The 114,896-nt window shown below is 36.8% G+C and overlaps 10 protein-coding genes and 4 long non-coding RNA genes across 18 annotated transcripts; 4 read left to right on the top strand and 10 right to left on the bottom strand.

Moving 5' to 3' along the window:
- Window positions 1-4,252: 4,252 nt before the first annotated feature.
- On the bottom strand, window positions 4,253-15,482 carry LOC143471260 (serine/threonine-protein kinase/endoribonuclease IRE1-like). The gene is made up of 13 exons (XM_076969674.1): window positions 15,231-15,482; window positions 11,683-11,836; window positions 11,508-11,558; window positions 10,547-10,646; window positions 9,920-10,116; window positions 9,452-9,599; window positions 8,671-8,846; window positions 8,372-8,563; window positions 7,952-8,130; window positions 7,796-7,836; window positions 5,604-5,678; window positions 5,051-5,314; window positions 4,253-4,390 (listed from the first exon to the last, which is right to left on the bottom strand). The coding sequence occupies exons 1-12, from the start codon at window positions 15,317-15,319 to the stop codon at window positions 5,175-5,177; spliced, it is 1,542 nt and encodes a 513-aa protein (XP_076825789.1). The 5' UTR covers window positions 15,320-15,482; the 3' UTR covers window positions 4,253-4,390; window positions 5,051-5,174.
- A 4,404-nt stretch (window positions 15,483-19,886) lies between these two features.
- On the bottom strand, window positions 19,887-86,434 carry LOC143471273 (uncharacterized). The gene is made up of 4 exons (XM_076969699.1): window positions 83,350-86,434; window positions 20,988-21,026; window positions 20,450-20,747; window positions 19,887-20,331 (listed from the first exon to the last, which is right to left on the bottom strand). The coding sequence occupies exons 3-4, from the start codon at window positions 20,679-20,681 to the stop codon at window positions 20,126-20,128; spliced, it is 438 nt and encodes a 145-aa protein (XP_076825814.1). The 5' UTR covers window positions 20,682-20,747; window positions 20,988-21,026; window positions 83,350-86,434; the 3' UTR covers window positions 19,887-20,125.
- Window positions 21,212-37,082, bottom strand: LOC143471411 (uncharacterized). The gene is made up of 9 exons (XM_076969865.1): window positions 37,078-37,082; window positions 36,606-36,783; window positions 36,308-36,469; window positions 23,518-23,706; window positions 23,069-23,353; window positions 22,745-22,932; window positions 21,926-22,056; window positions 21,469-21,692; window positions 21,212-21,317 (listed from the first exon to the last, which is right to left on the bottom strand). The coding sequence occupies exons 1-8, from the start codon at window positions 37,080-37,082 to the stop codon at window positions 21,550-21,552; spliced, it is 1,281 nt and encodes a 426-aa protein (XP_076825980.1). The 3' UTR covers window positions 21,212-21,317; window positions 21,469-21,549.
- Window positions 34,354-34,902, top strand: LOC143470657 (uncharacterized). The gene is made up of 2 exons (XM_076968915.1): window positions 34,354-34,515; window positions 34,615-34,902. The coding sequence occupies exons 1-2, from the start codon at window positions 34,354-34,356 to the stop codon at window positions 34,900-34,902; spliced, it is 450 nt and encodes a 149-aa protein (XP_076825030.1).
- LOC143471270 (uncharacterized) lies at window positions 37,644-39,273 on the bottom strand. The gene is made up of 3 exons (XM_076969694.1): window positions 38,468-39,273; window positions 38,269-38,381; window positions 37,644-38,152 (listed from the first exon to the last, which is right to left on the bottom strand). The coding sequence occupies exons 1-3, from the start codon at window positions 38,697-38,699 to the stop codon at window positions 37,739-37,741; spliced, it is 759 nt and encodes a 252-aa protein (XP_076825809.1). The 5' UTR covers window positions 38,700-39,273; the 3' UTR covers window positions 37,644-37,738.
- Window positions 38,617-39,669, top strand: LOC143471278 (uncharacterized). The gene is made up of 3 exons (XR_013119524.1): window positions 38,617-38,723; window positions 38,905-39,012; window positions 39,244-39,669. It is a non-coding gene; the product is annotated as an uncharacterized LOC143471278 (long non-coding RNA).
- Window positions 40,036-51,353, bottom strand: LOC143471257 (serine/threonine-protein kinase/endoribonuclease IRE1-like). Its single transcript, XM_076969672.1, has 14 exons — window positions 51,103-51,353; window positions 48,549-48,702; window positions 48,371-48,421; window positions 47,167-47,266; window positions 46,540-46,736; window positions 46,072-46,219; window positions 45,290-45,465; window positions 44,991-45,182; window positions 44,571-44,749; window positions 44,415-44,455; window positions 42,324-42,398; window positions 41,759-42,021; window positions 40,910-41,098; window positions 40,036-40,832 (listed from the first exon to the last, which is right to left on the bottom strand). Exons 1-14 carry the CDS (start codon window positions 51,189-51,191, stop codon window positions 40,770-40,772), a joined length of 1,917 nt encoding a protein of 638 aa, XP_076825787.1. The 5' UTR covers window positions 51,192-51,353; the 3' UTR covers window positions 40,036-40,769.
- LOC143471277 (uncharacterized) lies at window positions 45,376-48,041 on the top strand. The gene is made up of 4 exons (XR_013119523.1): window positions 45,376-45,493; window positions 46,060-46,184; window positions 46,507-47,278; window positions 47,356-48,041. It is a non-coding gene; the product is annotated as an uncharacterized LOC143471277 (long non-coding RNA).
- On the bottom strand, window positions 55,511-57,474 carry LOC143471274 (uncharacterized). The gene is made up of 4 exons (XR_013119520.1): window positions 56,926-57,474; window positions 56,721-56,838; window positions 56,150-56,447; window positions 55,511-56,031 (listed from the first exon to the last, which is right to left on the bottom strand). It is a non-coding gene; the product is annotated as an uncharacterized LOC143471274 (long non-coding RNA).
- Window positions 68,954-70,019, bottom strand: LOC143471276 (uncharacterized). The gene is made up of 2 exons (XR_013119522.1): window positions 69,841-70,019; window positions 68,954-69,662 (listed from the first exon to the last, which is right to left on the bottom strand). It is a non-coding gene; the product is annotated as an uncharacterized LOC143471276 (long non-coding RNA).
- LOC143471255 (uncharacterized) lies at window positions 73,182-107,368 on the bottom strand. 4 transcript variants are annotated; one of them, XM_076969667.1, is made up of 16 exons: window positions 106,637-107,368; window positions 92,464-92,622; window positions 91,534-91,602; window positions 89,015-89,178; window positions 87,809-87,959; window positions 87,602-87,737; window positions 86,709-86,890; window positions 81,231-81,368; window positions 80,460-81,068; window positions 78,145-78,242; window positions 77,625-77,779; window positions 74,928-75,013; window positions 74,620-74,850; window positions 74,366-74,504; window positions 74,147-74,293; window positions 73,184-73,986 (listed from the first exon to the last, which is right to left on the bottom strand). In XM_076969667.1, exons 2-16 carry the CDS (start codon window positions 92,615-92,617, stop codon window positions 73,809-73,811), a joined length of 2,637 nt encoding a protein of 878 aa, XP_076825782.1. In that variant the 5' UTR covers window positions 92,618-92,622; window positions 106,637-107,368; the 3' UTR covers window positions 73,184-73,808. The 4 variants fall into 4 exon arrangements, with proteins under 4 accessions (XP_076825783.1, XP_076825782.1, XP_076825781.1 ...); XM_076969666.1 differs by lacking the exon at window positions 106,637-107,368 and adding an exon at window positions 92,692-92,945; XM_076969669.1 differs by lacking the exon at window positions 106,637-107,368 and adding an exon at window positions 92,692-92,940 and having other exon boundaries at window positions 73,186-73,986; window positions 80,964-81,068.
- LOC143471263 (uncharacterized) lies at window positions 96,511-98,350 on the bottom strand. Of its 2 annotated transcripts, none has more exons than XM_076969680.1 (4): window positions 98,258-98,350; window positions 97,343-98,189; window positions 97,135-97,247; window positions 96,511-97,020 (listed from the first exon to the last, which is right to left on the bottom strand). In XM_076969680.1, the coding sequence occupies exons 2-4, from the start codon at window positions 98,163-98,165 to the stop codon at window positions 96,607-96,609; spliced, it is 1,350 nt and encodes a 449-aa protein (XP_076825795.1). In that variant the 5' UTR covers window positions 98,166-98,189; window positions 98,258-98,350; the 3' UTR covers window positions 96,511-96,606. The 2 variants fall into 2 exon arrangements, with proteins under 2 accessions (XP_076825795.1, XP_076825796.1); XM_076969681.1 differs by having other exon boundaries at window positions 97,343-98,204; window positions 98,258-98,330.
- On the top strand, window positions 104,073-106,640 carry LOC143471268 (uncharacterized). The gene is made up of 4 exons (XM_076969690.1): window positions 104,073-104,293; window positions 104,362-105,037; window positions 105,111-105,223; window positions 105,344-106,640. The coding sequence occupies exons 2-4, from the start codon at window positions 104,482-104,484 to the stop codon at window positions 105,767-105,769; spliced, it is 1,095 nt and encodes a 364-aa protein (XP_076825805.1). The 5' UTR covers window positions 104,073-104,293; window positions 104,362-104,481; the 3' UTR covers window positions 105,770-106,640.
- Window positions 107,369-107,906: 538 nt separating the features above from the next.
- Window positions 107,907-113,484, bottom strand: LOC143471279 (uncharacterized). The gene is made up of 7 exons (XM_076969701.1): window positions 111,185-113,484; window positions 110,929-111,018; window positions 110,759-110,839; window positions 110,418-110,489; window positions 109,763-110,029; window positions 108,882-109,102; window positions 107,907-108,804 (listed from the first exon to the last, which is right to left on the bottom strand). Exons 1-5 carry the CDS (start codon window positions 112,137-112,139, stop codon window positions 109,788-109,790), a joined length of 1,440 nt encoding a protein of 479 aa, XP_076825816.1. The 5' UTR covers window positions 112,140-113,484; the 3' UTR covers window positions 107,907-108,804; window positions 108,882-109,102; window positions 109,763-109,787.
- Window positions 113,485-114,896: the final 1,412 nt, after the last annotated feature.

A 114,896-nucleotide genomic window follows, 5' to 3' on the forward strand; every position in this document is an offset into this window, starting at 1 on the left:
GCCAGCGAAGTTGTTTCGAATCAAGCTTTGTCCACATTTTTCTTTCATGAGCAGCTCATCGCCAAATTGTTTTCAAACAGAATCTTGCGTGAACGTTTATTTTCAGAGACAAAGCACAATATGATTCTGCCACAATGAGACAAATGTTTATACGAAACATTTTTAAATTCACCATTTCCACTGTATGAGTTATATCAATTACACGGCTTCATGCATAGAAGTAATATTTCATATCATGACGACAATGTAAGAAATATTAAGGCATGCAGCGCGTAGTGAACCAGGTGGTAACGCAAGTTTGGAACGATGGAAGTTTCAGGTCTCGAATTGGATTGCAAATAATCACAGAAACCCCAAAACACCGCTACAAAAATTTCGTACCCGCCCGTGACATAGGGTTTAGTAAGGTGTTCTTTGACCTCTCTGGGTTCTTGCTTGGGGCGGTGCGAGGTGTGCCCTTGTAGCTACCGGCCGGGGTTTGCGGTTCTTTGGGCGTATGGCAAAGACCTCTGGCGCATTTAGACCGATGCCAACCAAATTACCTGCCATAAACTTGAGATGAGTTATTCAATGTTTTGTTTCGTATTGTAGCCAAAATACTGATGTGTAGCTTTAGACTGATATTGAGTAAACAAAAAAATCTAACAATTTACCTCCGTACTTGCAATTTAAGTGATACTTGTGTTTAACTAAAGTACTAAACCTTACACAGGTTATTACGAATTTTCAGCTCAAAGCTATAGTCCCTTGTCGAAGTTAATATCAAAGTATTTCTAACAATAATATTTTTATTCAAGCAACAGACATATTTTAAAATTCTTTTTACAAATAAATAGGTGAACGAATTGGGTCTAAACTACTAGTAGGCTTAAATATTCGTTAATTTTTTTACCGTCAAATTATTCTTCGTCTCTTCTTCAAATTGAGGAAAGTTATAGTCGAGGTGAGCTCTGATATCGCCGACGTCATAAATTCACTTTTGCATCTGGACCGAGAGACCTCGACCACCGGGACCTGGAGATTGTTGTTAGTCATACTTCTAATCACACTTATACTATGGGGATGATGGTGGTGTAGATTGCTTTTAGGTTGGCCTACAGCCAAGACTAATAGTCTTACTGTTTGACTCCGAGATAATTATCTATGACTCCGTTGTGTTTTACTGTCTCTATAATGTTTCTTCAAATCAACACCAACTTCATAAAGTCTAATTGTTGTATTGTCCGAATAGGTTGTATCGAATTAGAAACATTTACACCATCTTCCACATTTAAACAAAACCATAACTCCAATTCAGTAATGATTCCAATTCCGAATAGTTCACAATAACTTCACTTCTGTGGAACAAAAGAAATAGCCAAGATAAGAAAGCTTCGAAGAGAGTTTTCTCTGAGAGAAGAGACTATTTAAACGAAACATTAGCTTTTATATTCGCCGTATTGACCAATGGGCGCGTGCCATATATTCTTTTTACATTGCCACGTACAAGCATTTTACATCTAATATTATTCTATTATCACCGAAACACTTGACCAAAGTACCATCGAAATTACACGGTAAAATACAATGCTACTTGAAACATTTCAAACTCCTTTGTTAGAATAACCGCTTAACCATGTAATACATCTAATTAAACATTCAATTTTATCCCAGCTGGAGAAACACACACAAACCGCTTTTAAAGTGCCAATTTACATAATTGTTATAATGTGTTATCACGGTCGCCACAATACATTCAGATTCTGAAATCTTTGTACTTCCTTCGTCTGTGCTGTTCCTATCAATCTTAGGAATATCGAGTGTGGTTAAGACCGAGTTTATCTGGTGAGGCGTTGCATTGTTGGCGGGGCAACTCTATAGCGATGCGTAGAATTTTCTTAGCTCTTGTTATATAAGACTTTGATCGGTTAAAATGTTTCCGTCAGAGTTTAGAAAAGTTTTCCTATTTTCGTCTGCATGACGCTTTTCTAAGTTTAGATAATATTTCCTATTTCTTTCCCTGAATCTAGACCAGTTGGCCTTACTTCGACTATCGCAGCATTGGTATGCCTTTCCAACAGAGCGTCCAGTTGTTGTTGCTTTAGGGTAACTTGTTGTAAGATGGAATCTTTATTACTCTCTGGTTTGAGTAATTATTCATCGAGATTCTTTAATTCTTTCTCCAGGCGGGTTTGAGCTTGTGAAAGACGTTTCTTTTCGCGAGAACTGTATTGAATTGTTACAATTTTTTTTATCAAAAATTCCACGTATACGATTGGTCTTGTAAAAGTATACTATTCATTTTCAATGACTGTTACATCGCTTAACTCTAACTCTAACCCGTAGGGTCATGCCAGGATGGGAGTAACTTTCCTGCAGCAATAAGCATTATGAATGTGCTTCATCTCGATGATTGGACGCTTAATACTATATGCAGTGCCGGTGGTCAATATCGTAATGGGTCGGCATAAATACGAAACTGAACGTTCGAATCTACGAATGTTCGTAAGTCGAAGAGTTGAGGATTGTAGGTAAGATAAGATTAGCTTGAACGAGCATCTCTTTTTGAACTTTTGTCATACATTCGTCAATGCATTGGTAGGCGCCGTCTTTCCTGTACTGTTGGAATGTTCATCAGAATAATGTTCAGCCATTTTTAATCAAAAAACACTGAGTTATGCTTATTTACTAGCCTAGCGAGATATATTCTTACCAGCCTTCATTACTGTTGGACACTATTGTCCTGCTTTCAGGCACAAGTCAAAATATTCTACTTCCTCACAAACCTTTCGTTAGCGAAGACATGTGTTATTTTTTCCGTACTTAGTTACAGCTATCCTGGCATACTATACTACTACATCCTATCCTCATCATATTGGAGATAACGAAATGCTCAAAACCTACAGAAACCTCGACCACGTGCAGAAAAATGGTGTTTAAATTACAACGCGCGAGTAGTTAAGGTTTTAATTTTCTATTCAATGGGAACTAAACGTGTTTCTGTAAGCTAGTTGTTGCTGTTACAAGTTAATCGATATTCTGTCACCCTAAAATTTAGTGCCCAAAGCAACAACCTCACAGTGTAGTCAGTTTACGATCGAGACCATAGTTAAATAAACCAGGACGGTTAATCGGTTAAATTTGTTTGTTTGATCAACAAAATCTCTCAGGTCGCTAATTTACAAACCTTACCAAAAGCGCCATAATGAGTGAGAGCAATAAACTCCTAGTCTGGTTCATCTGTGGCCGTCTCTGCCCATTGACAATGATGCTCTCTGCGCATTCTCCAGCGAATATTCTTCTATTGTGAAAGCCGACTTGGACGACGACTCACAGAGCTTTCTCGACCGCTGTCAGAACCAAGTGCTACTGAAGTCTGAGAGCACGAAAAACTCTTCTTGACTCATCATGAGGTCGCGTGTCTTTCTCGGCAGTACATTCGCAGACATCAATCGGCCAACACGTGGGGAATAGAATTGCATTGAATTTAAGAAACAAATAAACGACTGAATGGATTTACAGAAGGAGAACAAAATATAAAGCAAAGCAATCTACGTTAATTAACTTGGGAATGTAAAAAATTCGATGAAACAAAGAAATCAAAGGAAATAGTAACTAAAATGACGTGACGGTGACATGACGCCAAACGCCACAGATCAAACTGATCGCCAGTGATAGAAAAACAACATTAATTATCAAGAAAAACCAATGAAGAAGTTTCTATGATAAGAAATCTCGAAATTATCACAACAAAATAGCACAACCATATGCGGTGTTTACAAAATCAATTAACTCGTATGTGACAAACGAATACAATTGTTACGTAACTATGCAAGCTAATACACATATAAATCACTTTTAAGCAATATTTCAAGAGTTCTTCGCGTGGCGCATCAGGATAAACGAGAACTACATTGTCTAAAAATCCCGAGTTCGATTCCCGACCAGGTGGCGATTGACAAAATATTATCGCGTTCCGTCGCTCTTACTTTTGTGTAAATGAATCGATTTTAAGAACGGTGTTTATCGAAGTTAAACCAATTTCTTGCTTGAAGATGACTACGTCACCCGGAGACGTCACTTTACTTTCGCGAGCGGAGTTGGACAAATTCACCATCGCGCAGACCAAGATAAATCGTCAACTCCTATAAATTAAAAATTTGAGATTAAATTCCTCTGCAAAGTTCAACTTCACACAAACATAACAAGACATAAATAATACCGAGTCATCCAATTGGTCAAGGACTCGTTGAATTTCAGCGATTTCTGATTGGTTCGCATAGCGCTTCCCATTTGTTGCGTCATCATCAGTGAAGCATTTCAACATATCCAGCTCATCCTCGATTTTGTTGAAGAAGGATTTTGAAGGAATCTTCGGGATTATGTTGTCACTGATATAAAGCCTTCTGATCTAGAGTTAAAATGGTTGTAAAATTAAACTACAACATGGTGTTATAACAAAGACTAATATCCTAATATTTAACTCATACAAGTTAACTGGTTAGTGTTAACTAATTAATAACTAACTAGCATGGTGGTAGCTTAGGCCTACAGTAGCCTACTGGACCAACACAAATTCTTGGATTTTGAGAAAAATAGAAGGAATTTTAAGCGACCAACTTAAACAACAATTGAGTATTCGTTGCAGAAATAAAACTTGATATTAAAGTCGCAAAAATATTTTTGCTTTTGTAAAAATTTGAAATTTGCTTCTGGCCAATTCATAGTCAGATGCTGCCGATTTTAGCCTAAACTGAACCGATCAAATTTTGCCATTTTTCTCAATAAAACGAACGAATTTTAAGCGGCCAGGTTTACTGCGCATTCCAGATCTATCAGCGTTTTAAACAATAAAAATTGCGCGGGGAAATTACGCCCCGTTGAAATAAATTAAAACAAAATATTCCGACCAACAACAACGCACAGAATCTCAACAAACCATCTTTGCTTAAAGGCGGGAAAAACTATTATGACGTCACATGCAAAACCAAGGCGCATTGTTACGACACATCGAGTTCGTAAACAAAGTTGAAGACGAACGAAAAAGTAGAAGGAAAATAAATAAACAAACCTTTCCTGACATTGCTTGAATTGCCTCAAATAATCGGCCGACATCTTCTGGTTTAGAAAAGCATTTGAACAGATCAAGCAACTTGATGCGTTTCTCAACTTTAGTGAGAATAAACAGGAGCGAGTCAATTTGTGATTCTGTCAACTTGATATTGTCTAAACCACAGCTTTTCTGGGAAGAATTCCGCTGCATTCGTGGTGAGCTGCTCGTCACTGATTTGAAAAATTTGTTCATAAAGACACAGCAAATCCAGTGCCTCATATTCTAAACAAACATAACTTTAGTTTTCACTTGTTTTACACTTAAACGACTGTAGGCCTATCTGTGACTTGAGCCTGGTGTGGGCTAGGCTACAAGTTGGTTACAAGCAAATGTCAAAAACACACATTTTATGCCTTACTGTGGCGCCCAACACACAAAATAAAACCAGTATAAGGTTAAAACATTGGTTTAAAAATCACACAGCCTTGTCATCATATATTTGCAAATATAAATTACCGAGTTTATACACTGCTAAAATACATTTATACACTGCTCTTGCCAAATACATTACCTTTATCACTAGATACATTACATCCATGTTGAAACTTTTCTATTTTTCGAGTTATTTTTCTGCGCTCTTCATTTTCTGCAAAATAATGTAACATTTTAGATTCACAGCATTGCATGTTATAGAACATGAAGATATGGAAACTAAATACAAGGATATTAACTACACTTGTTCCTAAACATATTTCTTATCACATTTTGGTAAAAAAATTACCTACGCCTATATGCAATAGAAAAAATCAGGTACGGGTGCAGTTTCTTTAAAATAAAATCCCACTAGAAATTGGTGGTAAAACAAGTAGGCAAGGCTGTAACCAAGTCATTTTTTTAAGACTCGAGTCAAGTTAAGTCATTTGGGAAGTTGACGTAAGTCCAGTCGAGTCAAATTGGATCAATTCAAATTAGACTAATTGGATCAAGTCAAGTTAAAATATTATGCATGTCAAATGAAGTCATGTCATTGGCTATACCTTTAACCGATGATTCACAACCAAATCAAATGTCTGTAATTCAGTTAGTTAATTAATTAACAACAAGGATTTAATGACTTGTGCCAACTTACTTTCCAAGACTCGAGTCAAGTGAAGTCATTTCAAGTATTGACTCAGGTCAAGTCAAGTCAAGTAATTCAAAAACGTGACTCGAGTCATTGCAACACTGCAAGTGTCGAGTCATTACAACACTGCAAGTAAGGCTAATGTCTGTAGATCTGGTGCTTTACAGCCGGTTGAATTACCTAAGTCTACACCTCTTTAAACCAGAAACACTGAGTAATTTGTTTTTCACAAAACTTGGACTGGTCAAATCAAAGAAAAGTATGATTCTTACCTTATCCGTGGACAACCATTACCTGGTGGATGCTGACTGGCGTTAGACGTAGACAGAAAATCTAATAAAACGCTTTCTGTTTCTGTGTTATTATTGATTTGTGGTACTATGTGTTGATTTAAGATTAAGGGAATTATAAACATTAATTAGTAACTTGCTATTTCTAGCCTATTCCATCCAAGCTTTCTGAAATCTTTCTAAAAAATAGCCTTTGTAGGCCTAGCCTAGCCCAGTACAGCTAGATTAGACTATAGGCCAGTAGCCTACTTGCTGTTACCGGTACACAAGGTTATGCGTGCACGGTACCGGTATATCATTTCGATTGTTTACATTTAAATCGTTTCAATTTGTTTGAACAACACCTAATTTACTAACTTTGCTTTACACTTACCCACGATATCAGAAACAATCTAAAGAATTGAAACGGTTGCTGCAACATTTTTCATTCAAAGTGACAATTTCACGGCGTCAGTTTACTGAAGTTGCTGAACCATAATACAATGACCGGCAGATGTTCGCTGATGATTTTATGACTCTCGTATGTGGTGGCGAGGTGGTCGGTGATTGAATTATTCTCACTCGGCGATTGGGTCCTTATAATGGATGTCTCTGTTTGACTAACTTTTTGTGCACAAATTAATTTTTGAGGTGATTTAGTCATGAGAGGTGAGAATTTGGGTCGTAGTATACACAGTAGTTTTAAATTAATTTAGAGTTCAGAAAATAAAATATCATTTTAAGTTGAAATTTATCATTTATTTCAATTCGCCGCTAAGCTCAGTAATTTAATCACGAGAAGTAAGGGTTTGGATTAGAGGGTATTAGTTTTAGGTTAATTTATATTCCACACTTTAGCAAAATTGACATGTCTTGTAAGTTGAAAATTAGCATTCGCAATTAGCTGTTTACACTGGTCATATTTTCCTACTTCGATAAACGGCGGCTTAAATTGGTCAGTAGCTAAAATTGAGACTTGCCAATGTTGTTATAGTTTGTTCCAGTTTGAGGTCTCTGGTATAGACAATGAGTTTCTAGGTAGTGAATACAGCATAGAAAAATCAAATTGTAAATATACAGAAACTACAGACTGCACCTTATTACATGTCAACCCTTAAATCACGTAAATATTTGTTAAAGTTAGTGGAGAAGTTTGCAACCCCAGAAATGTCTTGTCGCACGCCAGGAGGGTACACTCCCAACTGAGACCCCTGCTCTAGTACAACTAACTTACACAGGTTAGTTAGGAGATGGCTCAGAAGCCCACTTGTTGTTACTGGTATGAAAAATCATACGTACGTGGTAGCGACATAGTTTAGTCATTAGAGAAAATTTGTAACACAAAATAAAAACGTTGTTTAAATTGCTTACCTAAAGAACCTTGTTTTGTTGATCCAGTATGTGGTGAATCTCTGAAAAGAAACAAACCTTAAAGGTTGAAGGAAATTATAATTAGTAATCAGCAACATGGCATAAACTATCTATGATAAAGTAAAAACTATCAAACAGCAATGATGCAAAGCTGACTTCATTGGATAGTATGGTCCCTCAATTTCCTCGTCACGTAGATACCACCACAGATAAGCAAGTAGACCAGGGTAAGGTCCTGTAAGTGTGAGTAAAAATTTATCATAATCTCTCTTTCCGTTATTCAAAAATCCCAGCAGCTTCATAGATTCGGCCAATTTCTCATCACCATGTTCATCCTAGAAACAAAATCAAGTTTAAAATAATATTTAGTTTGTGTTTTAAACTTAACTTCGTTAAGTAAAGAATTGACAAAGTTAGGTTTGAAATGGTGTCTTTATTTCAATAAATATAGCACAAGATAAAAATTTAATCGCTAATTCATAAATAACAAACCTTGATATGATGCGTATTTAAGAATTATAAGATGCGCATTTTTACCAATTTTTTTGCCAGCCGCTTGCTTTTATATTTTCTTACCATATTTCGTATCACTTTTTGAAGAAGTTGATGGACGTTTCCACATTCCTTAATAGGAAACTTTCTCTCACTTCTTAAGGAGGATGGCACATTGTTAATACTTATGTCGAATTCATTTTCAAAGTGTTTAAGAGCTTGTTGATATTTTTCAGCATTTTTTCGGGATTGGGTGTAAAACCACCTATTGGCTTCCTGTTGATGCAAATATTTAATTTTCATTACAAACATAGAAATGACGCAAAGCTGAATTATATTGTAATCATCAAATAATTTCTGTCATCTTTTTTATGCAAACCAACCTTATAAAAGCCAATTTTCTTCTTTGACGTCCAAAAAAGTGGATGAAACTTAACAAGTTGTGATGTTGGTCGCTTTTTTGGGTCAAAATCAACCTCTTTTTTTTCTAGGTGATATCCAAACATCTTCTTTATCAAATCTTTAGCAAGTTCCTTTTGCTCTTGGGATAAATCGTCCACTAGAAATATTGTTCAAACAGGAAAAAGGTACGTTTTGTAGACAAATTATGATTTAGTTATTCTACGTGAAATTTTACAAGAACCAAACATAATAAGATAAAATGTAAACTAAAACATCTGGCAAAGAGTTATAAACAGAAAACTAATAGCGATGCTTGATAGCATCATGGAACGTCACTATAGTAGAGAGGCGTGTATGTGTTACTAGAAAACACACATGCCCGAGGGTATGAGCACAACAATTATCCTACTATCTGAATTTAGATTATTATTTTTTTAGATTAAAAACTGAACAAAAAGCGCTGGAATTGGCACTATGTGTTAATTAAAATGAGGTTATAAAAAACATACTTCTCAAAATCTTGAAGTAATCATTTTAAAATAACCTATTTATCTTGAAAAATGTAATTCGGTACAGGGATTCGGTACTTTCACAAAAAAGTACTGACGATGCTGTTTTGACGGTATCGGTTCTGAAAAAGCACCGCAGTACCGTAATACGGTACCATAGTACCGTGGTACCGCCTACCTTTGCTATCCGAGTGCACAAATTATGTCATTTTTTAGCGAAACAAATTGTATCAACTTTTAGGCAACAAGGCACCTGAGTCAAGAAGATCCAAATCAGGAGAAGCTTTTTGTTGAATGTTGTGGGGGGCTTCGTGAGAAGTTTTGTCACCAAATGGATGACGCCCATTTGTGAGGACATAATACAAGGTAATGCCAAGTGAAAATATATCGGCAGACTTTCTCTGTAAAATTGTGATATTTAAAGGTTAAATATAAAGACACCTTAAAAAATTATTAATGATTTGAGTAAGATTGCAGAGGTCGGCCTGACTTGATGGAAGTGGTTTAATTCATGATGATTGAGGCATACAATGTTTGATTATTCTCAAAATGTGCCACTAAACAGTTTAATATTAAAACTGTTTCCCAGAGTTAGAAAAAACTCTACCTGCCAATTTTAAATTCGATAAAGTTTGTGAGATAAAAAATAAAACTAAAATCTTAAGAATTTGGAGATTTATTATTCTAGAATCTAGAGTGTGCATTACTACAGCTAGTGTACCCATGATGTTTCACGACTTCCATCTTCTCTCCGATGATACTCAGGAGCCATGAATGCCTCAGTGCTGGTCGAAGTGGTGGGTGCGCTCGATACATCAGTTGCCAATATTTTGCTCAAACCAAAATCACTCACTTTTATTGTTGCATTTTTATCACTCAAACGTATCAAGAAATTGCTTGGCTTCACGTCTCTATGAACTAAACAAATAAAAGTTTATTTATGTTTATTTATACACAAAACAAATAGCAATTATTTCAAAAGAATTTTTAAGAAGGAGGCAGAATTCAACTGATTTTGAAGAAATAAAAGAATTAAACTTCAGACCAAATGGTATTGTTTGTTTACACTGCACGCAAAATTTAGTTGTGTGTGCTCGGATACCGGAAAATCGAGTGGGTACAAAAGGATTTTGCACACTTAATTAATTGTCTGCCGTATTGCAATCTTCACTGAGCATATCACAATTGACTGTCATATTTTCGTAATAGCTTTAGCTCCTAAAATGTTTTTTTAGAATAGTTTAACCAGTCCATTCCATGAATACTTAATTGTGTTGTTTGATATCAAACAAATTTGTTTTTAAGCTAGCAATGAACACTCTCTAAGCAAGTTATACAAAGTACTTACTAATATTTTGTCCATGTAAATAGGAAATTCCCTCAATTATATGTTGGCAGATTTCCAAAGCAGTTAAATTGCAAGCATTAAGTTCACCCTTCTTTGTCCACTGCATAAAAAGGTAATAAACTTTATCTATATTATTATGACATTCATTTTATTTTCCCGTATAAACTTTAGGTCCATTTTAATTTTTAGGAATTTGTTCGAGACGTTGGAACTACAAGACTAAATTTGATGCATTTACTTAAAGAAATAATAGAAATTCCACTTATTTCTCCAATGTAACTTAAATTTGATTGAAAGTATAGTCATGAATAGAATTTGCTGAAAAAAAAATATATACTTCATTCGTTTAGTGGTTTAGTAGCTTGATTATTGGCATGCTTCCTGTTGTAACATTTTGTCAAAATAAAATCTTTGTAATCTGTTTAATGATCATTTTTGAAAAAATTATATGTTTGTATTTGGGTAGCCAATGATTCTCACAATGCGCAATGTAAGACAACGGTCTGGTATCGACACAGTGTTAACTGCAGTATTTTAGCATTTAGGAAACCTTAGTATCTAAATCGAATTTCTTTATTTACTAACAGCGTGTGGTGGCTTTTAACACATTTTATCGCTATCGATGATAAGTAGCCAGGGCGGACCTTTGACCAATGCGAGCGATGCAATACAAGCGAGCAATGCAATACGAGGGCGGGCATTACATGTAGCTAGGGCGGGCCAATACAAGCGATGCGACTGCATTAGGCCCAGTGCTGCTTAGCACTGAAACAAGAATAACAATTTAGCTTTTAATTTGCACAAACCACAGTATTATTTAACGATCTGTTCTCAAAAGAAAATCGGCCAGGGACCTCGAAATAGCAAAGGCCGGCTATATATGTAGGTAGGTTAATCTTAGTCCAATGCATAGGCTAAATGCCCCTAAAATCTACTATGTGACACAATAAAATCAGCATACCTCCTCAAGATCACCATCACACATTTCCATATACAGTGAAATTGCATCCTCCTAAAAGAATGTGTATGTGAAACTTATGTATGGTAGGCAACATCTTTTTACCAAAATTAATTGAAACAGGTTTATACAACAATTGAAGTTGTAAATTTTTATAATCATATAAACTCTTAAATACATCTTCAATGGCATCAAGATAAAAGACCACATTTGGATGACGAAAACTGTTGTCGCATATTTTCTTGAAAGTTTGTGCTTCGCTTTCTGCATATTTGACATGATCCTTTGAAACACGCTTCTCAATGATCACTGTTCCATCATTTTGCCGGCATCTACAATCAAAAGTATGTTTAAATTATTTGCTGGATGAATATACAGTGAGACCTCGTTGATCCGGACCACTTCGTTTCATCAAAAAATGTCGGTTTATCCGGATTATCGGAAAGTAAAAAATCAATCAATCTTGCAAATGCAGCACCGTGTACAAAACGCAGTATGCACCTTACTCCAATTCTAAGTACTGACTTTCTTGCTGGACAGCAACTAAAATAAAATTATATTTTTTGTATGATCCGACCCAGTGTCGAACCCCAGAACCACCGTATTAAAGACGAATGCTCTCCAAGTGACGAACATTCGGCCGCAAATCGGTTTGACAACCGCTCTTGCATGGCGAAGCATTCCGGCGGGACCAGCAGTCTGAACTTTCTTTGACCTGTTTCCAATCTTTGCGCAATGCGATATCAAAAGCTGATAGCACGATTGAGTTGCAGAAGTATGTCTTCAATAGATTGCCGCACTCAACCGATATAATGTACGTATTTTTTTGCGACCGCGGAAGCGTTGTTTGTTACTGTTGATGAACAATTTATTTTTTCGTTTCTAAAATACTGTACAGTATTTCATAGTATGACTAAAAAGCTGTGCGGCTAAAATTTTTTACAAAGCGCAATGCTGTACAGTACTGTACTTTTGAATCAATAAAGACCGCAACGTTATTATGCGTAGATAATCGGCTATTGTTTCGTCAACTAACTACCCAGTGTACATAGTGTATTAGGACAATCATGAATCATTTTCGCTTAACTGTTAATAATCCGGTTTATCGAATTTTATTGCTATTGATTTAGCACATTTGTTCCAAAACTTTTGTGTCGGAGTCGGACAGCGGGGTTTCCGGATTAAAGGGGTAAAATGCATAGGAAGAAATCCGTTCCCGGCAGTTTTGTGTCGGATAGCGGGGATTCCGGTTGTTCGGGGGTTTGGATTAACAAGGTCTCACTGTATACTCGCTTCTGATGATTGTAGCAACACTTCAGAAAAGTTCTCTACAAGTGTGATGGATGTGATAAAAACTTTTTATAATGATTGCCTTTCTGTCAATTATTACTATCGTTTGCCCGCTTTATGCCGACCTCATCTAAAAAGCAAATAAAATGAGTGCTTTTACTTTGTTTGAGGGTCATCTACTCCACAGTTCAGTCAGGAACAAAAATCAAATTGCTTAGTGAAGTAGAATTACAAACTAGCAACTTTCCTTAAAGTAAACTCACCTGACATCCATCACTGAATCAATGCTCGTTAATCCTGCACCTTTTGAAGGTTCAGGCGGCAAATATTAAAAAAGATCATCGAGTCTATCGATTTATCGATCATCTCATAAACAAATGTGTACACATATATCAGCAGATGCATTTTTTTGTGAAAAGACAGCCACGACTAAAGATTCGATGGTCGTTAGTAAAGCTAAAATTGTCAATTAATTATCATTAAGCCATGCAAATTCAACCATGCAATCATACCCACAAATCTTTTCCGTTACAAACTAGGTTTAGACGTAAACATTTAATTTTATTTAATTTAATTTTTAACATTTAATTTTCCTGTCATATTGAAGCAACTCGAATAGAATAACAATAACGAATAACGACTCGAATAACAAAATTAAGTCTAGTCCAATACATTTCACAATACTGCAACCGGAGTTGAAATCATGCTATCACGCAGAACGTTTAACATTGCTCTAAAAGTGAAGAACAGTTTCAAAAACAAACTGGCCTTAAAGCAAACAAAGTTACTGGTAAGAATACTGAAAATTATCGAAACTGTTAAGAATACTGAAAATAATTTATAATAATATACAGTGGTTAAGCATTTATTGCCAAAAATGTATCCCAAATTTGGCCACCTATTATGTGATTGTCGCCATTTCTATCATAATTTAGCGATGAATTTTCACTTTTTTGCCACTAATTGCATAACCACCGTGTATTAGTGAAAACCTCCCTCTGCTATAGGTTATCTCCATCATAAGAAAAGCTAATACGATTTTGGCAATAAGGGCTATACCAAAAACTGTCTGAAACCTAGTTGTCTCAATACATGAAATTGCTGCCGTATTTTTAACCTAACTTTAAACGTTATTGCAATTCAAATTTTTTACAACTGTTTCGCATCAAAAGCAAAACATTTTAGCTATAAAATTGAAGATTCTTCATAGACATCTTATGTTTGGAGTCTTTAACTAGATTAGTTTAAAAGCTATAGCTGTTAATAGCCTCAAATGTCATTTGGATGACATGTGGTGTACTTCAAAACATATTCCTATTTTCCTATTTCCCATCGGTGCATGCATTTCCTTTGTAAATGAAAAAATACGTACAAATAAAGTTTGGTTGTAGCCTACCATTTTATCTGTATTCAGCAATGTAGCAATTGCCCAATCGCTGTACACACACAAAAAGGTAAGGCCAACTCACGCCTAAACTGTTGTTACGAGAGTTAGAGTATTATATATTACTGCGATACATAGACTTTACCTTTGTGGTACATTTCAAAAATGTAGTGGTAAACACATCGTCACAACAGTATCAAAATATGGTCAAACAAATAGTTTACTAGGTAAATCATACTACTACATTGAACACATTAAATATTACATTAAACATACTATTAGTTTTCAGCGTCTAAGAAATCGAAGGCGTCACAAATATGTAATAATTCTGTGATCATAATTTGTTGCATAAGTTCAAATTCTGTGCTGATGCACCCTTGACTGTTACTGTGGTGTTTGTGCGTATCGCCGGTAAGTTTTATACTTTCTTAAGAGACTCGGTTTGTTACTTATCTGCAATGCTGTCAGTCAGTTTTACTGTTGTACATCTGGTAATCAATCTGTTTTTACTCACCTTTACTAAAAACATTTGCACCCATTCGACTATCTATAAGATCAATTGATTAGATTTATTTAGGAATAAAAATTTTGAGAGGAATAACTTTCTTTTGTTGCAATTTCACACAAACAGCATTTTAAAACTTCCGGTATCATTAGTTACATGATGAATAGTGATTGTTGGTTAAAATTTAGGTAGGTATTACACAATATCAGATCACTTGGTACGCCTACTACTGAAATACCGACTGACTCTACTAAAGGAGCCCCTGACTCAATTTTAGCCCCACCCAGTCTTAATCCTGGTTTCTAAGACAGTATATTGTTTAAATTGACACTGACTGCACCTTGTTAGCCAAACTAGACTGTAAAAATTAGACATGAGGGGTAAATAAGAAGACAGAAAGACAGATGGAGAAGTTTATAAAACATCTACTATGATAAAAATACCAACAAAAAGATAAGCCTAATAGTAAGCTTAAATTTTCTTCGTTTGCTTTGAAACAACACAAACTTGCTAGCATTAAACGACCTAGATAGACAGTACGACTTACTTATAAATCTTTGAAAACAAGGTACGTTTCCATGGTGAATTTGCTTCTCGTGGATATTTCCTTTCACGTGAAGAGGTCTTGCTGGACATTTTTTCAAACCGGCAAGATTTTGTGGAACAGGATAAGTTCTTTGGCCAATATAATGGCGGAAATACAATATAATGTCAATGTAATTACATTATTTTGGTTAAAATATATCAAGTGTTGTTAATCTATAAATTTTTAAATACAATTAATCTGTCCCTTACTCTAAATAAACTTCCATTTAGTGGAATCATTAACAGTTACTTGAAGTTACAGTATCAACCACAAATTTTATCTTCTTTTGTTTATTGAGCAAACATGCAGCTAATAGTCAACCAAAAGCATAATTCAAATGTTGAGTCCAGTTAGCATACAAAGGCTTAAACCTTTTGTCCTGAAGTATCAAACTCAGCAAGTAAGCGCTCGTGAAATCCTCACTTAAATTGACTATCGCCCATAATGGTAAGAAAATAGACCAACAGACACACCTAACACATAGGCTTGCCATACAAGATAATGAAATTCTGCCCGCACTAAAGCAACAACAAAAATTAAATATATCAACTGTTATTTATTTTATAGATCTGCCAATACGACACTATCTCATACATTATAATTCAATCTGCCATCGCTGCTGTGAACATTTTTTGACTAACGGCGCAATGTCTTGTGCCATGACTTCACTGTGTCAACATTTTGCACAAGTCGTATAACAAATGTTATAAATGAACAACGCAACCATCCGTCAATATTTACCTTAAAGTCATAAAACATAAGTTCTGAACGACAAACAGTGGAAATAACGACAGACCATTGCCATAGTGCTTCATATCAAGTTACACTTCACTGCATGTTTTTAACGGTTTTAGGCTGCATTGACTGCTGAAGCTTTGCTGATTAATGCTGTGTAAAGTTGCATTGCATAAAATATTTGCAACATTTCTAACCCCATGATTTTGCATTTCAAGATGGACCATACGCCTTTTATGACATAAAATTTTAAAAAATCAAACAAGATCAGTTTCAGGGATGAACAACCATAGACGTAGGATTCATCCTGACAAAGCAAAGAAACCAACTCAGCTTCTTTTAAGTCTAAGAAGAAAAAAAGCTAGAAAGTCCATTCACTCCACGATTGATTCTGTTCTAGTTTGCATCATAATTTTTGCTACGTACAACTTGTGGCAAAATATAAACAATAAAACATGAAACAAACAGTAAGATGCGGCAGCAATTCTGGTCAAAAGTGTGGAATAAAACTTAGTTTCTTTACGCAGCAATGTTAAATTATAAATTGAAGTTGTAAATCAATGAACATAACGCCATTGTTAACCATTCATCGTAATCCTGATATAGATTAGCTAAAAGTTATAATAGTGAAGCTTTAAGTTCTTAAATTTTCTTGCTCACTTTGAAACGTCCGAATTTAAAAATACTAAATTCTGAAATTCAATTATGAGATATTTTGCCTAAATCGTCTTCCAATTGTTGTTATAAATATGGTTACAACTGCTTTGTTTATTATAAAATATTTTGCCGAAAACTCAGTATAAAAATTTATAAAAAAGGCCTATTGTCAAGTTGGGTCCAACATTTAAATAAGTGTTAGGGTTTAAAAGGTTGGCACCATTTCTATGTAAATCTTGTTTCTTTCCCGAAAGCTGACATTTGGTGGCAGCAACTACAATCTTTAAAATTTGGAGGTCAGGTGCAATTCGGAGGTCAGGTGCAATTTGGAGGTCAGGTGCAATTTGGAGGTCAGGTGCAATGCGTATGCTGCAGGTACATAATGAGAAAGCCAAAGACGCGCTATGCCTAGGAACTGCAGAATGGCAAGTTTTCAGCAAGATCTTGATTGTGCCAAGCAACCAAAAGGGTTTAGTGTGTTCTTGTGTGTGCAATTAAGTAGTAATGTACCGGTCAACAGTCTTATTTAATTTAATTAACCTTTAAGTTAAGCTCTAATTCAATCAAAAATTAAGTGCGTAGAAGTTTTGCTCAAACCATTAAGTGCAAGATTACACACCTAAAGTGCACTACCAGCAATTTTAATGAATGCCCAGATGCCATAGCACCCAGAATTCAGCCTGGGCACCGAACATTTAACTAAATGTTTGACAACTGGGCACCTGGATTTTTATGAGGATGCAGTTTATAGTTTTCATAGTTTCTGGAGTCACATCAAAAACTAGTTGCTTCATTTCATGCTTGAACAATAAATGTAAAGTGCAAAACTATGACACATGGTGGTTGTCCAGACGTTGCCGTTGTTAATAGTTTTCTCAGTGGATTGCTCAAAGTTGGAAAATAAAGCATAACACGAAGCCTTTACAGGAAATAATTGTTCTTAGGAACCTGATATAGTTGATTTAGAATAAAACAGGAAGAGTTTTATTTTAAATGTGAAGATGTGAAGACTTTTTAGAATTTGGTATCTAGGTTTACTACTTAGTGTGCTATTTTATGTCACCTAACAACTAGTTCTTGCCTAAAGTAATGGCCACATGTATTATCGGTTTTGAGATGTGGCACAAAGAGCTTTGGCTTCGGCAGAATTCATGTGGAATACACCCTGGTACGGTTGCCAAGCTATCCACAATAAGCTATCAAAACTGAAAATAATCAGATCTGCAAGTTTATATGCATGGTGCCACATTGGGTTGGTACCACTACTTGTTGCACTAAATTGAAATATAATCTATACATGCTTTGTACAGCTTTCTAACTAATCAAAGTCTTTTTAAGAAGCTATGGACATATAGCCTACTTTCAAGATTCTTGTAAAACAGTTGTTAAAGATAAGCGGTTATTTTAAAAGAACGGGCATGTAAAAAGTTGATTTTAGTTGTTTATGAATCAATTTAAGCTAAATTTGAATTTTAGATCAAAATCAAAACTTTGCTCTAAAAGTTAAGGTTACTATGTTACAATAATTTCGAGGCTGGCCGAGGTCATTTGATTGCATGGATGACAACCTTGACAGCATCTGGAATTACAGTTTCTGAAGTTCATGTTTTGACACTCACTCCAGGACTTTAAGTCGTGTAGTAGTAAAAGCAAGCCAGACTGCAGAGTTTGGCATAGATGCACGCAATACTGCTTTTCATGAGCTTAACTGCCGCACTTAACAGGGGTTATTTTGCAATTAATGATTTAGACAGAAATTATGTTCACTCAATTTTCATTTAATTTAAAGATTGATTAAGTCAAACTGTGCACATTACAACTAAGAGCGCACTTCCATGAAGCTTGAGCAGTATTTTTGGTTGTTTGGTTCACACAAAATCTTGCTGAAAATGGACATACTTTGCAGTCCGGTCAGCAAGTCGGTAACTAATATATAGCCTAGAAGTTAGATTAACTAGAAACTGCAAGGAATAGCTTCGAACGTTAGCTACCACACTTTTCGGTCCAATAGGATAATAATACACAGGTAAAAAATGACCGAATGCATGTCCCAAAATTTGGTTATGATAATCTAGGTATTTAGCCCCTACCAACTGGATAAATACATTCTTGCGGCTAAAAACTGGTCTGAAATGACTAAATCTTTTCCAGTCATTTTTGGTTACCATTATTCCCGTATTTAGTCTCTAGCGTCATGGACCCTGGTAAAGCGTAATTGTTAAAGCCGCCTATGGAACCTAGACCAGACAGGGTTCCTCTTGATTTAATCCATGCCAATTGAAATGTGGCACTTGAGAAGAATTGAGTGGCCTAGTTACCCTGGCGTTACAAGTTAACCTGCATAAGGTTGCATCTAACAATAACCACAATTTTTTAACAACTCACAATTTTTACCGTTAAAGAATTGCATGAACAGAACTCAAAAACTCAACTAAAACTCAAAATAGGAACCTCTTTACGGGGAATTACCAAAATTATGAATCTTGTTTGTTTAGCTCCAGCGACATCTCCATGGTTCTGTGCTTGTGAAATCACCAGACAGTTAAGTTTCTATAAAGATAAAACAAGGAATGGAAAAACCGACATCAAAAACATTTTTAAGTATGTTCATTGTTCAAGTTGCAATGAGCACAAGTCATGGAAACATTATTCAACCTAGAAATTAAAATTTAGAGAAGTTAATAAAAACGGAATATATCGTGATACAGGCAGGTTTGCTTGATCACCTCGTTATCAGGATTTCACAAAAATCTCTTGACAGCAAGTGTTTCTCATGTTTAAACCTAATATTTTATCGTGAAGGTCAATAAATCTCGTTTAAAGGATTTGCCTTAGTTCTAAGTGAGGAAAATATCAAGCATTTTTTTCTGGAATATTTCTATGGTCACTTGGATTCGAATTCGGTAAGATGTTTTTGTTGGAGGCAATTTTGATCTATCTTTGATGGCAAACACAGCAATTGTCACTTGACAATAAAGTTGATGCTGCATATACTTTGAACTATGGAGTTGCTACTCAATTAAAAAATTTAGAACGTTGAACTTATATCTTTTATAAATATGAGGACATCTATGTGCAAATGCATATCCATCTATCAGCTTTCCCCTTAAACTGCAAAACACATTTTGCAAATGTTTTACTACATATGAAAAAGAATGAAAAAGCAAAAGCGAGTGATTTATCACGTAAAAAAATACATCTTAAAAAATGTAGGCAGAAATTTTTTTTTTCACATAAAGCGCTTTAACATTATTACAGCTTGACAGAAACCATGGTTGCGGAATAAGCCAAATAAAACCCTTAAACCTCCCATTAGAAATATAAAAGCACAATCTTTAAGTAGTTTGACATGAAAGCAACAAACAGATACCTACAGCTTAAACAAAATCACAAGTTGAAAGCGGAATTTTTGTAAATTCTTTTCGATTGTTTTTCAATCCCAGGGGAAATAATTCTGCAAAAAATCAAGCTTCTTCGTCGGCAAAATATTGGTAGTCTTCGTAGTTGTTGACGTCATAAGATGAGGAAACTCTTCCTTCCAGCCTGGCCTGGTCGGCGTCCCCGTTCAAAATCGATTCCAAGTCGTATTCCGGGTCTTGTGGGTAATTGGCAAAGTTCGAGTCGGGAAAGTTGAAATATTCATCCGATGAAATCACAGAACGACCATTGGCTGAGGAACAACATGAAAAATATAATTAGAGCCAAATAGTTTGACAATGCTTATTGTAACGAACCGTTAACTTGCTGAATTAATTGTCGCTGACGATAATCAAGAATCTCAAACTTACCTTCTTGGTAATCGTACTCGCTGTAGTCCGAGTTGTAATCACCATCTTGAATATCTTTCTCTTCATCTTGCTGAAGCATGCTCTTCAAGTCCAAATTCTCCTCAAAGTTGGAAACGAGAGGTTGAGGATATTCCTCAACATCGGGAGGTTCCTGGGTAGGGCTGGTGTCGTTTTGTTTGTCCGGTTGAAATCTCTGGATGTAGGCGGGCACGAGAACTTGAAGCAGGAGCATGGTGCTGTTCAGGACCCGGACTCGATCTCTGTTCTCACCGACAGCGTCGTTCGTTTCTCTCGCGATCTACAGAAAAATAAACAAAGGATTTAGAATATACAGGATGCTACTATCAATGTTAAGTTAATGCTTGAGGCAGCTGAGGCAAATATACATCATAGCAAACTATGCAGTCAGTCCGTGCACAGTTCTAATAATATTTAAAAGGATTCTATTCATTTGTAATTATGTACGTTTGCTAATTAATATCTTAATACTATTATAACAAGTTTATAAAATTTTATTCGTGGTTGTTCTATCACTGACCTGTCGCAAGTAATCCAAAGCGGTGGAGAAATAATCAAAGTAATTGGTGGAGTTTGCTTCCATTATTTCGATTTCATTGCTCATGCGCTCCATCTGGCGGCCAGACGTGTCAAAAGCCAACTGTTTTGAAATAAAACATTGTCCGTATTTTGTCATTTTATAAGCATGGGTGATAAATGTGCTGTTCAACGCACAACACAATCTTACCTGGAAATCCACTAGGAGTGCTGCTATGCCAGTAACCTCAGCACTGAGAGTTTCATTGACATCAAAAACTGATTGTTCGATTGTGGCTATGGTGGAGGCAAAACTGGCGAAGACGTCCATTGGCTGAAAAGGAAAAATATTTCAATACTCCAAAAACGCAATATTGCCTTTCACAACGTTCTACAGTCTACATTTAAATCTTGCACATCTAAGCCCTGGTGGGATTCAGCCAGTTCGCACCAGTTTGCATGTGCTATACACAAAGCAAGCTTACAGGCAAGCACGTGGTAGGCATATATACAGCGGTGGGATTCAGCCGGTTCTTGGAATTTCAATGACCCCCACGAACCGGTTGTCAACAAGGATGGATGTTCAGGATGCTGATCTGGTTCGTTTGTTCCCGGATCGTCTCAAATAAAGTGGAAGTGACGTTGTAAGCGTTATCCTGATCATACTCGATAAATGTCATCCGGTTCACAATACTCGTGACGTTGTTCTCTGCAGTGACATCATAATACATGTTGAGAAGTCACGCATGATTAGTCGGAACTTAGCTGTAAGCAGCTTTGCAAAAAAATAGGCTTCTGTGGTTACATTGACTTAACTACTTAAATAGAGCACGGATATTGCGGAAAGAAGTAAAGTCCAGCGGCAATCGATCCAATTAGACCGACAAATAATCGAGCGGTAACAAACAAAAATGACTATTAAAATAATTAACAAATTTCTACCAAGTTTTCCGATTTGGCGCTGGACGTCCCTGGTGGCAGATATCAGTCTTCCCTGGGATCCACTGAATCTTGCCTCCATCAAGCTCACTTGGTCCTCCGTGCTCTCCATCCGTGATGTCAATTCATTCATTCTAGCAGGAGGAATCTCGTTATCATTTTTGTTACATCATAAAAGCCTTTTATTATAACATGGACCTGATGAAAAGTTATCGACGGTGTTTGAAGATACCAGCACAGAAATATTAAAAGAACGTTAGTTTCATTGTGAATTGTACCCATCTCAAAATATGGGAATCCTTGGCAAATCTTATTCTTATTTGATGGTAAAGTAGAATTACTTCCATGCATAGTTCTATGTACATGGGCCCCATGTATAATGATAACGTGTTGGTACCAACGTGATTATGGTCTACCTCAGGGGTGGGAAAACTACGGCCCGCGGGCCGCATGCGGCCCGCCGGCATTTGCAGAAACTCCTACTCATCACTTCTTGTTTTAATTAAACAGGTTACATGACAAAATATTATTCCCTTTACAAGTGTGCTTTTCTCTTCACTTTCATTGCGTAAACACACACACGTCAGTCGCGCATGTATTGCAACATGCTCTCAGCCACTAGCCGTACACTTCTCACGCATTGTTTGATTCAATTGTTTGATCATAAAATACAAATACGGTAGCGGCTACCATAGGCCTTTGGGATGAAGTTGCGTACCGGGTAAATTTTCCTACTTTGTAATGAGAGTATGCGGTCCGCCGACTGCAACATTTTTTCTAATGCGGCCCGCAGTACAAAAAGTTTGCCCACCCCTGGTCTACCTTGACTGTATGTTCCATTGCGTTGTCTCTAATGACTGGATCGCTTGGTCTTTCTCGGATGCTGAATTTCTCAGCTCTGAGATGAAATCTGAAGTGCTTTTATCCCCTGCTTGTAGTTCTTTTAGTTTCTTTTGGATGGAAAGATCAGTTGTGTTCAGTGTCGATAACATGACATCCTGTTGGGCGACCTTTAATACAAACAAGATAATTTTTCTTTTTTGCTTCAACACTCTTAGCATTGAGTTGGATGCAGAGTTGGTGTTATGTGATCTTACATGTTTCATGTATTTGTTAACTTAACAATTTACGCAATTTCAAGCGTACCTTCCATAGTAGATCATCTACAGCTGTTTGTTGGTTAACTGCCTCATTTATCACGGTCGTTACTATCGTTTGTTGGTCGCCCATCGATTCTCGAATGTCGTTAACAATTGACTTTATGTTTGTTATGTTAACCCATACATCAGATACGACGCTGTTAATTTGCCGAGAAACTTTATCTTCTATTTCAGTGCAATTCAGAGCATTTTCACGAAGAACATCGAATTCCATCCAAAGGTTAGTTTGTTGGTCTCGAAGATTCTTTTCAGAAACCTGCTTCTCATTTTGCTGTAAAATGATAAAAAATTGTGAACTATATGTTTTAGACTTTAATTATTGTTTCATTTTGTTTGTAAACACTTAATTAAATATTATAATTTACATCACAAAGTTAAAAATTCCAGCCGTCGGGTTTTCCAAATAGGGTTTGAATATTCAGCCTTATAACTTACAAGAGTTGTGATAAGGTTTCCAGCAGCTGAGACGGACTCCTGCAATTCCGCAAATCTTTCGGCATTTCTCCTGACTGACCCATTGATTTGAGCCAAGCTATGGTTGAAGTTGGAAACATCTTCGTCAAGAATCGCAATTTGGTTCAACGCACCAGCTATCAATTCAACGCGAGCATCGAGAAATTCCAACTGTAAAATTGTTATGTTAAGGCTTACATCGAGCCTATAATATTGTGATGTGTATAGTTGTTGTATCGACTGTAGAAAGTACTGGGGATTTTGACGAGAAATTGTAAGTGCAAATTTTGCAAGCCCTCTATGGAAAGTTTGTATGATATGCCAGAAATCTCTGCCATGGCAAAGGAACAAAGATAGTGACCCCTCAGCCTCAGTCTTTCTGGCATAACATCACAAAAAAAATTGTAAGTGCAAACCAACGGATTTCCAATCGGCTCCATTTATTAAACAAAAAATTGGACTAAGCCTGGTTGGTGAGGAAAATAATTAAAGCTTAAATAATGGCGAGAGGTAAAACATAGTAGATACCACCATTGAAGGAGTGTGCCTACCGTATGTTTTTGGGGTAAATCTGCTTGCGCTAAATGCAAGCTTTCCAATACAGGACCGAAGCCTCAACTCGTTTTTATTTATTACTATAAACAACCAACTTTTCTTTGTTTGTTTACTATTTATCAGTCGACGTGAAGACAAAAAATACGTGTCAAGTGCAGAAGTGCACAACCAGACGACATCACAATTTGGGTAGCTTGTCTAGTATACGTCTGGTCTAGTCTGGTGTCTAGTATACAAATGCATCCCGTGGTTGTGCACTTCTGAACTAGACCCGAAACTTTGGCCTAAACATCTTGTGCGTGCAGCTGCCGCACAATTCTCATTTTATCTTGTTGCAAATACTTGCACTCTCTGTGTCAGTTAATTTCAAAATACTGGAACACTTCATATCTTTGTACATTCTGCAATGTCTGAATGCCCACTATCTAGCCTACCACATGCATGAAGTAGGTTATATCCAGACTACATATTTTGGCATAGGCGCACTCAATACTGCTTTTGATGAGCTCAGTGCCGCATTTATGGTGCGTTATTTTGCACTTTGGACAGAATTTCTGCGCACTCAATTTGCAATTGATATAAAGAATAAAATAAGTCAAACTGTGTAGATTGCTCTGTAATTGCGCACTTCCAACGAACTATAATTAGAAAAGATTTTTTACAGTGTACGCCCAGGATCTTGCTGAAAACGGCCACACTCTGAAGCCTGCACTGCAAAAAATAATGCCTTATTGTTAGTTCAAAAGGCTTATAATTAGTGCAGTTGTTTGATGAACTTGTAATGGAATGATTGGTTATTGTTGTTGAACTTGACTTTACCAGTCACTCCAATACAATCTTTGATTGTCTGAATGTTTATCGTCCTCGATATAATCAGCCTCAAGGTCGTTGTTTGCTTAATCAATCCTAGACTCGTTTGTTCAGCTAAAAGCTGATTATCTTGTGAAGCCGACAAGCAGAGTTGTCTGACTTAGCACTGAGCTTATCTTAAGTTGTACTGTTCAGCAGTTTGCACAAATTTGTTGATTGTATAAACTGGTTATATTGTTTCTTCGTTATACGATTACAAATTGACAGAACATTGGCACATCAACAGCACTTCATACAACAGTCAATGTAATAGCATTTTGGCTTAGCTATAATCAAGTGCGTTAAATTGCTGATTATTCCAGACTTGTTACTTCGTTCTGCCGTACGCTAACAAAGTTGTTTTCGACAAACTGAATGCATACGAGAAAGGCAAAATATTACGTCACAACAATGGTACAGGAAGTGATTGCGGGTCGTGTTACACTTTGCTAAAACGACGCATAAGTATTAGAATTGAAAATCTTACATAATCTGTATATTAGTTTTGGTTATAATCACAATATTATCACATAACCTCCCCCTAGAAATTGTTTTAAAATGAAATTTTAAAGCAATTTCGAAACAAAATAGAAATAAAGTCCCGATAAGCCATAATTAACACAAAGTAAGAACAACAAAATCCATATAATGCGGTTAACACAAAGCAAATCACAACAATTTTTAAAACACAAGTATAATACAGTTCATATTGGTAAGACATTAGTAATAAGGCGTTGACATGTATGCTTTTAAGTCATTGTGCAAAGTTAGTGCACAATTCAAACCAATTATGATATTTATGAAAGGTCAGAGGTTAATTGTTAATGAGCGTCACTTTCTGCTGAGTCACTATCTTCAGAGACATTTTGATTATCATTGTTTAAGTCAGATCGGCTAGCGTGAACTATGACAGCATGATTACGATAAGCATATATTTTCTGACGAATAACAGAAACCAACATAGGCAAGGTTAACTTGAAAAACCAGAAAGTGAAAACAATGCTCCAAATATAGCTCAAAATCAACAGAATAAAACAAAAGCCACTAAGTATCGGCGATGTTATGCTAGAAATCATTTGTAAAAACACATTAGTTAAGGTGTTATCTATATTTTTCTGTACATATAACATATCTGCTGTATTTTCTGGATTCGTTCTACTTCCAATAAAATGGTATAATTGGTCATGCATCAAACGTGCGCGACTGACAGCTTGCAAAATACCTGATAAGTCGTCAAAGTCGTTACCACCGCTAGGAAACAAATGAATAAAGTTAGAAAAATCTATTTCAGAGTAGGGTGCTTGTACAGTAATTAGAGCAGGTAAAAGTTTCTGGACGTTCTCATGACGCATAGAGAGTGTATAATTATCAAACACATAATAAGCATCATTAATAAGAAAAGTCATGATTTTGCCAGGAGTATATTTCTCTACATACTTAACTCCCTTATAAACAACATCATTCGTGCCAACCTGGCCAATATATTTCGTCCCATTGTTGTCACTAAATTCTACGAGAGGTCGAGAGGCAAAAAATTCCCCATGTTTCAAATTATGCAGTAGAGTAGCTGAGATATTTTGGCATGCTACTTCAATCAGTAAATCGCCCAATGCCACGCCAGTGGCAGGACGACCCAAAAGTTGTGTTAGGACTTCACTTGGGAACAATCGTCCCACTAAAAAATACATATTTGTCAGATACTCTTGTATTTGACATTCAAGAAAGTGGATATCAGACGTCAAAAAATGAAATGAATCGCTTGTTATGTCATTGACTTCATTCAAAAAATATGTTTCAGCTGTATGAAACGAAAAGGAAGGAAAAGGTATATCATTTTCCTCTGCTATTTTGCCCAATTTTATGCCATCAAAACCATTGCAGCTGTAGGGTCTTAAAATCAAACCCCCTGGTGTACAAATGGTGTCTGACCCATAGCATTTTTGTACGGGACCTGGACAGCGACTTCGTTGATGAATGCTGATGCCTAGAGATTTTATCTCCAGACGAATGAGCTTGTGGTTCTTGTTATAATGCATTAAAAGTTCTTCATGCTTTTGACCTATACGTTTGTAAGGACACCTGGCCTTTATTTTCGAAACCGGCCACACAAAGGTATTTGTCGACAGAGTGCAGCTTCCCTGGATAAGCTTGCAGTTCGTCATGGCTCCAATTGCACTTGATAACTGGTCTGTAGCATGATCATAAAGTGCAGTAGATTTAATCAGAATGGCGTTATAAGCTGTATGTGTATAGCCGTGTGGCCAGACATACTTGACGGAATTAGAATTATGAGTGCTCCATGTAAAATCATTAGAGCTTAGTAACGGACCATAGCCCGGGGCATGTTTGGTTCTGACCCAATCTGCGCAAGCTTCCACGCTTGGTGCAGGATTAATGAGTGATTTCTCATCACACGTTTTGGCCCCAAAAAAGAAATAAGTAGTCTTAAGAGTCGTAGAAATAACTGAACATTTGAATATGGGTATAGTTTTCCTCTTTGGAACAGGATCATAGATCGACACTCCACATTTTTGAATTAGTGTTGCATTCTGTCTCACACACTTATGAGGTTTGGGAATCAAATATTCTCCAGTATGGATATTATCATGACACAGCCTTAAATGCAGCCGAGTTCCGCTTATGCAGGAAAAAACAAAAATGCTTACAATACACAATGAGATGATTGATGAATGCATTCTATCGAAAACGTGCAGGCTTTGTGATCACACGTCCGGTTCTCGTGGTATACTGAGGAATATGGTCTTCGTCAGCGTTTATGCTTTGTGACACAGGATGTGAGTCAATTTCCTCTTCTGCAACAGAAAATGGTAAGTCAGATTGCAAAATTAAGTTTTCATCATCGTGACATGAATTGTTTGGACTGCTTGTGTTTGTTAAAAAACTTTCAGCAGAATTTGGCATAGGTATATGTCCAGCTTTCAACCTGTCAATGCTGATATTATTTAATTTGCCGTTTATATCAATTGTGAAAAATTTTTCTTGACGGTCAATCACACTATATGGTCCGCTATAGGGTCGCTGCATACCTGTGCGAACACCGTCATGCCTAATAAAGACATGTGAACAAGTTTTGAGTTCTGGATCAACAAAGGTTTTGATTGGGTACGGTTCATGAGGTGGAACATATCTTAAAGTGGCCATAAATTGAGTCAGCTGTTCTACATATTTTGACTGTGGAATCATGTCCAAGCTCGGTGTTTCAAAAAATTCACCGGGCAACCTTATTGAAGTACCAAAAACTAATTGACTTGGGGCGCATTCAATGTCCTCCTTTACGCTTGCACGAATGCCTAGCATGACCCAACCTAGATGAGAATACCAATCGTGGTTGCATGAGTAAGCTTTCAAGGCTGTCTTGAGGGTTCTGTGAGCTCGTTCTAGCATTCCATCGCTTTGCGGATGATGCGCTGTTGTATGTATCAACTTAGTGCCCATGAACTTTGCCATTTCGTGCCATAGCTGAGAGGTAAACTGTCGACCTCTGTCAGAAGTTATGATCTTTGGGACGCCAAAGTTTGCTACCCAATTCAATATAAAGGCGTCGGCACATGTCTTTGCAGTAATGTCTTTTAGTGGAATTGCAACTGGATATCTTGTGTATCTATCAATCACTGTCAACAGATAAGAATAACCATTAGATACAGTAAGTGGTCCAACAATGTCAACGTGGACATGCGAAAATCTCTCGTCTGGTTTCTTAAATGTTTTCAATGGTGCAACAATATGTCTACGCACCTTTGTTTGTTGACAAGGAATGCAAGTTTTGCACATGTCCCTAATTTCAACCATCATTTTAGGCCAAACAAAACGTTCTGCTATGAGTTTTTGAGTTACCTTTATTCCTGCGTGACTTAACGAATGAATCGTGTCAAAGATTTGTTTTCTGAAGGAAGTTGGCACAACTGGTCTTGCTTGTTTTGTGGACATATCGCATAAAATGCTGACGCCATGATCCGGTAACGTCACCCGTTTCAATTGCAGCGAGCTTTCTCCATGGAGTATTGCATCCAACGTGCGATCAGTATGTTGATGACTGGCCATCTGCAAATAATCTATGGAAGGCAAGTCATAATTTATACCAGCCACTGTTATTCGTGAAAGGGCATCAGAAACTACATTGGATTCACCTGAAATATGTTCAATTACTGGACAAAACTGTGCAATATACGACAAATATCTGAATTGCTGTGCTGTGGCATTGTCTAATTTAGAATGAATGCCCGTGACCAATGCTTTATGGTCAGTGAACAGACGGAATTGTCGACCATCCAAAAAATATCGAAAATATTTGATGCTAAGGTATAAACCAAGTAATTCGCGATCATATACACTATATTTACGTTGTGCTGTGGTGAAAGATTTTGAAAAAAATGCAAGTGGCTGCGGACAACCATCTATTACTTGTTCTAACACCCCAGCACAGCTTACGTCTGAAGCATCAACAGAAAGTCTGACTTCCGCGTCGTGCACCGGAAATGCCAATTTTGTGGCTTCGCAAAGCGCCTGCTTTGTTTCCTGAAACGCTTGCCTGGCAATCGGAGTCCATGTGACGCGTCTTCTGCCCGAACCAGTGCCTAAAAGCTTGTTAAGCGGATCTTGGATTCCTGCAGCATTGGGCAAGAACCGTCTGTAAAAATTCACCATACCTAAAAAGCGACGAAGCTCCTTGATTGTCACAGGTAGTGGGTATTTTTCAACAGCGTCAACTTTGGATTTGATTGGACTGGCACCATCTTTATTTACAGTAAAGCCAAGAAATTTCACTTCTGTAGCATTAAACACACATTTTTTCTTGTTAACAATGATGTTGTGTTCTTGAAAGCGTTGCAAAACAGTTTCAAGATGCTTCTTGTGTTCTTCAGGTGTGGAACTAAATACAATGACATCATCAATATAATTGAAAGTGTAATCTGACAGTCCTCGTAAAACATTATCTATGCAACGTTGAAAAGTTTGTGAACTGTTGCACAATCCCATGGGAAGTCTGACATATTGGTAAGTGCCACTTGAGGTGGTAAAAGCTGTTTTTGGAATATCTTGATCTGCAATTCTAATTTGGTGAAAACCTTTGAGCAAATCCAAAACTGAAAAATATTTTGAACCGGCCATGGCATTTGGGAAATTACTGATCAGTGGCAAGTTGTAAGTGTCAAATTGCGTTTGTTGGTTCAAAATTTTATAGTTGTTAACAATTCGATATTGACCAGCATCTTTTTTCTGAATTAACATTACCGGCGAGCTGTACGGGGAATTACTTCTTTCGATGACACCAAGTTCAAGTAATTTGTTGAGCTCTTGTTTGAGTATCTTTTCTTTCTCAGGAGACATCCGATAAGGTCTGCAACGTATGGGTTCACCTGTGGTTATAATGTGATGAACAGCATTGTTTATTGGCCGCTCGGAATAAGCTGAAACATCAAAAACATTGGGATAAGTTTTAGTCAAATCTGCAAGCAATCCACCTGACGTCATGTCAGCTTCTGCAGCCTGCGAAATAGAAGAAGGCTTAGTTTTCTGACAGCAGCTTGCAGAAAAAGGCCGTTTGGGTGTGGTAAAATCTGTGACGTCATTTTTGGCACTTGGCAGTGTCAAACGCTTAGCAGTGAGATCAATATTCAGACCAAAATGTATCAAGAAATCAGAACCAATGATGGAATAAGCTATATCACTACTCATTTCAAAATGCCACAAAAATGTCCTATTCAGGCTTAACGAAACCTTCAAAGGCTCATTGCCCTTGATTACAATGCGTGAGCCATTAATAGCATTATAAAATTTCTGCTTAAAACCATGCAAAAAGTAATCACTATGTACTTTTATCATACTGACGGGTGACCCTGTGTCTACCAAAAATTTAATTCCAGTCAATTTATCAGTAATAAAAAATAGGTGTGTTGATACAAGTCCACCAACAGTTCGCAACCTAGAACGAACTGTTGGTTCTAGGCGTTTTTTGGACGTGGCCCTGTCCACGCACAAGGTGGAACACATTTATAGGCGTCACGACCAAATTTCTGATGAAAATAGCAAAATCTTGGGCGACTGTCAAAATGATTTTCCCTTCTGGAATAATTGCCCTGTGTACGATTTGGTATGGCTCTTTCAAAGCGACGGGGTCTGCGGTCCTCAAAGCTATGGTTGAACGTTGGTCTACGTTGTTCTGGTATCCTCGGTCTAAAATCAGACCGACCAAAACGGTTTGTGGGACCTGAAAATTGCCGATTGAAAGTCTCACGGCTTTCTGGACGTGAAAAATTTGCAGATTGATATCTAGACCTCGGGTTTCTATCGCCATTTGCAGTGTCATCTGAAGCTAGCTTATTAAATTTGTCAGTCAGGGAGCAAATTTGACTTTCCAAAAGTCTATTGACGACAGCCTGTCGATCGTTTTGAGCAAAGCTGGAGTGATCATTGAATTCTGGTCTACGCGACTGGGACATGATCTCGTCTGCCCGTAACGACAAATTGTCTAAGTCATCATCCAAATACCCAACCAAGATTTTACGTATATCAGAAGGCATTTTGTCAAGAAACAAATTACGTAAAAGTGAATCAATCTGGGGAATAGATCTGTTCTGAGTGCCCATAAATTTCCTCATGTCCCGAAGCATTTCAGACGGTTTCTGATCACCTAATGATGTATGATGCAATAATCGGTCGAAACGTAAGTTTTCGCTAAGCTCATGTTCAGATAACAGTGAATTTTTAAGAAATGTGTAAGGTCTATCCTCAGGACGATTGAAAATGACATATTCAACACTCTCTAAGTGACGGGGTCCCAAATTAGCTATGCATAAATCAAACCGTTCAATTTCTGATGTTATATGATGTTGTCTAAAAATACTCTCTGCAATGCCAAACCACAGTTTTGCATTTTGCGCTGAGAACGGCGGTAAGGTAGGGGCAGAGAAGATTCTATCAGAAGTACGTTTAGAAGTACGTTTAGAAGAACTAGGGATGTTAATCGAAAAAGGATTGTTATCGCTAGCAGTGGTTTTATCATTTGCAAACCGCACAGAGCCCTTACTAGTGTCAGCCACCGATCGCTGACGTGAAGAATTATCCATTTCAATTTCAGTATCAAAATCCAAAATACCAGCATTTATGTTTGAGCTATCAGCCATATTAAGATCACTATGTTCAGGATAACCTGAATCAAACAAATCACGCCTAATTGAGCTTAAATTCGAAGGCGGTAAATTACGTCTTCGACCAAGAAATTTACGATAGGGACCAGAAAGAGAATTAAGAAGATTATACTTAGAATTCATAAAGGAAAGAAAATACACAACACATTAAAAATAAAAAATCCATGTACCGATTGTCTGAAAGAGGATGTCTTTAAGTCCGTTGAAGTCCCGCGACGTTGAGAACGTTCCAATTGTGTTCTAAGTTGTAGATGTCCTTCGATGATGAGAAGCCGTTCCAAGATTCCGAGATTCCAGGATTGAAAAGCGAAGTTTCCACCGAGCTCGTTGGCACCACGTTGTAATGGAATGATTGGTTATTGTTGTTGAACTTGACTTTACCAGTCACTCCAATACAATCTTTGATTGTCTGAATGTTTATTGTCCTCGATATAATCAGCCTCAAGGTCGTTGTTTGCTTAATCAATCCTAGACTCGTTTGTTCAGCTAAAAGCTGATTATCTTGTGAAGCCGACAAGCAGAGTTGTCTGACTTAGCACTGAGCTTATCTTAAGTTGTACTGTTCAGCAGTTTGCACAAATTTGTTGATTGTATAAACTGGTTATATTGTTTCTTCGTTATACGATTACAAATTGACAGAACATTGGCACATCAACAGCACTTCATACAACAGTCAATGTAATAGCATTTTGGCTTAGCTATAATCAAGTGCGTTAAATTGCTGATTATTCCAGACTTGTTACTTCGTTCTGCCGTACGCTAACAAAGTTGTTTTCGACAAACTGAATGCATACGAGAAAGGCAAAATATTACGTCACAACAATGGTACAGGAAGTGATTGCGGGTCGTGTTACACTTTGCTAAAACGACGCATAAGTATTAGAATTGAAAATCTCACATAATCTGTATATTAGTTTTGGTTATAATCACAATATTATCACAAACTCGAATTTTGGTTTATTCTTAGTGCATTTCACAATTAAGTCTCATTGTTAGTATATTTCCAAGTTTCCTTCCTTGTTGTTAGTAATTCTCTGCCTAATATGTAGGATTGCTAACTAATGACCTATTATTTAGAAACCTATCGTTATTGCGGCCTTATTACTAGACATTTTCAATTTCTTGCCTAACATTTAGTTGCCGGAAAAAGAGAACCAAGGGTTGTGCATCGAAACGTCATAATGGCTAAGAAAAAAGATTGTGGTATTATTTGTCATGTCCGCACTTGATTGTGTCTTTTTATCTTCGCCACAGTACAAGTCGGGTGATGGGTTATCTTGCGGAAGAAGCGGCCAAGTGTGGCTTATCTGAAATATTGTGGATGCGTTGAAAGGTATGCTGCCATTGAAACCCTCCTGTATGCTATTATGAACAAAATGAGAAAGTATAGATATAAAACATAGGCTGTTCTTGAATGAAATGTTACGTATATCCAAACCACTTTGATTTAGATTTTGTTGGTTGTTTCGATTTATAATAATTGTATAATTTTTAGCCGAGTAATTGCGTAAAATAAATCCTATTGCATTGATGCCCTTTAACGCCAGCTTTATGAAATGTCATTTTCGCGCTAAAACGCTAGTTCCTTAGATTGTTGCTTGACAATGTCTTGGCAGCAGATCAACATGTGGCACTACCGGTAAGGCATCTTTGGCTATTTCTAAGGATTTTTAAGCATAGCATACTGCCAACTGTGCAAATGCCACATTTTAGTTTTAAAACGAGTTACTATGTATTATAACAGTTCGACGAAGTAAACTTTCACGCGGTTAGGTTACGATACTTGTAGGAAGAAAGCATCTGGACTTATTTCCAATGTGCGTTACGTTACATCAATGGCGGTGCCCAACTCCAATGCAATGACGTGCATTTTATTTTAAACCTTTTTCCCGCGTTTGGTATAAAATGTTACATTTTACAAGTTATCTAACCTTTGCTTAGTTCCGAAAGGAAACAGACCTACACTTTCACCTCCCGTGGTGTTAATTTTAGAACATAATGTAGTGTCTTACGTGCTTTGGAATAGGCTTGCGGCTTATTATTTACGTTTCTTTGCCATAACCCAACGCCAAAAATTCCTATAGAAATATATAATTACAATTACAAATTTTTGGTAATAGTTTCTTTTTTATTAAATAAAACTTTGAAACTTTTCCGAATTTCGCCAATTTTCAATTTTTAGCGATCTATTTCTGATTTAATAGGGTTATTTCGATGTATTTAGCCTATGCTGTTAGTTTCCTGTATGTCAAGTGTTTTAACAAATGGCGACTATTGTTTAGAGAGTGGATTACAAGTTCCTGACTTGCCACTCACACATGCTATCGTCAAAGAAGAGTTTGTCACATTATCTTTTGGAGAAAGAACACGATTAATGAATTTCCTTGCTGAAGTGTTATTTCGTGAGGTGCGTATAATATTTTTAATTATTGTATTACGATGCAGTGACATAGTTTTTTGTATTAAAACAGCTGGTTAGTAACGGTTAACTGTTTGTTTTATCCAGACCGAAACTCAAGATCTTGACAGCATACCATGTGCAATTTCTGAAGGTATGCTTACCCTTCTTGAAGACGACACCGATGGGCCGTTCACATCCTTTTCGTTCGCGTCAGCAAACGATAGTGATATAAGCTTGAATGTATCCACCAATAGCGACGACGTGTCTTCCAACCAATCCATCTCTCATGCACCGACTGGCTCCCATGCGTTTAACAAGGTTTCTTCAAGCTGCTGTTTCTTCTTCCATTCCACCCTATCAATTGGTACCTTATCCAGGAGGGCTAGGAATTGAATTTCCGTTCTCAGGCGTGGAAAAAGAATTCCTTAACACTGTAACCAAAAATAACCTCCAGGCCTCTCAATTTATATAGCTTGTGAGACGTATTGAAGAAATAATATCTGTTACTTTGGGCCGCAAATCAGAGAGGGCTGAGCGAAAATTAATATCAAAAAACATTGCAAAGGAGTATCCGGTTTTGGGATGCGGTGGAGAGAAGCCGTGGGTAGCTCTTGATTTAGCCGTCCGCAAAAGAGCGGACAATCAAAAAGCGATGATGAATCGGGTACTGCAAGTACAACTGGGCAAGAGCAGAAAGAGAGCTGCCGATGATTGGGAATCCAATCGTGAGCATCGACTGATGGAAATTCGTCATCTGGCGAAGAGAAATGACGTTGATGTTATCTTTCAAAAATACTCGCAATATTGCGCTCATCCGATTGAGGTAAATTGACATAAGATGTGTTACACGTGGCAGTAAGGTGTTGAAGAATTTTATATCTTACTCATTGATTGCTTTATTTTACTCTGCAGTGTATCAAGGAATACGCTGCTTTAGTTAGTCAGGGCTACGAAGAGTTCCGTTCCAACTGTTCCTTTCGATGGTCCAGCTTTCTATCATCTCTTGGCGTCTCGTTTGTAGAACAAGGCTTAGAAAAGGGGAGCTATGTCGGTTTTCAAAGGCTGGCAGAGAAAGTCTGTTCTGCAGGCTCAAAGTATGTCATTGTGTTTGACAGTAATGGATGTTTATTAGACATAAAAGATAAATCTCGTCAACAACCATTTATAATGTGTATGGGTGTTCCAGAATTTCCTGGTAACTGTTGTTTAATGATCAATAATCAATCGTACATTCCAATCGGTAAAGTTTCATGCTTTGAATGTATTTTGATGTTGCTTTCTGTGTACTTTGTATTTGATTATGAGTATCCAACACAAGCTTCATCTTTGTATCGTTTGCTTGAGTTTCACGTTTTTGGCATTGGAAAACGGCCAACTCAGAAAGTGTATCAAAATCTTTTTGGTTGATGTTTGTTTAAAAGTTATTTCTGGCCATTGCATATTCTTATTTTGAATACGTGCTGCAAAATAAAACTGGCTTATTATTAAAAAGTGTATTTACCTAAGCGCTAAGAAAAGACAATTATGGATTGCTATTGGGGTATTTTTGGCTTAAGGATAGCATTAGCAGAACTACGGGTCAGCCAGTTTTTAAACTAACTGTTAGGCAAACGAAAGGCGCTTACTATTAGCAATCTTTTAACGGCTTATAACTAGCCTCGATTGTGGATAACATGCAGCCGAAAAACGAAGACAAAATAGCCACTTTTTTTTTAACCTAACAATAAGGCATTTTTTTTTGCAGTGTGCTATAACGCAAGCTTAAATATGCTCTTCTAAAAATAACAAATAAACAAACCGTATCTCCGACCGAATCCAAACCTCCGTTGACATTTTCTTTCCACAGTGTTAGCGTGCCTAGTGTCTCATTAACTTTGTGGCTTTCAAGTTCAAAGCCATCTTGCTCACGTTGAATGCCACTGATGAGATTTTCTGTTGCTGATTTGAAAGTTGTGAATTCCTGTAAATATTTTTACATAGACATCTTGAAATACAATGAATTGTGACCGTTTTAAATACATGTACAGAGTACAAAACAATGCAATACAAGAATACATAATATAGAATACCGAAGTTAATTAGAGATAACAATTTACTTCCTGTCGTAACGTTAGGGATTCGGCGAAACTGTACATCAGTTCACGATTTGATTCGGAAAACTTTTCCAGTTCATCGAAGTCAGCACGTTGATAGAAAACGGTGGCGTTTATGAGTGAAACTTTGTCCGCTAGTTGGTAGACAGTGACATCCAATGAACGAAGATGATTTTCGTTTCTGATAAAAAACAAAAAAATCAACTTTGATTGATTTTAAGGTAGTAAATAACGAAAAACTGGTTTGATTGGATGACCAAGCCAGCCTGCTTTACGTGAGAAATATAGAGTCAGCTAATGCAAGAATACAACAGAGTTGCTGTATTTACACCTGAGACATCACTTGATAAACTGTTAAAAATTCTTTTGCCAAAGTAAAAGATGCTGTACACCGTGTGATTGCTTCACGTATGGTAATGCAGTCTCAGTGTTTTTTGACCATATATTTAGGCTCACCAACATAAATTGCCAATACTCCATATTTCAAAGTAATATGCTTGGATTTGGTTCTTAGTTCTTTGTTGTCAACAAAGTCAGTATTTTTTCACTTTGTCTCACTCACAAGTCTCACTTTGCCGATTACTGAAAAGTGACTTATTGTTATCTCTCTGTTATGGTTGCAGAAGCATCACCAAGCCACCCTAAATTCGGTAAAGTACGATAACACATTGTTCGAAGCCACAATTCAAAGTAACCTTAGACATTGTGCGACGTAACGTAGCCTATGCCTAGATTTCCCTGCAGTGCTCAGCAGGCCGACAAACATGAAGCGTGAGAAAAAAGTTTAATCTTGTGCGAATGCGTTAACATGCGGAATCGTTTTCAGAGTGCAGAAAAAACTCCCACGGCCTTAGAACATCTCTGCATAGTGACGCGAGTGAGTCGATTGGTGAGAATCAAATCCAGTCACCTTGTAAGGATTAGAACTTGAAAAACGTTGTGTCAACTTAAAAAGGAAAAGTTATTAAAAGATTCTAACAACTTAAAAACTTATTCGCCTGAAAAATGCTATCACAGAAACGACAGCAAATGGTTGTCAAATTGATCTTTATTTTAGAATAACACACGTGATATTTACAGGTATGTAGAAAAGGCACCAGGTTTGAGCTATCCAAGTTAATTCAAATTTCAAAAAATTAAGCACCAAATATGGGGTCAAATGAGGACGAAGAATGATTGGGTGACTGAGAGCAGCCGGAAGAATAATCCTGTAAGAAATCTGCTCGCTGTGTGAGGTCATCATCCAGAGGCCATAAAGAATCCACTTCGCCAGAGAGCATTTCGTTGAATCCAAATCCTTGATTGAAGTCATTTGACTCGTAGTCGATGCCAAATTGCGTCGGTTCCGGAGATGACATGAGCGATTGAAGGATCGACGTGACGTGAGGAGATTCAGCAGCAGTTGAGTGACTTGTGTTTTCTGATGACGAGCTTCGGGGAGAGATGATTGGTGAGTAATTGCTGCTCATGACGTCACCGTTTGCTTTGTGCATACGTATGTGCTTACGTAACGAACTGGGGTGGGTGTAGCTGCGATCACATCCTTTGTACTTTAAAGTAAAACGCAACGATCAAATTTCAAAATTAAAAATTTTAGCTGACTTCGTTTACAAAGAAAAATGTTAAAGTATAAACATGTGAAAGCGAAACTTGGAATGTTGCTTACCTTGCAAACATATAACTTTCCTTCAATGTGCATGTAGCTGTGCTTCTTACGATCAGAGCTATTGGCAAATCGTCGATCACACCCAAGATATTTGCATCGAAACGGTTTTTCGCCTGAAATAAAACATTGCAGACTTGGAAGCTCGTATTTCGTTAATGAAAATGCTAAGAATAACGCTTAGACTAAAATATTATCTTACCTGTGTGAGTTCTTATATGGATTTTGAGATTTTCGCTCCGAGCAAATAGCTTACTGCAGACGGGGCATGCGAACGGTTTCTCTCTAGTGTGAACTCGGATGTGGTTGACCAACTTGTACTTGGCCTTAAAAGCTTTCAAATGACGTTTGCAATTACGCCAGTAGCAAGTGTGGTTGCTTTGTTCCGGTCCTACGACGTGATCACAAGTGATGTGGTGGACAAACGCTTTCATGTCTTCGAAGATTAAAAAATCGAGGTATATAGGCTACGTTTGCAAAAGTTTATCATTTCGATCTCATTGCTATAACAACATAATTTAAAACAACCAATAACGACGTTTGTTTTACCGCTTCCAAAAAGTTTCTATTAAGCTTAAGTAATTTCAGCTAAAGAAACTCTAAAATTATATAAACTTATATAATTCCATTATATTACAGGTGGAAAACTTTTGGCCGACGAGAGGGAGAGAAAAAAGCTCCAAAAGCAAACGTGCAGGATGAAAAAAAACGCGCTAAACGCCGCAGAACAATGGACTGCAGCTAAAGGTTACAGAAACCTGGCCGATTTTGACAGCCTATGTCGCGCATATAGCCTATGAAACACAATACTGTATTTGTGCTACAGTGTTTCAGTGGTTCTGTGAAAGCAACATAGCTTACAAATTATATTATAGCAGAGTGCAGTGGCTATCGCTTATGATACACGTTAATATATAGTTATAAATTCTAAAGTTAATCTTAGAAATGTTCTTCATATTTAATAACCTACGTTTTTAGGTGTTCAATTTTTGGCAAATGGTCTACCATTGGATACGTATTTTGAAACACATTGGAAACAATTTGACGAAATTCGCGGTAAACTTCACATGCAAAAAAAACTTAAACGCAAGTAAGAAACCGAAGACGAAATGCGATATGGGAGCACCAACCCGAATACACGAAAGCGCTTTTGCGCTTAAAGATTCGCATCTCATCCTTCATCGCCTTATTTGCCGCTCACGTGTGACGACATTCTTATTGAAATTTGTTGGTTTTCAGAATATTGTACCCGCAGAAGATTTTTAAATGATACAAACTAAATAATTTTATACCGGTTATTATATTGTGCTCTATCAACCTTGCGGCCAGGATAATCGGGGTTGTTTTGAAAGCTTGGTCTGGAATTCCCGAGTTTGCAAACTGGCTCTAAACTGTGCGCAGAGTGCAAAAAATTGCTTTTTTACGGCTCAAAAATAAAAACGCTTCGAAATCGTCTCGAAATGAAACACATTTTCAAATTCATAAGAACAGCAGCTGGCCGCCTAAGACTGACGATTTTAAAACGCCGCATATAAGCTAGAACAATTGTGTAACACCGTAGCCCGATTATTTTAATCATGTTTGACAAAGATCAGCCTAGTTTCTCGACAAACAAAGCTGGTCTTGCGTCAGGCCTTTATCTACGTCAACGTTGGGCTTACATTTTGTTTGTTACTTTTTGAAAAAGTTTTTAAAATCTGGCTCTAAAATTCCTACATTGCATAAACCACCAGGGCGCAAATTTGGGTGTTTTTTCGCTTGAAAAACTCTTCACCACGCCTCAAAATAAAATCCATTCACCGATTTTACGTTTACAATAATTAATTTAGTTTAGATTGTGAAAGACGTTTACAACAATTATTTTAACGACGTATATAATATATATACAATAAGGTAAAGGTAGGTGCCTATAATATAATAAGTTGATAGCCGAAAAGTTGTCACATTCAAACAAAGAAACACGACAAACGAAAAATTAAAAACGTAAAAAGATCTATGAGTCCTAAAATCTGGTTCGTGAGAAAGGTTATTGCCCAATGAGACCCCTAGACGCTGGTGGTTTTAATTATAAAGGACTGTTCGACAGGACAGTGATAGAAAAACAACATTAATTACCCAGAAAAACCAATGAAGAAGTTTCTATGATAAAAAATCTCGAAATTATCACAACAAAATAGCACAACCATATGCGGTGTTTGCAAAATCAATTATTAAATCGCATGTGACAAACAAATACAATTGTTACGTAACTATGCAAGTTAATACAAATATAATTACTTTTAAGCAATATTTTATCAGTTCTTCGCGTGGCGCATCAGGATAAACGAGAACTGCATTGTCTAAAAGTCCCGAGTTCGATTCCCGACCAGGTCGCGATTGACAAAATATAATCGCGTTCGGTCGCTCTTAATTTTTGTGTAAATGAATCGATTTTAAGAACGGTATTTATCGAAGTAAAACCAATTTCTTGCTTGAAGATGACTACGTCACACGGAGACGTCACTTTACTTTCGCGAGCGGAGTAGCGGCCATTTACCATCGCACCAACCAAGATAAATCTCCAACTCCTATAAATTAAAAGTTTGAGATTAAATTCCTCTGCAATGTTCAACTTCACACAAACATAACAAGACATAAATAATACCGAGTCATCCAATTGGTCAAGGACTCGTTGAATTTCAGCGATTTCTGATTGGTTCGCATCGCGCTTCCCATCTATTGCGTCATCATCAGGGAAGCAACTCCACATATTCAGCCAATCCTCGATTTTGTTGAAGAAGGATTTTGAAGGAATCTTCGGGATTATGTTGCCACTGATATCAAGCACTCCGATCTAGAGTTAAAATGTTTGTAAAATTAAACTACAACATGGTGTTATAACAAAGACTAATATCCTAATATTTAACTCATACAAGTTAACTGGTTAGTGTTAACTAATTAATAACTAACTAGCTTGATGGTAGCTTAGGCCTACAGTAGCCTACTGGACAAACACAAATTCTTGGATTTTGAGGAAAATAGAAGGAATTTTAAGCGACCAACTTAAACCACAATTGAGTATTCGTTGCAGAAATAAAACTTGATATTAAAGTCGCAAAAATATTTTTACTTTTGTAAAAATTTGAAATTTGCTTCTGGCCAATTCATAGTCAGATGCTGATGATTTTAGCCTAAACTGAACCGATCAAATTTTGCATTTTTCTCAATAAAACGAACGAATTTTAAGCGGCCAGGTTTACTGCGCATTCCAGATCTATCAGCGATTTAAACAATAAAACTTGCGCGGAGAAATTACGCCCCGTTGAAACAAATTAAAACAAAATATTCCGACCAACAACAACGCACAGAATCTCAGCAAACCATGTTTGCTTAAAAGCGGGAAAAACTATTATGACGTCACATGCAAAACAAAGACGCATTGTTACGACACATCGAGTTCGTAAACAAAGTTGAAGACGAACGAAAAAGTAGAAAGTAAAATAAATAAACAAACCTTTCCTGGCATTGCTTGAATTGCCTCAAATAATCGGCCGACATCTTCTGGTTTAGAAAAGCATTCGTCCAGACGAAGCCACTTGATGCATTTCTCAACTTTAGTGAGAATAAACAGGAGCGAGTCAATTTGTGATTCTGTCAACTTGATATCGGATAAACTCAGCCAATCAGGGAAGAGTTCCGCTGCATTCGTGGTGAGCTGCTCGTCATTGATTTGATGAATTTGTTCATAAACACACAGCAATTCCAGTGCCTCATGTTCTAAACAAACATAACTTTCGTTTTCACTTGTTTTACATTTAAATAACTGTAGGCCTATCTGTGACTTGAACCTGGTGTAGGCTAGGCTACAAGTTGGTTACAAGCAAATATCAAAAACACATTTTATGCCTTACTGTGGCGCCAAACACACAGAATAAACCGGTATAAGGTTAAAATATTGGCTTAAAAATCACACAGTCTTGTCATTATATATTTGCATATATAAATTACCGAGTTTATACACTGCTAAAATACATACATGCTAAAATACATTTATACACTGCCCTTGCCAAATACATTACCTTTATTACCATATACATTACATCCACGTTGAAACTTTTCTATTTTTCGAGTTATTTTTCTGCGCTCTTCATTTTCTGCAAAATAATGAAACATTTTAGATTCACAGCATTGCATGTTATAGAACATGAAGATATGGAAACTAAATACAAGGATATAAACTACACTTGTTCCTAAACATATTTCTTAACACATTTTGGTAAAAAAATTACCTAGGCCTATCTGCAATAGAAAAAATCAGGTACGGGTGCAGTTTCTTTAAAATAAAATCCCACTAGAAATTGGTGGTAAAACAAGTAGGCAAGGCTGTAACCAAGTCATTTTTTTAAGACTCGAGTCAAGTTAAGTCATTTGGGAAGTTGACGTAAGTCCAGTCGAGTCAAATTGGATCAATTCAAATTAGACTAGTTGGATCAAGTCAAGTTAAAATATTATGCAAGTCAAATGAAGTCATGTCATTGGCTATACCTTTAACCGATGATTCACAACCAAATCAAATGTCTGTAATTCAGTTAGTTAATAAATTAACAAGGATTTAATGACTTGTGCCAACTTACTTTCCAAGACTCGAGTCAAGTGAAGTCATTTCAAGTATTAAATCAGGTCAAGTCAAGTCAAGTAATTTAAAAACGTGACTCGAGTCATTATAACACTGCAAGTAAGGCTAATGTCTGTAGATCTGGTGCCTTACAGCCGGTTGAATTACCTAAGTCTACACCTCTTTAAACCAGAAACACTGAGTAATTTGTTTTTCACAAGACTTGGACTGGTCAAATCAAAGAAAAGTATGATTCTTACCTTATCCGTGGACAACCATTACCTGGTGGATGCTGACTGGCGTTAGACGTAGACAGAAAATCTAATAAAACGCTTTCTGTTTCTGTGTTATTATTGATTTGTGGTACTATGTGTTGATTTAAGATTAAGGGAATTACAAACATTAATTAGTAACTTGCTATTTCTAGCCTATTCCATCCAAGCTTTCTGAAATCTTTTTCAAAAATAGCCTTTGTAGGCCTAGCCTAGCCCAGTACAGCTAGATTAGACTATAGGCCAGTAGCCTACTTGCTGTTACCGGTACACAAGGTTATGCGTACACGGTACCGGTATATCATTTCGATTGTTTACATTTAAATCGTTTCAATTTGTTTGAACAACGCCTAATTTACTAACTTTGCATTACATTTACCCAGGATATAAGAAACAATCTAAAGAATTGAAACGGTTGCTGCAACATTTTTTCATTCAAAGTGACAATTTCACGGCGGCAGTTTACTGAAGTTGCTGAATCATAATACGGTGACCGGCAAATGTAATATATAATGGATGTCTCTGTTTGACTTACTTGTTGTGCACAAACTAATTTTTGAGGTGATTTAGTCATGAGAGGTGAGAATTTGGGTCGTAGTATACACAGTAGTTTTAAATTAATTTAGAGTTCAGAAAATAAAATATCATTTTAAGTTGAAATTTATCATTTATTTCAATTCGCCGCTAAGCTCAGTAATTTAATCACGAGAAGTAAGGGTTTGGATTAGAGGGTATTAGTTTTAGGTTAATTTATATTCCACACTTTAGCAAAATTGACATGTCTTGTAAGTTGAAAATTAGCATTCGCCATTAGCTGTTTACACTAGTCATATTTTCCTACTTCGATAAACGGCGGCTTAAATTGGTCAGTAGCTAAAATTGAGACTTGCCAACGTTGTTATAGTTTGTTCCAGTTTGAGGTCTCTGGTATAGACAATGAGTTTGTAGGTAGTGAATACATCATAGTAAAATCAAATGGTAAATATACAGAAACCACAACCTGCACCTTATTACATGTCAACCCTTAAATCACGTAAATATTGGTTAAAGTTAGTGGAGAAGTTTGCAATCTTAGAAATGTCTTGTCGCACGCCAGGAGTGTACACTCCCAACTGAGAACCCCTGCTCTAGTACAACTAACTTACACAGGTTAGTTAGGAGATGGCTCAGAAGCCCACTTGTTGTTACTGGTATGAAAAAGCATACGTACGTGGTAACGACATAGTTTAGTCATTAGAGAAAAATTTGTAACACAAAATAAAAACGTTGTTTAAATTGCTTACCTAAAGAACCTTGTTTTGTTGATCCAGTATGTGGTGAATCTCTGAAAAGAAACAAACCTTAAAGGTTGAAGGAAATTATAATTAGTAATCAGCAACATGGCATAAACTATCTATGATAAAGTAAAAACTATCAAACAGCAATGATGCAAAGCTGACTTCATTGGATAGTATGGTCCCTCAATTTCCTCGTCACGTAGATACCACCACAGATAAGCAAGTAGACCAGGGTAAGGTCCTGTAAGTGTGAGTAAAAATTTATCATAATCTCTCTTTCCGTTATTCAAAAATCCCAGCAGCTTCATAGATTCGGCCAATTTCTCATCACCATGTTCATCCTAGAAACAAAATCAACTTTAAAAAAATATTTAGTTTGTGTTTTAAACTTAACTTCGTTAAATAAAGAATTGACAAAGTTAGGTTTGAAATGGTGTCTTTATTTCAATAAATATAGCACAAGATAAAAATTTTATCGCTAATTCATAAATAACAAACCTTGATATGATGCGTATTTAAGAATTATAAGATGCGCATTTTTACCAATTTTTTTGCCAGGCGCTTGCTTTTATATTTTCTTACCATATTTCGTATCACTTTTTGAAGAAGTTGATGGACGTTTCCACATTCCTTAATAGGAAACTTTCTCTCACTTCTTAAGGAGGATGGCACATTGTTGATACTTATGTCGAATTCATTTTCAAAGTGTTTAAGAGCTTGTTGATATTTTTCAGCATTTTTTCGGGATTGGGTGTAAAACCACCTATTGGCTTCCTGTTGATGCAAATATTTAATTTTCATTACAAACATAGAAATGACGCAAAGCTGAATTATATTGTAATCATCAAATAATTTCTGTCATCTTTTTTATGCAAACCAACCTTATAAAATCCAATTTTCTTCTTTGACGTCCAAAAAAGTGGATGAAACTTCACAAGTTGTATTGTTGGTCGCTTTTTTGGGTCAAAATCAACCTCCTTTTTTTCTAGGTGATATCCAAACATCTTCTTTATCAAATCTTTAGCAAGTTCCTTTTGCTCTTGGGATAAATCGTCCACTAGAAATATTGTTCAAACAGGAAAAAGGTACGTTTTGTAGACAAAATATGATTTAGTTATTCTATGTGAAATTTTACAAGAACCAAACATAATAAGATAAAATGTAAACTAAAACATCTGGCAAAGAGTTATAAACAGAAAAATAATAGCGATGCTTGATAGCATCATGGAAAGTCACTATAGTAGAGAGGCGTGTATGTGTTACTAGAAAACACACATGCCCGAGGGTATGAGCACAACAATTATCCTACTATCTGAATTTAGATTATTATTTTTTTAGATTAAAAACTGAACAAAAAGCGCTGGAATTGGCACTATGTGTTAATTAAAATGAGGTTATAAAAAACATACTTCTCAAAATCTTGAAGTAATCATTTTAAAAGAACCTATTTATCTTTCTTGAAAAATGTAATTCGGTACAGGGATTCGGTACTTTCACAAAAAAGTACTGACGATGCTGTTTTGACGGTATCGGTTCTGAAAAAGCACCGCAGTACCGTAATACGGTATCATAGTACCGTGGTACTGCCTACCTTTGCTATCCGAGTGCACAAATGTCATTATTAAGCAAAACAAATTGTATCAACTTTTAGGCAACAAGGCACCTGAGTCAAGAAGATCCAAATCAGGAGAAGCTTTTTGTTGAATGTTGTGGGGGGCTTCGTGAGAAGTTTTGTCACCAAATGGATGACGCCCATTTGTGAGGACATAATACAAGGTAATGCCAAGTGAAAATATATCGGCAGACTTTCTCTGTAAAATTGTGATATTTAAAGGTTAAATATAAAGACACCTTAAAAAATTATTAATGATTTGAGTAAGATTGCAGAGGTCGGCCTGACTTGATGGAAGTGGTTTAATTCATGATGATTGAGGCATACAATGTTTGATTATTCTCAAAATGTGCCACTAAACAGTTTAATATTAAAACTGTTTCCCAGAGTTAGAAAAAATTCTACCTGCCAATTTTAAATTCGATAAAGTTTGTGAGATAAAAAATAAAACTAAAATCTTAAGAATTTGGAGATTTATTATTCTAGAATCTAGAGTGTGCATTACTACAGCTAGTGTACCCATGATGTTTCACGACTTCCATCTTCTCTCCGATGATACTCAGGAGCCATGAATGCCTCAGTGCTGGTCGAAGTGGTGGGTGCGCTCGATACATCAGTTGCCAATATTTTGCTCAAACCAAAATCAGTCACTTTTATTGTTGCATTTTTATCACTCAAACGTATCAAGAAATTGCTTGGCTTCACGTCTCTATGAACTAAACAAATAAAAGTTTATTTATGTTTATTTATACACAAAACAAATAGCAATTATTTCAAAAGAATTTTTAAGAAGGAGGCAGAATTCAACTGATTTTGAAGAAATAAAAGAATTAAACTTCAGACCAAATGGTATTGTTTGTTTACACTGCACGCAAAATTTAGTTGTGTGTGCTCGGATACCGGAAAATCGAGTGGGTACAAAAGGATTTTGCACACTTAATTATTTGTCTGCCGTATTGCAATCTTCACTGAGCATATCAAAGTTGACTGTCATATTTTCGTAATAGCTTTAGCTCCTAAAATGTTTTTTTAGAATAGTTTAACCAGTCCATTCCATGAATACTTAATTGTGTTGTTTGATATCAAACAAATTTGTTTTTAAGCTAGCAATGAACACTCTCTAAGCAAGTTATACAAAGTACTTACTAATATTTTGTCCATGTAAATAGGAAATTCCCTCAATTATATGTAAGCAGATTTCCGAAGCAGTTAAATTGCAAGCATTAAGTTCACCCTTCTTTGTCCACTGCAAAAAAAGGTAATAAACTTTATCTATATTATTATGACATTCATTTTATTTTCCCGTATAAACTTTAGGTCCATTTTAATTTTTAGGAATTTGTTCGAGACGTTGGAACTACAAGACTAAATTTGGTGCATTTACTTAAACCAGTGTTTCTCAAACTTTGTGCGATCGCGTACCACTCATTCGTTTTTTTTCTACACTGCGTACCACCTGGCTCCTGAATGACTTATTTTACTCAAATGTACCGGGCTTTATTAGTTATTACCGTTATTACTATACCATAACACCAATGAATAGCAAGAAAACACAATTTAATTTGATAGATGCAACTGTTTCTTCTGCACAAGCTTGTCTATCCAGACAACACATTACTCACAGCACATCGAAAATCATGTTCAGCGGTACGCGGTACCACTTAAAAAGCTCTCGCGTACCACAGTTTGAGAACCACTGGCTTAAACAAAGAATAGAAATTCCACTTATTTCTCCAATGTAACTTAAATTTGATTGAAAGTATAGTCATGAATAGCATTTTCTGAAAAAAATTGATACACTTGATTTGTTTAGTGATTTAGCTTGATTATTGGCATGCTTCCTGTTGTAACATTTTGTCAAAATAAAATCTTTGTAATCTGTTTAATCATCATTTTTGAAAAAATTATATGTTTGTATTTGGGTAGCCCATAATTCTCCTAATGCGTGTGGTTGCTGTATTTTAGCAGTTAGGAAAACTAAGTATCTAAATCGAATCTCTTTATTTAATGGCAGCGTGTGGTTGCTTTTAACACGTTTTGTCGCTATCGATGATATGTAGCTAGGGCCGACTTTGACCAACGCTAGCAAAGCTACTGCTAGTCTTTGACCAATGCGAGCGATGTTACTGCATTAGGCCAAGCGCTGCTTAGCACTGAAACAAGAATAACAATTTAGCTTTTAATTTGCACAAACCACAGTATCATTTCACGATTTGTTCTCAAAATAAAATCGGCCAGGGACCTCGAAATAGCAAAGGCCAGCTCTATATGTAGGTAGGTCAATCCTACTCCAATGCACAGGCTGAATGCCCCCTAAAATCTACTACGTGACGCAATAAACTCAGCATACCTCCTCAAGATCACCATCACACATTTCCATATACAGTGAAATCGCTTCTTCCTAAAAGAATGTGTATGAGAAACTTATGTATGGTTCGCAACATTTTTTCACCAAAATTAACTGAAACAAGCCACACTATTTAACCCTAATGCAAAGCATTTTTATAATCATATAAACTCTTAAATACATCTTCAATGGCATCAAGGTAAAGGACCACATTTGGATGATGAAAACTGTTGTTGCATATTTTCTTGAAAGCTTGTGCTTCGCTTTCAGCAAATTTGACATGGTCCTTTAAAACACGCTTCTCGATGATCAGCGTTTCATCATTTTTCCGGCATCTGCAATCAAAAGTATGTTTAAATTATTTCCTGCATGAATGAATACTTGCTTCTAGTGATTATAGCAACTCATTAACTAGGCAATTACACTGCAGAAAAGTTTTCACTAACTCTGGGGGATGTTACAAAAACGTTTTATAATGTTTGCCTTTATGACACTTATTACCATCATTTGCTCATTTGATGCAGACCTTATCTAAAAAGCAAATAAAATGAGTGCTTTTACGTTGTTTGAGGGTCATCTACTCCACAGTTCAGATATTAACTCCCAGTCAGAAACAAAAAACAAATTGTTGATAGTCGCTTAGTGCTGTAGAATTACGAACTGACAACTTTTCTTGCAGGAAACTCACCCGACAACCATCGCTGCATCAACATTCGTCAATCTTGCACCTTTTGAAAGTTCAGGCGGCCAATAACTTTCTAGTCTTTCTAGTTCTTCATTCTAGTGTACAGTTGACCCCACACACAATCAATCTGTCTTGGTTTATTGTTTCGTCCCAGCTAAGCATTGTGGAATCTTTGTTTGGGAGTTTTCTACCGTATACGATCTGTTTCCTTTGGATCAAACTGAAGCGCTAGCCTAGCAAGGTTGCTAAACTCAAAAAAGTTGATTTATAGAAGAGCTCGTCTAGTAAAATTGTGCAAACTCAGTGTGATCTTCAAACCTAAAAAAGAGCTCGTCTAAATTATGAGCACAGAGTGTTCAAAGCGGACTGGACAGCTAAATATTTTTATTTTGATGTTGTTTGGCTCCACATATATTTGTGAACAGACGTTCAGCCTGATGAACATCAACAAATCTATTCAAAGATCTCAATTAACTGATAAAAACCTCAGATCTATTCTGAGAATTGCCACAAGCAAGCTAACACCTAATATTGCTGTTTTGGCAAAAAAGGTTGCCTAAAAATTTCATTCATGCTGGAATTAAATCCAATTTTCATGCAAGTTCTGTTGCTTTTACAGCTTTTAAATGTAAATTACTGTTCAAAAATTAGGTCATAAAACTAGTGTAAACACTCTTTGTCCACTACATATGTACATATGTACATACTACATAAGTCTGCCTGTCAAATTTTGGGAAATTTTTGGCCCCTGAGTCAAAAAGTTTGCCCAACCCTGGTCTAGTCCAATGCATTTCGCAATACTGTAAAAACAGTTATTGCCAAAAGTGTATCCCAAATTCGGCCACCTATTATATGACTGTTGCCATCTCTGTTATAATTAAGCGATATATTTGCACTTTTCTGCTATTAACTGCATAACCACCATGTATGAATAAAAAATCCTCCCTCCGCTATAGGTCATCTTCGTCATTAAAAAGCTTAATTTATGATACGTTTTTGACAATAACTGCAGAACCAAAAGTTGTCTCAAAACTAGAAAATCATGCCATATTTTTAACCTAACTTTAAACATTATTGAAATTCAAATTATTTACAACTTTTTCGCACCTAAAGAAAAACATTTTGGCTATAAAATTCGAGATTCTTTACAGATATCTTAGGTTTGGGGTTTTAACTAGATTAGTTTAAAAGCTATAGCTGTTAATAGTCTCATATGTCATTTCGATAACATATGGTGTACTTCAAAACATATTTCTATTTTCTTATTTCCGATCGGTGCATGCAATTCCTTTCTAAATGACAAAATACGTTCAAATAAAGTTTGGTTGTAGCCTACCATTTTATCTGTATTCTGCAGTGTAGCAAAACCTCCGAATCTTACTACGGTGTTTGTGCGTATCGGCGGTAAGTTTTTAAACTTTCTTAAAATACTCATATTGTTAGTCAGTTTTACTGCTCTACAAACTGGTAATCAAACGCAGCAATCAATCTGTTTTTGCTCATCTCTACAATATCACTAAAAACATATGCATTCGACTAACTGCTGTATATGATCAATCGATTAGATTGATTTAGGAATAAAGGTTTTGAGAGGAATACGTTTCTTTTGTTTAATTTCACACAAAACAGCATTTTAGAACTTCTGGTACCATTAATTACATGTAGAATAGTGATTGTTGGTTAAAATTTAAGTAGGTATTACACAATATCAAATCACTTAGTTCGCCTACTACTGAAATACCGACTTATTCTACCAAAGCAGCCCCTGATTCAATTTTAACCCCACCCAGTCTTAATCCTGGTTTCTAAGACAATAAATTGTTTAATCTGACTCTGACCGCAACTTGTTAGTCAAACTAAACTGTAAAAATTAGACATGAGGGATAAATAAGAAGATATAAAGATAAATGGAGAAGTTACTGAAACATCTACTACGATAAAAATGCCAACAAAAAGATAAGAAGTCTAATAATAATAAGTTTTCTTTGTTTGCTTTGAAACAACACAAAGTTGCTAGCATTAAGCGACCTAGATAGGTAGTATGACTTACTTATAAATCTTTGAAAACAAGTGATGTTTCCATGGTGATTTTGGTTCTCGTGGATATTTCCTTTCACATGAAAATGTCTCGCTGGACATTTTTTAAACTGGCAACATTTTGTGGAACAGGATAAGTTCTTTGGCCAATATAATGGCGGAAATACAATATAATGTCAATGAAATTACATTATTTTGGTTAAAACATATCATGTGACGTTAATCCATAAATTTTCAAATACAATTAATCTGTCCCTAACTCTAAATAAACTTTCATTTAGTTGAAGCATAAACAATTATTTGAAGTTTACAGCATTAACCACAGATTTTATCTTCTTTTGTTTATTGAGCAAACATGCACCTAATAGTCAACCAAAAGCATAATTCAAATGTTGAGTCCAGCTAGCATGCAAAGACTTAAACCCTACGTCCTCAAGTATCAAACTCAGCAAGTAAGCGCTCGTGAAATCCTCACTTAAATTGACTATCGCCCAGAATGGTAAGAAAATAAGACCAACAGACACACCTAACACATAGGCTTGTTATACAAGATGATGAAGGTCTGCCCGCACTAAATCAACAACTATTTCAACTCTTAATTATTTCATAGATCTCTCAATACCAACCTATCTCATACATTATAATTCAATCTGCCATCGCTGCTGTGAACATTTTGCACAAGTCGTAAAACAAATGTTATAAATGAACAACGCAACCATGGGTCAATATTTACCTTGAAGTCATAAAACATTAGTTCTGAACGACAAAGAGTGAAAATAATGGCAGACCATTGCCATAGTGCTTCATATCAAGTTTCACTTCACTGCATGTTTTGAACAATTTTAGGCTGCATTGACTGCTGAAGGTTTGCTGATTAATGCTGTGTAAAGTTGCACTGCCTAAAATATTTGCAACATTTCTAACCCCATGGTTTTTCGAATGAGTTTGCATTTCAAGATGGACCATATGCCTTTCATGCCATAATATTTTGACAAATAAAACAAGAGCAGTTTCAGGGATGAACAATCATAGACGTAGGATTCATGCAGACAAAGCAAAGAAACCAACTCAGATTCTTTTAAGTCTAAGAAGAACAAAAGTTAGAAAGTCCATTCACTCCACGATTGATTCTGTTCTGGTTTGCATCATAATTTTGCTACGTACAACTTGTGGCAAAGTATAAATGACAAAATATAAAACAGATAATACAACAAAATCAAACAGTAAGATACGGCAGTAATCCAGGTCAAAAGTGCAGAATGAAACTTAGTTTACTCTTTACGCAGCGATGTAAAATTATAAATTTAAGTTGTAAATCAATGGACATAATATTGTTTTGCCGAAAACTTAGTATGAAACTTTATAAAAAAAAAGGCGGCAGCTATTGTCAACTTGGGTCCAACATTCAAATAAGTATTATGGTTTAAAAGGTTGGCACCTGACATTGTAAGTCCGGTGAATCTCTCATTTTTTGAAAGATTGTTTCTTCCCCTTAAGCTGACATTTGGTGGCAGCAACCACAATCTTTAAAATTTGAAGGTCAGGGTGCATTCTGTGTGACGTGTATTCCGAAGGTACATAATGAGTACGCCAAAGACGACCTATGTCTCGGAACCTATCAATCAAAAATTGAGTGCATAGAAGTTTTATTCAAATAATTAATTGCAAAATTTCACACCTAAAGTGCACTACCAGCAAGCAATTTTAATGAATGCCCAAATGTCATAGCACCCAGAATTCAGCCTGGGCACCCAACATTTAACTAAATGTATGACATTTGGGCAACTGGATTTTGATGTGGCTGCATTTTTTGGTTTTCATAGTTTCTGGAGTTACATCAAAAACTAGTTGATTCATTTAATGCTTGAACAATGAATGTACAGTGCAAAACAATGACACATTGTGGTTGTCCGGATATTGTTGTTGTTAATAGTTTTCTCAGTGGATTGCTCAAAGTTGGAAAATAAAACATAACTCGGAGCCTTTATCGGAAATAATTGACCTTAGTATGCTATTTTATGTCAGCTAACACTTATTTCTTGTCTAAAGTAATGGCCACATGTATTATCGGTTTTGAGATGTGGCACAAAGAGCCAAGCCTTTGGCAGAATTCATGTGGAATACACCCTGGTACGGTTGCCAAGCTATCTACAATAAGCTATCAAAACTGAAAACAATCAGATCTGCAAGTTTAAATGCATGGGGCCACATTGGGCCACTACTTGTTGCACAAAATTCAAATCTAATCTGGCCAATCTATACATTGTATACATGCTTTATACAGCTTTCTAACTAATCAAAGTCTTTTTAAGAAGCTATAGACGTTTACCGGGCCCGTAGCCTACTTCTCATGATTCTTGTAAGAAAGTTGTTAAAGATAGGCGGTTAGATTAAAAGACCAGGCATGTAAAAAGTTTATTTTAGTTGCTTATGATTTAATTTAAACTAAATTTGAAATTGAGATCAAAATGAAAACTTTGATTTAAAAGTTTAGGTAGGTAGCCTACGTTACAATAATTTCAAAGCTGGCCAAGGTCAATTTAATTGCATGAATGACGACCTTGACAGTTGACACCGTCTTGAACTACAATTTCTGAACTTCATGTTTTGACACTGAGTCCATAAATCCAAGTCGTGTAGTAGTGCCAGTAAGCCAGACTGCAGAGTTTGGCATAGGTGTACTTAATACTGCTTTTCATGAGCTATATATATACAATCAGTCAATGAGTCATGAGCCAATCTATACATGCTTTGTACAGCTTTCTAACTAATCAAAGTCTTTTTAAGAAGCTATGGACATATAGCATATACTTTTCAAGATTCTTGTAAGACAGTTGTTAAAGATAAGCGGTTACTTTAAAAGAATGGGCATGTAAAAAGTTGATTTTAGTTGCTTATAACTCAATTTAAGCTAAATTTGAACTTTAATCAAATTTGATCAAAATCAAAACTTTGCTCTAAAAGTTCAGGTTACTATGTTACAATAATTTCAAGGCTGGCCAAGGTCATTTGATTGCATGGATGACACCTTGACAACATCTTGAATTACAGTTTCTGAAGTTCATGTTTTGACACTCACTCCAGGACTTTAAGTCGTGCAGTAGTACCAGCAAGCCAGACTGCAGAGTTTGGTATAGGTGCATGCAATACTCCTTTTCATGAGCTTCATTGCCGCAGTTAACAGGCGTTATGTTGCATTTAATGATTTAGACAGAAATTATGTTCACTCAATTTTCATTTAATTTAAAGATTGAATAGGTCAAACTGTGCACATTACAACTAAGAGCGCACTTCCATGAAGCTTGAGAAGTTTTGCACACTACACTTGTCATTTTTGGTTGTTTGGTTCACACAAAATCTTGCTAAAAATGGACATACTTTGCAGTCCGGTCAGCAAGTCGGTAACTAATATATAGCCTATAAGTTAGATTAACTAGAAACTGCAAGGAATAGCTTCGAACGTAATCTACCACATTTTCGGTCCATTAGGGTAGTAATACACAGAAAAAAAATGACCGAATGCATTTCCCAAAATTTGGTTAGGCTATGATAATCTTGGTATTTAGCACCTACCAACTGGATAAATACATTCTTGCAGCTAAAAGCTGGTCTGAAATGACTAAATCTTTTCCAGTCATTTTGGTAATGATTATTCCCGTATTTAGTCTCTAGCGTCATGGACCATGGTTAAGCGTAATTGTTAAAACAAACCTAGCCCAACAACTCAGCACTCGCCTAGGGAACTTAGATCAGACTGGGTTTCTCTTGATTTAATCCATGTCAGTTGAAACGTGGCACTTGAACAGAATTGAGTTAACCTGTTAACCTGGCGTTACAAGTTAACATGCATAAGGTTGCATCTACCTAACTACAATTTTTTAACAACTCACAATTTTTTACCGTTAAAGAATTGCATGAACAAAACTCAAAAACTCCACTAAAGCTCAAAATAGGAACCTCTCTAGGGGAATTACCAAAATTATGAATCTTGTTTGTTTAGCTCCATCGACATCTCCATCGTTCTGTGCTTGTGAAATCACCAGACAGTTAAGTTGCTATAAAGATAAAACAAGCCACGGAAAAACCGACAACAAAAACCGTTTCAAGTATGTTCATTGTTCAAGTTGCAATGAGCACAAGTGATGGAAACCTTATACAACCTGGAAATTAAAATTTAGAGAAGTTAATAAACACGGAATATATCTTGATACATTCAGGTTTGCTTGATCACCTCGTTATCAGGATTTCACAAAAATCTATTGGCTCAAGTTTTTCTCAAGTTGTATATCTTTTATAAAAGAGGTTATCTATCTAAATACATATTTATTTGTATTTAAGATGTCTTTTATTTCTTTTACTTTGGGAGCAATTCAGTTTTTTGCAGAAGACATTTTGCAAATGTTTTACTACATATCAAAAAGAATGAAAAAGCAAATGCGTGTGAATTTTGACGTAATAAAGTACATCTTAACAAATGAAGGCACAAAATTTATATTTCACATAAAGCGCTTTAACATTATTACACCTTGACAGGAACCATGGTTGCAGAATCAGCCAAATAAAAACCCTCCGTTAGACCTCCCGTTAGAAGCATAAAAGCACAATCTTTAAGTAGTTTGACATGAAAGCAACAAATAGATGCCTACAGCTTAAACAAAATCACAAGTTGAAAGCGGAATTTTGTAAAGTCCTTTCGATTGTTTTTTCAATCCCGGGGAAAATTCTTCTGCAAAATTTCAAGCTTCTTCGTCGGCAAAATATTGGTAGTCTTCGTAGTTGTTGACGTCATAGGACGAGGAAACTCTTCCTTCCAGTCTGGCCTGATCGGCGTCCCCGTTCAAAATCGATTCCAGGTCGTATTCCGGGTCTTGTGGGTAATTGGCGAAGTTCGAGTCGGGAAAGTTGAAATATTCATCCGATGAAATCACAGAACGACCGTTGGCTGAGGAACAACATGAAAAATATAATTAGAGCCAAATACTCTGACATTGTTTATTGTAACGAACCGTTAACTTGCTGAATTAATTGTCGCTGATGATCATCAAGAATCTCAAACTTACCTTCTTGGTAATCGTACTCGCTGCAGTCCGAGTTGTAATCACCATCTTGAATATCTTTCTCTTCATCTTGCTGAAGCATGCTCTTCAAGTCCAACTTCTCCTCAAAGTTGGAAATGAGAGGTTGAGGATATTCCTCAACATCGGGAGGTTCCTGGGTTGGGCCGGTGTCGTTTTGTTTGTCCGGCTGAAATCTCTGGATGTAGGCGGGCACGAGAACTTGAAGCAAGAGCACGGTGCTGTTCAGGACCCGAACTCGATCTCTGTTCTCACCGACAGCGTCGTTCGTTTCTCTCGCGATCTACATAAAAATAAACAAAGGATTTAGCATATACAGGATGCTGCTATCAATGTTAAGTTAATGCTTGAGGCAGCTGAGACAAATAGACATCAAAGCAAACTATGCAGTCAGTACAAGCGGAGTTCTAATCATACTTAATAGGATTCTATCCATTTGTAATTATGTACGTTTGCTAATTAACATCTTCAGTCACTTTAATGAAACGCTTCAATCAGCTTTCGCTGGTAGTCAATAAGTTTATAAAATTTCATTCGTGGTTGTTCTAGCACTGACCTGTCGCAAGTAATCCAAAGCGGTGAAGAAATAATCGGTAATTGGTGGAGTTTGCTTCCATTATTTCGATTTCATTGCTTATGCGCTCCATCTGGCGGCCACATGTGTCAAAAGCCAACTGTTTTGAAATAAAACATTGTCCGTGTTTTGTCATTTTATAAACATGGGTAATAAATGTGCTGTTTAGCGCACAACACAATCTTACCTGGAAATCCACTAGGAGTGCTGCTATACCAGTAACCTCAGCACTGAGAGTTTCATTGACATTAAAAACTGATTGTTCAATTGTGGCTATGGTGGAGGCAAAACTGGCGAAGACGTCCATTGGCTGAAAATGAAAAATACTTTAATACTCCATAATAGCAATATTGCCTTTCACAATGCTCTACAGTCTAAATTTAAATCTTGCAGATCTAAGCCCTGGTGGGATTCAGCCAGTTCGCACCAGTTTGCATGTGCTACACACAAAGCAAGGTTACAACCTGACATAGCGTTCAGAAATCGTGTCTCAATATCCCATCCGACGCTTCGCAGACTCGTCAAAAAAATTAAGCGGGAACAAGGTTCCAACGAAATGTTAATTAAGCAATTGAGTGCTGGAATTGATGGCCCCACCTCGGAAGAGGCGCTACGACGCTGTCAACCAACGGCTGAAGCGCATAGTCGAAAATTATGACTCAACGAATATTGACATAAAAAGTTATCTTCGAGCAATTGCACACAACTTGTAATTAAATGAATGCGATTGAAATGTGCACTTCGTCAGTTGTCGTGCTTTTAACAGTGCATATCGTCAGTTGTTTCGATAAGTTGTGGTTCTTTTAATAAATTGTCGTTCTTTTAACAGTGCATATCGTCAGTTGTTTCGATAAATTATGGATCTTTTAACCCTATCCTAGACCTAACCAGGCTCGCGAGTTTACTAAAAAACTAGGTGTGGCCAACCCCGCACACACATTTGCAATCGTTAATTACTAGAAAATTTTGCGTCTATATTTTTACAGGTTAGTAGAAACATCAACTGGCTTCCTGTATACATCATAATTGTAAAACTAAAGAAAGTGAATTTAGTGTAAATTAGGCATTTCTAAAAGTGACACATTTCTAGAAATTCTTCTTGTTACACCGCGCCCCCGCTGTGAGAAGAGAACGAAGGAGAATAGTTAGTCAAGTTATTGGTGCGTAAATGAGTAAACGAAAACGTTACGCTTCAAAGCGGAGAAAGCAAAATTCTATAAATATCACAATATCTCAAAAATTACAAAATCCAACTTTACTTTGTTAAAGGGGCCAAGACTGTTCAAAATATTCGATAGTTCGCCTCGGATCTTCCAAATGTCACCTCAGGTACAACTGATGTATACCCGTGGTACCTGAAACAAATTTACCATCGCATTTGCATTGACGCCCTCTACCGACGACAAACAAAATAAAAGAAAAGAAAAAAGAAGTAGAAAAACACACAAAAATACAAAACTTACGTTTATAGAAGCTATTTAGTCCGATAGCAGAATGTCCCTTCGGTTCGACAAAATAATTACGTCCATATTTGTATTTTGAAGTTTATTGCGTCAATTTGGTTGATTTTCATAGGATCACGACATATGGCCGTGAACAAACTCGCCGGCGACAACTGGTTGTGGACAACTGGCCGACAACAAATTGGCCGGCAATCAAATTAACCGTGACGTAAACTGGCCGGCGATCAAATTAACCGGCGACAAATTGGTCGTCAAAAGGTCAAAATTCTAATTCACTATCTAGTCGCTATCTAGTCACTATCCAGTATGTGTATTGCAGTCAAGGTTGCCACTCGTATTTGTTGCCACTTATTTGTTAAATAACAGTTTGTGTAAATTTTAGTGCCCTTATTATGTAGTGTCATATGTGTTTTGCAGTGAACGTCTTTTAATGTTGTTACTCGTATTTCTCGTATTTCCGGAAATATTTCTGTTAATGTCAATAAATGTTTCAATGTGTATTGAAATAAAAAAAAATTTGTTAAAAACGAAGGAAATAGTTACAATCAAATATTTACATATCATATACTAGGTTCCACGACATATGGCCGCGGGAAAGTGGCCGCGAACAAACTCACCGGGGTCAACTGAACGTGACGTAAATTGACCGCAGAAAAACTGACTGTGACATAAACTGGCCGGCGATCAAATTAACCGTCGATAAATTGGCCGGCGATCAAATTAACCGACGACAAATTGGCCGTCAAAAGGTCAAAATTCTAATTCACTATCTAGTCACTTCTGTTTATTTCAATAAACGTTTCAATGTGTATTGAAATAAAAAACAATTTTGTTAAAAACAAAGGAAATAGTTACAAACAAATATTTACTTTACATATCATATACTACCGAGTTTAAAATTTTGACCTTTTGACGGCCAATTTGTCGCCGGTTAATTTGATCGCCGGCCAATTTATCGACGGTTAATTTGATCGCCGGCCAGTTTATGTCACAGTCAGTTTGTCTGCGGTCAATTTACGTCACGTTCAGTTGACCCCGGTGAGTTTGTTCGCGGCCACTTTCCCGCGGCCATATGTCGTGGAACCCATCACATCAGTTAAAAAAAATTAATTGAAGTTTTTGAGTAATCAAAGCAAGAACCTTTGCACCGATATCAATGATGGAAGACGACACCTGAAGTATGCCTTGCTCCTGCTCTACGTTTAACCCTTTGTTCGTCAGGATAACATTCATTTCAACTCACGGTCGATTCAACTCTGGAACTCAACCAACGTAAGATGAAACCAAGGATAATTGAGTCCAAGGTTTCAATCCAGACATGTTGGTTGGGTCATCCTGAGTTTAATTGTTCTAGAAGTATCTTCCTCGACTGTACAGAAATCGAACTCACCTGAAACCGTTCATCAATATCATAGAAAATGAACAGTGACTCCGACGTGATTTGAACACGAAATCTTCTCATCTGGAGTCGGACGCGCTACTGCTTAGCCACGGAGTCATAATGTTGACAAAACATTGTACCAAGATAAATGATGTAAAGGTATACATGTAATCATTACACACATTATGTCGTGATGTCAGAAAGCTAAGTTTATACGATCATGTTAAATACATATTTTCACTTTGCTGACTCAATTCCAGTTTCGAAGGTTATTATCAGCCGGTATTACGTTACACTTGTGACCGTGGACCAGGCTGCATATGTTTTATTCACGCATGAGTGGCTTAAGAGCTTAACGCCGGGAATCGAACCCGGAACCTCCAGCACCGAGTGCAGTGTCGAGTCACATGAGCTACGAATTAACTCATGTAAACGATGTGATGTAACAAATGTGACCAATGTACATGCATCAGTTCGAAAAAATAAAGATACAACCTTTCTTAAATACATATTTTCACTTTGCTGACTCAGTTCCAGTTTCGAAGGTTATTATCAGTCGGAATTACGTTACACTTGTGACCGTGGACCAGGCTGCTTATGTTTTATTCACGCATGAGTGGCTTAAGAGCTTAACGCCGGGAATCGAACCCGGTACCTCCAGCACCGAGTGCAGTGTCGAGTCACATGAGCTACGAATTAACTCATGTAAACGATGTGATGTAACAAATGTGACAAATGTACATGCATCAGTTCGAAAAAATAAAGATACAACCTTTCTTAAATACATATTTTCACTTTGCTGACTCAGTTCCAGTTTCGAAGGTTATTATCAGTCGGAATTACGTTACACTTGTGACCGTGGACCAGGCTGCTTATGTTTTATTCACGCATGAGTGGCTTAAGAGCTTAACGCCGGGAATCGAACCCGGTACCTCCAGCACCGAGTGCAGTGTCGAGTCACATGAGCTACGAATTAACTCATGTAAACGATGTGATGTAACAAATGTGACCAATGTACATGCATCAGTTCGAAAGAAAGGATACAACCATTCCACTGCAGGGGGATCTGAACCCAGAATCCTTCGCACCGAATCCTGCGATTCCTATCGCGAGCTACAAATCGTCTAACGAGCGTCCTTAATCAACACTCATATCTTCACCAGGTGACAAAATTGAAAATAAATGAAGTTCAAGACTTTAAAAAATCGATTCCAGAACATTTGCACTGATGTAAACAACGACTTGTAGGTTGAGTTGTCCTGGAACCGTTTGTCAGTTCAAAAAACTGAGATAAAATATCAAGTGCCCGCTTAAGCCTTGAACACGCCACTTTCTGATTTGTAGTCAGTCGCGCTACCGTTGCGCCATAGAGTCGTCGTAGTACCAGCACACTCGACGACAACGAAAAGGTATACATGCAACAACGTCACATTTTATGTCGTGATGCAAGAAGGCAGAATTTGTACGACCCTGCTATAGATTCATTCTTTTTGTTTTGCCTTATTGCAAACATGTGTGTTTCGGAATATACGATCCAAAAAATTCTCCCTACTGCACCGCCCCATAACCCAATTGAACCCGTCCTAGCAGGAGCATCAGTTCCAAAAACGTAGGTGACTTGGGGCAGTTGACCAGATTTCTCCTCCCTGCATTGCGTTTTATTCACCCATGAGCTGACCGTCTATAATCTATAATCTATATCATTGGATCAGGGCATTGGTTTTGGTACATCACATTGTGTCTATTGCATTTTTAATGCGACCCCTTGATGGGTAGCCTACACGTTAATGATATTAAAACTTTCAAAGGAATTATTTTAACTATTAAAAGGAAACATGACTGTCAAGGAATCGAACTCGTGACCTATTGAACGACGAGGAGGTGTTTAAGGCCTGAGCTACCAACCGGCTTCTGTCTATGCCGTTAATTTCAGTACATTGTACAGATGTAAATGGACAAAAATATACCCAGCGTGGAAGGGAATCGAACGCGAAACCTACTATTCGAAATCCTATTCAGAGAGTGCATGTGTGCTTGCACTACATTTTAGGGCTATTGGGGATCTGCTTCGACTCGGTTGTTTTTTGTTTATATATGTTGTGACAGTTGACTCATTCTAAGAAACCTATTCTTGAAACACATGTGTCAAGGTTTTATTCTTCACAATAAATTTCTCACTTTTTAAGCAGTCAGGTTGTAAACTTTACTGATTTTAGAGCGAAATACACAAGTTAAACCATAACATTATCAATTAAGATAACCCACACACAAAACATACAAAATGTACACAGTAAATGTCAAACTGAATACAATGAAACAGAAATTAGCGCAATAGATGCAAAATAAATATGATGACAACAGAAAACAGTATGACAAACTTAATTGTAACTTATTAATAAGCCGTGCCATTTATAAAGAATCGGGTTCCAATGTTTTATTAATAAAGCTTCCACCACTAAGCTGTTATACTCCCAAATTGCTAAATATTGTTTATATATTTTCGATAGATATGTTTTTCAATCCCACCATTACTCACAAAGTGACGCGCAGTGTCACTGATGAAAGCTCGTTATCAGCCAATCATGGGCGGTTACTACAAATTTATTATTTATTTACTAGGTTTAAAACGTGCACGAATAATGGTATTATTTTGCGGACGATAGCGGGCAAGTTAAGTTGACGAGATGTTTGTTTCAGCAAAAATGCCAAATCACAAGTCATAGTTTCATCAGCATACCAGCAAATAATCATGGTCGAAAATCGAACGATTTGCTACGAACTTTGTTGCCACCGCAACAAATCGATTTGTTATTTTATATTGTTACACAATTCTATATTAGAATTTTGCTACATTATATTTTATTATATTAACAATGATATTGTTTTGCGGCCACAAGTTCTGAAACACTTAAACCGTACGAGTATTTTTACGAGTTAATATATTATTTTATCATATTACAGTGCCCGTCATTGGGACTACAGAACACAGGAAAGATTTACAATCTGTTTCCAATCAGCAATTGGTTTCGATTGCGGTTTTTAACACGTGACAAGTGTTACTTTGTTATGTATCATGTTGTTTGTTTCATTTATATTGCATTAGCATTGTGTATTTCATATATTTTATTAAAAGAATTAGGTTACCATATTAGAATTAGGTTATATTGTTTTGTGCGGAAATATTTGGAAATGACCTTTTTCCAGTCACCAATCAGCCGTGTGGCGAATTCGATTGCGATTTGTTGACGATTTCAATTTTATTATGTATCATGCAGCTGTATGGTTCATTATTTCTAGAATTTTGTATGGAATATCTGTTTTTTGTATATTTTGTGTATTTTATGGTAAGAATTGATCTTTGATCTTTTAACCGCTGGTAACGAGGGTAGTCCACAAGATAGCCAGAACCTGTAACCATTAAGAGCCGCGGACCATCAGTCAGAAATTAAGACCATTTAGAATGGAACATGCAAGAATTTGTGACGTAATATGCAGTGCGACGTGCAATGCAGGGACATGATGTGAGAACTAAAAACACAGCAACGGTATAAACATTGCATAGATAATATTGAACACTGTTATAGAAAGTCGTGTTGTCGTCGTTCCATCAGAGAAGCTTGAGCGTACGTCTTAGGCACAAGATCAAAAGACGACATCTTTTGGCTGAAAAAAATATAGAACAAAATCTTGATTAAAAGTACGAAGCCATAGAATTAAAGCTGATGTATGCCTGCTATAACGCCAACGTTAAAAATTCGTAAAAAATCTAAACGATTAATGCTGGTAAAAGCTTAAAATTGAGTGCGTTTGGCGATGTTGCCAAAAAGTCGACTGCTCTTAGTTTTTGAAGCCGTTCCACCGCGTCAAGGTGGCAGTCGTCGGAACGGTTCTTTGGGAACGGGGAGAATCCCCCACTTCGCTACCGATGGGTGTAGAGAAGCAGGATAAAGACCGTTGTAAAAACACAAATACCGAATTCTTCTTTTAACTACCGAAAATACCGAATATTATGTTTTGTACTTTATACTTTTTTAGTATAGGATTTGGTACGTTACGATGCGACCTCCTTCTCTTAAAGCCAAGGGGAATCCGCCCAACCGTTGATCGTTGTTTCATTTCATATAATTACCTGTAACTTGTAAATAACCGCCGCAATCGCGCAAAATGAAACAAAGGGGTTGGGCAGACAAGCATTTGCGGACCCAAGAAGAAATTTTTTAAAAGTTTTCTATGGAGGAAAAGGCAAAAACAAAACAAGTCATGACCCTACCTCATCTAAGAAATGTTGGAGGGACCTAGCCGGTATCGCGCGGTGTGGTGTGTTGTGAGAATTTTATACAAGGCAATAAGAGAAGGCATATGGTCGCGTTAGATGTTGTGGCCTATTGTTGTTGTTTCAATTTTATTTGACTCAAAATTCAGTCAACCAGACCGAAGTGCGGTCAACCTAGGATTGTTTCACTTTGTAATACTTTACTTGATAACCTGAAAAAAAAATAGTTGAAACCAACACCGGTAACTCAAACCGGTCATACAGTATGTGAATCATCTTTAAGATTGTGTTTGTTTTAGGTTGTGTTGCGCGCGAAGGCACCGATCCAACCGCTGCATTAGGTTGGAGTGCCAGAATAAAGGAAAGTATAGAGTCTTATGCCTAAAATAAGATACAGTATACATAAAAAATAGAAATATAACTGCACTGGAGTCGATGGACACAATGGGAATAACTAAAGAGAATTGTGTGGTTCCGAAAACAAAAACCCAAAAAGTTTATTCGCAAGATTGAAATAAAATAGTGCTGGATAACCTAAGCGAGCTACACCCTAGGAGCACTATTTTATCTGAGGACCCACAACAAACTCCATAAGCGTCGAATTGTTTGTGTCTGTGGCTTAATGCCCCGTCGGACCTACTTGTTTCATTCAGTGCCGCCATCTAGGGGAGGCGCAAAATGTCGAAGTCCCTACCCTATTCTACACGGCACTTTGTCCCCCTAGGATAGGGTTATGAGAATGCAGGCTAGTATAGGGGCGCGAGGGCAAAATGTTCTTAATTTGGGCCGGGGACACTGGATCGCTTTGGGCTTGGCGAACCCAGTGCTGCATCGGGTCCTGCACCCTCCCGACGATAAAACACAGTCAACACACAACAATATAAGACAGAAGAACTCACTGATTCCAACTATGAGAGAATAAGACAAGCGATAAAACAATACACAACAACAATCCCACCAATTTTAAGAGATAGAGAAAGTCATTATGCCATCGACTCCAGCACCTCCACTATATTATTGTATACAAGGTAATCGCAGTAAATTTGTTACTGGTTTTAGATAACTGTCCTTTGGTTAAATCATATTTGTCATCATCAAATCACATTAAATAAATTTGGTTAAAAAATAAAGTTTTATTGAAAAAATGTTTAAAATTATCTTTGCATTTATGGTAAAATGTAAATGTAACAGGTATCAAAATAAGCAATAGTTAATCTGCTCCATATTATTATTGCTATTATGTTAACACCCACAATTATTAGCAAAATTATTGTAACAAAAATAATATCATTGTAAACTATGCAACATATAAAGGGCCTAAGCAAACAAGATATTTGAAAATTTACCTCGGATCTTCCAAACTTTACTACTTCAGGTACATTTGGGATATACCCTAACTGAAAAAAAATTACCATCGCATTTGCATTGACGCCCTCTACCGACGACAAAAATATTAGAAAAAGAGAAGGAAGGAAGGAAGTAGAAACACACAAAAATACAAATATTCGAAATTTCCCTGTCTTTCATAGAGGTGAATTTAATGAATTCTTATAGAAGTTATATTAGTCTGATAACATAATGTCCCTTTTTGCTGCACTACATGGTTTAACATTTCTACACCAGGGGCGCAATGTGCGATGGTAATGCCGCCTGAACCGTAACCTACGATGCACTGGCGCGCCGGCAACTTGTCGTCGGAAGCTCTCTCTCTCTTCCGTGTTTGTCTCATCGCTACTTCTTCTCATCGTCCCTCGTTGGTTACCAGCGCGCTCCTAACGTTATAAAGCCCTGCCACTAAATATTGCTTTGGTTGGTTGGTTGATTGGTGGTTGGACTTCCATGAGACCTTAAAAGTAACAGAAGGGTCAACCCATGCTTACACAGCCAAGCCATCACCCATGATTAATAGCTTGACACCAGCAATTCATTAGTTTAATTCAGGAAACTAGTTGCTCAAACGAGACCTACCGATGGCGAGCTATAGCTGGGTCGAGGCCGCACCGCCAGCTTCTTGATATTGAACAAACGCTATCGAAGTTATTGAAGTGGAATTGAATGTTGGCAAAGAGTCTGAAACAATATTGTTATTATTAGTTGACGATCGAATACACTTGCTAAAACTTTGAAGTAGCTTTTAATCGTAGCTATGTGTCTAATAATTTCATTACTGTTTTGAAGTCTTGTACGTCTTGTATATGTACGTCTTGAAGCTTGTGTAAGATGTCACAATGTTTGGGAAACGTGAAACGTGAAAATGTTTGGTTTATACGAGAAACTATCAGGGAAATGACCTGCAAGAAATTAAAACCAAGAATGAAAATAAACAAATATCAACACGATTCTCGGGAAAATCGATATTTAACATGGTGAGAATTAGATACGGGCCCAAGAAAGACATTACATTACCACTTACTATGGGCGTAACCACTATTAGTTACTGGTTGTACGGAAGTAGATGAAAGTGACTAGAAGACTTGGAACTTTAAAGTAGAACCTTCAGCTGATGGAAGAAATATCTTGGGAAACGAGTATGAAAAAATTTAAGTTTTATTTTCAGCAATAAAACGAACTCACCTGAACTATAAATTATCGTAGGATGGTGACGACCCACAAAGGGGTGATGGGGAAGACACAATCATTATCAAACTTGGGCTCCAATGACATCATAATTGTATTGTTGGCAATTATTAAGGCCCTGGAACTTTTATGAAATAGAAAAATTCCTAAAAATATTTACAACATACCTTGCAAATATTAATGCCGTCGTAGAATAGACGTCATGTTTACACGTCACCACTTGCGTCATCTCAAAAAGGGAAACTTCTGGCAACGTGACCGTGATGTTAAATACAGCTTAAAATACACCCCCAACACAATTTTACTGAACTGAACAAAGCCAAAGCAGATTTCTAAGTTTCTATGCTGCCTACGTATACTGTAGTTCTGGTACAAATCTTGACATGTTCAGTTCACAGCAAGAAATGTTCAGATTTGCAGATTTCAGATCAGCTTTGGGGGTACAAATTCTCCTGAAACACCAGATGCCAGATATCTCGAGCTCAACTTTTGAACAGAATCCAGAGAAACTGAACATATTTAAACTGAAGGTCACTGCATGGCCAGGAAAAAATAAATCAATAAACTCCAACAAAAAAAACTCAATAAAAAATCCAAAAAAATCACCAATTTACAGGCTCCAAAAATACTCTTTAACACAAACTGTACAAACGCCAAAGCGCAGAAATGCAACAACGAGACCAAGACGCTAAAGCGCGCGCAGAGAGCAGTTGCAACAAAGCAGGAACAAAGGTTAACAACAAGAACATCAAAGTGTGCAACAAAGGTCAAACAAATACCAAACTCAACAACAAGCGCGAGCTGTGTTTCAGCATCAAACAAAATACAACTTGCAGTCCTGACCAAAAATTTATCGTTATTAAACAAGTCAGACAAATCGGCCAACAAATACGGGCCTTAAGCCAAGCAGTGACGTTTCAAATCAGCATAGACAAGTTGTTACTTCAAACCAGTCACACCAAACTGAACTCCGCTTTATTGTAAATCCATCGTATTGCATCTATTGTATTGTAAATTCTAAACCACTCATAACCACCAACCAACCACCTCAACTGCACGAGGTAAAAGAATGAAATTGTGGAACGAACACGCGCAGTGAAGATTCGAGAAATCTCGCGCAAATTCCTTAGCTGATGAAATAAGCGCGAAACTTGCTCCAAGGTTGACTCGAAGCAAAAAGGTGCCAGCTTCTTGCTAGAAAACCTGCCACAAGCTGTCCTATTGCTTAACAATGCCACAGCCCTACACAATAATATAGTATATTGTTGTGAATTACGATTCAACTGAAACGTTTGAAACTGGTTTGAGCGGAACAACGAAATGGTTTCCGAGTCTCCAAAGTATTGAAATACTCTTGCTAACTTTAAATGAAAACCAATTACGACGAATTATTCGAGCATCAGAATGACAGTGTCTATATACATCGTATTTGCTAAAGAAAATGTCCGCTAGACGATGAAGCGGAGCTGCACAAATGGCTCTGATTTATAAATGAGATAAAAGAATGACGGAGTAAAAGTTCCAGTTTACGGTTTATTAGATTAAAATTAGCAGTAGACGTTTAAAATTTTTTGAAATATTTTAGCTTTCGCCGAAGTCAAACGTGATGCTCTGTCTTTGGCTGCTGCTTCATAATGATAGGTGTTACGTCATTAACGATCAGGCAATGTTTACAAATGTCATCAACAACTGATGCTTACAAATCACGTGACCTTTGTTGGGAATAGCTCAGATTACTCTTAACGACTGTGAAGTTGTCTCTGATGACGACTGATCCAGATGATAGATGACCTGATTTTGTTCCATCCGTAAATCGGTTTTGCTTCTAAACTCTTTTCGACAATTTAATTCAAAATTTCTGAAGAGATAAGTAGAATGCTTTGTATGAAGAGCGATCAACTTCTCCGTAAAGTCTAAAGTCAAATTCCATTTTCACTCGGATCCGCACATGGCAACGTACATGGCAACGCACAATGCCAGAATAATCCATACATGTAAGATTCTTAACAACAAAATTCTCGGACCGGTATCTCTTGCAGAAAGGAGTTTTATATTTTGGTGTTATTGCTTTTCCGCGTTTCCGTTGGTTTCCATCGCTTCCCAACTAAGCGCAAAAAGGATGATTGTGAATGGACGTTTTTGATATGAACATCGAAGGTGGAAAATACAACAAAACAAAATAGTACTTTTGAAATCTCTTCCATTTTAACCTGGTTAATTTTAACGTTACATTCCCACAACTGTTTACACCGGAGATAAACTCACGCTGTGCAATAAAGCTTCAGCGTAATATGCGAATGTTCCATTAATCAACCAATTTTCCAAAGCTGCTAATCACAAACTTCTACATTTAAACAAATTGATTTCAATTTTTTCTGCTTGCACGACTGTTTATACTTATTAGCCTACATCGTTTGTTGAGGATTCGAGTTAAAGGCATATTCAGTTAAGAAATTAAATTAAATCCATTAAAATGTTCTTTGTTTGTTCTTTTCATTACATTTTTTCTATTGTGCTTGTAGTGAGGTCATTTTTTCGTCATGATGACGTCGTGACGTCTTATTTACTCTAGCGGCGAGCAGAGCATACGGATAAAAGAAAACGTTTATGTATTTGAACGAAAACTCCGCTCCGCTACTGTTTGCAACCACTCGTCTATTTGCACACCTTGTCCTTCATGCACTTGTCGCAAGCAACTACACGCCAGCGTGAAGTTCATGATTGCTTCGCCGTAATATGTGAAAAATTTTGCAACGCGCTCAAGGGAAAAGTGACGACACGTCAAGAAAGTTCGCGACTTAGCACTGCAAAGGAGTTTTTTTACGCGGAACTCGAAAGTTGTACATTTTCAATAATTGGAAAGATTTTAAATGCTACCATCGCGAAATGTTACTGCTTGTTAAATATTAACGAAAGGAGCGTGTTGACGAATTTGCAGTTAATTTACATTCAAGTTACTGATTATGCGAGTCAGACAGAAAAACAAGAAATTGACATTTGGAAAACCGCCAGATAAGACAAATGTGCTTAAAATTTCTCCACTAATGGTGCTCGGGTTCATCATAGAAGGGGTCATGACAAACAGCATCAGAAAGTTCCATTGCAAAGTCCTCGGTCAAACTGGCAAAACCTTCGCGGAATACAAAGAGATGATTCTTCACGCCGACCATGCTTTCAAGCTGGTCGACGTCAAGTTTACCACGCGAGGACTGAACACCAAGCGCAAATATCTGAAAATTGTATATGTAGAGAGTTCTGTTACCACGTGAGAAATTTACTGATAAAAATGTTTATAGGTTACAAAACTCAGCCTGTACAATACAGAAGCCTATGACGCAACACTACGCGTTGCGGCTTAAGTGCACAACAAATTCAAGTCGTTGCTTGCATGCTTATTTAGAACTTTACCAGGACACCCTTGTTTCGAAGTTTCATCGCCGGCACCGCCACGTCATCCTGAGATTTTCCATCAGTCAGCACAATCACCACCTCCTTGCATCCTCTCTACTTCCCATACGTGAGGAAAATACTCTGTTCAGGGCGTACCTTAAAGCCCCGCCAGTATTTGTTCCTATGTCGCAGATAGAAGCCGTTAAGGTCGAAGGTCACGCTGGTAAATGCATGTCAATGTCCACGATCAAGACACTTACAGCTTCCATCAAAAGGGATGCATATGAGGGATAGCGAACCGGAATTAATGGACTTCTGTACGACAAAAGTTTTGTAAAAGACATAACCTACATTAAAAATATGGACCGGCGTGAACTAAGTTTATTGATATTACAAAACAAACGTTTCAGTAAAAACATTTCAGTGATAGCGTTTAGGGCACTCAACTAAGATAGGCTATAATGCATAGGCTACACGGGATTTAAAGCATAGGCCTACAATAGGAAATCATGGTAATGATATACCGTAGCATATTAAATTATAAAACAAGTTGAATAACTGGAAACTTTAGCCACCAACAAATTTATCTAGATACTGGATAATATACAAAGCAGCAATATTAACTATGCAGGCTGAATACTGGACAATCTTATAATAGAATAAAGTAAAAGAAATCAACATTATTCGATTTTACGCGAATTTAAAGGTTTTAAAAAATCTGTTCTAAGCAATTGAAAAAAAAGAACAACATTGAGGATATTGATGAAAATGTTTAACAACAAAGCAGTCATATTCATTTTGTCCTTCATAACATCAATGTCGATTAGAAAAAATATCGTCAACCAAGCAAAGGACCCAAATCGAAAGAGAAGATGAGTGATGAGGTTGATGACGCTGTTGACTCGATAAATTCTCGACGAGCGAGAAATTCCTGATAAATGTAGAAGTTGGCGAACATGCAGGAATACACTGTTGACTTCACAAAGCGCAGCAACTATTACTTGATTGTAATAATTCCAACCAATCGCGTACACACCAAAGCCTGCAAAGACCACTACATGATGAAGAAGAACTGCCCAGGAATTAGCGACTGACAACGAAATCAAAGTGTCAAAAAAATCGAACAAAAAATATCCGAGTGAGAATCCAGAAGTGAATCGGTTTAGAGGCATTCCACGATGTTGAAGTTGAGATGGATGCGCAAGCTTCGGATTTAGATAAAAGCAAAGTGTACATAAGATTGAACAAGCAACTGAGTGGGCCAAGGAACATACGAGGTTGTACCACAGAGCTGTTCGTTCCTGGCGCACACTTTTTGCAATCAGTCCTTTGCGTTTAACCCAGTAGTTGAGCATGACAAATGCAGCAAAAGATATTCCGGAATATTTGACATGAATAAATAAATCCTCCATGTTTTCATTATTTCCGCGGTTTATATCATCTAATCTTCAGTGGAGCAACAAATCATGAACATATAAAATTGTAAAATGTAAAACAAAAAACACCATAGACTTAAGTAAGTTTACTCTACATTGCTGCTGGTTTTTAAATGATAGAGTGCATTGTTACGTCATATTTGATAAATGTTATAAATACTGAGGCAATAATGACTTTGGCATAACGCAACATTGCATTAAATTATGGCTGTTGCTGTTTCACTCAATTTGGTGGTAGGCCTATAGCTTACTAGCTGTGGTTGGATTCAGCCAGTGCTGTAAGCAAATCATTTTTTTAGGACTCGGAAAAAGTCAAATCATTTGGGAAGTTGACTTAAGTCAAGTTACTGATTGGATCAAGTCAAGTTAAAATATAAGTCGAATCAAGTCATGTCATTGGCTATACCTTTAACCCAGTGGTTCCCAACTTTTTTTGCTGCTCGTACCCTTTTGTCAGGTCAAAGCATTCTTCGTACCCCCAAAAAAATTCTGATGGAATTTTTCATATATATATTGCTCTGTGGCCCAAGGATCTTCGTACCCCATGATGTTCAATCTCGTACCCCCAAGGGGTACGAGTACCCCCAGTTGGGAACCGCTGCTTTAACTGATCGTTCACAACGAAATCAAATGTCTGTAATTCAGTTGGTCAATAAATTAACAACAAGATTTAATGACTTGGTCAAGTTACTTTCCGAGACTCAAGTCAAGTAATTTAAAAACGTGACTCGTGTCAAGTCATCGACTTGTGCGAATCGGTTCTTGGAATTTTAATGCCCTCCGTGAACCAGTTGTTAACAAGCGGATGTATAGGCTTATGTATATATCGGCCCCGGGTCAATATGGCATGTTGCTAGTGAGAGAACCAAATGTTAACGTATTTGAAACCCAACAAACCAAGTAATAACAAGGCTATGTAGCCTATCTATGCATATATTACACCTCAAACCCAATTCTAGAACAATTATATGAGGCTCAGGAAAAGATATTCCGGTAAGTCTCGCCAATTATCACGTCAAGCTGACAATTTATTCGTTGTTAGTGTTTTTTGTTGTTTTAAATGTTTTTTATTCACGATGGCCATCAAGCTTAAAATGTTTTTGATCCTGGCCAATTCTAACTATTTTAAACGCTTTTCTAAAACCTGGGCCTTCAAAGAATTAGGCTGTTCCCAGAAGTTATAGCTGTCATATTAGACGAGATTTCTGGGGGTAAGTACTTTTAATCCGAACTGGCTGACAAACTGAAGATAGTAGCTCCACAACGCCGGTTGTCAGTCGAAGTCGAACGCCTTTTCATTCATTCATTGCTTCGTCGCAGTTGCTGGTACGGACAAAGAACTTTCATGTTGATTTGTTTGCACCGCCACGCTGTTGTATTATGATACAATCATCTCTTTATAAGAAACTCTTTAAAACACTATAGTGGCCCTTTATCAAAAAGCTATACACTGTCCCTATCCTTTGTATGGCGCCAAATGAATTTTTAAAAACCTTTTCCGTTTGTTGCGAGACAATCGGTTTGTTTGTTGAGTTGGTTTCAAATGCAATTCGTATCAAACTGCACCACACTATACTCAAAAGGTTTACCGTTGTTTTGTAATTTGATTGTTTTCTAGTTTGAAGTTATTTAAAACAAGTTTATATCTTGAAAAAATGAAAACTTAGCAAGAAACATTTGCTATAAAATCTATATTTTATAAAATTTAAGAAACCGAAAGCCCAGCACCCGGTTAGTAAATGTGAATGTATGTGTTTGACACGTTTCCTGTTTTTTCATATATAGGTGTAGTATTACATAACAACAAATTGTTGCAATGAATAAACAGTTAACAAAACATAAGAGAGAGCAGGCTTCGTAAAGTGAAATTATTCTAAAGCAACTGTTTGTAAACTAACTTTTCCAAATGTGTAATGCTTAAATATAACTTGGAGTCATTTAGCCAAAAATTCATACTGAAGTGTTGAAATAAAGTAAGTATAGGAAATGACACAAATATTTTTGATGCGTTTGCAGCCACAGTTAACAAATGCAGAACATCTGGAACCGGTTCATAGATTGGCTTACAGACAAGTTTCCGCTCTAAGCTGCTGTGTTACATTATTATGATTACTATAATGAGCTATGTTTGCACATATAATAACCGTGTTTAACTATTTAAATCGTTCGTTCTTTGTATATGAATTGAATCAATGGGAACTTTGGGGTATGTCATTTTAACCCATCACATTCACAATATGATCGAATAAATTTTAAGTGATAGTCATTTCGTAGAACAGGTCATAAGAAAAAGCATCAGGGATGAACCGTTGATGATGATCTTCTTGGTTGTAACAAAGATTACGTCATATGACTTATGATTGTTATCTTTCAATTGGTTGTTTTTCCGTTAAAACTGATAAAATGGTTCTCTATTTCCACCTTACCTTACTTCAACCGACTGACGGGTCTTATCTATCGGCATTTAACACAACACAGACTGCAAACAATATCTTAGCAAAAGGTTTTTTTCATAGAACCAAATCAGATAAAACAATAGGCAAGAAATCGTTATTTACTGTGCAAAATCTCAATTCTGGAACGTCCATGGTTGCAAAGTATGTCAGCTTTGCCATCGGCGTTTGCGTCGAGAAGAATGACCTCATCACTGGCGCCGGTGCAGAAATAAGATTCGAAAACCGCGTCTGCATCGAAGTTTGCATTTTCGGACAACTTGACTGACAACAATCTGCCAAAAAAAAGAAATGTTGCAGTAATCTGACAGCATTTGCATAGTAATAGTAAGCACGCCATAAGCTCTACAGTGGGAACGCTCAAGTCCAGTGAACGACGCTTGTGCATAAAGTTTCCTTAGTAACAAAAATTTATGGTGTAGCAGTGACAATTACTTTTTCTCTTTGTCCTGACAGAGCAAATCATCCAAGCCATCACCATTGAAATCCGCCGAATATTTTGCCCCTCTACTGCAGTCCTGCATGTAACCAGACCATCCGAGTGCAGCAAAACGTCCAGATGTATCCCCGTACAAAATGTGGCTGTTAACACAAGACCGTGCACATCAGACAAATCTTTTTGAAGAACAAGGAAGTTGTGGGAATAAAACTTACAAAATGCCACTGTCCTCGCCACACATTGCATCCTGTTTAAGGTCGCCGTTAAAATCGCCAAACAACCATCGGAGTGTTTTAGAAGCCGGGCAGGGATTATTGAGCGGTTTTATCGGCGTTCTCCTGAACATCTTGATCACTGGAAATATATCAATTTTATCAAATGAATGAAAAGTAGCAGAAATTGGATTTTTCTCAACGAGTGCCATCTAATGAATATCCTGCCCTGTGTTGTACTAAAGATAAACAATTACTTGGCTCCTCGCTGTACAGCCCAATTCTACCAGATACAGGCGGGTTGCTGTTGCATTTTTCCAATTTCAAGATTGAACCCACCAGATTTCCATTAGGACATTCCTCTTTCAACAACTCAAATATTTTTTTATGAAGGGAGTTCTTTTTCTGACAACGGCGCCGTTTAAACTTGTGGCCTGACACGTGACACTGGTCCTTTAGCAAAGCCCAAGGGGACCAGTGCGGACGCTCTGAATAAATTAGTACCGCGCTGACTGCAGTTGAACAAAAATAGTCAACAAGCGTTTTGCTTTTTTAGTTCAAATACCGTCTTCACACTCTGGGACATCGCACAATGAGCCATCTAAGGCGCGTCCAACACACTGATGAAGACTTCCAGCGCATGTCCTGGACCTGCAAACAACACTCACATCACATCGCATACCTAGTCTAATACGAGTAAGGATTGACGCAATATACTTTTAGTCCCATGAAAATATTCTACCGATGAACTTCTGCTAAAATGTTTAGACGATTGTGGCGGTTGGAGCCACTCCAATCTAAGGTTACGATACGCGAGGACCCCTGTGTTACGTAACAGTCTACTTGGCACCTGATTGTTTATTTATGGCGAGTTGCTTAGTAAAGGGCTGACGTGTGTTCCATGAAAAGGGGCTTTCCCATTATTCTGGAGTCAGAGAAAGTCAATTAATCGGAAATTTGAAAGTCGAACTTCATTTTTTTTCGCCAAAACAAATCAAAATCATGGTGGGGTTGAGGACAGAAGATATTACCGGACCTACCTCTAACGATTATGGTGTAGTAGGCCAGCTCATACATTTCAAAAGAAAAACGACTTTGTATTAAGTCATAAGTGGTTCTAGAAAGGTGCAGAGCGAAATCAATTGTTCGGGTTCGAACTTCGAACGAACCTGAATATCATGAAGGTCGACAAGAATAAATTCCAGTTCTATTTGTTTCAGAAACAAACGGTAAGATGTCGCCATACAATTAATTACTTCGGCTTACAACATGACGTCATCGCCAAACAATTAATTCGCTTGGAAAAAGATTTGCTAAAACAGCCATTGAAAACCGTAACCTGGTGACTGATCTTTATTTTAAAAAATTAAGTCTTGAAGCGTTGAAAAACACTTAATAAGTACATGACGCTATAAGTAATACAGTAACGTGATATTCCTGATCCCCGAATCTTTTATTCGAGAAATATTTTGTTTTCTGTTCGTATTAGAATAGCCCTAGTAGTTACAGGCGATAATTCTTTTCATATGTATAAATGTCGCAGGTAACATTTGTACATCTACTTTGGAAAACTGCGTGTTCTGCTGCAACGCTTTCATATCTGGTGTCTGGAAAGTAACAAGACGAGTGTGCTACGCCGACCCGACAACATAACGATGGTTACACCTCTTTATGACGAAACATACAACTGAAATCTATGCTCTCTACTTGCATCATGCGCTAGTTTGCAATTAGTTGTCTACATCTACATGTGATTATAGTTGGTCGCCCTTCTCTGAGGTTATTACCGCTGTGAATGAAATTTCTTGTCCAACTTGACAAAATTATTACATGGTTGACCGTTCACCAACTGACAATGACCTATTCATGGGCAAAGACAAAAATCTGAAGACTTGGGAATGGCAAAAATTTGTGCAAAAATCGTTCCAAGTTGTTGTCACATGGACAGAAAGGCAGGATGCCCGTCAGAATGGACTTTCTTAAGGAGGCGTCAAACCCCTAGAACTAAGATCTTTATGAATTTGTTGTACGTCCTAGGTAGGGCTTTAAAAAACCTATTTAGACCAATCACAATGCAGCACTGTTGGTGTTACCCTGGCAGTTGGTGCGCTTCAATGCGCCAGGGCGTATGCAGCATTAGGCTAAACATTAGCATGAAAGTAGCTAAAATTGGTTTTTTAGACCAAAAATTCTAATGTTTATTTTGCGTCTCTGTAAAAAAAGTTTGAATTATGGTTTTTTGATGGCATTTTATACAATGGTAGTTCAAAGCATACAAAATTGACATGCAAAATTTCAGAGAGCCCTATCTTGGATTTTTCGAGTAATCAGTCTTTTTGTAAATTCACTGTATAATAAAACAAAGAAAGAGGTTATGGCATTTTTTGGTGCAGATGAAGATGTGTCAGATGATTCGGTGATGAAGCAAGTGATAGCAGCAGTACAGGTGTAGAAGAGGATGAAGAGGTAGATACGTTGATATCAGATGTTGTGACCACCACAGGCATAGTAGATGGTACTTCTGGTTTAGCCACGCTTCAAAATAGTTGGACTGCTACCAGTGTTAGGCAGAGGAACATTGGATTCACTGGTCAAGAAACTCTGTGCATTCCTAAAGGCTAAACCTTCACACGAAGGCAAAGTTTGGCCAATAGACGTATTCAGTCTATTTATATCAGATGAAATCATCAGTTTAATAGTGAGAGAAACGAACCGTTACGATTGTCAGGTGATCAAAGGTGTTTGGGGTGTTATGAACTGATTTCTTTGAACGAAGGATCACGGGAAGCATCGAAAAAGGCTAGAAAAGTATCAACCTATTGCGAAGGCTGCGAGAGCAAACCATATTTTTGCTTTAAAATGAAGCATTCTGACTGAAATTTAAGTGACAAATGTTCTTTTTCAATAGAATGAATATACAAAGAATTTCACCACTTGCCTGTGTTGAACAAGGATTTTGAAACAGGAAAAAAGGCAAAAAATAGTAACATTAATGTTTCTCGTAAGAACCACAGTTGGGTCACAAAGCAGTAGCAAAATTTTACGCATGACCCACTGATGGGTCGCATCGCCGTGAACGTGTTAATTTATGGTCAACATATTTTAACACCTGCTTTCCACTTTGACAAAACTTGACCTAGCAGAAACTAATTTACCATTCTACATAATATTCATACTGTGTTAATTTGAAAAAAAAATGAAGATATTAAGCATTTTCCAATACAACAAATTTATTTAGGGATCTATTTATACGTAGTTTAACCTCATTTTAAAAGCATAAGTTCCACAAGTTCTGGAACATCGTCCATAACTACCCCAGGGTTCCCACTGAGCTGTAGTGCAAGTTGTTGGACGATGAGTAGCAATGCATTTCCTTTTCCTGTAACTGACCACGTTGGGAAACTTCTTTCTGCATTGCTGCATATACACCATAATACTAACTAGAGAATGATAAATAATAATATCAATCTATCAACGAAAATGATAAACTATAAAGCTAATAAAATCATTGTACATTAAATCTTATCTCATTTCTGCTGATATATGTTTATCATCATCTGGTAATGTATGCTTAACGTTTTAACGCACAACTCTTTAGAGCTTAATTTTGTTACAGTTTAACAGCATTGCTCTGAGTGCTGGAACACCGTCAGTAGTATAGCACAACATACTCAGCACTTCGCAGAACTTTCAGTTTCAACATATTTACATTCTGTTAATTGGGCCTTTGTTAATGAACATTCCTTTCTACGCAAAAATGGCAAAACTGAAAATGTACTTACGATAAAAGTTCCACCAATGCAAGTACGCTTAGCAAAGGCAAATACACTTCTACATGTGCACTGCCCATATGGTCCAATATCACTCCAACGTATGGATCCTAAGAAACAATAAAATTTTGTTAAAAATTGCTGACAATTTAAATTCCAGTCGCTCAACGAGAAAGTGACAATATTTTTCCACAAAAAAAAGACACATAGTGTAGCTGATGAACAACTGTATTGTTATGAATTAAGTAATGTTGTCAAAATGCAGCACAGAGGTCAATAATTCATTCATAATATACAAGATCAAAAATCAAAACAAATAATAAAAAAACATTGAAGAATTATTCGAAGAACAAGAATGAATTTACAAAAAGTGACAACCATATAAAAAAGGAAGAAACAAAGAATAACAAACTGACAAATCAAATTTTGTGACATCTATCCGCATACAAGTTTATACAATTAATGACAAAAAATTAACTCGAGTCATTTTGTAACCAGACACAATTTGACTCGGTTATGACTGTGGTGCTAAAAATAAAATGAGTTTCTTTGGTCAACTTAGCATAGAGATAAAATTCCATCATATTTACAAACCTATTTAAGGGAAAGCACATCCATGATATTATTTCCACATTTCACTATGATATTTATTGGTAACAAGTTCAATAAATTGGAATAAACTTTTGCACGCTCGCCTCGAATTAAAAAAGCTTTCATGACCAAGATATGCCAACACCCAAGCTGCTGCCAAGATATGACACACTTATTTGTTCATTTTACACCTAACTTACCGTAAGTGAAAATCGCCATTAATATTATTCAATCATTCTAGAAAAAAGCAGAAAAATTGACCATAAATGAACACTATACCAATGTACTTTTGACATACTAAGGAAGCAAAAAAATACTAGTGGACTACATAATTTCCCCACCTTTGTTCTAAACAGAATATATGACCTGCATGTTTGGATGACAACACAACAACAACAGTGATTGGGTCAATTCCTATCAAAATGTTTAGCTTTATGATGGGAAATCAGCCCACACAAGTTAAAAGGTGTCATTACTCATACAAAAGATTAATATTAGTTAATTATTTTCTTTATTTCTTAACACCATAACAACCAAGCACGTCAAGTATTGACGTATTTCAAGTATTTAATTTATTGTTTCTCCACCGGGCATCATCTTTTTCTGCTGAAACATCTTGACAATTATTTGTTTGTTTTACTTTCTTGCAACGCTCAGTTTGTCTGACTTTTGGAGGTTTTATGATTAAAATGGCGAATTAAAGTATATGTCTACCTCGGACGACCAAGCGCATCAATTGACGCACATAGCTTAAAATTTCACACTAAGTCTACCGTGTAGTCTGCAGAATCATTACAACGTGATAAAATGGAATAACGATAATCAAAAATTGATAATCAGCATTGTCTGAGGTATAATTGAGCATGGTGAGATCACCCTAAAATTGGGAAAATTTCTGTCCGGCCTCCTAATTCACTGAAGAAATTTGGGCTCATTCAGCGAGTTTATTCGAAAGTAGCACGTGCTCGCGAGCAGTGGACATTTAGAAGGACAAAAGGCAGAGAAGACTTCAAAGATGTTTTTCTTACTAAATAAATGAATGATTTGTATTTTATGTGTATTATGTGTCAATTGACGCACTTGATCATTCTAGGTCAGTGGTTCTCAACCGGGGGTCCGCGAAACGTTTTCAGGGGGTCCTTGAGAACTTCGAAATTTGCAACATAAAGTACGAGTTTTTAAAATTTTTTTGCTGTTTATCATTGCTTTTTGAAATAGGCTGGAACATTTGCTTAATTGCCTATTGTGATGGGACAATACGAAAGCTTATTGAGATTTATCACCCGCAGGGAAGGCCTATTGTGATGCACTAGATTGCGGATTATACGAGAAGACAGCTGGATACAGTGATTTTAAGTTGCTGGAGATTGCACATAATCGCTTTCTCAGTTTTAGCTTGTAACTAGCAGCTTGTTGTGAGCAAGGTATAGATAACGCTTTGAAATAAATAAAAATATCCGCATAGTTTGATGTTATTGTGAATGAATAGCGCAGTTGTGCACCAAGACTATTAAGTAAAACTAAGCAAAGCAACATTTAAGTGCAGTCTCAGAAACCTTAGTTTGCTTAAACTTCAGGGGTCCGCCAACTGCTTTGACAGCACCAAAAGGGGTCCGCCAAGATCAGAAGGTTGAGAACCACTGTTCTAGGTAGTATAAAAGTGCGGTCGTTCTAGTGTTAAATTAATATCAATACAAACAGTTGATAATGAAAAAATAGCAGAATAAATATAAAACCTGTTGAACTCCCACTGCCAACAGTTGTACCATTGCCACCAACAGCTGTACCATTGCCACCAGTTGTACCACCGCCGCCACCAGTTGTACCACCGCCGCCACCAGTTGTACCACCACTGCCACCAGTTGTACCACCACTGCCACCAGTTGTACCACTGCTGCCACCTGTTGAACCACCACTGCCACCTGTTGAACCACCACTGCCACCTGTTGAACCACTGCTGCCACCAGTTGTACCGCCATCACCAGTTGTACCACCACTGCCACCAGTTGTACCATCACTGCCACCAGTTGTACCACCACTGCCACCAGTTGTACCACCACTGCCACCTGTTGTACCACCACTGCCACCAGTTGTACCACCACTGCCACCAGTTGTACCGCCATCACCAGTTGTACCACCACTGCCACCAATTGTACCATCACTGCCACCAGTTAAACCACCACTGTCACCAGTTGAACCACCGCTCCCACCAGTTGAACCACCACTGCCACCAGTTGTACCACTGTTGCCTATTTTCAAGTTTTTGCAGTACAATGTATTCAATTCATTGATATCCTCTTCGGATAATTCAAGCCTATGGTCAGGCACTCCTTTTGTCTTAGTACCTAAAACCATATTTTGATGAAATAGAAATCACATAAATATACAAGCATACAAATTCCAAAGATCATGTGGCATTTAACGACATGCTGTTATAAAAATTGTCATATTCTTATGCGATGCCAGCAATGATACCAGCCAGGCCTAGCACAAAAACAATGTTTTACCAGGTAACTTTTCCACAGTTGCCTCCCCATTTCGTGTAAAGCCATATTTTCCGTAGTGCATGATAGAGTCAAAGTCATATGGAGATCCCAAATCAACTACATACTTGACGTTCATCACTCGATAATGCGCCCTATATGCTTGAAAACATTGCACTACTTAGCATGCATAAAAATACAAATATGATCAGTACAAACACACTGTCAAATATAAATAACTGGTTTGAAAGCTACAACTTATCAAAATGAAAGTTATCTTTCATCAAAGTCAACAACGCATTTACGAAAAATTAAAGTCTTTTGTTCAAGAGTTGAGTAAATGATATTTTAAATCAAGCAAAAGTCACATCAAGGGTCAAAACACAATACATTATCACCAATACAGCTATTATTAATATTTTTAGAAGCACGCTTGCAAAAGCGTTTGGGGCTCGCTTCAGTGCAGCTCTAGCAGGAATTCAATTCCAGCTCACAAGCAACTGGGTGGACTTAACCATGACTTGTGATCGCTAAAATCAAGAATAACCGTACAAAATATCATATAAGATGTAGCCGAAAGCCACTGTACTACAGCACTCAGAACAATGGTTGCATGATGCAATGACAAATAGCAACAAAAGAAATGCTAGTTTCCAACAAACCAGCATGCCTAAAATGTACGCAGACATAAAATTAACTTAAGTGATGTGGCAAGTTCAAAAACAAATTAGCTTTAAATTGACGGATAGTTGCCAATAAGTATACTACAGAAAGGATTTTTAAAAATATACTGTCATTAAGCATCTATTACCAAAACTGTATCCCAATTTTTTCTTCCTGTTATAATGAAGAAACCAGTCATTCTGAAGTCACTATGTAAAGAAATGGTTTTAGTTATAGCCGTTACTATATACTTGTCAACCACAGAAAACATTCTATTCATACTTGATCAAAACACCCGAGTCATGCATAATGTTTTTATGCTATGACATAAGAGCCATCATCTTCATCATAATCAAGCAATCAATTTGTGTTTTTTCCACATGCTTATGTGAGTGCTTAACCACTGCATGTTTGTAAAAATCCTTTTACAACTATACTTGCAGGTAATTACCTTTTGATTTAAAGCCCATTTGAACTGAATTTTTGAACTTGCCCCATCACTTTCAATAACTAACTTCATAAATAACAAGTAAACCATAACCCGAAATAAAAAAAAAAGTTTTTAACTAATAGTACTAATTTCATTGATATTTTCTCCATTTAAAGATCTGTGCTAAAACTAGTGACAAGAAGAAAGTGATCAACTGAAATTTGTCTGTGCAAAATAATTATTTAATTGATTCCATGAATAACAAGAAGCAGATGGGTTCATCAGCAGGTGCCATCCGGCGGTACGTGAGAAAATTTCAGTGGTCCACAAGATATTGTGACTATCTGGTAGTGATATTTCTATGTTTATCAAAAATCAAACAAACCTTTATCCCAATGGTTATAATTTGATTGATATTTTCATCTTAATATTTTCTCCAATTAAACATTTGCGCTAAAAAAATTGACCAACTAAAATTGGTCTGTGCACTATGTATGCTGACCTAAAATTTGATGCGAATTTTGAACAACCCACTTATACCAACGATATTTTTATCTGTTAAAACTGGGAACAATTTGTCTCAAACTTTAAGTTGCTTTCTGGCTTGCAGTTACATTTCTAGAGCCAAATACAGTACCAATAGGCTGATTTCAGACAAACAGGTTAATTCACAGGTCAACAAATTTTTTTTTATTTTTTATTGCATGAGATTTTTTAACTGATTCTACACAATCTTGGGATGCTGATTTCAAATCTGCAATCAGTTTCTTTATGCATGCTCTAGTTTTCATGCAATCGAAAATTTAAATTTTTTCGTTTCTGGCTCATATTTAGTGTGCGTTGTCTGTATGGTACAGTACCAGTGTTTCAGATAGAAGCTTTCAGCTCTTTTAAGTTGTAGCCTACTGCTGTTTAAGGGCGTTTGAAGAAGCTAAGCAGTTTGATTATAGTGAGGTATTGCGGATAGATGCTGTAGGATAGGTTATAAGCTCTATTTTACACTCGTAAATGCAAAAATAAACCTGATTTATTTTGTTATATCAGTGGTGTGTACAGTGAGACCTCGTTAATCCGGACCACTTCGTTTCGTCAAAAAATGTCGGTTTAGCGGGGTATCCGGATTATCGGAAAGTAAAAAATCAATCAATCTTGCAAATGCAGCACCGTGTTCAAAACGCAGTATGCACCTTACTCCAATTCTAAGTACCGAGTTTCTGGTTGGACAGCAACTAAAATAAAATTATATTTTTTGTATGATCCGACCCAGTGTCGAACCCCAGAACCACCGTATTAAAGACGAATGCTCTCCAAGAGACGAACATTCGGTTGCAAATCGGTTTGACAACCGCTCTTGAGTGGCGAAGCATTCCGGTGGGACCAACTGTCTTGAACTTTCTTTGACCTGTTTCCAATCTTTGCGCAATGCGATATCAAAAGCTGATAGCACGATTGAGTTGCAGCAGTATGTCTTCAATAGATTGCCGCACTCAACCGATGTAATGTACGTATTTTTTTGCGACCGCGGAAGCGTTGTTTGTTACTGTTGATGAACAATTTATTTTTTCGTTTCTAAAGTACTGTACAGTACTGTACTTTTGAATCAATAAAGACCGCAACGTTATTATGCGTAGATAATCGGCTATTGTTTCGTCAACAAACTAACATAGTGTATTAGGACAGTGATGAATCATTTTCGCTTAACTGTTAATAATCCGGTTTATCGGATTTTATTGCTATTGATTGAGCACATTTGTTCCGAAACTTTAGTGTCGGAGTCGGACAGCGGGGTTTCCGGATTAAAGGGGTAAAATGCATAGGAAGAAATCGGTTCCCGGCAGTTTTGTGTCGGATAGCGGGGATTCCGGTTCATCGGGGTACGGATTAACGAGGTCCCACTGTACACGCTTTTTCTGTCAAAGATGAAATATAACATCATTCATGAAGCCTGCCTACAGAGCTTACTTTGGCATCCATCTTGGCAATCAAGATAAGAAATGGTCTCCACATATTGTGTGCCATAACTGCGAACAAATGCTCAGAGACTGAACAAAAGGAAAGCGGAAGAGTCTGCCTTTTTGCATTCCAATGGTGTGGCGTGAACCCCAAGATCACACGACTGAATGCTACTTTTGCATGGTACAGTAAATATGAAAGGTGTTGGCAGGAAGAGCCGACTAATGCTTTCTTATCCAAGTATACCATCAGCTATACGACCTGTTCCGCACTCTTCCCTCCTCCAGTCTTTAGTGGTTTTATATTTTCTGAAGATGAGGAAACTGAATCTGATAGGGAAGAGGTTATGGAAATGGAGTATAAAAGAACAGATACAGAATCTGAACACTCTTCTGGTGAAACCAGAGTAGCTGTTCAGCAGTTTAATCAATCAGAACTGAATGACTTAGTATGTGATTTAGATTTGTCCTAGCAAGAAGCTCAGCTCTTAGCCTCCAGACTCAAGGAAAAACAGGTTCTAGATCAATCTGTAAAGGTTTCCTTTTTTCGAAAAGGAGAAGAACTCTTTCTTCCCTATTTTTCAGAGGAAAATATGCTGCTATACTGCAACGATATACCTGGTCTTCTTGAACAACTGGGTATCTCCTCGTATGATCCAGAACAATGGCGATTGTTTTTAAACAGTTCCAATGCAGCCTCAAGTGTGTCCTTTTACACAATGGAAATGTTTATGAAGCTTGGTTGGTCACTCCACTGTCTTAAAGGAACGGCATGATGACATCAGAATTGTCATGGATTTGCTCAGATTTGCATACCTGGATCATTTGTGTTAACCTCAAAATGGTTAGTTTTCTGCTAGGTCAGCAAAAAGGATACACTAAATTTCTATGTTATCTATGCATTTGGGACAGCAGAGCACGTGAAAAACATTGGACACAGAAGGAGCGGCCCTTCTGTGAAACATTTCAAGTTGGCATGCCTAATGTAACACACAACCTAATCGTAAGCAGAGACAAAATTGTTTTTCCGCCCCTGCACATCAAACTAAGTCTCATAACACAGTTTGTTAAAGCTCTAAATCAGGCATGCACAACTCAAAACAGTACACGGGCCGTTTTAGGGGAAAAAATTTTCGCGGGCCGCGTGCTAACATTGTTGTAACTAACGTGTAGCCTACTTTATATAATGTGACCGATTAACCGTCGAATAAGAGATATTATTGAGAAGATGGTTACTGTCAAGAGACGTTTGCCTCTCGCACTACAGTATGTAGTTGTTTTTAACGCTTATCGGCGGTAAAGCATCGGATTCGTTAATTATGTAACTGTAACCGTGGAGAAAATGCCTGAATGAGCGAAATCACGGAATATCTCGCGGGCCGCACGAAAAGGTTTCGCGGGCCGCATGCGGCCCGCGGGCCGTATGTTGTGCATGCCTGCTCTAAATCCTGACAACGAGTCCTTTCATCATCTTCTTTACACTTTCCCAGCTTTGTCATATGATAAAATTAAAGCAGCAAACTCAAAAAACGTACAAACGCAGAAGTTATTGGATTGCCATCATTCTTCTCAATGTTATTTTGCAAAAACAAATGTCATTTTGCTTATTACATGTATTTTACCAGCAAAAATGTTCTTTGTTACATTTTTTCAAACATTTGGTGCCTAATTGTCTGTAAATACAAATGCTAGTGGTAACACAATAATTTCTGGGAACCTATTTTTGTTTTGAGGTTGGTTATTCGACTATAAGCAAGAACGTCATTTGACAAATGATGTAATTTTCAGAAAACTTGAATTTAGTAAATAAAAAATCTAGACCTTGCAGAAAAAAACTAAGGTCGGATTCGGATTCAGCGCCCCCAAAATAGGTAAGAACAAGTGTTGGTAGAAATGCAACAAAATTTTTGTTGACCAGTGTTATAGTTAACTTGTAGTGACAGAAATTGTTTGCTGCTCACTAAACACACGAGAGATGCGGCCAATTCACGTCTCAAAGAATATTTGAATCTATGAGTGTTTAAATATAAGTGAATTTCAAACACTTTGCATTTGTGGAACCTGTCAAAATAGTAGCCACAGACAAGACATTACAAGTTTTTGACAGCTTTGTCACAATTGCAAAAGCATTTCGCTCCTGGGACAATAAAATAAACATTCTTATAGGACACCTCTTGACATTTATCTAAACTTGGTGCGATAAATTAAATTGCCAATGAAACGTTGACGACCGCTGCACTGGATGATAATAAATAGCAATAAAAGAAATCCTGGTTTCCAGGAATGAGCGCAATAAGCAATTGCTTTCATAATCATGTGCTAATGTTTTGACAATTTCTGATATAATAAGAATAAATAAATTAATAATATGACATAATAATAATAAATTTTTGACATAATAATATTGTAGTGTTTTGCAAAAAAGTTGCATTAAAGCGAGGTAAATAAATATCAAACCATCCAAAACATTTTCCCAGATGACTTTGATATAACCATCACGATCTGGCCGGCATTGTTCGTGATCGAAACCAAAGGTGTGTAATAGTTCGTGAGCGACAATGAACCAGTACTCACAGCCAGCCCCAATGCTTAGTTTTTGGCCAGTTTCAGCAGCCCAGGATTGTTTTCCAAGGTCTGACCTGAAATTTATTTAAGTTGAAGTTAACGTCGACTAAAATTTAAATGGATTTGAGTATAAATGAAGAGTATAGATGATATTTAAAAGTGCATCCAGCGATGCGGAAACTTCGGTTCATAGGGGTTTGGTAACATAATCTAAGATATGGTATGATGTCAGTCGAAGGATAGCAAAAAAAAACAGACATCTAACCACCTCTTAGTGAACATAAAGTAGCTCATGTAAAAAAATAAAAAATTCCATAAAAAATAAAACTTTGTGGACGTAGCACGATTCACTACAGTATCAGGTGGTGGCCTAATCTGCTTGTACTGCACCTGGAAGTTTCAAGCTTGTTGGTTGGGATGGCAACTTACAAAAGGAAACAAGCTCCGCATTACAACATGGAATGTTGCAAAAATTGAGCAGAAAACAAGAAATATGACAATTATCATAGTTCATCATAATGAACACTATGACGCTTGATTCTGTGCTTGTGAGTGCAAAGTGCTTAATTTTTTATTCAAGAACTTGAATAAAAGCGGGGTTCGATTTTTCTTTGACGAGCGCCAGCGCCGCTCATTTAAATAAAGCCCCACTCTATATCTAATGAATGTAGAAGAAACCTCTTACTTTTAAAATCAAACCAAAATGCACTTTTCAAGAGCTCAATAACCTTTGAAAGTATTGTGAAATAAAACAAATTATTACAATATTCAATTTGAGGCCATACCAACATCCACTATCTCGAACATATTTAATGTATGGAGAGTCTGATGACGGCAAATAAGGCAGAAACTTAAAGCACGACCCCTCCTCAAATTTGTCATGTGCTATTTTGATTGCGCTGACAGCTGCCTTGTTTGATTCTAGAACATCAAAGTGGTTTGAATTCTGAAACTAGAGAAGAATATTCAGCAAAAAATTATAGAGAACTTACTAATTTTGTCATCCATTGCGAAATAAATTAAAAATCTTCGATCCTCCACATCCTCATTCCAACGAATATTTACAGGGTTATATTTGTTAATAAGAGCTGCTGTCCCAACTTGAAGTAAAAATTCTTCATCTTCGTCTACATAACCATAAGCCTGAAAATAAGATTATCGAAAATCTTTATACTTGAACTGAGGAAAGTCAGTGTGCAATCTGAGCTCATTGATGATCCTTCAAAACTTAGTTGATGATCCTTCAATACTTTTTCTAAAAGCGGTTACCACCAGATCAAATTTCAAGATTTTAATGAAAACTTTGTGAAATCTCTTTGTCTGAAAGGCATCTACCACACAAAAATCTCAGAAAAGTGTCTGTTGCTGAAAAGAATAAAAACCATAGAAACATGGGTCAGGAGCTAGATTATTACAATTACTTTGTCAATTGTTAAGTTAATGAACGAGGAAAAGGCATACAAAGAAATCTTGAATCTACTATTGAAAAAGCAAACCGGTATTACTGGTAACCTGCCTACAACAACAAAAATGAGCCGGGTGATTCTTTTGCAATAATACGGGACAATTTTAGAAGTTGCTGAATGAGGATAACTCAGTTAAACTTAGATAAAAAAAAATTACATTTGAACAGATCTTTTTTCGGCTTGAAATTAACTCAACACCAGTAGAATGTGATAAAGACCATGATAGTGTTGTTTCTAGTTTTTGAAAATTTAGAGTTTCTCAACATACAAAGTGTCAATAAAAAAGAAATTTGCATTGTAAAAGAAACAGCGGACAGCTGATTGCCATCAAAAAGTGACCAACCAATGGCAACCAACTTAATTCAAACAATTTAATGCGTAAAAGGTCTATTGTCCCCTCATTGCTTGTGTCGTGGCAAGTTGCCAAATATATACACATTATTTATCTCTTGTTTTACTTTTTTGTGTAGTAATGTTAAGTTTCCCGAAAATCGAATTGTTTGTCACTCTCATTATTCAATAATTTACAGATGACACAAAATAACATAGCCTTGAAAGCTTTGGAAAAAAAATATGCAAATACGTGCAAAATATTGAAGGTAGTAGTAACAACATCAACATGCCTAAATGTGGATAATTTGACCAAATTCGACATAGTAACAACATAGTATATGAGAAAACTTATTGCAAGTACAATAAAATAATAAATCTCGCAACCTCGCAAATCCCCACCTTCAAAAATCTTGGTAATTGAGTCTCATCTATTTGAATATCTCCTTGGAATGAGTTGGTATCTACTGCACATTTACAGCTCACTGGGCATCTATCTCTGTCCATTTCATAACCAAAAGGACAGGGAAAGGAGCAAAGCGAGGCATCAAAATCACACTCAACCTCTAGCAAACAAATAAAATCATTAAACTAACTTTAAATGATGTAGTACTAAATTTTTTGAAAAATGTTTAGTAAATAAATAAAATCAGTGACTGACTGACTTCAGATGTTGTAGTATAAAATATAACTGACCAAAGGAAAATATTGTAAAGAACCTAGATTCTACGATATTGGGCAATCTGGATTTATTGGGATCATCCAAAATGTGTTTACAAAATTAATATTTCGGCATACATGCAGGTTGAACTCAAAAAATTGAAGAAAAGTTTTTTTAAGATCTTCTTAAATAATACATGCTTAATATGTTTCTTGTTGCTGCTTCATTATTGCAATAGAAAGAGTGAATGCTGTAAATGATATATGGACGTTTTAAAAACATTCATCACAGGTAACTCTAAAGAGTTAGATATACTGTACTAGATGTAAGGAACTATTAGGGTAATACAGTAATACACCTTATTTGTATAAACCAGGGGTCGGCAACCTTTTGCACTTAAAGAGCCATTTTAACCGATATTCCACAAAATAAAAATCACTGGGAGCCGCAAAACTATTTTCACAATAAAACGAAAATATATTAACTAGTCTAACTGCTGCTAGTAGACTGCTAAAAACAACCTTTATGTTAATCGACTAATTATGACGTCACAACCAGAATGATTATGATTTCATTTGCTACAATGTGCTCAGTGAGATAAAGACGCAGGTGATCTTCTGTTTGTTTCTACTGTAGCAATAAAATTAATAAGAGCCGCATCAGAAGGATGAAAGAGCGGCATGCGGCTCCGGAGCCGCAGGTTGCCGACCCCTGGTATAAAGCCTGTCCTATGACACAATAAAAAGATCATCTGCAGTAACAATGAAATTGTTGAAAGATTTTAAACAAATCAAACTGATACAAAGTAAAGAATGACAAAAATTGTTGGGTAACTTGAAGTGTTCAAGAGAATACAATGAAGGACATAAACTGATGAAATGTTTAAGTTATCACTTATCAGTTATCACAAATAGCCTTCTATGTTTGGCATGCGCCAACTCAAATCTATGAATCCAAGCACAGATATTGACAAATTTTGTTATTCTCACAAATCTGTCTCTTGTTTGTTGTTGTTGTTGTTGTTGTTTGATCATAAACTTCTGAATATTTGTTAATTTGTATGAATGTACAGTGATTTTTATATTTTTCATTGGACAACAAAACAACAGGATTGACAATGTCTATGTTGCTCGACAGGTAGTTTGATAAAGCGCAGTCGAGCAAAGTTAGCAGATGTATGTTCACAAAAAACCAAAATTTATTCATCGTATTTTCACAATCTTCCCCACAATTTATCATATTTCTATACTGTTAAGTAACAATTATAAAGCCGGGGTATGTTTATTAAGAAATTTTTGTAGCTGAGGTGTGAGGATTGGCAAATAGAAATAGGTTGGATTCTGTGCATTAAATACACCCAATTGGCAACAATTGGTAACATCACAGATGTCTCCTATGTGTCAGTTATGAAAGTCAGCTCAAAATGCATCTGATGAAATGCAGGAGTTTCACCGTTATTGCGAATGAGGCAATGCAATAGTAGGATGTCTATTGAAATGATTAGAGATGGGAACTTTCCTTCAGTTGACACAAAATTACAGGTTTTCAGATGCATTGCAACAAAGATGTCAGACAAGATGTTGCCAAAGAAAAAAAGATTATGTTAAGCTTGGATAAGTTTGTTTTTGGACATAAGGATCAACGGTTGATCGAAATGAAAATGAATATTGTTTCAAAAAATTAATTGGGCAGAAGTAAAGTTTTTAGCATGAAATTTTTATTTAAAAGATAAAGGTTATACGTTACGAGAAACAAAATTTGAGCCAAAACAGTCCAGTTTGACATTGATCTCATATAGACCGTCGCATTAAATAAGGCTGGCCCCATTAAGCATCAAGCCGTCGTATATCAGCAACAGTAATCGGCATTGTCAATCCTTACATTTTGTCTTTCAGGATTATTGTATTTTTGGTTGAAACTTTTCGTAAAAGAATTTTAGGTTAAATAAAAGGTTAGGTTAAGAAGAAAAACGATTATGTTAAGAAAACAAGCCACAAAGTATACATAGCAAGCACTGTATATGCAATGCCAGCCACAAAAGCAAAAATTATAAGCATTTCATTAAATAAAAGCTAACGCGTTCATGTTCATGCTTTATATTTATACTCCTCCTTGCCTTTATTGAATGCGTTACCATGACAATAATGTGTAATCAGCAAAAGACTGCGTCCGGTAAGCCCGGTAAGTGACAACAGATACCTTGACCATGCTATTAAGATTAATACAAGTATAAAATCATATAAATCTTTACAAAAATTACCTGGACAGGTGTTCCTTTGCAAACCATTTGTGCTGCTTTTTCTGATTTCTATGCATGGATCAGTTGACCCTGTTTAAAAAGTCTATTTCATTGAAAATAAACAATATAAAATGGGGTGCAAAAACACACATTGTGCAACGACCAATTCCAAGTATCCAAGCATGGCTTGTGGCAGGCTGTAATCAAGCTCATGACATTTGAAAAAAATTTCGACTCAAACCTGTTTTTCAAAAGACCATCAATTTAGAGTTTTCATCAAGAACAACAACAAGAACTTTGTTACATGACCATTAAAACAAAAAAAATTGTAACCCATAGTTAATTGTTGTTTGATGATGAATGAACTCCCATTGTCATAGCATTGGCCAAAAGCATGTAATGACTAATGACCCAAAAACTGTATCATTGCATTTATGTAATAGAATTTCAAATGGCGTTAACGTTTATCCTGAAATAACATTTTCAAATGAGTCCTTAAACAAAAAGGATAAATAGACCATACTAACTCATTATAGGGTCTTTAATAAAAAGAGGCACAAAGCAACGTTAAAAGCATTATATTTGTAATTTAACTCTTGGGCTTTCAGTAAACACTTTTATGCATCAGAAAAATGATTGTCGTTAGACATACATTTGAACATAAAAGAACAAATTTTACGGGATGTAAAATTGATAACATCTAGTGCTTGAAACAGTGTTACCCAATGAAAAATAATTCTAATCGAATTATCAAAAATTGTTGTAAGTGAGCGGAAATATCTTCAAACAAATGGTGGCAATAAGGTAACCAATGTGGCCTAACTTCATGCACCTCAAAAAGGAGAAACTTGTTCACAAGGAAAAATAAAAAAAAAAAAACTACACTCAACTTACCATTTCACTTCATTGAATATTCCTGCAAAACTATAGTTTGCTTAGACATTAAATTACCTGAAAGAGTATAAGCTAAAATAGCAGCAATAACAGCAACAACAAATAAAGCAACTCCAATTTTTATGTATGTCGCATTGACAATGACATTTTCTTTTGCATTTGATTTTGGGAGTTTTCTTCTTGTTTTCTGTTGTTTGCTTGATTTCTTCATTGTTTCTAAAAACATTGGAAAATTTTGAAATTTTCGTCAATGCAGACAACAACTGACGTTTGATTAAATCCTACCTTTGAGCTTTCTTCAAGAAAGCAAAATAATTAAAAGATTATTCCATTTCTTCTTCAATATAATTCATTTAAGTGAAAATAGAAAAAAGAGAGAATAGAAAAAACACACTGTTTTCTGTTTAAACCACAAGTAAAATTTGATACTGGCATGACATTTCATTTCATGCATTGGTGTAATCTTTATCATTGAACTGAGGAAAGAATGTGCACAAATTGAAGCCATCGACCAATTTCATCCCTCCAACAACGGTTGCCGAGCTTGTCACTTTGTGCAACTTCTGATAAATACAAGTTTTTTTGTGTTTTTGGTACATATTTATTGCAAGAATTTAGAACTGTTGATCGAAACCATTAAAGCAAGGGTCATTCAAACATTGTTTGGGGTTATTACATTAATTGTATACTGGAAATCTAACCTGCCTCACATATTTATGTGGCAGTGGAGTATTATTAGTATTAGGTAATAGAGTAGCGGCAGGCACACTAACCACTTCTCTGCCACCAAGTTTAGTTAAAGTTAAAACTGTATTAAAGTTAAACGTTTATATATTTCATTGTTCTTCACTAACCATAATAATAAAGGTAGGATCGTCACCAAATAATATCGTGGAACTATTTCCATCAATGCTGTATCAAAGTTGACAGCTTATATTCGTGCAAATTAATTCCTAACTTCCCTTAATCCACAGGTTCTCAACCTTTTTACGATCCCGTACCACTTGGGCACCTTGTATTGTCAACATGTGGAACTTCTTGCAGAACAACTAATTTGATCAAACCTTAGTTTACTCAGAAGAATAACAAACACTATCAGTACCTGCATTATTTCACACCACATTAAGTGTGTGTCTTCATCTACGCTGTACACCAACTGCATTACCGCCAGTACTTTAATAAAATTACTACGAAGCTGGGAGAGAAGTAACGCATATGAGCAATCATTTGATCTAATATCTATAACGCTTATGAGAAGTAACGCTCTTTGTTGACACGACCTGTATTTTAAAATTGTATTGTTACAGAACAATAGGAATTCATAGAACAATAGGGGTTCAGGAAAACTTATTGATTTCGAAACAAACTCCAAAAGTTAACTAAAATGCTGTGAATCCAGGTTTTTGTAAAAAAATGGAATTTTTTCACGTATCACCTGTAAGACCTTCGCGAACCACTCGTAGTAAGCGTACCAGAGGTTGAAAATCCCTGACTTAATCCAATTTACTGGAGTACCATTTTCTTACTTTGACAACTGTACAAAGATACAATATAAGGAACGTCTAGCTCATCAGCCACTGATTACTAAGTAAGGAAATGCAAATTACATCAGTTGAATTTAGTCAATTTTTCACTTTTTGTTGGCAGAGTTAAACGGGTGCAGTTTTCAAGAAATTATATGAACCTGTTGAACAAGTTACCTTTCAGGTCTTTAAAAACACCAAATTATTTCATGTACACACATACCATAGAACAGATAAAAGGACAGACTGCAGATATGGCAGGAGCACAAGTGAGAGTTTTTGGCCAAAACTGTATTGCACACCGGGTAAAAAGCGATCTCTTTAAAGAAAGGCGACAATAATTAGGTTACTTCTACCTTTTCTGTTGCAAAAGGCTGTACCTTGCCTTCCACAAACACCAGAGAGACTTGGGACACGAGTCGCACACCTTCTGCTTCAGCACACCATAATTTTGCTTCTGAACCTCCATGATCTTGGCCAAAACTAACATACTTTGCAGTTAGAGTGACAGACAAGTGAAACGTATTTTGCACAGAGATCTTTTTTGCGTCCAACGTTTTGTTGAACATTAACAAAGCAAGGCCAAAATTACAGTCCAAATTGGGGAACACATTAAGTGTGACGCTGACCATGGTTAGCTGCATTTTGAGGTAGCTGCTTATCTAAGATAAACTGAAACCCAAAAATGTTGTACCTTGAATTCAAAAAGCCTTAACAATATTGAAGTGACTAGGTTATTACACCAGAGTCTTTTTTCCGAAGTTGAAATATTAAAATATGGTAAGTTGTAGACCAGCTAATATCCACTAAGGGATTGGTGACTCGCGTTATGGACAATGGTAAAAGGAAGAATTGTGGCGTAACGGCTAGCAATTGGGTCGGTATGCTTGAGGCTTGGCATTCAAATCCTGCTGAAGATTCATATCAGAATGAGAAATGAGAGTTTGGGTCAGAGGGGTTTCCTTTTCAGTTAATCCACACTCAGCAGGCCTAGCCTATTAATGAATTAGGCCTATTCTATTAGGCTAGGTTAGAATTATTACCTTATGACCATTAATTTTTTTAAAGTGATCATTTCACCGTATGCAGGTCGCCATCATGCAGCCTATCGTTTAAGATGGGCCGATAGGTTAGGGTTAGGAGAAAAACGATGAAAAATTCGATTTTGGAAGGTTTAGGTTTTATTGAAGCTAGAGTTACATTAGAAGGTAGCATTGGGTTAGTTTTAGTTTACTAGCCTATGATATTGGCAAACCTAACATTCAAACTTGCCAGGTTAACAAGAAATTGAAAAATAGCTTCGAACGCACGATATTTTCCGGTGCCGGCATTCTTAATTTATCTCTGTCAACTCGTGACACCTTCCTTTTCAAAACTTCACACGAGAAAGCAAAAATAACAGACAACCAAAATGTTTTCTCAAAATATCCAATGTTTTGCCTTACAGTTACAATTAAATTATTTGGGCAGACTCCATTCCGGTAGGTTCCGGGAACCGAAGGTCAAACAAGCAAACAATTTTCTGTCAAACAATTTGCTTCTGTTTTCACGAAGAAACACCAACAAACCGAGCTTGGGGTTATGATGTAGAAAGTAAATAGACTGTAGTAGACTCTGGGCTATGTTGTACTTTTTACCATATTCTAAAAGTAATCTGATTTTAATGGCTTGTAGACCATATATTTAGGCCTACCAATATAAATTGCCATTACTCCATACTTCAAAGTAAAATGCTTGGATTTAGTTCTTTTGTACTCTGTTGTCAACAATGTCAGAACTTTTTCAAAGGTTTCACTTTACAAATTGCTGAAAATTTTTCAAGCGGATTTCAAGTCTAATTATTATTAATTATCTGCTGGGGTTGTTACCACAGCAGAATACAATAATGTAAGTATAACCAGGCCACTGGAAATACGATAAAAGCATTGTTTGGAATCACAATTCAAACGTAACCTTAGATATTGTGTGATGCAGCATAGCTTATACCTAGACTACCCTGCAGTGCCCAGCAAGTCGACAAACATGAAGCGTGAGAAAAAAGTATAATCTTGTGCGAATGCGTTAAAGTGCGGAATTGCTTTCAGAGTGCAGAAAAAATACCACAGCCTTAGCACATCTCCACATGGTGACACGAGTGAGTCGTTTCGTGCGAATCAAATCCAGTTACCTTATAGCAGGGGTTCTTAAACTTTTTGGCTCACGCCCCTCCTTGACGGTACCTAAAAAATCCTCATTGCAAAATAAGAAAGCATTAAACAAAACAACAATTTATTTTCAATTAACTTTCATTAATGTGACGGATGTAGTTGTTTTTGGGAAACCAAACGTTTAATTCGAGGCTTTGTAGAAGATAATGCACATCTTTAATGAAAAATGTAGGAGATAATGCACATTTGTCATCTCTCGCGCCCCCCTTAGGAATCTTACACGCCCCCCAGTTTAAGAACCACTGCCTTATAGCGATTAGAACTTGAAAAACGTTGTGTCAATTTGAAAGGGAAAAGTTATTAAGAGTCTAATAACTTAAACACTTATTCGCCTGGAAAATTTAATTACAGAAACGACAGCAAATGGTTGTCAAAGTGATCTTTATTTTAGCATAACACACGTGATATTTACAGCTATGCAGAAAAGGCATCAGGTTTAAGCTATCCAAGTTAATTCAAATTTCAAAAAATTAAGCACCGAATACGGGGTCAAATGAGGACAAAGAATGATTGGGTGACTGAGAACAGCCGGAAGAATAATCCTGTAAGAAATCTGCTCGCCGGGTGAGGTCATCATCCAGAGGCCATAAAGGATCCACTTCGCCGGAGAGCATTTCGTTAAATCCAAATCCTTGACTGAAGTCATTTGACTCGTAGTCGATGCCAAATTGCGCCGGTTCCGGAGATGACATGAGCGATTGGAGGATCGACGTGACGTCAGGATCTTCAGCAGCAGTTGAGTGACTTGTCATTTCTGACGACGAGGTTCGGGGAGAGATGATTGGTGAGTTATTGCTAATCATGACGTCACCGTTTGCTTTGTGCATACGTATGTGCTTACGTAACGAACTGGGGTGGGTGTAGCTGCGATCACATCCTTTGTACTTTAATATAAAAGGCAATGATCGAATTTTAGAAATAAATTTCAGCTGACTTTGTTTACAAAGAAAAGTCTTAAAATGAAACAATATGAAAGCGAAACTGAGAATGTTGCTTACCTTGCAAGCATATAACTTTCCTTTATTGTGCATGTAGCTGTGCTTTTTACGATCGGAGCTATTGGCAAATCGTCGATTACACCCTGGATATTTGCATCGAAACGGTTTTTCGCCTGAAATAGAACATTGCAAACTTCGAAGCTCGTATTTCGTTAATGAAAGTGCAGGAAATGCTAAGAATAACGCTTAGACTAAAATATTATCTTACCTGTGTGAGTTCTTTTATGGATTTTTAGATTTTCGCTCCGACCAAACCCCTTACTGCAGACTGGGCATTCGAACGGTTTCTCTCTAGTGTGAACTCGGATGTGGTTGACCAGCTTGTACTTGGCCTTGAAAGCTTTCAAATGACGTTTGCAGTTACGCCAGTAGCAAGTGTGGTTGCTTTGTTCCGGTCCTCCGACGTGATCACAAGTGATGTGGTGGACAAACGCTTTCATGTCTTCGAAGATTAAACCGCACACTCTGCTGCCCTCCTGGCTCCGGATCATCCATTCGCATGCAGTCGGTTCCGAAAGTTGGTTGGAAAAAGATGTTTTGGTAGTTGCTGACTGTTGCCGTTGAGCGGTTGGCGGTAACTGTAGCAAGGCTTGGGATTGTTGCTGAATGGTTAATGGCTGTCTCTGAAAGTTTGACGGTTGTTGCTGAATGTTTGATGGTTGTTGCTGAAAGGTTGATGATTGTTGCTGAAAGGTTGATGGTTGTTGCTGAATGTTTGACGGTTGTTGCTGAAAGGTTGATGGTTGTTGCTGAATGTTTGATGGTTGTTGTAGAGCTTGATAATGCACCGAAGTTTGCTGGGGTTGAGAGTAATAAGGATGCTGATAGCCGGATGAGAGAGGTGGAGATTGATGAAAATTTCTTGATGCGTCATATCCGGGATAAAATACAGGCGTCGGCGTTGTCGGATAGAGATGGGTCTGAGAGCTGGAATATAGTTGTTGAGCAGACGAGAACAATTTTTGAAGGTCCAGGTTAATTCTTGAGTCATAATGATCACACGGACGGTTGGTAAAAGCTGTTGGATGCATTGGCTTGATTTATATCATAAAAATCTGAAAAGATAAAAACTGATAAAAAATTTCGCGATTATCCAATCATATAAATGTGGAAAGATACATACCTCTGACAGACTTTTCAACCCATATCAGGTTGTATAAACTTTTACGATTACTTCTGCTTCAAATGGTATCTGTCGAACACTGACCAATTACTGGACACATCTGACTGGGTCTTGGTCATTTATACTTGGCCTGATCTGGCTTTGCTTTTTTCTTATCACGACGTCACAATCTATTCTTTGTTTGTTTAACTTCCGATCGTTGGCGATCGCTTTCTCACCAGGTCACGTGCTGCGATTCCCAAACTCATTATTTACCTTCGGTCGCTAGTTATCGAGTCTACAACGAAGATAATTCCAGGACGCAGCACGCGTCCATCGATGACGTTGCATGATGTCACAATGGGCGCGAAAATTGAAAATATTTGCACTTGCAGGATTAACCGGTGGAAGACAACGTTTTGAGCACTTTTTGAAATAAACTTAAAAATTCTAACTCTCATTTGTTTCTTTGAAACCAGATGAAAGGTGAAAAAATGAGACGCAACTAACGCAAAAGTACATTTCGGTATCAGTTTTATTATTTTAACCCATTACCTGCTTAATGAATTCCATTTTTTATCGCTGTTGCTTTGAGTGGTTGTGTCTTGTGATTAAAATGTTATAATGTACAAATGTATGCGGTATATTTTGTTTGGAAATAAAAGACAAAAAATTTTGCAAAACATCAAGTAAATTTACAATTCAACTTGCGGAAAAGATACCATACTTTTTACAAAATTTTCACTTTTATTTTAGTTCTGTTTCTTTAGGTAGTTGCATAGAAAATATTTTATTTTAATTTTCATTAGCTAAACATCATTAAACTCATTCAATGGTAGTTGATGTCGATGGAAATGTTTAATTATCTTCATTAATGATGTAATTATTCGTTTTCCTTTGTCTCGCACTTTTCGAAAAAACTTAACTTTACGGAGAACATTTATCACTAACTAGCTGATTAGCCTATTGTGGCGTCACAATCAGTGTTATCCGGGCGTCGAGATACCGGTTGTTTAGTTGATTGGGGGGGGGGGGGGGGGGGTCATTGAATAAATTTGACTTTCAATTGATTTTTGTTTAGAAAGTTTAAGAAGATTTCGCCAGAAAAGCAAAATGTAAAAATAATAGAGGTTTAGAAGTTAGCTTACTTGGTTGGTTTTGCTGCATTGAAACATCTACCTCAACATTTTCCTCAAACACATCAGTTTCCCATTTTACAATTTTAAACCTTTTTCCATATGATTTTGCTTTGTGATGTCATCACAGTGACGTCCCGCAATCGTTTCTTAAACTTCCGACCAAAGATCGCTTTCCCACGAGCTCATATGCGTCGCGATTTCCACAAAACCCATTGTTTCCCTACAACCAGTCTTTATCTAGTCTGCAATGGCACCCAGCACGCGTCATCGGTTCGTTGCGTGATGTCACAATGTGCGCGAAAGTTCAAAATGTTTGGGCTTGTATACATATATTTTAAACTGGATTATTTTCACTATCAGAAATATACAAAATGCCATAAAGCCAGATTTTAACAGTTTTTGTTTCCGTATTTGTTTTAGTTTTTGTTTAACGATTTTTAATATTTTTGACAATTTGAGTCAGTCTAAACAACAATATTGATCGAAATTAAAAATATTGCCTAAGATTATGATTTCTTGAACAAACTTTAAATTAATCCGGTCCAGTTGGGAACCAACTGAGGAACTGTTTTGGATAATTTTACAATTTTCACAACATGTTATAACTTATAAAAAAATGCAATTTTTGTTTTAAAATAGCCTATACGATTTGAAAGTTGAATTTTGGTTTTGCTTGTAGTTTTTATCTAAGAAGTGATCGCTTCTTTGTTACTGGCTGTTGCGATGTTTTTTCAATTTTATAGTTTTAAGTTTAATTTAACAAAAAAAACTGTTAAGGGTAATTAAAAAAAAAATTTTCTTTAAAATTCTAATTTAATTTTCTTTAAATTTTCATTCAAATAACAGAAAATCTTTTGTCGATAATAATTAACGCTCAGAAAATCTCAAGCCCATTCCATAATTACTTCCTAAAATTTCCAAAACTGAAACGACGCCATAAATACCGTAATTACTCGCTTCCGTTTTGTCGTTCAACTTCGCTCATTCAAACACGATTATCGGTTTTGGTGATTACCCTATTGTTACAGCATAATGACTAAAGCTGATTAAACTCTGGTTTTGCGAAGATATGACGAGATTAGCTAAATGGAACATCGGTAAAATAATTTTGAAATTGTCTTAGATTTCTGAAATCGTCTAATGACCCTGTAATGTTTGGATAAATTTTACGTTTGGTGGAAATTCATTTCTTCAAAGTGTCTTTGTCCAAAAGTACTTGTATGAGACTTTTTTAACTTCGACCTAAAATATCATAGTTTCAAATAAATTGTTGAACGAAAATTCAAACTTCGCACCTTACTTAGGGCAACGCGTCTCGTACACAATCCAGTCCTGTATGTGCAAATATTTTCGACTTTCGTCTCAATTGTGATATCACGCAACGTCATCGGTGGACACGTGCCAACCCCAGGTGTAAATGACACAGCAGGCCCGATAACTAGGTAAATAATGAATTAAATGAATCTCAGCAAGTGACTTGGTGGGAAGACGATCGAGGAGTAGAAGTAAAAAAAAATTTTTGTCTGTGTGACTTTGTTATAACGAAAAATCTTATAATGTACTGGAGATGAATTGGTACCGCAACACTATGAATGAACATCATCATTACATTTGGTAAAATAACGAAGTAAGATTTGTATTCTAATAACTGTGGGTATTCGAAGAAAAATCGGCCAAGAAATTTTATTCTGTATGACTAATAACTTAATAAGCCATTTCTTGGCTTCCAAACGTTCGCAACAACGGATTATTTCCCAGAAACTAGGAGAAGCTTTTCGCTCTTCGTCTGCTGTTTGTCAATAAAAAACGTGTAGTATTTTCTGCCCGACTAAATTATTAAAACTAAAGATTGTTATTGTTATGGACATAAAATTGGAAATGTACTTTGAATATTTGTAAAAACTTTTGAATAACTTTAAAAACTTTTTTACCAAAAAAGGCAAAACAAAATTGCGAGTGAAAGACAGAATTACCCAGGGCACTTTGGGTCGCACGAGCAAACAAAAGATCGCTCGACCATCTGCAAAATACAGTCTGTGACGTAGAAATAGGGCAACCACCAGCAGTGATAATCCTCTGCTATCAAGCCAAGTTCTGTAAGATCAGGGAAGCAAGCCATCACGTCAATTACGACGATAAATTAAATATTCTGAACACGATAATTTCGTCATGTAAATCAAGATGATTTGATTGATGAAATTATGGAAATTATTTAGAGCAGCCTTCAGTTCTTGGAATTATTTAAATCGTTTTATTTTTATATGTTTTGAAAATCAAATTTACAATTTTCAAATTTCAATTATTTGTAGCATCTAATTTCAGCAAATAACTGCACATTTAACTAATATTGGAGTAAAAATTCAAATATAAAAATTTAGATCTGATGATGTTGTAACCTGTTTTCAAGCATGGACGCGTTCCTGTAGTAAGAAAAAACGCAATCTTCACTCGAAAAAGTTCAAAATGACTTAAAATGTTCAACCAAGCAACGAATTCTTCCTTATATACTTTGTCAATGCAAAAATAAACACAATTACGATCTTATTTAATATCTTGATGAACTTATTCCAATATATTGGATATTTATTCTATATAAGTGTACTTTTGACTTTTCCCACTTGCACAAAATATTGTTTTCGTGAAATTGAAACGAACACGTATTCACAATATTGCGTCTTGCTTGATTTGAACGTGCATGTGCAAATAATTTCTACTTTCGCGACCATCGTGACATCACGCGACGTTATCGATGGACGCGTGCCAAGCGCAGGTGTAGGAGACTTAAGTAGCGTCTGAAGGTAAATAATGAGCTGAGGAAATCGCGACAGGTGAGCTGGTGGGAGAGCGATCGACTTTTAAAAGCTATGATTCAAAAATAGACGGCATTGTGATGTTATTATGACGACATACATCTTACAAACACGTCAATTTGCATCGAAATCCTTGCATTTTAAAAAGTGAACTGTGTAAGACAATACAGTAATTGCCAACAATGATTTAATGCTTCAAATGGTAACTTTTTAACCTTATCCGGGAGAAGACATTTGGGCGGTCATTGTAAAAACTTTGTACTGCAGTGTTTTAGGTTTTTGCCCAAAGTTGTACAGTGCACTAATTTTATTGTGAAATCGTAAAAAGTTCACAATAGTTGTTTTCTTGTTGCAGGGTTTCTTCATTTTCAAGAAAGTTAACTTCGCTTTAAATTGAGCTTCCTTGAGTTAAGGTCGAATTGGCCGTTTTACTTAGTTTTCACTTATAACAAACCAACACAATGGAAGTTCATTTGAAGACATTCATTCAATTTTATACCTTGAGCAACAAACAACGAGAAAACAAACAATTGATTGTCGCGCAACCATCGGACAAATTTCTTAACTATAAAATTGAGACTCCAGTCTGCAAGTTCAAAAGAGTATCCTGTAGGTTCATATTGTTTAAATCATAAACATGGACAAGTATACACCAATAAAGCGCATAACGACGTAATAATTAATCATTGCGACCATCTGACGGGCATACTGTAACAATTAAGAGCTGGCAATTTAAAAGTGTCCGTCTCAGAATATCGGATCGATTACAAAAATGTATTAGTTTTGAAAAAAAAAACATTTTTATTTGTTAATTTCTTGCTGAAATACAGTAGAGTTGTAAATTAAGTTCTTGTTGTAATAAAGCAAAATGCAAAAGTCAAGTTACAAAGCGGTTTACGTTTTCATTTCAAATGGAGAAAAATTTATCAAACGCAGCGTTGTTTTCATTACCATTGTTATAATACACCATTAATGTATTAAAATAGGGATAACGGGAAAAAGCAAAAAGCCACACTGGTTTACAACTTTATCATTATTACTACGTCATAGCAGTGGACTTCAACACAACATTTGGTTTCGTTTTGTACATACAGGTTAACTGCCAAAACACAAGCAGTTTTACAGAAGAAATTTTTAAGACAAAAAGAAAAGTTACAGTTAACGAAAGTCAAATTCAGACAAAAGATCTCAAACCAAGTAAGTAAATAAGCGTTATCTCGGTCAGACGGAAACACAGATTGTGAGGTAACAATGGGATAATCAGCAACCGGGGTAAACGTCTCCTGTCATGCCAGGATTTGGAAGTCGAAAAACACTGAGTCGATTATTCCAATTATGATGATAATTATGATAGAGGATTTTAGGGAATTTCGGAAAACGACAATTATATTAATTTCAACAGGTTTTGACGATCTAAAATTAGAAAGCATTCTCAACCCGATCAGATATATTCTCAATTCATGAAAATATTTTTGTTATTATATTTTAAAATTTGTTTAGATATCTTTATGCGAAAATGACGATATTTAAAAACAAAAACTCAACTAAAAAGCTCTGGTATAAGTTTAGCATTAACCGACAATGACAAGGGTAACGCGACGGGCGTTAAAATAATAATTTGGTTTTTATATAACTTTGTTACCAAAATATTTTCAGAGCGTTTAGTGGTTTTTTTAGGCCGATGTTTATGAACATTGGCAAGTAGTTGTTAACTTGTATTTAACTTGATAAACCCAGTAAGTGCAAATATTTTCCACTTTCACGCCCATGGTGACATCATGTAACGTCATCGATGGACGCGTGCTGCGTCCTGGAATTATCTTCGTTGTAGACTCGATAACTAGCGACCAAAGGTAAATTATGAGTTTTGGAATAGCAGCACGTGACCAGGTGGGAAAGCGATCGCCAACGATCGGAAGTTAAACAAACAAAGAATTGATTGTGATGTCGTGATAAGAAAAAAGCAGAGCCAGATCAGGCCAGGTATAAATGACCAGGATCCAGTCAGATGTGTCCAGTAGTTGGTCAGTGTTCGACAGATACCATTTGAAGCAGAAGTAATCCTAGAAGTTTTCACAACCTGATATGGGTTGAAGAGTCTGCCAGAGGTATGTATCTTTCCACATTTATATGATTGGATAATCGCGTAATTTTTTATTTGTTTTTATGTTTTCAGATTTCTGTGAAATAATCGAGAATATGAATCCTCCGAGCGGACCTAACCACCCACCAGTTGCTCCTTACGATCCAAGAGCTAACAGAGATCCCCAAAATTTGTTCTCGGCCCAGCATCCCTATGTCAACTATCAGGCCCATCCTTATCCGACAACTCCGAGGCCGGCATTTTATTCCGGACATGACGCATCAACCTTGCAGCAACAATCGTCAAACTTTCAGCAGCAAACGTCAAACTTTCAGCAACAGCCGTTGGCCATTCGATCAGCACCAATCCCGAAACTTTCTACGTTTGCCGCCGTTAGCTCAACAGCAACAGCAACAGCCTCAACAACCAGCCGCTAAAGAAAAAGCGTTTTCCAACCAACTTTCGAAACCGACTGCGTGCGAATGGATGATCCGGAGCCAGGAGGGCAGCAGAGTGTGCGGTTTAATCTTCGAAGACATGAAAGCGTTTGTCCACCACATCACTTGTGATCACGTCGGAGGACCGGAACAAAGCAACCACACTTGCTACTGGCGTCAATGCAAACGTCATTTGAAAGCTTTCAAGGTCAAGTACAAGCTGGTCAACCACATCCGAGTTCACACTGGAGAGAAATCTTTCCAATGCTTCAGATGTGGAAAGCGATTTAGCCGGAGTGAAAATCTCAAAATCCATATAAGAACTCACACATGTAAGATATCTGGCATTCTCTACACTTTCATTAACGAAATATGAGAGTCCAAGTCTGCAATTTTTTATTTCAGTAGAAACACGGTTTCGATGCGAATATCCTGGGTGTGATCGACGATTTTCCAACAGTTCTGATCGCATAAAGCACAGCTACATGCACATTGAAGGAAAACCTTATGTTTGCAAGGTAAGCAACATTTCCAGTTTCGCTTTCATGTGTTTTCATTTAAAATCTTTTTTGCAAACGAAGTCAGCAAAATTTGGGCGTCTTTGCCAAAAGCATTGATTCCTATTTTTTACTTTAAAGTACAAAGGATGCGACCGAAAGTACAGCCACCCCAGCTCATTACGTAAGCACCATCGCGATCATGAAGCAAACGATGACGTCTCGCGTAGCGACAAGTCTTTAAATAACTCCCTAGAGTCCACCTCCAATACATCCAGAGCTTCAAATATGGCGACCGAACCCAGACAGCAAGGACAAATTGCGTTGTCACCCCAGGGAAGCTCGGAAGCTTCAGAAGAATTTGCCGACCTTCAGTCACCGCAAGATCGGGTAATGCATTCCGATATTCTCGATGTAGCGCCCTTCAACGGCTACCAAGAGGAGTGGATACCAAATGATGTGGACATTGTGGATGAACAGGTCACGTATGATCCAGATGACGCCAACTACTTTAACTATTACCCAGAACAGGCACCAGTTAAAGGTAACGATCGAGGCGGATGGTAGACGAGTCAATTTTATGCGGAATGTTAAAGGTACAATTTCGACTGGTTTTGAAGATTTCAATTTATTGTATCAACTCTTTAGCTCGATATAAAGTTGTTTTAAGCATGTAGTAATTCGTTTGGGTAATCTCTTTCTTAAACGGGTCGTGTCTTGATTGAGCCGGTCTAAGGTGCCCGCATGGTTGTGCAATACCTCTAGCAAAGACCTCTGGCGCATTTGTATCGACAACTGTTAACACCAAGTCTAGACCGTTTTAGAAAGACTTAACCGCAAAGAAACCCCGGAGCTTTTGCAGAATTCGCTGAGCTTCAGCCACCGAAAGGCCGGGTAATGTATCTGGAAATTCCCGATGTAGCGCCCTTCAACGAATGGCTTTCAAATAATGGAGACTTTATGGAAGGGCAGATCGGGCATGATCCAGATGGTGCCAACCACTTCAATTCTTACCCAGAATAACCATTCGAAGATTACAATTTAGACTGGTTGCATACATAGGCCTATTCATTGTGTGTAGGATGTTACAATCTAGATTGGTTTTGAAGATGTCCATTTTGTGTGTATAACTTTGTAGTACGATACCAACTTGTTTTAAACGTGTGTATTTTGTCTGTATGCTTGTAAAATTCTAGTACGTGTGCCCAATGTAATGGAATAAATTTGAAAATATGTATTTTGCATGAGTTTTTAGTGTCAGTCACTATTGTCATGAACAATAGCGGTACATCAGTGACTCCTAAGTTACAAAATTCACAAACGATAACAATTTCTTACATCTTATGTCGTTTGCTGAATTGCTTTACAAGCAGCCGCGCTCGGATCAGCCTATTTTTAACCCTGTGTTCAGCTCGATATAACAGTCCTAGTTACCTTGACAACCGTCTCACAATTCTCTCCAATTGTGTATCTTCTTCCTGTCTTTGGGCTTCGGTAACGGACATCGTCTTTCTTGAACCGGTCGAGTATCGAGGGAATTTCGAGTGTGGATACGACCGAGTTTATCTGGTACCTAGTAAGGTGTTGCATTGTAGGCGGGACAACTGTAAAACGATGCGTAGAATTTTCTTAGTTCTTGTTCTATAAGACTTTGATCGGTTAAAATGTTTCCGTCAGAGTTTATGAAATAAATTCTTTGATCTTACGAATACAATAGCAGTTCATTTAGTTCACATCTTTGAACCGAGAATACAACAATTTTTTAACGACGTATACCAGTCCACAATATAATAAGGTAAAAGCCAAAACGTTGTCACATGCAAACAAGGAAATACGACGAACGAAAAAATTAAAAACGAAAAAAGATCTGTGAGTCCTAAAATTGGGTTCGTGAGAGAGGTTATTGCCCAATGAGCTCCCTATACGCTGGTAGTCTTAATTATAAAGAAATATTCAGCAATAAATCCTTTATTGACGTCATAGATGTTGTGCTTAAATTAGCCAGAATAAATCAACCAAATATAACGAGTAACCAACCTATGTAAAAGAACTTGAAATATGGCAACGGTCTTACCAATGACGTATCCCGACGATAGTAATAAAAAAACTCTGAAATAAACTCGGTGACAGGCTGTAAATTTTCAAATTTATAAATAAACGTGATTTCACTGAACACAGCTGAAAATTGTACGCACGTGCGTATGCGCTGCGAGCGCCAATGACTTAGTTCAATGCAACTGAGAAGTGTTAAAACATGTCTGAGCTGCTTCCTTTAGTCAGGAGCGCACAAAGCAGATAGTTCTGTTATCAAGTAGCTGCTGCTTTCATCTAAATCAGGGGTCGGGAACATTTTTAGCTAAGGGAATTTTAGGCTTAAAACTTATATTTTTGTCTATTTTTTCATGGGTAATTAAGCGATGTAATTTTCTATTCAATGGGAACTAAACGCGTTTCTGTAAGCTAGTTGTTACTGTGACAAATTAATCAATACTTTGTCACCCTAAAATTTAACGCCCAAAGCAACAACCTCACAGTGTAGTCAGTTTACGATCGAGACCGTAGTTAAATAAACCAGGACGGTTTATCGGTTAAATATGTTTGTTTGATCCACAAAATCTCTCAGGTCGCTAACCATCAAACCTTACCAAAAGCGACATAATGAGTGAGAGCAATAAACTCCTAGTCTGGTTCATCTGTGGCCGTCTCTGTCCATTGACAATGATGCTCTCTGCGCATTCTCCAGCGAATATTCTTCTATTGTGAAAGCCGACTTGGACGACGACTCACAGAGCTTTCTCGACCGCTGTCAGAACCAAGAGCTACTCAAGTCTGAGAGCACGAAAAACTCTTCTTGACTCATCATGAGGTCGCGTGTCTTTCTCGGCAGCACATTCGCAGACATCAATCGGCCAACACGTGGGGAATAGAATTGCATTGAATTTAAGAAACAAATAAACGACTGAATGGATTTACAGAAGGTGAACAAAATATAAAGCAAAGCAATCAACGTTAATTAACTAAGGAATGTAAAAAATTCGGTAAAACAAAGAAATCAAAGGAAATAGCAACTAACATTACGTGGCGGTGAAATGGCGCCAAACGCCACAGATGAAACTGATCGCCAGTGATAGAAAAACAACATTAATTATCAAGAAAAACCAATGAACAAGTTTCTATGATAAGAAATCTCGAAATTATCACAACAAAATAGCACAACCATATGCGATGTTTACAAAATCAATTAAATCGCATGTGACAAACAAATACAATTGTTACGTAACTATGCAAGCTAATACCGTTATAATTACTTTTAAGCAAGATTTAGCAGTTCTTCGCGTGGCGCATCAGGATAAACGAGATCTGCATTGTCTAAATATCCCGAGTTCGATTCCCGACCAGGTCGCGATTGACAAAATATAATCGCGTTCGGTCGCTCTTACTTTTGTGTAAATGAAACCATTTTAAGAACGACATTTATCTAAGTAAAACCAATTTCTTGCTTGAAGATGATTACGTCACACGGAGACCTCACTTTGCTTTCGCGAGCGGAGTTCGACCAATTCAAATTTACCATCGCACTCACCAAGATAAATCGTCAACTTCTATAAATTAAAAGTTTGAGATTAAATTCCTCTGCAATGTTCAACTTCACACAAACATGACAAGACATAAATAATACCGAGTCATCCAATTGGTCATCAACTTATCATCATCCAATTCGTCATCAAGCATTCGTTGAATTTCAGCGATTTTTGATTGGTTCGCATCGCGCTTCCCATTTATTGCGTCATCATCAGGGAAGCATTTCCACATATACAGCTCATCCTCGATTTTGTTGAAGAAGGATTTTGAAGGAAGAATCTTCGGGATTATGTTGCTATTGACATCAAGAAATCTGATCTAGAGTTAAAATGTTTGTAAAATTAAACTACAACATGATGTTATATCAAAGACTAATATCCTAATATTTAACTCATACAAGTTAACTGGTTACTGTTAACTAATTAATATATAACTAGCACGGTGGTAGCTTAGGCCTACAGTAGCCTACTGGACCAACACAAATTCTTGGATTTTGAGAAAAATAGAAGGAATTTTAAGCGGCCAACTTCAACCACGATTGAGTATTCGTTGCAGAAATAAAACTTGATATTAAAGTCGCAAAAATACTTTTGCTTTTGTAAAAATTTGAAATTTGCTTCTGGCCAAATCTTGGTCAGATGCTGCTGATTTTAGCCTAAACTGAACCGATCAAATTTTACCATTTTTCTCAATAAAACGAACGAATTTTAAGCGGCCAGGTTTACTGCGCATTCCAGATCTATCAGCGATTTAAACAGTAAAACTTGCGCGGGGAAATTACGACCCGTTGAAACAAATTAAAACAAAATATTCCGACCAACAACAACGCACAGAATCTCAACAAACCATCTTTGCTTAAAAGCGGGAAAAACTATTATGACGTCACATGCAAAACGAAGGCGGATTGTTACGACACATCGAGTTCGTAAACAAAGTTGAAGACGAACGAAAAAGTAGAAATTAAATAAATAAACAAACCTTTCCTGGCATTGCTTGAATTGCCTCAAATAATTAATCGGCCGACATCTTTTGGTTTAGAAAAGCATCTGGACAGACGAAGCTCATAGATGCGTTTCTCAACTTTAATGAGAATAAACAGGAGCGAGTCAATTTGTGATTCTGTCAACTTGATAAAGGATAAATCCAGCTCTTCTGGGAAGAGTTCCGCTGCATACGTGGTGAGTTGCTCGTCATTGATTAGACGAATTTGTTCATAAACACGCAGCAATTCACGTTTGTCATCATCTAAACATAAATAAAACTTATTTGTACCTGGTTTACACTTTAACGACTTTAGGCCTATCTGTGGTTGAATTGGTGTAGGCTACAGGTTAGTTACCAGCAAATATACAAAGTCCATTGATCACAATTCAATAAATAAACCGTGCACACTGCACAGGTACAAGTTTAAAACAAGCAAGGTTGCAATAAGACAACCGCGTCATTACATGCAATGATATACATAATATACTGTACTGGTAAGCCTAAAATTACTATGGGCTACTTGGTGGTTAAGAATTGTTACATCAGATATGGGGCGAATATGCATCACTAAATACTAACATTTACAGACACCAAGTCAAAAAGTATCACAGCAAAGTATAATGCATGCAAGATATTGTGGGTTAATTACCTATCCATGAAAGTGCACCTTTGTATTGATATGTTTTTAACTTGCTGATAATCTCTGCATGCTGAAGATTTTCTGCAAAATAGCAAAACAACATTTTACAACACTAGCAGTGAGCACCAAATAGGAAAAACAAAATGGAAGTTAATAACAAACCAAATCCATATCCAAATCTGCATGGAAATATTTAAAAAAAAATGTCAGGCTATTTTGGTTAGTATATGCATCTATTTTCGGGTCGGGCTGAATATGCTTAGAAACATTATGAACACTTATTAAAAAATGTAAAATCAGTAAACAAGTTAATTTTTTGTAATTTTAACAATTGTCTATAACTTTCTTACCTGTGGGGGCAGGCATGGAATGAGTGGGTGCTTGGACATTGCTGAGGTATTGCATATGAACAGGATATTGCAACGAATTATCTAAAGTACATCACGGTTCTGAAATATTTTGTAGGGCATCGACAAGCTGGGCTATCCTGACAACTGTCTTGAAATCACAAACATCTTACCTGCTGGTAAAGGTTGCGTGGACATAGAAGTATTCATCACCCAATGCTGAGAAGAAGGAAGTGGAGTTACAGGACAATTCATGGAAGCACCTACATAGCATGATTAGAAACTAAAGTAAAACATGACTAACTTTTAATGATGGTGTGTATGCTTTGTAGCATAGCATACCCGGCTTCTATAGCGTAGGTTACAGTTCACATGGTATCACTGTATGAAGTTAGCACATATATGTAAGCTATGCGAATTTTGTCTTACCAACATATGTGCTGGAAGGTTGGCTGAATAATGCACTATTGGCAGAGTTTTGAGAAAAAGAACGTTGCATAGAACCACCTGCACAGATGGTTGGGTTTTGTGCCACTGGAGTCGGCAAATTATCTCCTACATCTGACGATCGAGTTTGAGTGCAAACATTTTGATCATCTTGTAAAGTTGAGTTGGCTGCTGCTAAAGAAGAAGACACTGAAAGGGAATTATTGGGCTGGACGCCAAGTATCTGGTTGAGTCCTTCAACCTTGCTACTGTTTGCTTGGTCTGATTCTTCCACTGATTCTGCCACGGACAGAAGGAGGTCTATATTACTGAATATGTCAATGCCACGTTGGGGTGTCAATTTTTTTTGCTGGGCCTGGACATCCTGAGTGCTCGATACTTCTCTTTCACTATAACAAGTTTTAGCAGAGACAAGTTTCGAATTCACATTTTTTCTTACAGCCAAATGGTTCTCAGAAAGCAGCCTGTTTCCGTTCTTTACCGGAGAGCTTTCAAAATTACTGCCATGATTTTCTTCAAAGTTATTTTGAATGTGACCATTGCCACCATGTCCACAGATGTCAGGTGGGTTTTGTACAACTGGCGCAGAAAAACTGTTCATTACTATAGGAGGTACATTATGGGCAGCGTCTTTTTCATGACATTCTGAGAGTCCATCAGTGTTGGCTGCTGCAGAAAACACCTGAAGAGAATTTGTCAACTCAACTTGAGGTGTCTGGTCATTTCCATAAAACTTTGTTGACTGGCCTGACTCTGAATCAGATGTAAGATCAATGACAGGTTTATTTCCATTTAATTCTGATGACACAATGGTATTATCATTGCGTGGTTCCTGTGGCATCTGTCCCTCGTAAGTTACAAAGAGCTTTTTCCCTCCTACATAAATCTGATTAGGAATTGGTTTTTGATCCAGATCTCTCCTGTTCATAGAAGTCATACGAGCATTAGAAAGCAAGCCATATCTATTCCTTACATACGAAATGCTTAAAACCTTGCCATGATTCTTTTCAAGGTAACTTTGAATATGACTATGATCAAGAAACACTGAAACAGGCCAGACTTTTACTTGGACTTTTTCTTTCTCGTACAACTCCACACATTCATAAAGGTCACCACTGTGACAATTACTTAGCAGCTCAAACAGCTCGAGCACGTCACAGCGGGATTTGCAGACAATTTCACAAACATTATCAATTGGAGAACAAGCTATCAATTTTGAAATGAGAAACTTTAAGTCGTTGAGTAGTTGATAAACTTGATCCTCACATATGTGTTTCCTTCCACTTATTTCCAGAGAAAATTTCCTGTTTATAGGAGGAGTTTCACAGCGTGAAGGTTGTTGCTTGTTGGTACTTTCAGCGGGGTTTTGAACGTAGCTAACATAAACATTTTCCTGGACTACTGGTGTCACATTTGCAGGCAATAAACTTTTACTCAAATGCTGAGCTTCTAGAGCTTGTGACTGATTTCCAAAAATTTCATTATTTGTACCTCCAAAACGAGCCCTTTTTGTTTGTGAAGATTGATATTCCAATGAAGATGCTGCTGTGTTAATTGATCCTACAACAGCACAATCTGTTTGAAAAGTTTGTAAACCAGTGCTATCCTTCTGTTGAATGACAGAATAACCAGAATTGGTCAAAGTTTGCCCAGAAGATGAAGGTCTTTTGTGCTGAATATCAGTAGCTGGATACTGACTAATTATTGAGATGTTAGAAGATTTATTCTGGGTTCAATCTGGCAATGCGAGGTTAGAAGAATCTTCAACACATTCTGATTTCCTTTTTCTATGTTTCTCACTGTGTTTGCCAAAAACTTCCCACATGTTTGTTTCAATTGGATCACCAGCTTTCAACTTCTTGTAGCCGTCTTCGTTTAAATGCAGCCTCGCTTTACAGAAGCGTTTCTCACAGCGCCAAAATGTCAGTGGCTGTTTAATGCTTTTCTTATCAAACACGTAGCAATATCCATCCGGTCCCTTTAATTTGTCTTTTCCACGAGTCGATGTTTTTAATTTCAGACCAACTGTCATGCTTAAAATTAGCAAAGACAGATATTAAATTGCTCATTTACTTCCATAGACTGCAGATCTTGATAGCTCAAACATTTTAATGATTCACGCTTCATAAACGTAGAAAATTTAATCTAGCAAATTCCAAACAATGAAAAATATAGTGAGACTATGGCAAGAGGGCATTTACTGGTATCAAACATGCCAACATGATAGCACGTCTAAGAAAATTGCATTGCACATTTTGTTTTTAGTGAGCTACAATTAGCAACCTATTTTCAATGCCTACCATATGATATGTACTATAGTTAATCTCGACAAATAAACATCTACCGGTACCTTTTCAGCCTGCAAGATGCTATGTGTTATAAATATTATTATATGTGAGCACTGACCATGCACATTTTGCAATCACAGTATGAATTATACTAATTGACTTCTATGCGACATCCACATCAATTACATATAGTTATCATACTATCCACTTTAATAATATACCTCATGTCGTCATGCAATTTTTGTTTAACGATTTTTATCATCATAAGCGGTCAATCAATAACGGACAACAACAAGTAAAGTCCAAGTGTATGATTAAATATTTCCCTGTGTTCACCGGAGACTCAAACCTACTGTTATATAATTGCATTATTGCATAAACTATTTTATTCATTTCCATGAATTATCTGCGGTACTAATATACAAGTGCACAACCAAATGATGTCACAATTTGAGTGGCTGGGGTCTAGTATACAAAGGCATCCTGTGGTTGTGCACTTGTATACTAGGCCTACACCCCTAATTTCTTCATTTGGAACTATGGTGCATAAACAGCCAACGGCTTCCAGTCTATCCACCCTAAGGAGTGGGGATGCCCCAGATTGGAAACTTTGCTAAGTACGCAAGGAATTAAAATTAATTGCGCGTATAATGGCCATTGTATCATCTTGTTGTGCATGGAACAACTCACAAAAAGAACAAACTTACCACACTGGGAGATGCTTCCATCAAAGAAAGTAACCTGCTGTGCATACTGACTACAGCAATTATAACTGATTCTGTTCATCCAATTTTTACAGTGATCTTTTTTTCAGTGATCTTTATAAAGCACTTACAAACTTACAAAGCTTTTGGGTGTCGTTATTTTTAACGTCATACCATGATCCCTGAAGTAAGCAGGACCGTACGTATATAGGTCTACACAGTGGTGGGATTCAAATATTTCAACATCCGGTTCTCTCACTAGCAGCATGCCATATTGACCCAGGGCCGATATATTTAGAACTATACATACGCTTGTTAACAACCGGTTCACAAAAGTCATTGCACCACTGTATATACATCATTTTTACAGAAAACACATTTCCCTTGTTTCAGAAATTGATAGGTTACACTCAAAGCGTGCCATTAAGTGCTTGTGTAAACAAGAAGGGGTTTCTAGAAAGCAAAAAGTTCTATTCTAGCAACAGGCGAGTTTGTTGCCGCCGTTCCACAAACAATGGCTTCACATTAGGCCGCCATTCGCCGACGCTATTTGGAGATTTCACGCAGCTTATTTGAGGTACTCATACAGCAGTATAAATGGTGAAAAATGACACTTTCTGGACAATGGTGAAAACGGGCTGTTACTTTTTTTTCGGAAACAAAGAATTCATATAAGAAGCAAAGTGTTGGCAACTTCGAGTT

This window comes from Clavelina lepadiformis, chromosome 9, assembly GCF_947623445.1.
Source record: "Clavelina lepadiformis chromosome 9, kaClaLepa1.1, whole genome shotgun sequence".
Lineage (NCBI taxonomy): Eukaryota > Metazoa > Chordata > Ascidiacea > Aplousobranchia > Clavelinidae > Clavelina > Clavelina lepadiformis.

Excerpts from the sequence above, each read along its gene's own strand:
- LOC143471260 (XM_076969674.1), bottom strand. The coding sequence starts at position 15,319 with ATGTCCAGCAAGACCTCTTCACGTGAAAGGAAATATCCACGAGAAGCA. Across the intron at positions 10,647-11,507 it reads GTGATGGTGATCTTGAGGAG|TGGACAAAGAAGGGTGAACT; the intron begins GTATGCTGATTT and ends CTTTTTATGCAG. Across the intron at positions 8,564-8,670 it reads AGAAAATTGGCTTTTATAAG|GAAGCCAATAGGTGGTTTTA; the intron begins GTTGGTTTGCAT and ends TTGCATCAACAG.
- LOC143471263 (XM_076969680.1), bottom strand. The coding sequence starts at position 98,165 with ATGCATCCAACAGCTTTTACCAACCGTCCGTGTGATCATTATGACTCA. Across the intron at positions 97,248-97,342 it reads CCATAAAAGAACTCACACAG|GCGAAAAACCGTTTCGATGC; the intron begins GTAAGATAATAT and ends GTTCTATTTCAG. Across the intron at positions 97,021-97,134 it reads GAAAGTTATATGCTTGCAAG|TACAAAGGATGTGATCGCAG; the intron begins GTAAGCAACATT and ends TTTATATTAAAG.
- LOC143471279 (XM_076969701.1), bottom strand. The coding sequence starts at position 112,139 with ATGACTTCTATGAACAGGAGAGATCTGGATCAAAAACCAATTCCTAAT. Across the intron at positions 111,019-111,184 it reads ACCTTCCAGCACATATGTTG|GTGCTTCCATGAATTGTCCT; the intron begins GTAAGACAAAAT and ends CATGCTATGTAG. Across the intron at positions 110,490-110,758 it reads TTCCATGCCTGCCCCCACAG|AAAATCTTCAGCATGCAGAG; the intron begins GTAAGAAAGTTA and ends GCTATTTTGCAG.
- LOC143471257 (XM_076969672.1), bottom strand. The coding sequence starts at position 51,191 with ATGTCCAGCGAGACATTTTCATGTGAAAGGAAATATCCACGAGAACCA. Across the intron at positions 45,466-46,071 it reads TTTGGATCTTCTTGACTCAG|TGGACGATTTATCCCAAGAG; the intron begins GTGCCTTGTTGC and ends CAATATTTCTAG. Across the intron at positions 44,750-44,990 it reads AAAAAGTGATACGAAATATG|GATGAACATGGTGATGAGAA; the intron begins GTAAGAAAATAT and ends TTTTGTTTCTAG.
- LOC143471255 (XM_076969667.1), bottom strand. The coding sequence starts at position 92,617 with ATGAAGAAATCAAGCAAACAACAGAAAACAAGAAGAAAACTCCCAAAA. Across the intron at positions 87,960-89,014 it reads AATTACCAAGATTTTTGAAG|GCTTATGGTTATGTAGACGA; the intron begins GTGGGGATTTGC and ends TCTTATTTTCAG. Across the intron at positions 74,505-74,619 it reads GCTGTACAGCGAGGAGCCAA|TGATCAAGATGTTCAGGAGA; the intron begins GTAATTGTTTAT and ends ATATATTTCCAG.
- LOC143470657 (XM_076968915.1), top strand. The coding sequence starts at position 34,354 with ATGTCAAGTGTTTTAACAAATGGCGACTATTGTTTAGAGAGTGGATTA. Across the intron at positions 34,516-34,614 it reads CTGAAGTGTTATTTCGTGAG|ACCGAAACTCAAGATCTTGA; the intron begins GTGCGTATAATA and ends TGTTTTATCCAG.
- LOC143471273 (XM_076969699.1), bottom strand. The coding sequence starts at position 20,681 with ATGCTCCTGCTTCAAGTTCTCGTGCCCGCCTACATCCAGAGATTTCAA. Across the intron at positions 20,332-20,449 it reads CGAGTACGATTACCAAGAAG|CCAATGGTCGTTCTGTGATT; the intron begins GTAAGTTTGAGA and ends GTTGTTCCTCAG.
- LOC143471270 (XM_076969694.1), bottom strand. The coding sequence starts at position 38,699 with ATGAAAGCGTTTGTCCACCACATCACTTGTGATCACGTCGTAGGACCG. Across the intron at positions 38,382-38,467 it reads CCATATAAGAACTCACACAG|GCGAAAAACCGTTTCGATGC; the intron begins GTAAGATAATAT and ends GTTTTATTTCAG. Across the intron at positions 38,153-38,268 it reads GAAAGTTATATGTTTGCAAG|TACAAAGGATGTGATCGCAG; the intron begins GTAAGCAACATT and ends TTTACTTTAAAG.
- LOC143471411 (XM_076969865.1), bottom strand. Across the intron at positions 36,470-36,605 it reads CCCTAACGTTACGACAGGAA|GAATTCACAACTTTCAAATC; the intron begins GTAAATTGTTAT and ends AAATATTTACAG. Across the intron at positions 23,707-36,307 it reads TGGATTCGGTCGGAGATACG|TTGGAATTTCTCGATGCTCG; the intron begins GTTTGTTTATTT and ends ACAATTTTACAG.
- LOC143471268 (XM_076969690.1), top strand. The coding sequence starts at position 104,482 with ATGTCAACTATCAGGCCCATCCTTATCCGACAACTCCGAGGCCGGCAT. Across the intron at positions 105,038-105,110 it reads CCATATAAGAACTCACACAT|TAGAAACACGGTTTCGATGC; the intron begins GTAAGATATCTG and ends TTTTTATTTCAG. Across the intron at positions 105,224-105,343 it reads GAAAACCTTATGTTTGCAAG|TACAAAGGATGCGACCGAAA; the intron begins GTAAGCAACATT and ends TTTACTTTAAAG.